The 121,896-nt window shown below is 43.6% G+C and overlaps 3 protein-coding genes and 1 long non-coding RNA gene across 5 annotated transcripts; 2 read left to right on the forward strand and 2 right to left on the reverse strand.

The window, feature by feature from the left end:
- Nucleotides 1-16,502: 16,502 nt before the first annotated feature.
- On the reverse strand, nucleotides 16,503-31,006 carry LOC135555135 (nuclear factor interleukin-3-regulated protein-like). 2 transcript variants are annotated; one of them, XM_064987493.1, is made up of 2 exons: nucleotides 30,957-31,006; nucleotides 16,503-17,849 (listed from the first exon to the last, which is right to left on the reverse strand). In XM_064987493.1, exon 2 carries the CDS (start codon nucleotides 17,741-17,743, stop codon nucleotides 16,904-16,906), a length of 840 nt encoding a protein of 279 aa, XP_064843565.1. In that variant the 5' UTR covers nucleotides 17,744-17,849; nucleotides 30,957-31,006; the 3' UTR covers nucleotides 16,503-16,903. The 2 variants fall into 2 exon arrangements, with proteins under 2 accessions (XP_064843565.1, XP_064843564.1); XM_064987492.1 differs by lacking the exon at nucleotides 30,957-31,006 and adding an exon at nucleotides 26,719-27,080.
- Nucleotides 31,007-55,076: 24,070 nt separating this feature from the next.
- Nucleotides 55,077-56,668, forward strand: LOC135556522 (uncharacterized). Its single transcript, XR_010458000.1, has 5 exons — nucleotides 55,077-55,263; nucleotides 55,589-55,679; nucleotides 55,825-55,881; nucleotides 55,970-56,034; nucleotides 56,592-56,668. It is a non-coding gene; the product is annotated as an uncharacterized LOC135556522 (long non-coding RNA).
- Nucleotides 56,669-63,787: 7,119 nt separating this feature from the next.
- Nucleotides 63,788-97,251, forward strand: LOC135556521 (phospholipid-transporting ATPase IC-like). The gene is made up of 22 exons (XM_064989799.1): nucleotides 63,788-63,947; nucleotides 64,255-64,325; nucleotides 64,451-64,542; nucleotides 67,193-67,351; nucleotides 67,477-67,565; nucleotides 67,783-67,976; nucleotides 68,178-68,389; nucleotides 72,997-73,028; nucleotides 73,190-73,346; nucleotides 74,414-74,602; nucleotides 74,878-74,990; nucleotides 75,840-76,004; nucleotides 76,186-76,297; nucleotides 76,377-76,452; nucleotides 76,634-76,757; nucleotides 79,787-79,973; nucleotides 80,127-80,350; nucleotides 94,349-94,432; nucleotides 94,561-94,785; nucleotides 94,915-95,053; nucleotides 95,168-95,298; nucleotides 95,393-97,251. The coding sequence occupies exons 3-22, from the start codon at nucleotides 64,500-64,502 to the stop codon at nucleotides 95,645-95,647; spliced, it is 2,910 nt and encodes a 969-aa protein (XP_064845871.1). The 5' UTR covers nucleotides 63,788-63,947; nucleotides 64,255-64,325; nucleotides 64,451-64,499; the 3' UTR covers nucleotides 95,648-97,251.
- Nucleotides 97,252-104,123: 6,872 nt separating this feature from the next.
- On the reverse strand, nucleotides 104,124-120,597 carry LOC135555136 (hepatocyte nuclear factor 6-like). The gene is made up of 2 exons (XM_064987494.1): nucleotides 119,556-120,597; nucleotides 104,124-104,416 (listed from the first exon to the last, which is right to left on the reverse strand). The coding sequence occupies exons 1-2, from the start codon at nucleotides 120,595-120,597 to the stop codon at nucleotides 104,124-104,126; spliced, it is 1,335 nt and encodes a 444-aa protein (XP_064843566.1).
- Nucleotides 120,598-121,896: the final 1,299 nt, after the last annotated feature.

Consider the following 121,896-nt stretch of genomic DNA (forward strand, 5'->3'; position numbering starts at 1 on the left):
TCTTAGGCACTGCATCTCAGTGCAGGAGTTGCCACTACAGTCCCTGGTTAGAATCCAGACTGTATCACATCGTGATTGGGAGTCTTATAGTGTGGTGCACAATTGGCCCAGCGTCATTGTAGGACGTGGTAGGCCGTCATTGTAAAATAAGAATTTGTTCTTAACTGGCTTGCCTAGTTAAATATACAAAAATTAATCTGAGAAGTCAGCTTCAACGATGTGGCCACGTTTACATGCGCTCCAATATCCTGTTATTATTCAGAATACTCAAGCATTCTGTTTTTGTGTTGACGCATATAAACATCATATCCCGTTTACAATAACTTGAAAAGCTTGTGTCCCGGTTGTAACGACGTTCTTCTGTTGAAGGAGGAGCGGACCAAAATGCAGCGTGGTGGTTACTCATGTTTATTAATGAAAATACGACTAGACATGAAATAACTGAATGTACTAAACAACAGACGGAACGTGAAAAACTATACAGACTATCTGGTGACCATAAACACAGAGACAGGAACAATCACCCACGAACACTCAAAGAATATGGCTGCCTAAATATGGTTCCCAATCAGAGACAATGATAATCATCTGACTCTGATTGAGAACCGCCTCAGGCAGCCATAGACTATGCTAGACATCCCACAAAACCCCAAGACAAAAACACACCACAATAACCCATGTCACACCCTGGCCTGACCAAATAAATGAAGATAAACATACAGTGCCTTGTGAAAGTATTCGGCCCCCTTGAACTTTGCGACCTTTTGCCACATTTCAGGCTTCAAACATAAAGATATAAAACTATATTTTTTTGTGAAGAATCAACAACAAGTGGGACACAATCATGAAGTGGAACGACATTTATTGGATATTTCAAACCTTTTTAACAAATCAAAAACAGAAAAATTGGGCGTGCAAAATTATTCAGCCCCCTTAAGTTAATACTTTGTAGCGCCACCTTTTGCTGCGATTACAGCTGTAAGTCGCTTGGGGTATGTCTCTATCAGTTTTGCACATCGAGAGACTGATTTTTTTTCCCATTCCTCCTTGCAAAACAGCTCGAGCTCAGTGAAGTTGGATGGAGAGCATTTGTGAACAGCAGTTTTCAGTTCTTTCCACAGATTCTCGATTGGATTCAGGTCTGGACTTTGACTTGGCCATTCTAACACCTGGATATGTTTATTTTTGAACCATTCCATTGTAGATTTTGCTTTATGATTTGGATCATTGTCTTGTTGGAAGACAAATCTCCGTCCCAGTCACAGGTCTTTTGCAGACTCCATCAGGTTTTCTTCCAGAATGGTCCTGTATTTGGCTCCATCCATCTTCCCATCAATTTTAACCATCTTCCCTGTCCCTGCTGAAGAAAAGCAGGCCCAAACCATGATGCTGCCACCACCATGTTTGACAGTGGGGATGGTGTGTTCAAGGGGTTGAGCTGTGTTGCTTTTACGCCAAACATAACGTTTTACATTGTTGCCAAAAAGTTCAATTTTGGTTTCATCTGACCAGAGCACCTTCTTCCACATGTTTGGTGTGTCTCCCAGGTGGCTTGTGGCAAACTTTAAACAACACTTTTTATGGATATCTTTAAGAAATGTCTTTCTTCTTGCCACTCTTCCATAAAGGCCAGATTTGTGCAATATACGACTGATTGTTGTCCTATGGACAGAGTCTCCCACCTCAGCTGTAGATCTCTGCAGTTCATCCAGAGTGATCATGGGCCTCTTGGCTGCATCTCTGATCAGTCTTCTCCTTGTATGAGCTGAAAGTTTAGAGGGACGGCCAGGTCTTGGTAGATTTGCAGTGGTCTGATACTCCTTCCATTTCAATATTATCGCTTGCACAGTGCTCCTTGGGATGTTTAAAGCTTGGGAAATATTTATCTCGGACCTGCCTGGTGTGTTCCTTGTTCTTCATGATGCTCTCTGCGCTTTTAACGGACCTCTGAGACTATCACAGTGCAGGTGCATTTATACGGAGACTTGATTACACACAGGTGGATTGTATTTATCATCATTAGTCATTTAGGTCAACATTGGATCATTCAGAGATCCTCACTGAACTTCTGGAGAGAGTTTGCTGCACTGAAAGTAAAGGGGCTGAATAATTTTGAACACACAATTTTTCAGTTTTTGATTTGTTAAAAAAGTTTGAAATATCCAATAAATGTCGTTCCACTTCATGATTGTGTCCCACTTGTTGTTGATTCTTCACAAAAAAATACAGTTTTATATCTTTATGTTTGAAGCCTGAAATGTGGCAAAAGGTCGCAAAGTTCAAGGGGGCCGAATACTTTCGCAAGGCACTGTAATATATTTCGACCAGGGCGTGACACCGGTTATGTGAAACCAGGATAAGATGCCTGGGATATGATGATCTTAGACGGGATACTGTGGCATGCAACCATCTTATCTCGTTTACTGTTTTTGTTGATAGTCTGCACAGGCTCAGAGGCACATATCATGGGTGTTTTGCAGTCTAAGGGGTTGTGTTACGAAGTTTCATCTGATTGTCAAACAAATCACTTCAAAAAGTAGGCTACATTTGAAGTTTCTGCTTAAAATTCCCAACATTTGTTAGGCCATGTTATAATTTATGACATTTGGTAGGCCTTTTGTTTGTCAACTATAGTTAGATATATGCAGCTTCTCTTCTATCAGGACTTGTTGCCCCAGAAAACTGAATAAAGTAGTGCTCACCAGAAAATTGTCTTACTTACATCAATAGAATGAATGCATTAATCTAGTTGTCTGTTTCGTTTACGAACCCGAGAGAAAACTCAATAACTCCAAAACAGTTGTAAGTTTGGAAAATGTCCAATGTCATCAGTTTGACCAATTTTAAAAACATCAGGATCCTTAGAAACTGAATTGCCACCAACCAAGTATACCTTACTCAATTGTCTAAAAGATTGAATGACAAAATCTGGATGCTATCTTGCTAAGACCTACTACTAAGGTGACAAAGGTACAAACAAGATTCTAGTACATGATGGTAGCACATTTCTCATTAATGAGAGGACATAGAAGTCCAAGTATGACTAAGTATGACTAAGTGAGACAAGGGGGAGAATACCAACGCGACATGGAAGGAGATTAACTTCAACAGAACTTGTGATACATTTTGTGTATAATACAAATGTGACAACTTCGTGGTTAGTTACATGTAACTGCTGTAACCACCAGAAAGACGCTTAGCCACATAACGGAATGGGGTTGGGATCTCTATGAGTCACATGGCCAAGTTGTTTGTCGTTTAAGACCCCCTGATCAACCTTCTAATGCTTCTTACTGTAGCCTATGTCTCAATTTCTGTCACAGAGTAGAACAGTGACATCCCACTGGGCACAGAAGTCTATTGTAGATTTACATTTGGTTGAGTTGTCATTCAACTAACATGAATTCAACATGAAATCAACAAAACATGTCACAATGGCATTCAACATGAAATCAACAAAAATTGTCACCATGACATTGGATTTAGGTTCAAAGTTGTGTGAAAAAATATGAAATTCCCTTACGTTGATGATTTTTTGCAAATCCAATCAACATCATCACATATAATAATTTTGTTTAAATTACGTGGAAGCAATGTGAAACCAGGATAAGATGCCTGGCTTTGCTAACTTTACTTGTTAACAATACATTTTTTTCCACCATGTCTCGATCATCAAAATGCTACATCTCAATTGACTCGTCTTGCCAGTAGCTATCAAAGAGAAAAAGTCGAATTCATGATAATGGTCATTTTGAGGGTTATTTTGAACATGGACTATTTAACCTTAAAGTAAACAATGCATGTGAAAAACTTTTCGAATTGCTTTATTTTCCAACCCGAGCAAAGTATGGTGTTCTGTATTAAATGTTACTGAACTGCAATTTAAAGAAAAAGTTAATTGTACATCTATCAGAATAATGGCTTCAGTCAAACCTTGTCATCCCATCCCACTGGGAAAAACTGGTTGAATCAATGTTGTTTCCATGTCATTTCAACAAAAAATTCTATGTGATGCCTTTGAATCAACATGGAAAACTAATTGGATTTTCAAAAAGTCATCAACATAAGGTAATTCAGTATTTTCTTCATCCAACTTTTTACCTAAATCCAATGTTGATTTAATATTGAATTCACCTTGGTTGAATGACAATCCTATGTTTCACGGAATCGGGGCTGAATAATGACATGGATATTCACCTAGCGGGATATACACTGCACCGGCAGGATAGAACAGCACACACCCTAAGATGAGGGGGGGTGGGGGGGGGTTCTGTGCATATTTGTAAACAACAGCTGGTGCACGAAATCTAAGGAAGTCTTTAGATTTTGCTCGCCTGAAGTAGAGTATATTGTGAGAAATTGCAGGCCACACTACTTGCCTAGAGAGTTCTCAACTATACTTTTCATGGTTGTTTATTTACCACCACAAACAGATGCTGGCACTAAGACCGCACTCAGTCAGCTGTTTAAGGAAATAAGCAAACAGGAAACCACTCACCCAGAGGCGGTGCTCCAAGTGGCGGGAGACTTTAATGCAGGGAAACTTAAATCAGTTCTACCAAATCTCTACGCTCTACGTAGCCGACGTGAGTAAGACCTTTAAACAGGTCGACATACACAAGGCTGCGGGGCCAGACGGATTACCAGGACTTGTGCTCCTGGCATGTGCTGACCAACTGGCAGGTGTCTTCACTGACATTTTCAACATGTCCCTGATTGAGTCTGTAATACCGACAGGTCCGTAGCCATGAAGTGCTTTGAAAAGCTGGTAATGGCTCACATCAACACTATTATCCCAAAAACCCTAGACCCACTCCAATTTGCATACCGTCCAAACAGATCCACAGATGATGCCATCTCTATTGCACTCCACACTGCCCTTTCCCACCTGGACAAAAGGAACACCTATGTGAGAATGCTATTCATTGACTACAGCATTGACTACAGCATTCCACACCATAGTACCCTCAAAGCTCATCACTAAGCTAAGGAACCTGGGACTAAACACCTCCCTCTGCAACTGGATCCTGGACTTCCTGACGGACCGCCCCCAGGTGGTGAGGGTAGGTAGCAACACATTTTCCATGCTGATCCTCAATCCTGGAGCTCCCCAGGGGTGTGTGCTCAGTCCCCTCCTGTACTCCCTGTTCACCCATGACTACATGGCCAGGCACGACTCCAACACCATCATTAAGTTTGCAGGCGACACAACAGTGGTAGGCCTGATCACCGACAACGACGAGACAGCCTATAGGGAGGAGGTCAGAGACCTGGCCGGGTGGTGCCAGAATAACAACCTATCCCTCAACGTAACCAAGACTAAGGAGATGATTGTGGACTACAGGAAAAGGAGCGACAAGCACGCCCCCATTCTCATCGACGGGGCTGTAGTGGAGCAGGTTGAGAGCTTCAAGTTCCTTGGTGTCCACATCAATAACAAACTAGAATGGTCCAAACACACCAAGACAGTCTTGAAGAGGGCACGACAAAGCCTATTCCCCCTCAGGAAACTAAAAAGATGTGGCATGGGTCCTGAGCTCCTCAAAAGGTTCGATAGCTGCAACATCGAGAGCATCCTGACCGGTTGCATCACTGCCTGATATGGCAATTGCTCAGCCTCCGACCGCAAGGCACTTCAGAGGGTAGTTCTTACGGCCCAGTACATCACTGTGGCAAAGCTGCCTGCCATCCAGGACCTCCACACCAGGCGGTGTCAGAGGAAGGCCCTAAAAATTGTCAAAGACCCCAGTCACCCCAGTCATAGACTGTTCTCTCTACTACCGCATGGCAAGCAGTACCGGAGTGCCAAGTCTAGGACAAAAAGGCTTCTCAACAGATTTTACCCCCATGCCATAAGACTCCTGAACAGATAATCAAATGTTTACCCAGACTATTTGCATTGTGTGCCCCCCAACCCCTCTTTTATGCTGCTGCTACTCTCTGTTTATCATATATGCATAGTCACTTTAACTATACATTCATGTACATACTACCTCAATTGGGCCGACCAACCAGTGCTCCCGCACATTGGCCAACCGGGCTATCTGCATTGTGTCCCACCACCCGCCAAACCCTCTTTTTATGCTACTGCTACTCTCTGTTCATCATATATGTATAATCACTTTAACCATATCTACATGTACATACTACCTCAATAAGCCTGACTAACAGGTGTATAACCTTGCTACTGTTATTTTCAAATGTCTTTTTACTGTTGTTTTATTTCTTTACTTACCTACACACACACACAAACCTTTTTTTCGCACTATTGGTTAGAGCCTGTAAGTAAGCATTTCACTGTTGTATTCGGCACATGTGACAAATAAACTTTGATTTGATTTGGCAACTGAAATAAATGTAAATCAAAAATAGACTTCTGTGCCCAGTGTGATGTCACTGTTTTATTCTGTGACAGAAATTGAGACATAGGCTACATGTCTTCCCCCTTATAATGTTAGTCACTCTGTTAGGTCAGGTCTCTTTTCTCGAAGAACAGGCCTGTAAAAGCTTTCTAGAGAGGAAGCTACTTTGTCATGTCACAAAGGTGAAGATTCAACAAGTCAGTCAGTGACACTCAGAATTCATGTCAGTACAAAAGGTGAGCGATGAAGATGTAGCTACTGAGATGCACAGTGGTTGTATTGAAATAATGTCGATTCCACCTTGGTTCTCATCTGTTGGTAACACCAAAAGATGTTGGCTGACAATGTAGTGGGACAAAAAAATATAACTTGGCCATGTGACTCATAGAGACCCCAACCCCATTCTGTTTTGTGGCCAATCATCTTTCTGGTGGTTACAGCAGTAACATTTAACTAACCACGAAGTTGTCACATCTGTATTATACACAGAATGTTATCACTAGTTCTTTTGAAATGCATCTCCTATGTGAAGTTGGTATTCTCCCCCTCATCTCACTTAGTCATACTTGGACTTTTCTGACCTCTCATTAATGAGAAATGTATTTGTATTTATTATGGCCAAGGCAGCTGCTACTCTTCCTGGGGTCCAGCAAATGTATGGCAGTTTATACGATTTTAAAAACATTACTATACATTCACAGATTTCACAACACACTGTGTGCCCTCAGGCCCCTACTCCACCACTACCACATAGTGCGTATGTTATCGTGTGTGTGTATGTGTGTGTGTATGCATGTGTCTGTGCCTATGTTTGTGTTGCTTCACAGTCCCCGCTATTCCATAAGGTTCTTTTTTAGTCATTTAAAAAAATCAAATTGTACTGCTTGCATCAGTTACTTGATGTGGAATATAGTTCCATTTAGTCATGGCTCTATGTAGTACTGTGCGCCTCCCATAGTCTGTTCTAGACTTGGGGACTGTGAAGAGACCTCTTGTGGCATGTCTTGTGGGGTATACATGGGTGTCCGAGCTGTGTGCCAGTTGTTCAAACAGACAGCTCAGTGCATTCAACATGTCAATACCTCTCAGAAATACAAGTAGTGACGAAGTCAGTCTCTCCTCCACTTTGAGCCAGGAGAGATTGACCCGCATATTATTAATATTAGCTCTCTGTGTGCATCCAAGGGCCATCCGTGCTGCCCTGTTCGGAACCAATTGCAATTCTCCTAAGTATTTTTTGGTGGCACCTGACCACATAGAGCAGCACCTTATCATGGACATACTTTTCCCCATCTTAGCTACTGTTGTATCAATATGTTTTGACCATGACAGTTTACAATCCAGCGTAACTCCCAGCAGTTTAGTCACCTCAACTTGCTCAATTTCCACATTATTTATTACAAGATTTATTTGAGTTTTTGGGTTTAGTGAATGATTTGTCCCAAATATAATGCTTTCAGTTTTACAAATATTTAGGGCTAACTTATTCCTTGCCAACCACTCTGAAACTAACTGCAACTGTTTGTAAAGTGTTGCAGTCATTTCAGTGTTGAGTCATCCGCATACGTAGACACTCTGGCTTTACTCAAAGTCAGTGGCTTGTCGTTAGTAAAGATTGAAAGGAGCAAGGGGCCTAAACAGTTGCCTGGGGAATTCCTGATTCTACCTGGATTATGTTTGATAGGCTTCCATTAAAGAACACCCTCTGTATTCTGTTAGACAAGTAACTTTTTATCCACATTATAGCAGTGGGTGTAAAGCCATAACACATACTTTTTTCCATCAGCAGACTATGATCGATAATGTCCAAAGCTGCACTGAAATCTAACAAGACACAATCATTTTATCATCAATTCCTCTCAGCCAATCATCAGTCATTTGTGTAAGTGCTGTACTTGTTGAGTGTCCTTCCCTGTAAGCATGCTGAAAGTCTGTTGTCAATCTGATTACTGTGAAATAGCAATATCATCTGCTATTATCCTCAGTAATTTTCCCTCCGGATTGTCCCCGGTGGCTTGTCATTGTTGATAGACAACAATAATTTTTTAGCCTCTTCCACTCTGACTTTACGGAATTCAAAAGTCCAATTCTTGCCTTTCATAATTTGGTCCGATATATTTGGATGTGTAGTGTCAGCCTTTGTTGCTGGAATGTCATCCCTAAATTGGCTTATCTTGCCAATTAAAAAGTCATTAAAACTTCTTCAGGATAGATGGGTCCCCTGCAGGACTGTTGAGCTAACGTAGGCTAATGCGATTAGCATGAGGTTCTAAGTAACAAGACCATTTCCCAGGACATAGACATATCATATATATCATATATTGTCAGAAAGCTTAAATTTTTGTTAATCTAACTGCACTGTCCAATTTACAGTAGCTATTACAGTGAAAGAATACCATGCTATTGTTTGAGGAGAGTGCACAGTTTTGAACATGAAAAGTTATTAATAAACAAGTTAGGCAGATTTGGGCAGTCTTGAAACAAAATGTTGAAAAGAAATACAACGGTTCATTGGATCATTGGAACTGTGACATGCTTAACACCCCTGCCATCCTACAATCTGAGCTTGATGCCCTCAATCTCACACAAATGATCAATGAAGCCACCAGGTAAAGCCCCAAATCCGTAAACACAGGCACCCTCATAGATAGGATCATTTACAAATTAGCCTCCAACACTCTACTCAACAAATTGGATGCAGTCTATCACAGTGCCATCCGTTTTGTCACCAAAGCCCCATATACTACCCACCACTGCGACCTGTACACTCTTGTTGGCTGGCCCTCGCTTCATACTCTTCACCAAATCCTCTGGCTCCAAGTCTTTGCTAAGTAAAGCCCCGCTTTATCTCAGCTCACTGTTCACCATAGCAGCACCCACCCGTAGCACGTGCTCCAGCAGGTACAGTGGGGCAAAAAAGTATTTAGTCAGCCACCAATTGTGCAAGTTCTCCCACTTAAAAAGATGAGAGAGGCCTGTAATTTGCAAATAAATTCATTAAAAATCTTACAATGTGATTTTCTGGATTTTTTTTCTCATTTTGTCTGTCATAGTTGAAGTGTACCTATGATGAAAATTACAGGCCTTTCCCATCTTTGTAAGTGGGAGAAAGTGCACAATTGGTGGCTGACTAAATACTTTTTTGCCCCACTGTATATCTCACTGATCACCCCCAAAGCCAATTCTTCCTCTGACCGCCTCTCCTTCCAGTTCTCTGCTGCCATTGACTGGAACGAACTGCAAAAATCACTGAAGCTGGAGACTCTTATCTCCCTCACTAGCTTTAAGCACCAGCTGTCAGAGCAGCTCACAGATCACTGCACCTGTACATAGCCCATCTGTAAATAGCCCATCCAACTACCTCATCCCCATACTGTATGTATTTATTTATCTTGCTCTTTTGCACCCCAGTATCTCCTCTTACACATTTATCTTCTGCACATTCTACCATTCCAGTGTTTAATTGATATATTGAAATTACTTTGCCTTACCTCCCTTATCCTACCTCATTTGCACATGCTGTATATAGACTTTTTCTACTGTATTATTGATTGTATGTTTGTGTATTCCATGTACAACTGTGTTATTCTATGTGTCAAACTGCTTTGCTTTATCTTGGCCAGGTCGCAGTTGCAAATGAGAACTTGTTCTCAACGAGCCTACCCGGTTAAATAATAAAAAAATATTTAAAAAATCTGTCTAAAACATTGCACATACACTGCTGCCGTCTAGTGGCCAAAATCGAAATTGCAACTGGGCTGGAATAATACATTATGGCCTTTCTCTTGCATTTCAAAGATGATGGTACAAAAATACAAACAAATTGTTGTTGTTTTCTTTGTATTATCTTTCACCAGATTTAATGTGTTATATTCTCCTACATTCCTTTCACATTTCCACAAACTTCAAAGTGTTTCCTTTCAAATGGTACCAATAATATGCATATCCTTGCGTCAGGGCCTGAGCTACAGGCAGTTACATTTGGGTATGTAATTTTAGGTGAAAATTGAAAAAAGGGGCCGATTCTTAAGAGGTTTTTAAGGTAGTTGACAATATCAGTGGGCTTTGTGATAAATGAGCCATCTGATTCAATGAATGATGGAGCCGAGTTGGCCTTTTTCCGCAAATTTGGTGCCCCAATGCTTTTGACTATCATTCTTTATAACATTTATCTTTGTTTCATAGTATAGTTTATTTTGATTTACTTTAGTCACATGATTTCTTAATTTGCAAAACGTTTGCCTATTAGTTGGGCTGCCAGACCACTCAGGGCTGCGGACCAGAAGATTGAGAGTTCGCCGACTACCGCAGACGAGCTCACTCTCCCTGCCTGTTTCATTACACTATGATCGGAGCTGGCTGTAGACAATGATCAGCTAGGGGGAAATCAGATTTTCAACATTTTGATGCCATATTTATAATTATATAAAATATACGCAACGAATTTTCCACCTGTGCCAATACACCACAGAACCAATAAACAAAGCATACCGACTTCGGGCGCTTCAATATCATGGTTTACATTTTCAACACCACAATCAATAGACGTTGTCAACCTCGACAAACAGAAAATACATCCCTCCCTACCTTATAGGCTGTATCCAGTATCGAAGGCTTGGTTTAACAATCTCTGAATGTCATTCAAATTTTCTGTGTTTTGTAACAGATGTTTCTTTCCATTCATCTAATGGCCGCTGCACAGTTGGATTGATTGATTGAATTTATTTGTCAGTTTACAAATATACATATATACACAAAGATGTTTTTTAAGTGACTGGGATTGCACACTAATGCCGGGGACTTATTTCTATTGTGATCCCTATATTTTACATAAATACATATACAATTACATAGATACAGACACATTACAGAGATAGAGACGAAAACATTCTCAACCTCGAGATGAGTATGAGGGGGGCATTTATACAGGTGAATTTGGAAGTTTACATACACCTTAGCCAAATACATTTAAACTCAGTTTTCCACAATTCCTTTCTTTTAATCCAAGTAAAAATTCCCTGTCTTAGGTCAGTTAGGATCACCACTTAAGAATGTGAAATGTCAGAATAATAGAAGAGAGAATGATTTATTTCAGATTATATTTCTTTCATCACATTCCCAGTGAGTCAGAGGTGTACATACACTAAATTAGCATTTGGTAGCATTGCCTTTAAATTGTTTAACTTGGGGCAAACATTTCGGGTAGCCTTCCGCAAGAATTTTGGCCCATTCCTCCTGACAGAGCTGGTGTAACTGAGTCAGGTTTGTAGGCCTCCTTGCTCGCACACGCTTTTTCAGTTCTGCCCACACATTTCCTATAGTATTGAGGTCGGGGCTTTGTGATGGCCAATCCAATACCTTGACTTTGTTGTCCTTAGGACACTTTGCCACAACTTTGGAAGTATGCTTGGGGTCATTGTCCATTTGGAAGCCCCATTTACGACTAAGCTTTAACTTTCTGACTGATGTCTTGAGATGTTGCTTCAATATATCCACATAATTTTCCTACCTCATGATGCCATCTATTTTGTGAAGTGCACCAGTCCCTCCTGCAGCAAAGCACCCCTACAACATGATGCTGCCATCCCCGTGCTTCACGGTTGGGATGGAGTTCTTCGGCTTGCAAGCCTCACACTTTTTTCTCCAAACGTAACGATGGTCATTATGGCCAAACGGTTCTATTTTTGTTTCATTAGACCAGAGGACATTTCTCCAAAAAGTACAATCTTTGGCCCCTTGTGCAGTTGCAAACTGTGGCTTCTTCCTTGCTCCCTTGCTTCTTCCTTGCTGAGCGGACTTTCAGGTTATGTCGATTTAAGACTCGTTTTACTGTGGATATAGATACTTTCTACCTGTTTCCTCCAGCATCTTCACAAGGTCCTTTGCTGTTGTTCTGGGTTTGATTCTCACTTTTCTCACCAAAGTACGTTCATTTCTAGGAGACAGAACACGTCTCCTTCCTGAGCGGTATGACGGCTGTGTGGTCTCATGATGTTTAAACTTGCGTACTATTGTTTGTACAGATGAACTTGGCACTAATGTTGGGCGATTAGATCTGGCTCGCAGTCGGCTTTCCAATTCATCCCTAAGGTGTTCGATGGGGTTAAGGTCAGGGTCTATGCAGACCAGTAAAGTTCTTCCGCACCAATCTCGAAGAAAAAAAAAACGTTTTTTGTGCACAGGGGCGTTGTCATGCTGAAACAGGAAAAGGCCTTCCCCAAACTGTTGCCACAAATTTGGAAGCACAAAATCATCTAGAATGATGTAGCATTAAGATTTCCCTTTACTGGAACTAAGAGACCTAGCCCGAACCATGAAAAACAGCCCCAGACCATTATTTACAGATCACTGCACCTGTACATAGCCCATCTGTAAACAGCCCATCTATCTACCTACCTCATCCCCATACTGCGATTTATTTATTTATTTTGCTCCTTTGCACCCCAGCATCTGTGTTTAATTGCTATATTGTAATTACTTTGCCACCATGGCCTATTTTTTTGCTTAACTTACCTCATTTGCACTCACTGTATATATACTTTTTGTTTTCTTTTGTTCTACTGTATTATTGACTGTATGTTTTGTTTATTCCATGTGTAACTCTATGTTGTTGTATGTGTCGAATTGCTACGCTTTATCTTGGCCAGGTTGCAGTTGCAAATGAGAACTTGTTCTCAACTAGCCTACCTGGTTAAATAAAGGTGAAATAAAAAATAACAAATTCTCCTCCACCTAACTTTACAGTTGGCACTATGCATTCGGGCACGTAGCGTTCTCCTGCCAAACCCAGATTTGTCTGTCAGACTGCCAGAAGGTGAATTATGATTCATCACTCCAGAGAACACGTTTCCACTGCTCCAGAGTCCAATGGCAGCGAGCTTTACACCACTCCAGCCGACGCTTGGAATTGCGCATGGTGATCTTAGGCCTGTGTGTGGCTGTTCGGCATTGGAAAACTATTTCATGAAACTTCTTGTGCTGACGTTGCTTCCAGAGCCAGTTTGGAACTTGGTTGTGTTGCAACCTAGGACAGAGGATATTTACTCTTTATGCGCTTCAGCACTCAACGGTCCAGTTCTGTGAGAGTGTGTGGCCTATCACATAATTGACCAGGGCAGCTCTTGCAGGTCAGAAATGTGACAAACTGACTTGTTGGAAAGGTGGCATCCTATGACGGTGCCACGTTGAAAGTCACTGAGCTCTTTAGTAAAGCCATTTTTTAAACCAATGTTTGTCTATGGAGATTGCATGGCGGCATGCTCAATTTTATACACCTGTCAGCATAGAGTGTGGCTGAAATAGCTGAATTGTCACACCTACTCCCGGTCCCTCTCTCCAGCTCTCGACGTCGGTCTACTAACCACCGGCCCTGGCAACCATTATTACGCATACCTGTTCCCCATCTTTACGCCCACCTGGACTTCATCATCACCTTCATTACCTTCCCTTTATTTAGCCCTCATTATCCTCAGTCATCAGTCAGTATTGGTTTGTTTTCATGTTCAGTACGCATCCCCTGTTTTGTTCATTTACCTTGCATCTCTGGGACGGCAGTGTAGCCTAGTGGTTAGAGCGTTGGACTAGTAACCGAAAGGTTCGAATCCCCGAGCTGACAAGGTACAAATCTGTTGTTCTGCCCCTGAACAGGCAGTTAACCCACTGTTCCTAGGCCGTCATTGAAAATAAGAATTTGTTCTTAACTGACTTGCCTAGTAAAATTAAAAATATAAAATTTGTTATTAAACTCTCCTGCACCTGCTTCCTGACACCCTCCATATATGTGACACTAATCCACTCATTTGAAAGGGTGACCAAATACTTTTGTATATATGCATATATATATAGTGTGTATATGTATATATTTACAGTTCCAGTCAAATGTTTGGCCACACCTACTCATTCAGGGGTTTTTCTTTATTTGTACTATTTTCTACATTGTAGAATAATTGTGAAGACATGAAAACTATGAAATATCACATATGGAATCATGTAGTAACCAAACAAGTGTTAAACAAATCAAAATATATTTTCTATTTTAGATTATTCTAAGTAGCCATCCTTTGCATTGATGACAGGTTTTCATACTCTTGGCATTCTATCAACCAGCTTCACCACGAATGCTTTTCCAACTGTCTTGAAGGAGTTTACGCAAATGCTGAGCACTTGTTGGCTGCTTTTCCTTCACTCTACGGTCAGCACTCCATCACTCTCCTTCTTGGTCAAATAGCCCTTACACAGCCTTGAGGTGTGTTAGGTCATTGTCCTGTTGAAAAACAAATGATTCTCCCACTAAGCACAAACCAGGTGGGATGGCGTATCACTGCAGAATGCTGTGGCAGCCATGCTGGTTGTGTGCCTTGAATTCTAAATAAATCACTGAGCATCCCCAAACCATAACACACACATGCGGAGATCATCCGTTCACCTTCTCTGCATCTCACACGGCGGTTGGAAACAAAAATCACAAAATTGGACTCATCAGACCAAAGGACAGGTTTCCACAAGTCTAATATCCATTGTTTGTGTTTCTTGGCCCAAACAAGTCTCTTCTTGTTATTGGTGTCCCTTAGTAGTGGTTTATTTGCAGCAATTCAACCATGAAGGCCTGATTCACGCAGTCTCCTCTGAACATTTGCTGTTGAGATGTGTCTGTTACTTGATCTCTGAACTTATCCTCTGCAGCAGAAGTAACTCTGGGTCTTCCTTTTCTGTGGTGATCCTCATGAGACAGTTTCATCATAGCGCTTGATGGTTTTTGCGACTGCACTTGAAGATTTTCTGCATTGACTGACTTTCGTGTCTGAAAGTAATGATGGACATTCGTTTCTCTTTGTTTATTTGAGCTGTTCTTGCAATAATATGGACTTGGTCTTTTATCAACCCTATCTTGTCACAACACAACTGATTGGCTCAAACGCATTAAGAAGGAAAGAAATTCCACAAATTAACTTTTAACAATGCACACCTGTTAATTGAAATACATTGCAGGTGACTACCTCATGAAGCTGGTTGAGAGAATGCCAAGAGTGTGCAAAGCTGTCATCAAGGCAAAACGTGGCTACTTTGAAGAATTTCAAATATAAAATATCTTTTGATTTGTTTATTATTATTTTTCGTTACTACATTATTCCGTATGTGTTATTTCATAGTTTTAATGTCTTCACTATTATTCTACAGTGTAAATTGTATAAAAATACGAAAAACCCTGGAATGAGTAGGTGTGTTTGACTGGTAGAGCCAATATAATGGAAGAGAAGCTTAGTCCTAACCCCAGAGAGATTGAGATGGGCCTGTGGTATGCTACGACACAGACATGCATTTCTTTATGTCAGATGACTACTGTGTCTGCTATACAGATATACATGTAGCCATAATGAAGGAGGAATATTTGTTCATTTTCAATACAAATATTTTGTATAAATGTAAGCATTATATTGTTAAATTATAGGAGTAACTCTGGAAGGCCTGATACAGTCTTCCTCACCTCAAGTTCAATTGTCGGAGTCAGTTGGAGCGCCGTGGCACTCTGCCTTCATATCATAGGCCTGCAGTAGCTATAGCTTCATAATAATAGCCACACCATACCAAACCTTCATAAGCCTGTCTAAACTTTAACAGGATAATATCAAAAGTAAGTCAGGCCATTGTTTATTGGCGAAATACGAGCAGAAGAGCTAATGAAAACCAAGGAAAAAACGCACTCCCCTCCCCTGTGCTCCCCAAAAAACCACACAACCCTCCCCAAAGCTAAAAAAAAGTTTGTCAACACTCCCCTATTTTGGACCAACCAGTAAATTTCGACCTATCCCTTAGAAAACATGTCACAGGTGGCCCATCTCTCCACCTCAAAGTCTATGAAGTACCTTTGAAATGCTGGCATGCAGAGCAGACAAAAACAATATGTCTGTAACCACAACCCAAAAACATACTCCTCACCAGGGTTGTTGTCATGGTCTGAGTTTTAGTGCAGTCTTGAGAACAGCAAAAACAAGCATAAATAACCCCAGCATTTATCACATTGGTTGCTGTAGCTTCACCCACCTGTCTCTCTGAAAACACATAGCTATTAGCTATACAATTACCCGCTACACACTAACTCAGTACCGAGATTAAAAACTATAATTTAATACATGAGGGATCTGTTAGCAGAAAAGTATTTTATTAACAAAGGTAAACAGTTAAGTTTGCTTTACAGGACACATTTTCTCTTCAGTTTTACAGACAATTTCCTGCAATTCTACACATTTTGCCCTTGGGTGGGGAGACATTTTGTGCAATTCTGCACATTTTGCCATGACTTTTGCCAGGTTAATATGATATCTGAGTGAGAGTGACTAACAAAATCAATGGGGGCTCTGTGGATGTCAGGGCAGCTGGGCACGTGCCCTGCGTTTTCGATTGGTAATTCGGCCATGATTACTACAAGTTTAGATGGCTGGCTAGACTAACTAGACCAATCTAAAAATATGCATGGATCCTTCATGTTCTCAGTGCTGTGGTTGGTCTGCTCTGTGCTGCTGTGTCATGTGCTATGTGGTCAGTCAGTCAGATACATAGAGCGGGAGCGGGGGGGAAGCCCTGTCTCTGACATCCCTGTGGACAGTAGGAGCTCTGATGGTCTTCAGCCTCAGCTTGTGCGGTAATGCAGCACTGGAGGAGGCTGCTGGGACCTGCTGTTCTCCCTCCTCATCTGAACCCCCTCTCCTAGGGGTGGGCCTCAGCAGGGGAACCCCCGTCCAGGACAATAGGGGAGAGGGGAGAAGCGGGGGCAGGAGAAGGGAGGATGAGTTTGCAGGGTGGACAACACCAGGGATTTCGAAGAAGTATGGATAGGCCCTTCTAGTTGGTAGAGCATGTGGATTGATCATGGCAGGAGCCAGTTGTCCAGTCAGGACAGGGGGTAGGTGGTGGTAATTTGGCAAAGTAGAGGGGTCTCTGTAGCTGGGCCTCCTACCCCAGTAGACGTCCTTGTCCAGGGGCTGGGTTGGGCTGCTGGGTGGCGGAGAATGAGGGCTGTGGGTATGGGCATGGTGGAGCCGTAGCAGGCTGCTCTGGTGGGCAGCATAGCCCGCAGGGCTCACCAGGCCAAAGTGGAGTTTGAGGGCCAGCAGTTCTGTGTTCAACCGGGCGTTCTCTTTGTTCATGGCTGCCAGGCGGCTCTCCAGCACATAATCGTTTACCCTCCTCTTCTCCCTCGAGCGCTTGGCCGCCTCGTTGTTCTTGCGACGCTTCTCCCAGTATGTGAAGTCCTTCTTCTCCTCTGGAATGAATTCTCTCTTGCGCCTCAGGCCCTTGTGTATCAGCGCCCCCTCTAGGGAGGCTGTATGACCATCCTCCACTGTCTCCGTGCTCCCATTTGGAGATACTGACATGGGCTCCATCTGGTCTCAGTATAGAAAGTAGGATGGCTATTTCTTGGTTGGGCAGATAAAAGAAGGATAAGTAAGTTCTCGTGCACTTCGTTCAGGTTTCTGTCTAGGATTTCACCTGTGAAGGGAATGTTTATTATTAGTTATTTGCAAAATCCTATGATTAGGCTATACATTTTCACATTTCTGCTATACAGTCTGGGTCACAGATCAGAACATTTATTAATTTCTGTGTTTGAGCATTGAAATCTTTGAATGACATGGTGTTGTAGAGCCACTAACACACTCATATCCCGCTGTCTAACCGGATATACAGGCTGAATAAAGCAGTGGTGTATATGGTGGAAGGGCAGAGAGGAGGAGTTGTCTGAGGTGTAGCCATCCCCTCTAATGTGACTAAAATAATGTAACACGTTTTCCTCTTAATGTCTGAAAGACGTGTACATTTAACGCGTGATTCATCTCGTAGACAGAGACCAGACAGTATGCATGGCCTACACATTAAAATGCTCATGTTGGAGAGTTGGTATGATATAGTATAAGTATATATAGTCTAGTCTTGACTGTGCTAGTTTTTATATCATTCACACAACCAGCTTCTAGATTTGACACAGGAACCTCTCTGAACCTGTCTCTTCTTTCAACTTGACTAATAAACTCATATTGTTTTCCTAGATTACTATTACTTTTTTACTACCACTATTTTGTCTGACAGAATGGGCAAGTCAAGTGGTTGAGAGTTACGATCACACTCAATCTGCTTGATGCAGATCAGGCCCGTTTTAGACACAAGGAAGGTTTTAGTTTCACAATTCTGCTCTCTCCCTCTCTCACACTCTTTTTTTCTCTCTCTCCCTCTCTCACACTCTCTTTTTCTCTCTATTTCACTCTCCGTCTCTCACACACTCTCTCTCTCTCTCTCTCTCTCTCTCTCTCCCTTCTCTCTCTCTCTCACACACACACACTCTCCCTCTCTCTCTCTCTCTCTCTCTCTCTCTGTCTTTTTTTTGTCATGGTGCACTGACTTGCCCACCCCTTCACAAGAAGCTACTGCTTGCCTGCAGTGTGCTCATCTCTGGTTCCATATCCTCTACCTCCCTTTCATCTTCTATCCCCTCTATATGAGATAAGAGGTTAGGTGCATGGGCCCTAGTCACTGGAAAATAGAAACCCTAATACAACCCTAATAAAAGTCTCTCCTGAACCATTACATGCTTATTAGTAAGAGCACCATGTCCCAATGTGAACTCTGATCTGTCTGGATGTCAGTGGTATGCAGCTCAATAGTTGAGATTGATTGGTCGCGGGCTGGTTTGGGTTACAATGCTGATGGCTGTTTGACGTTGTTTCTCCACCATGTTTCCTACAGCAGAGAGAGATGAGATCATAATGCACCAACTGTCAGCACCATGACGCCAGAAACATAGAGCAACAGAAGAACAGAAGAACTACTAGAATAATCTGAAGGAGACCAGGTGAATGTACAGTTGAAGTCAGAAGGTTACATACACTTAGATTGGAGTCATTAAAACTCGTTTTTCAACCACTCCACAAATTTCTTGTTAAGAAACTAAAGTTTTGGCAAGTCGTTTAGGACATCTACTTTGTGCATGACACAAGTAATTTTTCCAACAATTGTTTACAGACAGATTATTTCACTTATAATTCACTGTATCACAATTCCACCGGGTCAGAAGATTACATACACTAAGCTGACTGTGCCTTTAAACAGCTTGGAAAATTCCAGAAAATTATGTCATGGCTTTAGAAGCTTCTAATTTACATCATTTGAGTTATCTGAAAATCAGCCAAGACCTCAAAAGAAATCAGCCAAGACCTCAGAAAAATATTTGTAGACCTCCAAAAGTCTGGTTCATCCCTGGGAGCAATTTTCAAATGCCTGAAGGTACCACGTTCATCTGTACAAACAATAGTACGCAAGTATAAACACCATGGGACCACGCAGCCATCATACCGCTCAAGAAGGAGACACGTTCTGTCTCCTAGAAATGAACATCCTTTGGTGCGAAAAGTGCAAATCAATCGCAGAACAACAGCAAAGGACCTTGTGAAGATGCTGGAGGAAATAGGTGCAAAGTATCTATATCCACAGTAAAACGAGTCCTATATCGACATAACCTGAAAGGCTGCTCAGCAAGGAAGAATGCACTGCTCCAAAACCGCCATAAAAAAGCCAGACGATGGTTGCAACTGCACATGGGGACAAAAATCTGACTTTTTTGAAAAATGTCCTCTGGTCTGATGAAACAAAAATAGAACTATTTGGCCATAATGACCATCGTTATGTTTGGAGGAAAAAGGGGAGGCTTGCAAGTCGAAGAACACCATCCCAACTGTGAAGCACGTGGGTGGCAGCATCATGTTGTGGGGGTGCTTTGCTGCAGGAGGGACTGGTGCACTTCACAAAATAGATGGCATCATGACAAAGTCATATGATGTGGATATATTGAAGCAACATCTCAAGACATCAGTCAGGAAGTTAAAGCTTGGTCACAAATGTGTCTTCCAAATGGACAATGACCTCAAGCATACTTCCAAAGTTGTGGTAAAATGGCTTAAGGACAACAAAGTCAAGGTATTGGATTGGCCATCACAAAACTCTGACCTCAATCCTACAGAGAATTTGTGGGCAGAACTGTCCCCTATCCTCCAGGCCGGCTCGGTCCTCCCCTCCCGCTCCGTGGCTCGATGACTCATTGCGAGCTCACAGAACAGAGCTCCGGGCAGCCGAGCGGAAATGGAGGAAAACCCGCCTCCCTGCGGACCTGGCATCCTTTCACTCCCTCCTCTCTACATTTTCCTCCTCTGTCTCTGCTGCCAAAGCCACTTTCTACCACTCTAAATTCCAAGCATCTGCCTCTAACCCTAGGAAGCTCTTTGCCACCTTCTCCTCCCTTCTGAATCCTCCTCCCCCTCCCCCCCCCTCCTCCCTCTCTGCAGATGACTTCGTCAACCATTTTGAAAAGAAGGTCGACGACATCCGATCCTCGTTTGCTAAGTCAAACGACACCGCTGGTTCTGCTCACACTGCCCTACCCTGTGCTCTGACCTCTTTCTCCCCTCTCTCTCCAGATGAAATCTCGCTTCTTGTGACGGCCGGCCGCCCAACAACCTGCCCGCTCGACCCTATCCCCTCCTCTCTCCTCCAGACCATTTCCGGGGACCTTCTCCCTTACCTCACCTCGCTCATCAACTCATCCCTGACCGCTGGCTACGTCCCTTCCGTCTTCAAGAGAGCGAGAGTTGCACCCCTTCTGAAGAAACCTACACTCGATCCCTCCGATGTCAACAACTACAGACCAGTATCCCTTCTTTCTTTTCTCTCCAAAACTCTTGAACGTGCCGTCCTTGGCCAGCTCTCCCTCTATCTCTCTCAGAATGACCTTCTTGATCCAAATCAGTCAGGTTTCAAGACTAGTCATTCAACTGAGACTGCTCTTCTCTGCATCACGGAGGCGCTCCGCACTGCTAAAGCTAACTCTCTCTCCTCTGCTCTCATCCTTCTAGACCTATCGGCTGCCTTCGATACTGTGAACCATCAGATCCTCCTCTCCACCCTCTCCGAGTTGGGCATCTCCGGCGCGGCCCACGCTTGGATTGCGTCCTACCTGACAGGTCGCTCCTACCAGGTGGCGTGGCGAGAATCTGTCTCCTCGCCACGCGCTCTCACCACTGGTGTCCCCCAGGGCTCTGTTCTAGGCCCTCTCCTATTCTCGCTATACACCAAGTCACTTGGCTCTGTCATAACCTCACATGGTCTCTCCTATCATTGCTATGCAGACGACACACAATTAATCTTCTCCTTTCCCCCTTCTGATGACCAGGTGGCGAATCGCATCTCTGCATGTCTGGCAGACATATCAGTGTGGATGACGGATCACCACCTCAAGCTGAACCTCGGCAAGACGGAGCTGCTCTTCCTCCCGGGGAAGGACTGCCCGTTCCATGATCTCGCCATCACGGTTGACAACTCCACTGTGTCCTCCTCCCAGAGCGCTAAGAACCTTGGCGTGATCCTGGACAACACCCTGTCGTTCTCAACCAACATCATGGCGGTGGCCCGTTCCTGTAGGTTCATGCTCTACAACATCCGCAGAGTACGACCCTGCCTCACCCAGGAAGCGGCGCAGGTCCTAATCCAGGCACTTGTCATCTCCCGTCTGGATTACTGCAACTCGCTGTTGGCTGGGCTCCCTGCCTGTGCCATTAAACCCCTACAACTCATCCAGAACGCCGCAGCCCGTCTGGTGTTCAACCTTCCCAAGTTCTCTCACGTCACCCCGCTCCTCCGCTCTCTCCACTGGCTTCCAGTTGAAGCTCGCATCCGCTACAAGACCATGGTGCTTGCCTACGGAGCTGTGAGGGGAACGGCACCGCAGTACCTCCAGGCTCTGATCAGGCCCTACACCCAAGCAAGGGCACTGCGTTCATCCTCCTCTGGCCTGCTCGCCTCCCTGCCATTGAGGAAGTACAGTTCCCGCTCAGCCCAGTCAAAACTGTTCGCTGCTCTGGCCCCCCAATGGTGGAACAAACTCCCTCACGACGCCAGGACAGCGGAGTCAATCACCACCTTCCGGAGACACCTGAAACCCCACCTCTTCAAGGAATACCTAGGATAGGATAAGTAATCCTTCTCACCCCCCCCCCCTTAATGACTTAGATGCACTATTGTAAAGTGGCTGTTCCACTGGATGTCAGAAGGTGAATTCACCAATTTGTAAGTCGCTCTGGATAAGAGCGTCTGCTAAATGACTTAAATGTAAATGTAAATGTAAACTGAAAAAGCGTGTGCGGGCAAGGAGGCCTACAAACCTGACTCAGTTACACCAGCTCTGTCAGGAGTAATGGGCCAAAATTCACCCAACGTTTTGTGGGAAGCTTGTGGAAGGCTACCCGAAATGTTTGAACCAAGTTGAACAATTTAAAAACAATGCTACCAAATACTAATTGAGTGTATGCAAACTTCTGACCCACTGGGAATGTGATGAAAGAAATAAAATCTGAAATAAATCATTATCTCTGCTATTATTCTTTTCACATTCATAAAATAAAGTGGTGATCCTAACTGACCTAAGACAGGGAATTTGTACTAGGATTAAGTGTCAGGAATTTTGAAAGCCTGAGTTTAAATGTATGTTGCTAAGGAGTATGTAAACTTCCGGCTTCAGCTGTTGCTCTAGTCCATAAGTTATTATAGACAAGACCATAGACAAGGTTATAGACAAGACCATGTACAAGGTTATAGACAAGACCATGGACAAGGTTATAGACCACGTTATAGACAAGGTTATAGACAAGACCATAGACAAAGTTATAGACAACGTTATAGACAAGGTTATAGACAAGACCATAGACAAGGTTATAGACAAGGTTATAGACATATTTGTAGACAAGGTTATAGACAAGGTTATAGACAAGGTTATAGACAAGGTTATAGACAAGGTTATAGACAGGGTTATAGACAAGACCATAGATAAGGTTATAGACAAGACCATGGACAAGGTTATATACAACGTTATAGACATGATTATAGACAAGACCACAGACAAGGTTATAGACAAGGTTATAGACATATTTATAGACAAGGTTATAGACATATTTATAGACAAGTTTATAGACAGGGTTGTAGACAAGGTTATAGACAGGGTTATAGACAAGACCATAGACAAGGCCATAGACAAGGTTATAGACAAGGTTATGAACAGGGTTATAGACAAGGTTATAGACAAGGTTATAGGCGGGGTTATAGACATAGTTATAGACAACGTTGTGGACAAGGTTATTGACCTTGGGGCTCCCGAGTGGTGCAGTGGTCTAAGGCACTGCATCTCAGTGTTAGAGGCGTCACTACAGACCCTGGTTCAATTCCAGGCTGTATCACAACCGGCCGGAGTCCCATAGGGCGGCGCACATTTTGCCCTGTGTCATCCGGGTAAAGGTTAGGCCGGGGTAGGACGTCATTGTAAATAAGAATTTGTTCTTAACTGACTTGCCTAGTTAAATAAAGGTTAACTAATAAATAAATATAAATAGACAGGGTTATAAACATGGTTATAGAAAAGGTTATAGACAGGGTTATAGACAGGGTTATAGACAAGGTTATAGACAAGGTTATAGACCACGATATAGACAAGGTTACAGACAAGGTTGTAGACAGGGTTACAGACACGGTTACAGACAGGGTTATAGACAGGGTTATAGACAGGGTTATAGACAGGGTTATAGACAGGGTTATAGACACGGTTATAGACACGGTTATAGACACGGTTATAGACACGGTTAGCAGAGACAAGGTAAGGTCCTACAGTGGTGTGTTGCAAACAAGATGGCTTGTAAATGTGAAATAGACAATAATACACTAGATATTTACACTACATTTATTTGCCAGTTATGTAACATGATACCAACAATTATGTTATTTGAGCTTAGTGTAAGTTATGCGATCTGGAGATATGAGGCCTTGAGGGAAAGGCACGTGTTCAACTTCATATGGCTTATGCTGCTCTGCTCTCACTGTACCCTGGGACGAAGCTCAGTAAAATGTCAGTGTAAAATTAAGTATGCTACCGATCTGGGGATTTACTCTCTCAGAGTTCAAATGTTGTAAACATACCAGCAATGACAGTGCCCTTGGGTGAGACCACTTACTCATCATACCTTTGATCAAGTGTCTGATCACAATCACAACTGTAGGTAATACAGTGTGTCCATTAAAATTGCTATAATCACACTGGCAGACACACGTCTGTGTTGTACAAAATTCCCCAAAGGTTGTAATGTCTATGAAGGTCAACATTTTGCTCTGAGATGAAAATAATTTGTTAATAACCATGGGTCAGAGGGATGTTCCCACCTCACTCCCTTTTTTTTGTCAAGATACCAGTATCTGTAACGACGTTCTTCGTTTGTCGAAAGAGGGTCGGACCGAAATGCAGCGTGTTGGTTACTCATGTTCTTTAATGGAACAAATGACGATACACGAAATAACTTATAAGTACAAAAAACAACAAACGGAACGCGAAAAACCTATACAGCCTGTCTGGTGAACACTAACACAGAGACAGGAACAATCACCCACGAAATATAAAGTGAAACCCAGGCTACCTAAATACGGTTCCCAATCAGAGACAACGAGAATCACCTGACTCTGATTGAGAACCGCCTCAGGCAGCCAAACCTATGCAACACACACCCCTAATCAGCCACAATCCCAATAACTAAAAAACCCCACTAAGAAATACAACAAACAATAAACCCATGTCACACCCTGGCCTGAGCAACTAATTAACTAAAACACAAAATACTAAGACCAAGGCGTGACAGAACCCCCCCCCCCTAGGGTGCGGACTCCTGAACGCACCTCAAAACCATAGGGAGGGTCCGGGTGGGCGTCTGTCCATGGTGGCGGTTCCGGCTCGGGACGTGGACCCCACTCCATAAATGTCATAGTTCCTCCCCTTCGCATCCTGGGATGTTCCACCCTCGCCGACGACCATGGCCGAATAGTCCTCACCCAGAACCCCACTGAACTGAGGAGCAGCTCGTGACTGAGGGGCAGCTCGGGACTGAGGCAGCTCGGGACTGAGGGGCAGCTCGGGACTGAGGGGCAGCTCGGGACTGAGGGGCAGCTCGGGACTGAGGGGCAGCCCAGTACTGAGAGGAAGCCCAGTACTGAGAGGAAGCCCAGTACTGAGAAGAAGCCCAGCCAGGCAGTTGAATCCGGCAGATCCTGGCTGACTGGCGGATCTGGAAGAGTCTGGTTGACTAGCAGATCTGGAAGAGTCTGGTTGACTGGCAGATCTGGAAGAGTCTGGCTGAATAGCAGATCTGGAAGAGTCTGGCTGACTGGCAGATCTGGAAGAGTCTGGCTGACTGGCAGATCTGGAAGAGTCTGGCTGACTGGCAGATCTGGAAGAGTCTGGCTGACTGGCAGATCTGGAAGAGTCTGGCTGACTGACGGCTCTGGCTGCTTCATGCTGACTGACGGCTCTGGCTGCTCCATGCTGACTGGCGGCTCTGGCTGCTCCATGCTGACTGGCGGCTCTGGCTGCTCCATGCAGATTGACAGCTCTGGCAGCTCCTTGCAGACTGGCAGCTCCTTGCAGACTGGCAGCTCCTTGCAGACTGGCAACTCCATGCAGACTGGCAACTCCATGCAGACTGGCAACTCCATGCAGACTGGCAACTCTGGCTGCTCCAAGCAGACTGACAGCTCTGGCTGCCCCATGCAGACTGACAGCACTAGCTGCTCCATGCAGACTGGCAACTCTGGACTGCTCCATGCAGACTGGCAGCTCTAGCTGCTCCATGCAGACTGGCAGCTCTAGCTGCTCCATGCAGACTGGCAGCTCTAGCTGCTCCATGCAGACTGGCAGCTCTAGCTGCTCCACGCAGACTGGCAGCTCTAGCTGCTCCACGCAGACTGGCAGCTCAGGCTGCTCTGAACAGGCAGGAGGCTCCGGCAGCGCTGTAGAGGAGGAAGGCTCTAGAAACGCTGAACAGGCGGGAGACTCCGACAGCGCAGGAGAGGGAGAAAGCGCTGGCTGCGCTGAACAGGAGAGGCGCACTGAAGGCCTGGTGCGTGGTACTGGAACTGGTGGTACTGGATCGAGTACACGCACAGGAAGCCTGGTGCGGGGAGCTACCATCGGAGGACTGGTGTGTGAAGGTGGCACAGGATGGACTGGACCGTGAAGGTGTACTGGAGAGCTTGAGAGCAGGACTGGCATAGGACCTGCAAGGCTAGGTAGGTACACAGGAGGCCTAGTGCGTGAGGCTGGCACATTTTTCACCAGCCGACTAACACGCACCTCAGGACTAGTATGGAGCGCTGACCCAGGTGCCATTAAATCCCCGACACGCTCCGTCGGACGAATCTTATACCTAAAGCACCAAACTAGCAACTCCCTCATTACTCTCTCCTCCAATTTCCCCATTAACTCCTTCACAGTCTCTGCTTCACTCACCTCCAACACCGGTTCTGGTCTCCTCCTTTGCTCCTCACGATAAACAGGGAGAGTTGGCTCAGGTCTGTCTCCTGACTCAGCCACTCTCCCTCTGAGCCCCCCCCCAAGAAATTTTTGGGGCTGATTTTCTGGTTTCGCTCTGCGCCGCCGTGTCACTCTTTTCGACTCCATTATCCTATAGCCCTCTTCGCACTGCTCCAGCGAATCCCAGGCGGGCTCCGGCACTCTCTCTGGGTCGGCCGCCCACCTGTCTATTTCTTCCCACGTCGTATACTCCAATCCTCTGCTGTCCATAACGTCCTCCCTTCGCTGCTCCAGCTGCCTGTTAACACGCTGCTCGGTCCGTGTGTGGTGGGTGATTCTGTAACAACGTTCTTCGTTTGTCGAAAGAGAGTAGGACCGAAATGCAGCGTGTTGGTTACTCATGTTCTTTAATGGAACAAATGACGATACACGAAATAACTTATAAATACAAAAAACAACAAACGGAACGTGAAAAACCTATACAGCCTGTCTGGTGAACACTAACACAGAGACAGGAACAATCACCCACGAAATACAAAGTGAAACCCAGGCTACCTAAATACGGTTCCCAATCAGAGACAACGAGAATCACCTGACTCTTGGTTGAGAACCGCCTCAGGCAGCCAAACCTATGCAACACACCCCTAATCAGCCACAATCCCAATAACTAAAAAACCCCACTAAGAAATACAACAAACAATAAACCCATGTCACACCCTGGCCTGACCAACTAATTAACTAAAACACAAAATACTAAGACCAAGGCGTGACAGTATCGTGATACTCAGAAGTATCATGGCACGCAAACAAAACATGATAATTATTATTATTATGAAGCGAACTACATTTCTTGGGGAAAATCATTGTAATATTGAAAACATACAAACAGCCTTATGTTGTCATTCAGAGTCACAATTGCTAATTTTCCTAACTATAGCACACATTATTTAACAAAAAGCAGGTTTTTAAAGAGTTTAGTCTTCTTTGTGTTTTACTTTTTTGTCATGGAAAGTGCAGTATAATAGTATTGTGATACTGGTATAGTGAGAGCCCTATTGCCTTTGACCAAGGTTTCAGCCTTTGGCTAATTAATATGATGACTATGAGTCTTTTTAACTGCACATGCACACATGGAACATGCTCTCTTTATTGTCTCGATTTGTCAGATGTGTGCATACTGGTAGCGAAGTCAGGTGCAGGAGAGCAGAGATTTGTGAACAGGCACACACTTTATTTAGGCAAAAGTGCAAAACGTGCAAAACAGTCACAAGAATTATGTTTAACAATAAACATCTTTGTGAAAAAATAGCACAGAAAAAACAAGCCAGTCTGGCGCGTCAACAATACACACGTAACACAAACAATCTTACACAAAGACATGATGGGGAACAGAGGAATAAATACATACGAATTGATTGGGGAATGAAAACCAGGTGTGCGGGGAACAAGACAAAACAAATGGATACATGAAAAATGGAGCAGCGATGGCTAGAAAGCCGGTGATGTCGACCGCCTAACGCCGCCCGAACAAGGAGAGGAGCCGACTTCGGCGGAAGTCGTGACACCATTAGGCAAAATTAAAGCTTCTTAACGGGCAAAATGTACAATCAGATATTACACCTCTTGTTGACCGCTGTACTTAACACTTCATAAGATGCACTGAAAAATATGTTTTCGCACAGGATTTCACACACGAACCAGTGCTGTATAAAGTGCAAAAACATAACTATTATAGCTTTTTACCTCAACTTATAGTGAAATATCCTGCAAGTTCTCGTTTTCATTAATACTTTGTGAGCAGTCTCGCTGTCTGTCCTATTAGATATATTATTATTATGTAGATCTTTGTTTGAAGCAATTTTGCAACATCAATTAAATATCACGAAAGCTAACAATATTGAAAAAGAGTTTAAAAATGGAAATGTTGCATGTACGAGAACCCCAGAAAATACAACTTTGAGAATTTTACTGTAGATCACAGTAGACCAGCGTTGTAGAGCTTTGCAGATACTTACTCTTTGAAGTGGCAGTCAAAGCAAAGGACATAAACATTTAACCAAAGACTGAGATGAGAGACAGAGATTAGTGCTCTGCCTTGTGGTGGAGAGCACACGCGTTTAGAGGTCAAAATACCTATATATAGTCTACCCACTCCCCTACACCAGATATAGCTGGACTTCTCAACGTTTCCCTTGCAGTTGTACCTTCTCTTTATATTGTTGTATGATGAGCTAGAAAAATTGCAGACCATGATTATTTCTTAATGCATATCTTCATCAATTGATAACTAGAAGCAACCAATCTGTTTATGGCGTGTACAACCACATCCAGACCATTTTAAACCTCATTAACATTGCTGCTGTACTGTTGCACAGTATTTCATGCGGTGCTACATATTTACAGCCTGGTGCTAGAGGTGCTGGAAGTAGAGCAGCTCTGTGTTGAGATGGCAGAGTGGCCTAAATGGGTACAAACTGGAAAAACTTGCCCCAACCCTTCCGTAAAAAGATTGCAGTCAGATTGCAATATAACAGCAGTATACTGAAAATACTGCTTCCAAAATAACCGTTTTTTTTACTGCAGTAAGTTTGCAGTGTAACTGCAGTTAAAGTGCAGTATAACTGCTGTTCAACTGCGGTACACTGCAGTTATTTTGCATTTATTGAGTCCAAAATACCACAGTCGACTGCAGTTACTGAACTTCTACTGCAGTTTCAAAACCTCAATTGTTTTTGTAAGGGAACAGTGAGTTTGAGGACATTTGTCAGGGGTCAAGGGCTGAGAACTAGCAAGTGGAGAGCAGTGATGCTGTATACAGCGTTAGCGATTAGGGAAGCTTGAAAGCACAGGACTGCAGCAGAGAGAGTTGCTCAGCTTCCTGAATAGTCCTCTCCAGAGACGAGAACCTCACTGCTAGAGTTCTGCACCTGCTTCTTAGTGACATGCTTATTATAGACCCTGCTTTTTAGTAAGAAACTCTCAAACTTCTTCTTTTGACACCTATCTGTTTTTACTGCAGCAGTCACAGCACCAGTTGGTCTGTTGTTGTTTCCTTCCTTGCTTTGTGAAGTACTTGAGTCTCTCTCCCTGGTTCCTAATAGGAAACCATTGGTTAACCTCCTGACTTTTGCTGTTTATGTTTTCGGCGAACTGTCACGGTGGCAATGATAGAAAATGTCCAGTACCTCTTAAATTCTCCAGGGAATTTTGCCTTCATTACAAGCATGCTTTTTCAGTTAACGCATACATTCTTCAAAAAATAACATATCAAATCAGTTAGGATTGTATTGTATTTCTTGCATTGTATGTGTCTATAAGAAAAGTACTTTTTTATTATTAACACTTTAATTGACTCTTATTTATTAGCTCGTCACCAGAAGAAGAAGAACAACAACAACGAGTTCCATTATGAATTTTCTGGTTGTTCTACCTTCTACAAGCTTTATACAGTATGTAGGGCAAAGTAACTAAGCCTTTAACTCTACAAAGTTTGTAGCGTTTTCAACAGGGAATAAAATAGACGATAATATCTGTCTGATGTCTCTTCTTTTACAATTCTACATTTTCATCCTCTTATATAGAACAATAATCGGTCAATTAAAAATATTTGTCATTGCTGTAATCACTTTTATGTAAATGTAGAAAGGTCTTACAGGTCCTACACTGCCTGACTACATTTCACATTTCCCTAGTTTACACTTATGCAACACATATGCAATAAATAGCATTATTGTATTGTTTTTTGTGTGTTGTACAACAGTATTCTAAATAAGTTAAAGAAAGATGTTAATTTGTTTAAAAAACTAGCTCCTATCCAGTGTCAACATTTTATAAAATGTGTGATCTTTTTTAAATGGGGAAGTCACCTCATTTAAAATATACCCAGATCTGAGATATCACATGTAAAATAGACTTGCTATGATAACACACTCCAAAAATCTCAAAACTAGAATTGTGTAAATCAAGACTAACTTTTCAAGTCTGAAAATATTCGTTAGGAATTCAAGAGTGCAGTAATATTCTCTGATGACTGCTGCAACCTGAGACTTGAGAGTTAGATCAGACGACAGAGCATGACTCTAAAAAATGACTTATTGTACCCAATCAACTCCTTGATATTTACCTCACTCTCCCTGTAGCTGTATACGTCATATGTGAAGGGAACTTGAATTTAGTTGGGTGAAAATTAGGTGAAAATGAACACAGGATCTTACCTTCTGCTGCCAGACAACTATATTCCAGTGAGTCCACCACTGATGCAACATGACAATAACCTCACTCAAAGTGCCACCGCCCACCCATTGCGTTTCTGTGAGAAACAGACGGCAACTTACAGAACTGTATAATCATCCATCCACTGTAACTCAAGTGAAGTTCACCTACAGTAATGTGGCTATGACCACCAATACTATGTGTGACATCGCACAACCTTTTGTTTTCTCACTCTTAGAGCATTAAGTCTGTCTGCCTGTTTGTCTTTCCACCCCTGCACCATCGAGCCTAGCCCATCACTTGTGTTGTGTGTGTCTGTATCCCCCTCAGTGTAAAGTGTGAGGCTTACGCATGTTATCGACTGGGAGATGGGTTTGATCAGAGAGAGCCTGGAAGGGTCAGCCTTTAGATCTGATGATACCTGGATTACCGGGTCCTTCCCAGAAACGTCAAATATTTGTTTCTCTCTTTCTAGCCCTTAACCATCACTATGTATTCTATGTGGTGATAAGGCAGCTTACTTTATGATGCATAAAGTCCCTCATATGACCTCAAGTTTCCCACAAATGTTCAATAAAAATGTTAGGAACGACACACAGTACTTCTTTGTCCACTAGGTTAAACACTGGAAAGTGGAATCTCTGAAAACTTTCTATTGTTTATTCTAAAATATTGTGTTGCAAATTTGAGATCAAGATCCAATAGGGAAATGCCAGTGCAATGGCAAAACATCATAGACCTAGTGTGTCACCACACTTTTTAATTCTCCAGCATCAACAGTTAGGCTACATTTGTTCACAACTGTCACAAGCTTTCTAGTTTGTTAATAACTAGTTAACAATTACTTCATACAATTTTACATAAAATATTTTTGGGATTAACCTGTATGATTCAGAAGATTTTGACAAACAATACTATATTGACAAAGCACGTCATGACTGAGATTCCGTGTCTGGTAGTAAAGTGCTCCATCTAGTGGCTTATCATAGAAACAGGTGCTGCATTTTACTGCCATGTTGTACAGTGTACAGAGTGCTGTACTGCAGTATCCTCTGCTGGAGGTGGAACAACTGTTAACATGTAGAATAGTGCTGGTCTGAGGACCATGCTTCAAGGGTTCATGAGTCGCCCAAATTGATTCTCTAATGTGATCTTGTTTTGTTACTATAACTGTTACTATACTTGTTTTGAGGTTACTGTCTACAAAATGGTTAGTTATAGTTGTTGTTATAGTAGTTATACAGTACCAGTCAAAAGTTCAGACACGCCTACTTATTCAAGGGGTTTTTCTTTATAGACATCAAAACTATGAAATAACCATATGGAATCATGTAGTAAGGAAAAAAGTTGGAAAAAATTTCAAATATATTTTATATTTGAGATTCTTCAAAGTAGCCACCCTTTGCCTTGATGACAGTTTTGCACACTCTTGGCATTCTCTCAACCAGCTTCATGAAGTAGTCACCTGGAATGCATTTCAAATAACAGGTGTGCGTCGTTAATAGTTAATTTGTGGAATTTCTTTCCTTCTTAATGCGTTTGAGCCAATCAGTTGTGTTGTGGCATGGTAGGGGTAGTATACAGAAAATAGCCCTGTTTTGTAAAAGACCAAGTCCATATTATGGCAAAAACAGCTCAAATAAGCAAAGAGAAACGACAGTCCATCATTACATTAAGACATGAAGGTCAGTCAATGCGGAAAATGTAAAGAAGTTTGAAAGTTTCTTCAAGTGCAGTTGCAAAAAACTTCGAGCACTATGTTACCAGCCTCAGGAATTGCAGCCCAAATAAATGCTTCACAGAGTTCAAGTAACAGACACATCTCAACATCAACTGTTCAGAGGAGACTATGTGAATCAGGCCTTCATGGTCGAATTGCTGCAAAGAAATCACCACTAAAGGACACCAATAATAGGAAGAGACTTGTTTGGGCCAAGAAACACGAGCAATGGACAATAGACTGGTGGAAAGTCCAAATTTGAGATTTTTGATTCCAACTACTGCATCTTTTTGAGATGTAAAATAGGTGAATGGATGATCTCTGCATGAGTAGTTCCCACCTTGAAGCATGGGGGAGGAGGTGCGATGGTGTGGGGGTTCTTTGCTGGTGAATGTCAGTGATTTATTTAGAATTCAAGGCACACTTAACCAGCATGGCTACCACAGCATTCTGCAGTGATACGCCATCCCACCTGGTTTGCGCTTAGTCTAACTATAATTGATTTTTCAACAGGACAATGACCCAACACACCTCCAGGCCATGTAAAGTCTATTTGACCAAGAAGAAGAGTGATGGAGTGCTGCATCAGATGACCTCCCCTCCACAATCACCCAACCTCAACCCAATTCAGATGGTTTGGGACGAGTTGGGCCGCTGATTGAACAAGCCAACAAGTGCTCAGCATATGTGTTAACTCCTTCAAGACTGTTGGAAAAGCATTCCAAGTGAAGCTGGTTGAGAGAATTCCTAGCGTGTGCAAAGCTGTTATCGAGGCAACTTTAATGAATCTAAAATAGAAAATATATTTGGATTTGTTTAACACTTGCTTGGTTACTACGTGATTCCATATGTGCAATTTCATAGTTTTAATGTCTTCACTATTATTCTACAACCCACATATCATATTGAATGAGTGATGTTCTCACACTGTAGCATGTGTGTGAAGGGCCTCAGAAAAAAATGAGACAAAATCAAAATACTTTAAAAATATGTTTCAAGAGGCATGCCCATGCTGTCACCTTTGAGCAGCAATGGTTTCACACCCCAAAACAGCATGACTTTTACACTGTCCTCTCACCAGCTCAGATACATTCACATAATATGGATGGTATTAACAACTCAAATAAAAATATTGTATTTTGTTATTTGAGAAGATGTAGGCTACTGAAGGAATTTGATGTTAGAATCACTTGATATTGTCTTGGCTAGATGTGTGTTTCAAAATACTCATAGGTGCACAGTTTGCAAAAGTGTAAAAGCTAAATGGTATGAATTTATCAAAGGCCTAGTGCTTTTCTTACTACTGATGTACCCAATTGTCATGCTTGAGTAAAAGTAAACATACCATAACAGAAAATCACTCAAGTAAAAGTGAAAGTCATCCAATAAAATCTACTTGAGTAAAAGTCTAAAAGTATTTGTTTTTAAATATACTTAAGTATCAAAAGTAAATGGAATTGCTCAAATATGCTTAAGTATCAAAGGTAAAATTAAAAGTGTAAATCGTTTCAAATTCCTTATATTTAGCAAACCAGAAAGCATAATTTTCTTGTTTTGTTAATGTAAGGATAGCAAGGGGCTCTAACACTCAGGCATAATTTACAAATGATGTGTATAGTGAGTCCGCCAGATCAGCAGAAGCAGAGATGACCAGGGATGTTCTCTTGATAAGTGTGTGAATTAGACACTTTTCCTGTCCTGCTAAGCATTCAAAATGTAACGAGTACTTTTGAGTGTCAGGGAAAATGTATGGAGTACAAAGTACATAATTTTCTTTAGAAATGTAATGAAGTAAAAGTACAGATAATTCTACTTAAGTAGTACTTTCAAGTAGGTCTGTACACTGTGAGTCGCCTTACTGAATGCAATTCTGACATTCACATTCTTAAAATAAAATGGTGATCCTAACTGACCTAAGACAGGGAATTTTTACTAGTATTGAATGTCTGGAATTGTGAAAAACTGAGTTTAAATGTATTTGACTAGTGTGTTTGTAAACGTCCAACTTCTATTGTATGTGAATTGTATTGTTTACATCTGCTGTATCCTGTACAAGTGACAAATACATTTCGATTTGTTTTGATTAGAAAATGTCTCCTTTCCCACGACAATGCATTGAAGTAATGTCTAACTTTCTGCAATGTGCAATAGTTGTCAATAACGGAATTCTCAGGGGGGGGGAAAGGGAATTACCACCCACCAACCAAAAAGAGCACCCAGTTTCAATGCTTCACACCACTGCAAAAACGCTATTTAAACTGTAAAATTCATATAAGGCTAAGCTAAATGTTCAAACCGATGTCGCTCATCTCCGTTTGCAGATGTCAAGGCATTTCAAATCCGTATTTGCAGCGTACGTTAGGTCTGCTTGACGTGTTAGTGTCACTTATTCTTGACATTAGGCTAATAAAGCTAAAGTTTTTTCCCCACACCTAATAGGATAAGGTGACTGAAAATGTCCCTTTGGTCACCTTCAAGCCTGCCCTACCCTATATTGCTTATTACAGAACTAGACAAATATTTGATTATCTTTGAAAAGGTGCATGTTTCATTGGTGTAAGTATTCAATAATTCATTGAAAGAAAATGTAATCTGTCTATTTTATCCCTAATAATTAAATATTCACTGTAATTGTTAAAGTTGTTAAACCAGTTGTATTGCTGCAGTTAGAAAAATTACACTTGTAGGCCTATAAGCTATACAGCAGAATTAACTTGTTTTTGATAAAAACAGATGAAATTAGAACATTCAAACAGAGTTAATTGTAAACTTGTGTTCGATTAAAATATATTGTGTTTGAAAGGCATTTGTTTAGAAGAATAATTGTGTAAAAATTATAATTTTCTTAATCAAAATAAGTAGATTACATTCTCAAGGGTTAATCCGTTTCTTGGGAAATACCAAATTGATGTTTTGCCAAAAAAATACCAAAATGATATTCCTGCATGTAATAGTGTGACATTCATTCAATGAATTCCCAGTTCACTCTCAAAATTAATTTTCTATACAGAATGCATTTCTAGAAGTATTTGAAATGATAATTGCAATTGTTTATTAGTAACCTTTAATTAAATACAGTGTCCATTTATTATCTGACATTATCTGACATTTAAAAGACTCTTAGAAGAAAGGGTTCCAAAAGAGTTCTTTGGCTGTCCCCATAGGAAAACCTTTTTTGGTTCTAGGTGAAACCCTTTTTGGTTCCAGGTAGAACGATTTTGGGTTTCAGGTAGAAAGGGTTCTACGTGAAACCATTAACGGTTCTACTTGGAACCAAAAGGGTTCTACCTGGAACCAACAAGAGTTCTTTAAAAGGTTATCCTATGGGGACAGCCGAAGAACCCTTTTAGGTTCTAGTTAGCGCCTTTATTTCTAAGAATACCGTTACAACATGTATTAATATCTGGGTCCGATTTCTTCTTAGCGACTCTTTTAGCTAGAAGCTGTTTGGACTGCGGTACCTTCTGAACTGAGCCATAGTGTTGAACCTTCCCCTGAAGCCCCTGTGTATGTCCAGGACCTGGTGCTGCCCCTCACGCTCCTCCAGTGGCAGGTGGAGAGGCAGGCTGGGGTACATGGCTGACTGGGGGAGGCTGGGGAAACCCCAGGGCATCAACAGGTTGGTATGCATTGAGGAATGACTAAGATCGGGCATCAGCAAATTCTGGGGTGGGCAGGAAGAGGGGGTGATGATGGAGGAAGTGGGGAAAGGGTGAGAGGGGGGAAGGAAGGCTCTATTAGAGGCAGAAGGGGGTTCCTCGTTACCAGGAAGATCATTGCTGGAGGAGATCTGGTGGTGAGCTGCTTTCTCTTGTTCAGCCAATCCAACACTCTCTGGAGCACAGGCTCTTATATGTGAGAGGAGGGATTGAGGGAAGAAACTAGGAAGACCTGAATCAAAACCAATCTGAGGACGACGTTGATTGAGACCCACACCACCACTGCTGGTTATCAATGTAGGGTTTACCATGGTTCTAAGGAACAGCCCTTTCAGATCCTGCTGGTCATCTAGGAGGGAGGTGGGATGGCCCCAGAGCAGTGGAGCTGAGCTATAGGAAGGCAGCGTGGCTGGGCCTGCCTCTTTCTCCAGGTCCATGTGGTACTGCAGGTTGAACACCTTGGCCCTCAACCGGGTGTTTTCCTCACTCAGGGCCAGCAGATGGCCCTCCAGTATAAGGTCATTCACCCTCCTCTTCTCCCTCGAGCGTTTGGCAGCCTCGTTGTTCTTTCGGCGCTTGTCCCAGTAGCAGGCGTCCTTCTTGTCATTAGGGGTCATCTCTCGCTTGCGGCGTGTAGTCTCAAGCCTCAGTAGTCTCTGGTCCAGAAAGGACGGCCGGGCCACAGGGAAGAGGAGGCCAGGGTCCGTCGACACCTCCTCCCCACCACTACTCTCCAACGAGGAGGAGGGCTGGCATATATCCTCCTGGAGCCCGTCCCTACTCCGTGGGGTAGACATGTCACTCAGTAGGCTTTGAGAGAACACAGAATGTATTTATTTATCCGGGAGTCATACTGAGACCAAGTCTCTTTTACAGATGAGCACTTTACAGGATAGGCTCTATAGTAAAATTGTTTTAAAGGAAATATATTGGACTTTGAAATATTTATCTTACACAGTAATTGACTTGATAATAGTTGACTTGATACAAAAAAAGCCAAGGTTGGAATTTCAACAAAATATACTGGAAAAGGTGATATTATTTAGACTATTACAAAATATTGAGAAAACTATAAACTGCACAGTGGTGTAGGTATTTCCCATCATTTTCAAATAACGTTTTGGTAAGCTATAGTGACCGTATTTGGATGTTTTAGGCCTACCTTTGTTTCGCTGTCATGATGTGAAGTGATAATGAGACAATGAGCATCTTGCGCTCTGAAAACTTTTAAGCTTCTTGTGTGTGCGTGTGCACCCATGGTGTGTTTATTTCTGTGCACGCGCATCTATGTGGTTGGAAACCATGCTTACTTTCAGTAGTCTTACCGAGCTTCTTCAGGAGTTCTGAAAGTGGAAATCCTGAGCAAAAAAAAAAGTGAATCAAGAAATGACTGAATTACCATCTTGTGGGGAAAGGAAGCTTTGTATTAAACATGTTGCTTGCACTCTCCTGTGAGTCATCCACAGGTCTTCTATAGTTCTGAACTGCCAAAGCCTGACAACTTGTCAGATTCTGTGGTCATGATGACTCATAAAGTCTTGTCTATATTTCCGAACAACTGAAAGGGTTTAACCACAGACATTCACCTGAATTTGTATCTAGTCCGACTTACCGCAAGCATACCTTTTATGCCATTATACTGTAGAAGTCAAAAAGCACTTTGAAAAAACTGTCTTTGTGGGAGTACGGATCCATTTTGAGATTTAGTAGACAGGGCTTGTTGTGGTGCTCAGACTTGTTATTGGTAGTGATTTCAAGATTCATTCTATACTTTACAGGTACCAGGGGGCAATGATTGGGAAGCTACTCTAAAAATATCATTTACCAAGCTTCCATTTACTTCACACCGGAATAAGTTAAGCTACACTAAAGCTAAGCTTAAGAAAAATATAGTTTGGTTAACTAAAGTAACTACATCCAAACTACTTTGTGAAAAATTATCATATGTAAATCTGTAAGGTCATAACTACAAATTGCAAGACAGATCATTTTGGGGTCATAAGTTAACAGAATGTGTAATTTAGCATATTAAACACAAAAACAATGTTTCAAGTGAGAATTAGGCAGGTCTGATGCGGAAAAAGAAGGAAATTATTTTATTTTATTTTGGCATAAAATGTAGTGTATATTTCCAGTAGTTCCAGTGCATCGGAAAGTATTCAGACCCCTTGACTTTTTCCACATTTTGTTACGTTACAGCCTTATTCTGAAATGTAGTACATTGTCCAACCCCCCTTATCAATCCACACACAATACCCCATAATGACAAAGCAAAAACAGGTTTTAAATGTCTTTTTGCAAATATATAAAATAAAAAAATCACATCACATTTCCAAAAGTATTCAGACAATTTACTCAGTGCTTTGTTGAAGCACCTTTGGCAGTGATAACAGCCTTGAGGCTTCTTGGGTATGATGCTTGGCACACCTGTATTTGGGGAGTTCCTCACATTCTTCTCTGCAAACATCAAGCACTGTCATGTTGGATGGTGGAGCGTCACTGCACAGCTATTTTCAGGTCTCTCCAAAGATGTTTGATCAGGTTCAAGTCTCTGGCTGGGCCAATCAAGGGCATTAAGAGAGTTGTCCCGAAGCCAATCCTGCGTTGTCTTGGCTGTGTGCTGAGGGTGGATGTCCTGTTAGGGTGGATGTCCTGTTAGAAGGTGAACCTTCACCTAAGGCTGAGGTCCTGAGCGCTCTGGAGCAGGTTTTCATCAAGGATATCTCTGTACTTTGCTTGGTTCATCTTTCCCCCGATCTTGACTAGTCTCCCAGTCCCTGACACTGAAAAACAGCCAGCTCTAGCAAGAGTATTGGTGATTCCATTCTTCTTCCATTTAAGAATGATGGAGGCCACTGTGTTCTTGGGGACCTTCAATGCTGCAGAAATGTTTTGGTACCCTTCCTCAGATCTATGCCTCAACACAATCCTGTCTCAGAGCTCTACGGACAAATCCTTCAAACTCATGGCTTGGTTTTTGCTCTGACATGCACTGGCAACTGTGGGACCTTATATAAACAGGTGTGTGGCTTTCCAAATCATGTCCAATCAATTGAATATACCACAGGTGAACTCCAATAAAGTTGTAGAAAGATCTCAAGGATGAACAATGGAAACAGGATGCACCTGAGCTCAGCTTCAGAGCAAAGGGTCTGAATACTTACAGTACCAGTCCAAAGTTTGGACACACTTTCTCATTCAAGGGTTTTTCTTTATTTTTTTTCTATTTTCTACATTGTGGAATAGTAGTGAAGTCATCAAAACTATGAATTAATCACCTAGTAACAAGAAATGTGTTAAACAAATCAAAATATATTTCATATTTGAGATTCTTAAAAGTAGCCACCCTTTGCCTTGATAACAGCGTTGCACAGTCTTGATATTCTCTCAACCAGATTCAGAAGGTAGTCACCTGGAATGCATTTCAATTCACAGGAGTGCCTTGTAAAAAGTTAATTTGTGGGATTTATTTCCTTCATTAATGCGTTTGAGCCAATCAGTTGTGTTGTGACAAGGTAGGGGTGGTATACAGAAGATAGCTATATTTGGTAAAAGACCAAGTCCATATGCAAGAACAGCTCAAATAAGCAAAGAGAAACGGCAGTCTACCTGTCACGACTGCCGCCGAAGTCGGCCCTTCTCCTTGTTCGGGTGGTGTTCGGCGGTCGACGTCACCGGCTTTCTAGTCACCACCGATCCATGTTTCAGTTTCGTTTTGTTTTGTCTGTATTAATCACACCTGGTTTCAATTCCCATATCATGTTCCTTATTTAACCCTTTGGCATACATTTCTGTTCTGTCCGTGATTGTTGGTGTCTTAAGTGGTTGTTGTATGTGCTAGTGTGTATGTATGTTCCTATTTGGAATTTTTGCTTGACTTTTTGAGTAAACTCAAAAAGTGTTGCTCAAACCTGTGTCCTGCGCCTGACTCCTGCACCTAATCGCTGACACCATCATTACTTTAAGACATAAAGGTAAGTCAATACGGAACATTTCAAGAACTTTCAAAGTTTCTTCAAGTGCAGCCGCAAAACCATCAATCACTATGATGAAACTGCTCTTACCTGGACCGCCACATGAATGGAAGACCCAGAGTTACCTCTGCTGCAGAGGATAAGTTCATTAGAGTTACCAGCCTCAGAAATTGCAGCCCAAATTTTTATTTTATTTTTTATTTAACCAGGCAAGACAGTTAAGAACACATTCTTGTTTTCAATGATGGCCTGGGTTAACTGCCTGTTCAGGGGCAGAACGACAGATTTGTACATTGTCAGCTCGGGGGCTTGTAGTTACTAGTCCAACGCTCTAACCACTAGGCTACCCTGCCACCCCAAATAAATGCTTCACAGAGGTCAAGTAACAGACACATCTCAACAGCAAATGTTCAGAGGAGACTGTGTGAATCAGGTCTTCATGGTTTCGAACCCACTACTAAAGGACACCAATAAGAAGAAGAGACTTGCTTGGGCCAAGAAACACGAGCAATGGACATTAGAACGGTGAAAATCTGGCTTTTGGTAAAATTTGAGATTTTTAGTTTTTAGCAACCCTTGTGTTTCTGCGGTTCCCACAGTGAATCGTGGAGGAGGAGGTGCGATGGTGTGGGGGTGCTTTGCTGGTGACACTGTCAGTGATTTGTTTAGAATTCAAGGCACACTTAACCAGCATGGCTACCGCAGCATTCTGCAGTGATACACCAGCACTTCGTGGGATTATCATTTGTTTTTTAACAGGACAATGACCCAACACATCTCCAGGCTGTGTTGATTAGGAAGGAGAGTGATGGAGTGCAGCATCAGATGACCTGGCCTCCACAGTCACCTGACCTCAACCCAATTGAGATGGTTTGGGATGAGTTGGACCGCAGAGTGAAGGAAAAACTACCAACAAGTACTTAGCATATCTGGGAACTCCTTCAGGACTGTTGGAAAAGCATTCCAGGTGAAGCTGGTTGACAGAAGTCAAGATTGTGCAAAGCTGTCATCAAGACCAAGGGTGGCTACTTTGAAGAATCTAAAATCTGATATATATTTTGATTTGTTTAACTCTTTTTTTTACTACATGATTCCGTATGTGTTGTTTGTGGCGCAGCAGTCTAAAGCACCTCATCTCAGTGCTTGAGGTATCACTACAGACACCCTGGTTTAATTCCAGGCTGCACAACCAGCCGTGATTGGGAGTCCCATAGGGCGGTGTACAATTGGCCCAGCGTTTGGCCAGTGTAGGCCGTCATTTTCAATAAGAATATGTTCCTAACTGACTTGTGTAGTTAATTAAAGGTTAAATAAAAAACTAAAAACATCTAAATATCAGTTGTCTTCACTATTATTATACTATGTAGAAAATTGTTAAAATAAAGGAATGCCCTTGAATGAGTAGACTTTGACTGATACTGTATGTAAATAAGTTATTTCTGTTTTTTTATTTTTAATACATCTGAAACATTTCTAAAAGCTTGTTTTCGCTTTGTCATTATGGGGTATGGTGTTGAATGAAGAGGATTTAAAAAAAATCCATGTTAGAATAAGCCTGTAACATAACAAAATGTGGAAAAGGGGAAGTGGTCTGAATTCTTTCTGAATGGACTGGAGCTACACTGCTACATGGCAAAGAAGTCATTAACTACAGGAAATATTACCTAGATTTGAGTTTAGTTCAACTACCACCAAGCTACTGCAAAATGTTTTTAAATTACTAGTTGAACTACATGTAGTTCACCACTTCCCAACACTGCAAGGAGGGCTTATCTATAATAGTCTAAAGTAGTTTAAACTCATTTATCTGCACTGAACTGAGAATACATGGTGGCTGAAAACAATGTGGTGGACGGCCTATCGGGTATTTTCTCACAACTGTCCAGTTCTTTCACATTAGTGCAGATGGAGGTATGAGGACAGGAAGCCACTTTAAACTATTGAGATACAGTACAGGTTTCAGTTCATTGTGTGGCAAAACCACTTCCTGCCTTTATGCTTGCATGGGATTTTCCTCCTCTGCATACATAGGCCTACAGTATGTCAACAAAGCGACACGCTAGCTAGCATATCTATAGGCAAGTAGCAGAACCCTGTCCATCTCACCGCGTCATCCTCCCAACCCCCATCTTATCACAGCTATACAGGGTGTTGCATCCATGCACAGTCTCACATACAGTACTTCCAGAAAGTGGTTCATTGTGGTGTCCTGTAAACTAGTACACATCAAGTATTGTTTGACAGGTTATGACTCCTCATCTTACATGGCTAATTAAAGAGTTGATCAAAAAATTACTTAAAAAAAAGACCTTTGGGCCTTGTTTCTTTTGCTTTCTGTTTCGAGCTGTCAGAAGTGTGTGCATGTGCATTTTGACAATTTAACAATGTAATGTGAATGACAAGACGTTGTTCTATTTCAAACCAAATCATGTCTTCATGTTCACCATCTTGGTCGAAAGGCCCTTTTGAAATATTGTTGTCTTTGCATGATTCCTGCTCCTCTCCTGTCGGCTAAGGTGCTAACCACTCTACACAGGAAGTTTCACTGCCTCATTTAGCTCACAAGTGTCACCTCCTGCCTCAGATGCAGTGTGACTGGGTGACAGGTTGACTGAGAGCAGAGGTTGGTCAGAGCCTGGATGGTATTCCCTGGCTGGTAGACTCTTCAAAGAGAAAAGTAGAGTTATCCCACACTAATCCACTCACCCATCGGTACATATCATATCCAGTAGTATGTAAAGGGCCACAGAGATTATAGTTTGATCTCACACTGTGTGAAGGATTACAAGTCTGTAATTCGGGTCAGGGTATTGCATGTGGAAGTTTTTCTAATGGCACCGGAGGAGATGGCTGCCATTTTACGGGCTCCTAACCAACTGTGCTATTTTGTTAGTTTTATTTTGTCTTATAACCGAAAAGAGCTTCTGGACATCAGAACAGCGATTGCTCACCTCGAACTGGACGAAGATGTTTTCTTTGATGAGTCCAACGCAAAGGATATACAAGACCTTTAAACAGGTTAACATTCACAAAGCCGCAGGCCAGACGGTTTACCAGGGTGTGTACTGGCAAGTGTCTTCACTGACATTTTCAACCTCTCCCTGACCCAGTCAGTAATACCTACATGTTTCAAGCAGATCACCATAGACCCTGTGTGCAAGAATGTGAAGGTAATCTGCCTAAATGACTACCGCTACGTAGCACTCATGTCTACAAATACCTAGGTGTCTTGCTAGACTGTAAACTCTCCTTCCAGACTCATATCAAACATCGCCAATCCAAAATCAAATCTAGAATCATCTTTCTATTTCACAACAAAGCCTCCTTCACTCACGCCTCCAAACTTACCCTAGAAAAACTGACTAACCTACCGATCCTCAACTTTGGCGATAACATCTACAAAATAGCTTCCAATACTCTACTCAGCAAATTGGATGTAGTCTATCACAGTGCCATCCGTTTTGTTACCAACGCGCCACCCACCACTGCGACCTGTATGCTCTAGCCGGATGGCCCTCGCTACATATTCGTCGCCAGACCCACTGGCTCCAGGTCATCTATAAGTCTCTGCTAGGTAAAGCTCCGCCTTATCTCAGCTCACTGGTCAGGATAACAACACCCACCCGTAATACACCGCTCCAGCAGGTATATCACACGGGTCATCCCCAAAGCCAACACCACCTTTGGCTGTCTTTCCTTCCAGTTCTCTGCTGCCAGTGAGTGGAACGAATTGCAAAAATCGCTGAAGCTGGAGACTTACATTTCCCTCACTAACTTTAAACATCAGCTATCTGAGCAGCTAACCGATCGCTGCAGCTGTACATAGTTAATCTGTAAATAGCCCACCCAATCTACCTACCTCATCCCCATATTGTTATTATTTACTTTTCTGCTTTTTTGCACACCAGTATCACTACTTACACACCATCATCTGCTCATCTATCACTCCAGTGTTAATCTGCTAAATTGTAATTACTTTGCTTGCTTCTATGTCCTATTTATTGCCTACCTCCTCATGCCATTTGCACACACTGTATATAGACTTTCTTTTTTTTCTATTGTGTTATTGACTGTATGTTTGTTTATTCCATGTGTAACTCTGTGTTGTGTTTCTGTCGCACTGCTTTGCTTTATCTTGGCCAGGTCGCAGTTGTAAATGAGAACTTGTTCTCAACTAGCTTACCTGGTTAAATAATGGTAAATTTTTTAAATGTCTGTAGCCATGAAATGCTTTGAAAGGCTGGTCATGACTCACATCAACACCATCATCCCAGAAACACTAGACCCACTCCAATTCGCCAACCACCTCAACGGATCCAAAGATGATGTAATCTCAATCGCACTCCACACTGCCCTTTCCCACCTGGACAAAAGGAACATCTATATGAGAATGCTGTTCATTGACTACAGCTCAGCGTTCAACACCATAGTGCCCTCAAAGCTCATCAATAATCTAAGGACCCTGGGACTAAACACCTTTCTCTGCAACTGGATCCTTGACTTCCTGATGGGCCGCCCCCAGGTGATAAGGGTAGGTAACAACACATCCACCACGCTGATCCTCAACACAGGGTCTCCTCAGGGGTGTGTGCTCAGTCCCCTCCTGTACTTCCTGTTCACCCACGACTGTGTGTTCAAGCATGGCTCCAACACCATCATTAAGTTTGCTGACGACACAACAGTAGTATGCCAAATCACCGACACCGATGAGACAGTTTATAGGGAGGAGGTCAGAGACCTGGCAGTGTGGTGCCAGGACAACAACCTCACCCTCAATGTGAGTAAGACAAAGGAGCTGATCGTTGACTACAGGAAAAGAAGGGCCGAACATGCCCCCGATAACATCGACAGGGCTGTAGTGGAGCGGGTTGAGAGTTTCAAGTTCCTTGGTGTCCCCATCACCAACAAACTATCAGGGTCCGAACACACCAAGACAGTCGTGACGAGGGCACGACAACACCTTTTCCCCCCCAGGAGACTGATGAAAAGATTTGGCATGGGTCCCCAGATCCTCAAAAAGATCTACAGCAGCACCATTGAGAGCATCCTGACCGGTTGCATCACTGCCTGGTATGGCACCTGCTCGGCATCTGACAGTAAGCCGCTACAGAGGGTAGTGCATACGACCCAATACATCACTGGGGCCAAGCTTCCTGCCATCCAGGATCTATATACTAGGCGGTGTCAAAGGAAGGCCCGAGAAATAGTCAAAGGCTCCAGTCGTAGACTGTTCTCTCTGCTACCGCACGGCAAGCGCTACCGCAACTCCAAGTCAAAGTCCAAAAGGCTCCTTAACAGCTTCTACCCCCAAGCCATAATGCTGCTGAACAACTAATCAAATGGCCACCCGGGCTGTTTATTATCCATGTATAGTCACTTTACCCCTACCTACATGTACAATTGACCTCGACTAACCTATTCCCCTGCATATTGACTCGGTACCGGTACCCCCTGTATATAGCCTCATTATTGTTATGTAATCTTATTGTTTTACTTTTGATTTAATTTTTTACTTTAGTTTATTTAGCATATATTTTCTTAACTCTATTTCTTGAACTGCATTGTTGGTTAAGGGCTTGTAAGTAAACATTTAGCGGTAAGGTCTACACCTGTTGTATTCGGCGCATGTGACAAATACAAGTTGATTTGATTTGATTGGACTGAGTACTGGTTTGATCTAACCAGGTGAGATGGAGCTAGCTCAAAGGGGCCTCCAGTCCTCTCTGCGCTACTGGGCTGCAGTTTGACACCAACACAGTGGTACTGATGTACTCCCAACTAAATATACTGCAGTATGTCTGCCCATCCAGCTCTCTTTGTGTGGACATCAATCAGCAACTGTCCCAACAGTTACACGTACTATCATAAGTAGGCCTCCTCCTGTTGTGCTATATTCAGTGGTGTGGTAGATTCACATCGAAGTGTGTGTGTGTGTGTGTGTGTGTGTGTGTGTGTGTGTGTGTGTGTGTGTGTGTGTGTGTGTGTGTGTGTGTGTGTGTGTGTGTGTGTGTGTGTGTGTGTGTGTGTGTGTGTGTGTGTGTGTGTATGTGTCTGTGTCTGTGTGTTCGCTGAGGGATATGAGGTTTAGCAGGTATATCAGGCAGCAGTTAAACTGTAGTGGAAAAAGCCCGTCCGACTGGCCTTATTGTGTGTGGAGGTTTGAGACTCCATGCCTCAACGCATCTCAGAAAACCACTCTGCTGCAAGCCCACGTTTAAAAATAGATGGGACTGATTGTTCCTGATAAAATACACACAAAGACATTTGCGTTCACGGTTTAGTATGGGGCCCTTTTGAAGATAATCAAATATGGGTATGAGTAAAAAACATGACCACATTTAACACTATGTTAAATAGAGTACATACAATTGAACCATTTGATCTAGCTGTAAGATATTTATATGTGTTGACAGAACATGAAGTCTTGTTAATGTTTATAAACTGGTAATAATTTGTAGTGGATTGTCAAGCTGCAGTGGTTATTTACAACCACCAGATGGCAACGCAACAGAGAAAAGCACAAGATGGTGGGCTGACTGAACAGTGGAATTGTATGACATCTAAATGGCTCTGATAACACATGCCTTTTGAACCTAGAACATGCTTTGAGATAATTAGCTATGTATCTTAGGGGTTTTATATACTTATTTATTTCATACTGATACCAATGATAGTCATTGCATGTCCACTTCTGATCTTCCAAACAGTAATGGTGATAAGTTGCCTTTTGACCAAAGGAAATTGACCCACCGTTTTGATATACAATCCATTCAGTAGTTTCCACTGTTGTGGCCACCTTTCCCATCTAGCACATTTGGTTCGTTGGAAGTTGTGGGAATATATATTTTTGGTTTCACATTGGTTGTGGGATAGAAGCCATACGTTTCCTGACCTGTAAAACAAAATGTTTTTTTAAATGTTCTGAGAACATAACATTTTTTAGGTTGCATGGAGGTTCATGGAGGTTCTGAAAACGTTTTACTCTGGTTTCTTGAAAGATTTCCTGGGAGTTATTATTAAATCAAATCAAATCAAATGCTCTCAGAACAGAAATTATAGGTTATTTGGAGGTTTTTGAGTAACTTCCTTAAATCTTTCAATAAGACTTTTAACACACATGGTTATGGTTTTAAACAAAAGAAGACACCTGTACCATGTCAGATGTAGTTGAAATGTCTTACATTTAGAATGTCACGAATCCCGCTTCCTGAGTCTGTGTTTGCCTGTGTTTCTGTCCTGGAGTGTGTTTCCGGTGTCCTGGAACGCACCCTGTCTGGTTGCCGGGTGAATTAGCTTGTTGGGAGATTGATGTTCACCCACACCTGTATCCCATCAGTAATCTGCACACCTGTCCTGATCATCACCTCTCCCCTTCAAAAGCTCTGACCTGACATCCATTCCCTGCCGGATCGTTAGCCATGAACAGTATGTCGTGCCATAGTATCAGTCTCAAGTTAAATAGAATTTGTTTTGTTGTTTTTTTACGTATTGCTTGCCTTAAACTTACCTCCGTTTGTTCTGTCTTCAGTTACTCACCCGGATCATTTACCCCATTCCCGCCTGGTCGTCGGAGAATTCCGCTACCCCATTGGATCCACCTATTTACTCTCATCAACTCACCACCGCTGCCAGCTACGCCACCTGGATATATCTACCCATTCATATTCACTTGTAAATAAATACTCACCTTCTTCCTACTCTCCTTGTCCTGGTCTGCTTCTGGGTTCGATTTTGAAAGAACGTGACAGAAAGATCCGGCCAAGGATGAACCCAGCGGACCTGGACTCCGTTTGCCATGCCATTACCCAGCAGGGGAAGACATTGGGACAACACAAGACGGCGCTACAGGAGATAGCGGGTTCAATCCAGAACTTATCTGCTAGCTTGACACAAATCCAGGATCAGCTCAGTTTGCCGGCAATTCATTCACCACCTGTTTCACCCATCTCACCTGCCGTGTCTGGTGCGGTTTCCTTACGTGAACCCAAGGTACCGACGCCTGATAAATATGAAGGGGATTTGGGAAGATGGTGTTCGTTTCTTATGCAGTGTGGGTTAGTGTTTGATCTGCAGCCCCATTCTTACGCCACTGACAAGGCTAGGATAGCCTTTGTTATTGAACTGCTGCGTGGAAGAGCTCTGGAATGGGCTTCAGCCGTTTGGGAACGACAGGAGATCTGCATGGCTTCATACCAGGAGTTCACGGGAGAGATGCGAAAGCTTTTTGACCATCCAGTCCGAGGTAAGGACGCAGCTAAACGTTTGTTCACTCTTCGCCAAGGAGCTCGCAGTGTGGCAGACTTTATGATCGAGTTCAGGACATTGTCTGTGGAGAGTGGTTGGAATGAGGAGTCACTACAAGTGGCTTTTTACCAGGGGTTGTCGGAGCAACTCAAGGACGAGCTGATATCCTATCCAGAGCCTAGTGACCTAGACAGCTTGGTCACTTTATCTATTCGGGTAGATAATAGAGTCCGAGAGAGGAGGGAGAAGCAGTGGGGCCCTTCCAATCAATCAGCAACTCGGTTACCATTCGGTTCAGGAAGTGAACCAGAACGTATTAATCATTTCCCTCACACAGGATTAGTGGAGGAGTCCTGCCGCCAAATCCTGAACCTATGCAAGTGGGGCGGCACGGGTTAACTAAGGACGAGCGCCAACGTAGACGTGAGACCAACAGCTGCCTCTACTGTGGTAGCTCGGGACATTACATCTCTGTTTGTCCTCAGCGCCCGTTAAACTGCTCGGCTCGTTAAGTTTGGGAGGTTTGTTAGCGAGCCAGTTTCAACCTCTCAAGAGCCCTGTCAGACCTCGTTTTCCTGCTACCCTCATAAATAAGAATCAGAGTTTAGCGATTAACGCTTTCATCGATTCAGGTGCCGATGACAGCTTCATTGATGCCGACTTAGTGGAACAGCTGGGGCTTTCCAAGGAGCAATTACCGGAAGCCATTGAAGCAACCACTCTGAACGGCAGTAGTCTGGCACGGATCACTATGAGGACTGAACCGGTTAAGATGTTGTTGTCGGGGAATCATTCAGAGGTTATTTCTTTTTTCATTTTGCCTTCCCCCCATGTTCCTCTGGTTCTTGGATACCCCTGGCTAAGAGAACACAATCCTTCGTTCGATTGGGTGACTGGTAAGGTAACTAGTTGGAGCATTGAGTGCCATGCTAACTGCCTCAGGACTGCCTGTTCTCATGCTGTCCCCAGTCGGGTCAGTGAGTCTGTTCCTCCTGATTTGTCCCTGGTTCCTGAAACATATCACGAGTTGGGTGAGGTGTTCAGTAAGCAGAAAGCTCAGTCACTTCCTCCCCACCGACCTTATGATTGTACAATTAAGCTGTTCCCTGGAGCTGCCTTTCCCAAGAGACGGTTATACAGTATTTCTCGACCTGAGCGGGAAGCCCTGGAGACCTACATAAAGGAGTCTCTTGCTGCAGGTCTCATTCGTCCCTCGTCATCACCCCTGGGAGCTGGATTCTTTTTTTGTGAGTAAGAAGGATGGCTCTCTTCGACCGTGTATTGATTATCGGGGTTTGAATGATATTACGGTCAAGAACAAGTACCCCTTGCCCTTGATGAGCTCCGCTTTCGATTCTTTACAGGGTGCTACTGTGTTTACGAAGCTTGATCTACGCAATGAGTATCATCTGGTTCGGATCAAGGAGGGGGACGAGTGGTTGACTGGATTCAATACACCTATGGGACATTTCGAGTACCTGGTGATGCCGTTTGGACTTTCCAACGCTCCAGCAGTGTTCCAAAGTTTGGTGAATGACGTGCTGAGGGATATGATCGGTCTGTTTGTGTTCGTTTACCTGGATGACATCCTGATTTTCTCCAAGGAGCTTTCCAGCCACATCCAGCATGTTAAGCAGGTCCTGCAGCGGTTATTGGAGAACCGTCTGTTTGTGAAGGCAGAGAAGTGTGATTTTCACGCCCACACTACATCCTTCCTCGGGTACATCATCTCCAGGGGTGAGATCAAGATGGACCAAGAGAAGGTTCGGGCGGTTCGGGATTGGGCCCGGCCCGGTACGAGATTGCAGCTCCAGAGATTCCTGGGATTTGCGAACTTCTATCGGAGGTTTATCCGTGATTACAGCCGGGTGGCCGCCCCTTTAACTGCTCTGACGTCTTGCACCAGAATTTTCTGTTGGACTCCTGAGGCAGACCGAGCATTTCTGAACTTGAAGAGCCGATTCACCAACGCGCCGATTCTCTCTCAACCTGACACTTCCCGTCAGTTTGTTGTTGAGGTGGACGCGTCTGATGTGGGGGTGGGCGCCATCCTGTCCCAGCGTAGCTCCACTGACGGTAAACTCCATCCCTGCGAATTCTACTCTTGTCTTTCACCAGCTGAGAGAAACTACGATGTGGGTAACCGGGAGCTTCTCGCTGTGAAGCTTGCCTTGGAGGAGTGGCGTCACTGGTTGGAGGGAGCGGAGCAACCGTTTGTGGTCTGGACTGACCACAAGAATCTGGCTTACGTGCAATCGGCTAAACGTCTCAATTCCCGTCAGGCCAGGTGGGCTTTGTTTTTTGGACGCTTCAATTTTTCCCTGACGTTCCGACCTGGGTCGAAGAACGGCAAGGCGGACGCCTTGTCCCGGATGTTCTCCAAGACGGATGAGAGTGGGGCCAAGACTGAGACGATTCTTCCCCAGAACCTTGTCGTGGGAGCCGTTACATGGAGTATTGAGGAGGATGTGATGGCGGCCCTTCGGACGCAGCCCGGCCCCGGTAACGGTCCACCCGGTCGGTTGTTTGTGTCTGAGTCGGTCCGTTCTGCTGTTCTTCAGTGGTCCCACGCCAGCAAGATAGCTTGTCACCCTGGCGTTGCTCGGACTATGGCGCTACTGCGCAGACAATTTTGGTGGCCTGCCATGGGAGATGATACCCGGAGGATTGTTGCCACATGTCCTGTTTGTGCTCAGAACAAAAGTACCAATCGGCCCAGCTCTGGGCTTCTTCACCCCCTACCTATTCCTCGGCGACCTTGGTCGCATCTGGCCCTGGATTTTGTCACGGGATTGCCCCCTTCTGTTGGGAACACGGTCATTCTGACCATTGTGGACAGATTCAGCAAGTTTGCTCATTTTGTCCCTCTCTCCAAGCTTCCATCTGCCACGGAGACGTCCGAGATCCTGGTTAGGGAGGTTTTCAGGGTCCACAGATTGCCCAGTGACATTGTTTCTGACCGTGGTCCTCAGTTTACCTCTGCTGTCTGGAGATCCTTCTGTTTGGCCATTGGAGCTACAGTCAGTCTCACTTCTGGATTTCACCCACAATCTAATGGTCAGGCGGAGAGAGCCAACCAGAAGATGGAGTCCACGCTGCGTTGTCTTGTCTCCTCTGATCCCACCTCTCGGTCATCTCAATTACCCTGGGTCGAGTATGCCCATAATACCCTTCCTTCATTTGCCACTGGGATGTCCCCCTTCCAATGCCTGTACGAATACCAACCTCCCTTGTTTCCTTCTCAGGAGAGGGATCTTTCGGTTCCTTCTGTCCAGGCCCACATTCGTCGTTGCCACCGGACCTGGCATCGGGCCAGGAAGGTCCTCCTTAGAGTTTCTGACCGGTATCAGATCCAGGCGAATCGTCGCCGTATTCCTGCTCCCGCTTATACCATCAGAGATAAGGTTTGGTTGGCTACACGGGATCTTCCTCTACGGACTGAGTCGAGGAAACTGTCACCAAAGTTCATTGGTCCGTTTGTGGTGGAGAGAATCATTAACCCTGTTGTGGTCCGACTCAAATTGCCGGCTACGCTTCGAGTACACCCCACCTTTCATGTCTCCTGCCTCAAGCCGGTTCTCCTCAGTCCTCTGTTGCCCCCTCCTCCTCGTCCTCGGATGATCGGAGGTGGTCCTGCCTACATGGTGCGCCGCATAATGGATTCCAGACGGCGGGGTCGAGGTTTCCAATATCTCATGGATTGGGAAGGATATGGTCCAGAGGAGAGGAGTTGGATTCCTCGGCGTCAGATCCTTGATGACGACCTGCTTCGTGACTTCTACCGCCTCCACCCTGGCGCTCCAGGTAGTCCGCCCGGTGGCGTTCGTCGGAGGGGGGGTACTGTCACGAATCCCGCTTCCTGAGTCTGTGTTTGCCTGTGTTTCTGTCCTGTAGTGTGTTTCCGGTGTCCTGGAATGCACCCTGTCTGGTTGCCGGGCGAATTAGCTTGTTGGGAGATCGATGTTCACCCGCACCTGTATCCCATCAGTAATCTGCACACCTGTCCTGATCATCACCTCTCCCCTTCAAAAGCTCTGACCTGACATCCATTCCCTGCCGGATCGTTAGCCATGAACAGTATGTCGTGCCATAGTATCAGCCTCAAGTTAGATAGAATTTGTTTTGTTGTTTTTTACGTATTGCTTGCCTTAAACTTACCTCCATTTGTTCTGTCTTCAGTTACTCACCCGGATCATTTACCCCATTCCCGCCTGGTCGTCTGAGAATTCCTCTACCCCATTGGATCCACCTATTTACTCTCATCAACTCACCACCGCTGCCCGCTACGCCACCTGGATATATCTACCCATTCATATTCACTTGTAAATAAATACTCACCTTCTTCCTACTCTCCTGGTCTGCTTCTGGGTTCGATTTTGAAAGAACGTGACATAGAATTTGAATCCCAATGTTACACTTGATGTACATTACATCAGACTGAAATATAGCAAAACTGTTTGACATAGAAACACCGGAAAAAATATAAATAAAATAAAAGTTGATTAATTATGAAAAATATGAATAACAGTCCACCCATGAGGCCACTAGAAGGTAATTTGGTCATTTGACTGTAGGAAAGAGCTACATGTGCTGAGAATGTTCCAAAGTCAAGCAACTTTCCTGCACCATTTCCAGAAAGTAACCACAAGACAAACTAAAAATAACCACAAGACAAACACACTCTCACTGAGTTCTAAGAAACATATGGTTCTCAGAACATTATGTGCTTGCTGGGTGGTTTTCTGGTCCACGTCAGTCCTCTGAATGTGGTTGAGAACTTGAAATACACAAGAGGACTGGAAGAAGAATTTAGACCAGAATGGCTATTCAAATACTATAGGCCATACATGAATGTAATAGCTCGTCGTTGGAAGGATCGGACCAAGGTACACCGTGTTAGGCGTACATCTTACTTTATTCAATGAACACCGAAAAAAACAACAAATGCAAAGTGTAAAGTATAGTAGGGCTAAACTGCACAGTACCAAAACAAGATCCCACAAACTACAGGTGGGAAAAGGCAGCCTAAGTATGATCCCCAATCAGAGACAACGATAGACAGCTGCCTCTGATTGGGAACCATACCCGGCCAATAAAGAAATAAAAACCATAGATTTCCCACCCCTGTCACACCCTGACCTAACCAAATAGAGAATAAAAAGGCTCTCTAAAGTCAGGGTTGTGACAGTACCCTCCCCCCTCCAAAGGTGCGGACCCCGGCCGCAAAACCTGACTCTATTGGGGAGGGTCCCGGTGGGCATCTAGCCTTGGTGGCGGCTCCGGTTTGGGACGTAGACCCCGCTCTGCTCGTGGCTCCGCCAACTTCGGGGGCGCCTCTGTTGCGGGGATCGTCGCCGGAAGTGCCGGACAGTAAGTCATCGCCGGAGGAATCAGACCGGGATCATCGCTGGGGACTCCGGACCGTAGATCGTCGCCGGGGACTCCGGACCGTGGATCGTCGCCAGAGGCTCCGGGCTGGGAACCGTCGCTGGAGGCTCCAGACCTTGGAGTAGTGAGTTAACAGAACATGTCACTAAATAGCAGACAATGTTATGCCATAAACAATCAAATTGCTTATGGCATAACGTTGTATACCGAAAGCACTTTCCTAGTTGAGGTGTATGGAGGTTTGTCATCATGTTGTAAGGTCAATACATGGGGCTTTGTGTGGAAAGGAGCTTCCCTTTGAGGATAAAGACATAGTAACCACCCATGGGAGGGAGCTCACTGTGCCCCTCCATCCTCATCTCAGTCCTCCTGCAGCTTGGAGTGCTCTAATAGACAGAGAAGGAGAGAGGGGGAGAGAGGAAGGGAGAAGGAGAGAGAGGGAGAGAGTTAAGGAAAAATAGAGCAAGAAGGAGAGAGAGGAATGGAGAAAGAAGGAGGGAGAGAGGGAGATAGGGAGAGAAAAGACAGAGGAAGAGATAGGAGGAGAAGGAAAGGGAGAGGAGGGAAGAGGGAGAAAGGGGGATGATGTGGGGAAGAAAAGGAGACCTCTGTGTTGTGAGGGGAAAGAACACGAAACCCATGGTGAAAGGAAATCAGACCTGGGAATTTGGTCTGGTATTTCCAGGACAAAGATGGTGACCTATTACCTACTTATACATACTTTCACCTGACATTCAGGCCTGTGTTAGTTAGCCTTATTAGCATTGTGACAAAAGACTAAATCTCAAAATAATTTCCTTGTTTTCTGTAGACTGCTTTCCCATCCTCCTTAAACTATTGAAATTGAGCCAAAGACGTCAATGAGTCCCTCTGTACAGACGAGTACATCTCAATGTTGAATGGCCAGGGAAAAGGGGCTGGGGAACGAGGGACCACTGGTATTTGTGTTCTCCCACAAACTCTTATAACCTTTCCACCTTTCATTTTATTTTTTTCTCCCGTCTCTCCTCACACATTGTCCCTCCCTCCCTCCCTCCATCCCTCTCTCTGGCAGGTGCAGATAGAATATGTTGATACTGATGCTACCTGGGAAAGAGAGAGGGGCAGAGACTGAGAGAGGCAGGAAGAGAGGGAGGAACGCCAGCAGGTGAATTGTTATGAAATGCTGTGGAGAATGTGTGGAAAGTCACCACCATGTTAATATTCAGCTGTGGTCTGACTGCTGAGGTTGTTGGCACGTGCGATCGTTACCTGGTAACAGGTGTTATGTGACACACAGTGACACACAATCCATGGAGGGATACTCAAAGGCTGCTTTTTACAGGTGAGTGTTACTAACGATCACCTACACACCTACACACTTTTTAACATCGAGCTATGGGTTTGTTAGGAAGTACGTTTCTTAGTTCATTAATTGTGGGAGCTTATTCGAGTTTGTGCTGTTTAAGTTAAATTGTGTGCGGGAGGCTAGTGTTTAGGGTTGGTGTTTGTTGTCATCAGGTAACATTTACCTGTTATCTATTTTCTTTGTAAGGAGAAGAGGGAATTAGAGAGTTATAGCTAAGGAGGTGGAGCCCCTCTCTCTGGTCTGTCTGAGGTGAACTGGGTTGACCTTCATTCCACTGAATACGATCATTACTCCTCTTTAGGTCACGGTGACAGATGAAAACGGAATATCTACCACTGGACCACGATTCACCGCCTCTTGTTGTGTTACCTTTTGAGAGTCCTGGCTTAAAAGTATGATACTCAAATAGTTCGTATTTTGTCATCTACTGATCGAACGTCTTAAATGTTAAACCTTGGGACCATTTGAGTTCACAATCAGCCACCTCAAACGACCAGTAGTGACATAGGATTTTGTGTGTCTTTCTGATGAGAATAGGTCACAGTCAATGATTTGAGGAGTCAAGATTCCCTCTTTCTCTCTGTGTCCTATGAGGTAAGCAAGCATGGAATGAATAACAAGGCTGGCATGAGAGTCAATGTTATGAATAACTTGACTGTTGCTCTCTGTTTCACTCTTCCAGAACAGTATATTTTAGTCATTATAGCACCATGACCAAAGGGGATACTACCACCAACCCTGAAACAGGTCAGTCCAGTCTGTGTCCATCCATATTTGCATGAAACAAGTGAAAGTGTGTCTAGATGTCAAATAAAGCATCCTATATATGACCTTTGACCTCGTTTGATAATGATGGAGTGTTTTAAGGGATCCGGTTTCCTCAGAAGAAGCTATTAGAGTAATTTCTGCCTTCTCCAGGTGCAGGATAGGGGAATAGGGGGCTGCAAGATTCCCCCTGAGAGATGTAATAATAACACACTACAGTCTGTCACACACACACACACACACACGCACACACACACGCACGCACGCACGCACACTCACTCACTCACTCACTCACTCACTCACTCACTCACTCACACACATATACACACACACACATATACACACACACACACACACACACACATACACACACACATACACAAACACACACACACACACGCATGATCTCATCTTACCCCATATGTGATGGACAGTGACGTGACCTAGTCCCTGTGCTATGCCCTCCTCAAATCTCATTGGTGATAGAGAAAGCCAATTTGTGGTTGTAATAGGCTTTTCTTTAACCCTGTCTTTAACAGATATTACGTGGGAGGTGAGAGCAAACAGCCGCCACTTCCACAAACATCGACAGCAGAGATCCTTTCTGTGTTTCCGCTGGGGCCGATATGCCGTGAGTCACAGTACACTGTGTTGTTGTAACCCAACACTGTAGGCACAAACATACTAACCCACTAATTGACAAGCACTCACGTCTCCCTTGTGTCTCTCTCTCTTTGTTTCTTTCTGTGTCTGTCCTCTGGGTTGGGTTGCCAGGACAATGTGGTGCGCAGTTTTAAGTACTCCCCTCTGACCTTCCTACCCCTCACGCTGTACGAACAGTTCCAGCGAGTAGCTAACCTTTACTTCCTCCTCATGGTGGTGATGCAGGTCAGACTCTGGGTTTCATTTATCTACTCAGTTAATTTCTATGGTTTCTGAGGATGGGTAAATCATATGTATTTTTTGGCCAATATTTACATTAGTGATTTTATTTATCTGTATATATGTTGACAAAAGAATGGTAATATTTTCGATTGTTTTAGACTAGTGTTCTAGTAATTAGCAGCTTGTGTGCAATTTATACTTGTGATTCAGTGAATGTGGTAATGAATATGTGTGTGTGTGTGTGTGTGTGTGTGCATTAGTGCTGAGCAAACATAGCTTTTTTAGGTCTGTTCGGTGTCGGTCCAATTATTAAAACATGAATAGTTTTTTTTATGTTGGTTTCGATATTTTTTTTAACATTAAATGCATTATGTAATAATTACATTAAAATGACATTAGAGCTTTTTAATGGAAATTTAAAATACGAAAATAGTGACCATTCAAATTTAAAATCCTAAGTATGTCTGACAAAATCATTTGACTAGTTCTTCAAAATAGATAAGGCATACTATCACATTCTTCTCTATCCCTCGCGTTGTTGTGTTGTGTACGTTCCTCTCTCATGCGTTCACAGCGGTGTGTCTGCCTAACCTAATGTAGCAGCTGTAAAAGTGTATATGTCCCTGTCCGAGCAGGAAAGAACAGGCACAATGGATTATAGTCATTGAAGGAAATGACCACATTTCTGCACTGAACGAGGTTGAATATTTCCTTCAGTGCAGGATCCCACATAGTTCTTGACTTGATTTCTCTCGTGAATAATTTGATTTCTCTCTAGAGAAACGGCTCGTTGGGCTCACAAAAAAAAACACGAAATGGAATTCAAGTAATTGAACAACGTCAGTCAATTAGTTGCTTGAAAACAACAACATTAAACATCTTGGTTAATCGCTCAGCACTAGAGTGCATGCATATGTGCATGTGTGTGTGTGTGTTTCCAGTGTGTCCCTGCCATCTCGTCCATCCCCTGGTACACCACCACCATTCCCCTGGTAATAGTTCTGTCAGTACGGGGGCTTAAAGACCTGACCAATGACCTGGTGAGATTACTCACTCACCCTCCAATCACGCACCTCGCTCATTCATTGTCCTCATTGACTCCTTGTACTCATTGACAAACTGGTGTTCCAAGTTGCATAGATTTTTAACTAGCTTCTCTACTCCAGCAGCGATGATGTTTTGCATGGAGCATTTTATGGTTCAGTGCATCACTGTGTTATGGTGTTTACACCCCTTTTGAAAGGCTTTGTGACCCTCTTTATTGACTTGTCAATTAGTGAAGGATGTAAATCTCTCAGCTTGTGTCACTATATGGTCCCCTAAATGTGTTTTCTCTCTCTCTTTCTCTCTCGCTCTTTCCTATTAACCATTTATTATCTGTCTGTCTGTCTCTACTATCTCTCTCTCCCTCAGGCCAGGAGACGCAGTGATTCTCAGATTAATAGGCGACCCAGTGATGTCCTCATCTCCCAGAGGTGAGCACAAAGATGCCAGCTCTGCCTCTTAGGGCACAAACCTAACTTCAGACACTATTGTGAACTGTAAAACATTTAAACATTTGTGTCAATCTACTGTACATCATTTCCTTTGTGCTTCAAGTACAAGGGAAATAATGTAGGTCTGTCTCTCTCCTTTCTGTCTCTCTACCGTCTGTCTCCCTCCCTTCTGTCTCTCTCCTTTCTGTCTCTCTCTCCTTTCTGTCTTTCTCCCTTCTGTCTCTCTCCCTTCTGTCTCTCCTTTCTTTCTCTCTCCCTTCTGTCTCTCCTTTCTTTCTCTCTCCCTTCTGTCTCTCTCCTTTCTGTCTCTCTCCCTTCTGTCTCTCTCCTTCCTGTCGCTCTGCTTTTTTTCTCTCTCCCTTCTGTCTCTCTCCTTTCTGTCTCTCTCCGTTCTGTCTCTCTCCTTTCCGTCTCTCTCCCTTCTGTCTCTCTCCCTTCTGTCTCTCCTTTCTTTCTCTCTCCCTTCTGTCTCTCCTTTCTTTCTCTCTCCCTTCTGTCTCTCTCCTTTCTGTCTCTCTCCCTTCTGTCTCTCTCCTTCCTGTCGCTCTGCTTTTTTTCTCTCTCCCTTCTGTCTCTCTCCTTTCTGTCTCTCTACCGTCTGTCTCCCTCCCTTCTGTCTCTCTCCTTTCTGTCTCTCTCCGTTCTGTCTCTCTCCTTTCCGTCTCTCTCCCTTCTGTCTCTCTCCCTTCTGTCTCTCCTTTCTTTCTCTCTCCCTTCTGTCTCTCCTTTCTTTCTCTCTCCCTTCTGTCTCTCTCCTTTCTGTCTCTCTCCCTTCTGTCTCTCTCCTTCCTGTCGCTCTGCTTTTTTTCTCTCTCCCTTCTGTCTCTCTCCTTTCTGTCTCTCTACCGTCTGTCTCCCTCCCTTCTGGCTCTCTCCTTTCTGTCTCTCTCTCCTTTCTGTCTTTCTCCCTTCTGTCTCTCTCCCTTCTGTCTCTCTCCCTTCTGTCTCTCTCCTTTCGGTCTCTCTCCCTTCTGTATCTCTCCTTTCTGACTCTCTCCCTTCTGTCTCTCTCCTTTCTGTCTCTCTCTCCTTTCTGTCTTTCTCCCTACTGTCTCTCTCCCTTCTGTCTCTCTCCCTTCTGTCTCTCTCCTTTCTGTCTCTCTCCCTTGTCTCTCTCCTTTCTGTCTCTCTCCCTTCTATCTCTCTCTCTTCTGACTCTCTCTCTTCTGTCTCTCTCCTTTCTGTCTCTCTCCCTTCTGTCTCTCTCCCTTCTGTCTCTCTCCCTTCTGACTATCTCCCTTCTGTCTCTCTCCCTTCTGCCTCTCTCCCTTCTGTCTCTCCTTCCTGTCTCTCTCCCTTCTGTCTCTCTCCTTCCTGTCGCTCTCCTTTCTTTCTCTCTCCCTTCTGTCTCTCTCCTTTCTGTCTCTCTCTGTTCTGTCTCTCTCCTTTCCGTCTCTCTCCCTTCTGTCTCTCTCCTTTCTGTCTCTCTACCGTCTGAATCCCTCCCTTCTGTCTCTCCCCTTTCTGTCTCTCTACCGTCTGTCTCTCTCCCTTCTGTCTCACCCCTTTCTTTCTCTCTCCCTTCTGTCTCTCTCCCTTCTGTCTCTCTCCTTTCTGACTCTCTCCCTTCTGTCTCTCTCCTTTCTGTCTCTCTCTCCTTTCTGTCTTTCTCCCTTCTGTCTCTCTCCCTTCTCTCTCTCCCTTCTGTCTCTCTCTCTTCTGTCTCTCTCCCTTCCGTCTCTCCCTTCTGTCTCTCTCCCTTCTGACCTCCTACCTTCTGTCTCTCTCCTTTCTGAGTCTCTACTTTCTGACTCTCTCCTTTCTGAGTCTCTCCTTTCTGTCTTTCTCCCTTCTGTCTCTCTTCTTTCTGTCTCTCTCCCTTCTGTCTCTCTCCCTTCTGTCTCTCTACCTTCTGTCTCTCTCCTTTCTGTCTCTCTCCCTTCTGTCTCTCTCCCTTCTGTTTCTCTCCCTTCTGTCTCTCTCCTTTCTGTCTCTCTCCCTTCTGTCTCTCTCCCTTCTGTCTCTCTCCTTTCTGTCTCTCTCCCTTCTGTCTCTCTCCTTTCTGTCTCTCTACCTTCTGTCTCTCTCCTTTCTGTCTCTCTCCCTTCTGTCTCTCTCCCTTCTGTCTCTCTCCCTTCTGTCTCTCTCCCTTCTGTCTCTCTCCCTTCTGACTCTCTCCCTTCTGTCTCTCTCCCTTCTGACCTCCTCCCTTCTGTCTCTCTCCTTTCTGAATCTCTCCTTTCTGACTCTCTCCTTTCTGAGTCTCTCCTTTCTGCCTCTCTACCGTCTGTCTCTCTCCTTTCTGTCTCTCTCTGTTCTGTCTCTCTCCTTTCTGACTCTCTCCTGTCTGACTCTCTCCCTTCTGTCTCTCTCCTTTCCGTCTCTCTCCCTTCTGACTCTCTCCCTTCTGTCTCTCTCCCTTCTGTCTCTCTCCTTTCTGTCTCTCTCCCTTCTGACTCTCTCCCTTCTGTCTCTCTCCCTTCTGACCTCCTCCCTTCTGTCTCTCTCCTTTCTGAATCTCTCCTTTCTGACTCTCTCCTTTCTGAGTCTCTCCTTTCTGCCTCTCTACCGTCTGTCTCTCTCCTTTCTGTCTCTCTCTGTTCTGTCTCTCTCCTTTCTGACTCTCTCCTGTCTGTCTCTCTCCCTTCTGTCTCTCTCCCTTCTGACCTCCTCCCTTCTGTCTCTCTCCTTTCTGAGTCTCTACTTTCTAACTCTCTCCTTTCTGAGTCTCTCCTTTCTGTCTCTCTATCTTCTGACTCTCTCCTTTCTGTCTCTCTCCGTTCTGTCTCTCTCCTTCCTGACTGTCTCCTGTCTGTCTCTCTCCCTTCTGTCTCTCTCCCTTCTGTCTCTCTCCCTTCTGTCTCTCTCCTTTCTGTCTCTCTCCCTTCTGGCTCTCTCCTTTCTGTCTCTCTCCCTTCTGTCTCTCTCCCTTCTGACTCTCTCCCTTCTGTCTCTCTCCCTTCTGACTATCTCCCTTCTGTCTCTCTCCCTTCTGACTCTCTCCCTTCTGACTCTCTCCCTTCTGTCTCTCTCCTTTCCGTCTCTCTCCCTTCTGACTCTCTCCCTTCTGTCTCTCTCCCTTCTGTCTCTCTCCCTTCTGACCTCCTCCCTTCTGTCTCTCTCCATTCTGAGTCTCTCCTTTCTGATTCTCTCCGTTCTGTCTCTCTCCCTTCTGACTCTCTCTCTCTCTTCTGTCTCTCTTCTTTCTGTCTCTCTCCCTTCTGACTCTCTCCCTTCCGTCTCTCCTTTCTGTCTCTCTACCATCTGTCTCTCTCCTTTCTGTCTCTCTCCGTTCTGTCTCTCTCCTTCCTGACTGTCTCCTGTCTGTCTCTCTCCCTTCTGTCTCTCTCCCTTCTGTCTCTCTCTTTCTGACTCTCTCCCTTCTGTCTCTCTCCTTTCTGAGTCTCTCCTTTCTGACTCTCTCCTTTCTGAGTCTCTCCTTTCTGTCTTTCTCCCTTCTGTCTCTCTTCTTTCTGACTCTCTCCCTTCTGTCTCTCTCCCTTCTGTCTCTCTCCCTTCTGACTCTCTCCCTTCTGTCTCTCTCCCTTCTGTCTCTCTCCTTTCTGTCTCTCTCCCTTGTCTCTCTACCGTCTGTCTCTCTCCCTTCTGTCTCTCTCCCTTGTCTCTCTCCCTTCTGTCTCTCTCCCTTCTGACTCTCTCCCTTCTGACTCTCTCCCTTCTGTCTCTCTCCCTTCTGACCTCCTCCCTTCTGTCTCTCTCCTTTCTGAGTCTCTCCTTTCTAACTCTCTCCTTTTTGAGTCTCTCCTTTCTGTCTCTCTACCTTCTGACTCTCTCCCTTCTGTCTCTCTCCCTTCTGTCTCTCTCCCTTCTGTCTCTCTCCTTTCTGAGTCTCTCCCTTCTGTCTTTCTCCCTTCTGTCTCTATTCTTTCTGTCTCTCTCCCTTCTGTCTCTCTCCCTTCTGACTCTCCCTTCTGTCTCTCTGCCTTCTGTCTCTCTCCCTTCTGACCTCCTCCCTTCTGTCTCTCTCCTTTCTGAGTCTCTCCTTTCTGACTCTCTCCTTTCTGAGTCTCTCCTTTCTGTCTCTCTACCATCTGTCTCTCTCCGTTCTGTCTCTCTCCTTTCTGACTGTCTCCTGTCTGTCTCTCTCCCTTCTGTCTCTCTCCCTTCTGTCTCTCTCCTTTCTGTCTCTCTCCCTTCTGTCCCTCTCCCTTCTGACTATCTCCCTTCTGTCTCTCTCCCTTCTGACTCTCTCCCTTCTGTCTCTCTCCTTTCCGTCTCTCTCCCTTCTGACTCTCTCTGTTCTGTCTCTCTCCCTTCTGTCTCTCTCCCTTCTGACCTCCTCCCTTCTGTCTCTCTCCATTCTGAGTCTCTCCTTTCTGATTCTCTCCTTTCTGTCTCTCTCCCTTCTGACTCTCTCTCTCTCTTCTGTCTCTCTTCTTTCAGTCTCTCTCCCTTCTGACTCTCTCCCTTCCGTCTCTCCCTTCTGTCTCTCTCCCTTCTGACCTCCTCCCTTCTGTCTCTCTCCTTTCTGAGTCTCTCCTTTCTGACTCTCTCCTTTCTGAGTCTCTCCTTTCTGTCTTTCTCCCTTCTGTCTCTCTTCTTTCTGTCTCTCTCCCTTCTGTCTCTCTCCCTTCTTTCTCTCTCCCTTCTGACTCTCTCCCTTCTGTCTCTCTCCCTTCTGTCTCTCTCCTTTCTGTCTCTCTCCCTTGTCTCACTACCGTCTGTCTCTCTCCCTTCTGTCTCTCTCCTTTCTTTCTCCCTCCCTTCTGTCTCTTTCCTTTCGGTCTCTCTCCCTTCTGTCTCTCTCCTTTCTGTCTCTCTCCCTTCTGTCCCTCTCCTTTCTGTCTCTCTACCTTCTGTCTCTCTCCTTTCTGTCTCTCTCCCTTCTGTCTCTCTCCCTTCTGTCTCTCTCCTTTCTGTCTCTCTCCCTTCTGACTCTCTCCCTTCTGTCTCTCTCCCTTCTGTCTCTCTCCCTTCTGACCTCCTCCCTTCTGTCTCTCTCCTTTCAGTCTTTCTACCTTCTGTCTCTCTCCTTTCTGTCTCTCTCCCTTCTGTCTCTCTCCCTTCTGTCTCTCTCCCTTCTGTCTCTCTCCTTTCTGTCTCTCTCCCTTCTGACTCTCTCCCTTCTGTCTCTCTCCCTTCTGTCTCTTTCCCTTCTGACCTCCTCCCTTCTGTCTCTCTCCTTTCTGAGTCTCTCCTTTCTGACTCTCTCCTTTCTGAGTCTCTCCTTTCTGCCTCTCTACCATCTGTCTCTCTCCTTTCTGTCTCTCTCTGTTCTGTCTCTCTCCTTTCTGACTCTCTCCTGTCTGTCTCTCTCCCTTCTGTCTCTCTCCCTTCTGTCTCTCTCCTTTCTGTCTCTCTCCCTTGTCTCTCTCCTTTCTGTCTCTCTCCCTTCTGTCTCTCTCCCTTCTGACTCTCTCCCTTCTGTCTCTCTCCCTTCTGTCTCTCTCCTTTCTGTCTCTCTCCCTTCTGTCTCTCTCCCTTCTAACTCTCTCCCTTTTGTCTCTATCCCTTCTGTCTCTCTCCACTCCACGTCTCAGTTTCAGCCCATCCCAGTGGAAGGATGTGTGTGTGGGAGATGTGTTGCGGATTCACAAAGACCAGATCATCCCGGTGAGTTTCCATGCCTAGGCTTTAGCTTCAGCTGATTCAGCACCACCTGCAGGTTTGCATAGAGTCAAATTCAAATGTGTTTTTTCGTCATATACACATGCTATACATGGAGAACACAGTGCAATTCAATGCTTACTTGCAGGTTTACCCCTCGACAGTCAACAACAATAGAACAAGTAAATAGGTAAAGAAAGGGTACTAAAAAAGGGAGAGAGCCCGAAGTGGTTCCCTAGCGCTGACTGGCTGGTCGCCCCTCTCCCTTTGTGCTTCTCTCTATAGACATCTTTTCCTTCTGTATCCCTTGTAGGCAGATCTACTGCTCCTCTGCAGCTCTGAGCCACACAGCCTGTGCTACGTAGAGACAGCTGACATTGATGGGTAGGGGACAGAAACATCCATATACTGGCAATGTACTCTTGTCCATACTGTACACTGAACCAGATATGACCTGTTTATTTTATGCTGAGGGTTATGACGCCTGACCGTGGTCCCTGTCTTTGCAGAGAGACCAATCTAAAGTACCGGCAGGCCCTGGATGCCACCCACACAGAGATGACGTCTGACCCCACAGAACAGACCCTGGCTGCCTTTGATGGTAGGCATCACCTGAGCCAAAGCATTAGGAGAGTTAGGAAAAAATGCAAAGCTTATGCAAAATAGGGTGAGCTCATAACTGAAGCAGACCCTATCTGCCTTCAATAGTAGTCACCGCCTTGATACAGGGCATTAAGAAGTAAAGGGAATTAGGAAAAAATGCAAAGTGTATAAAAATTTGGGTGAGCTCATAATAACAATATGTCAGTGTCAGGTTGCATTTGACATTTTAGTCATTTAGCAGACGCTCTTATCCAGAACGACTTAGTTAGTGTGTTCATCTTAAAATAGCTAGGTGAAATTACAACATATCACTGTCATAGTAAGTACATGTTTCCTGTATAAAGTAGCTATCAGCAAAGTCAGAGCTAGTGTGTGTGTGTGGGGGGGGGGTTAATTTACTAAAGGCAATTTTATTTATTTTGAAAAATGTGGGTGCGAGGGGGGTTTTCGGGAAGATGTTTTTGGAAGATGGGGAAGCTCTATGCTGTTTTAGCTTCAGGTTCCACCATTGGGGTGCCAGGACAAAGAAGAGCCTTGACTGGACCGAGCGGGAGCTGGCCTCCTGTAGGTGTGGGAGGGCTAAGAGACCAGAGGTGGCAGAATTGAGTACTCGGTTCGGGTGTAGGGTTCGAGCACAGCCAGAAGGCAGTTCATCTTGCTGGCAAGTACCATGGTCTTGTAGTGAATGCGAGCTTTGACTGGAGTGTGGAGTGTGCAGAGGAGCGGGGTGACATGTGAGAACTGGGGAAGGTTGAACACCAGGCAGGCTGCAGGATTCTGGATAAGTTGCAGGGTTTGATGGCACAAGCAGAGATTCCAGCTAACAGCGAGATGCAGTAGTTCTGACGGGACATGACCAGTGCCTGGATTAGGACCTGCATCACTTCCTGGTTGAGGTAGGGTCGTACTCTACGGATGTTGTAGAGCCTGAACCTGCACAAGCAAGTCACTGTTTTGATGTTTGCAGAGAATGACAGGGTGTTGTCCAGGGTCACGCCAAGGTTCTTTGCACTCTGGGTGGGGGACACTGGGATTGCTGGCATAACACAGTTTTCCATCTACTAATGCCACATAATAGTCCACCCAGTCCACCCTAAAAACACAAGCTTATTGGGGATTGTTTCATTATGCATTGTACTATCTATAGATATATAGGCCTACAGTATTTAGCTGTTATTTATGCATTTTTTCTAAAAATGACAAATCAAATAGCCTAACAATGAGGAAAAAAGTTATTGAGTATAAATTCAGTCACTATTTATCATTGAACTCAGTGGATTTTATCTGGCCTACACAAATGGGCTGCAATATTTAAGAGAATTTAAATGAAATTAAATCCAACTTCTTAGACTCCTCTGGTCTCCTGAAGTCCTCCAAATGTTTTCATTAGGCCTGTAGGTCCAGGTTACGGGCCAAATTGATTTCTATACTTAGTATTGCCAACCCAGACAGTCGTTCCTGAGACATTGTGCATTATATGTCCATTGTGCAGCACATCAATTGAAATGAATGATATTGCAACTACACAACTCAAACACCGGTTCACCAGTAGGTCTATAAAAAAAAGTCAAGCCCTCAAGAACTGTTTTCCATTAAAGATTATAATCTGTTTGCATCTGACAATTTATTGGCTGTCCACAATCCAGACGACCTATTGGCTGTCCTCAGAGCTTCCTATACAGTTAATCTCTTTCCATCACGTGTTCAGGCTGGCAATTAAGGAGAATGAGAGTCTCAATTAAAGATGTTGCAGAAGTTCTGTAATATGATTAACTACTCCCTTCTGCCAAGTTTCCCTGGTGTTGCTATGGCAACATAGAGCCCCTGTGACAGAGAGGAGAGCAGTCTCAGTTGAATGACCCGTCTTGAAGGCTGACTAGTTAGGATCAGCAAGACAGTTCTGAGAGAGATAGCAAGAGAGTTGGTCAGAAACAGCACGCTCAACTGTTTTGGAAAGAAAAGAAAGAAGGGATACCGGTTTGTAGTTTTTGACGCCAGAGGGGTTGAGTGTTGGTTTCTTGAGGAGGGGAGTGACTCTGGACATTTTGAAGTGAGGAATAGGAGAAGGTCTCCAGAGATGGTCTGGAGAAGGGAGGAAGGGATGGGGTCGAGCTGGCAGGTTGTCGGTAGAAAGGGGCTTTAGCAGCAGATACAGAGTTAGAGAAGGTAGAGAGGAGGGAGTGAAAGGATGATAGGTCCTCTGGAAGTTTTGTTTTCCACCAGTTTCGCTCAGCTGCCCGCAACCCTTTTCTGTAGACTCCCACTGAGTCACTGAGCCACAGAGCAGGAGGGGAGGGACGGCCGGGAGGAAAGGGGACGGTGCCAGTCATAAGATGTGGAAAGGGAGGAACGTAGGGTCAAACAGGCAGAATTAGGAGACAGGAGGGAGTAGGATTTAGCAGAAGGGAGAGACGATAGGATAGAAGAGGGGAGAGTAGTGGGAAAGAGAGAGCGAAGATTGTGATGACACATGACCGTATGGGTAGGGGTGGGTGGGGTTGGAGGAGAGGGTTTACAAATGTAAACAGCCTTTTCGTTCTCTTTATCCCTCCGTCATTCTCTCTCTGCCTACCTTTCTCTATTTCTCCCTCCTTTCCTCTCTTATTCGCTCCCCACTCCATCTCTCCCTCTCTCCCTCCCTCTTTCAGGCATTGTGTTGTGTGAGGAGCCCAACAGCCATCTGTACACCTTCCGGGGGGAGCTCCGCTGGAGAGGAGAGCGCCACCCTCTGGACAGTGAACACATCCTGCTGAGAGGAACAGTACTTCGAAATACAGACACAGCCTTTGGCATGGCGATATACACCGGTACTCAGCACACATACATAGCCCCTGCTTCAATACCTTATGCACCCTCTCTATCCCCCTAACAGATCAATGACAAGGACTATGAAATTGAACGTGTAAATAACACAGATCTTCCTGTCCCTCAGGCTCAGATAGTAAAATCCTTCGCAACGTTGGTCGGCTCAGAGTCAAGATGACTCAGATTGAGAAGGTCCTGAACAAAGTTGTCATTGGGGTGAGTGATAAAGGCCAGGAGAGGATGATGAGGTAAAGCAGTGTGAGAGTTATGTAGATAGATGGTTTTATCTGTTCATTTATATAACTCTCTTGTCTTGACTCATTTTATTATGATAAAGGATCCAACTTTTTTTATGTGTGCTTTTTTAATTAAAGTGTGATTTTGTGTTCATGTGTGTGTTAATATACATGTATGTATGTGTCTGTGATCTCAGATAGTGCTGTTCATACTGCTGATGGCTCTACTGCTGGCTGTGGGGTCGGGAGTGTTTCAGGGGCGTGTGTCGTCCCAAATAGAGGTTCTGTCTGCTTTAACGAGGGGCAACTCGCCCATCTACACAGCCTTCCTCACCTTCTGGAGCTATGTGATCCTGCTCAGCCCTGCCATGCCCATGTCTCTCTACATCACGTGAGTAACACTACCAGGGTTGGTGTCAGTTCTATTTGAATTCATTCAATTCCAATACGAGAAATCGAAAAGTGGAATCAGCTCTTCCAATCCTATAGTACTGTACACAGCATACTTATTCAGCAGTCTATGAATCTCTGTTGAAATGTATTTTGTCGGTCACACATCTAGTATTGAGTATGTTCATGTCTCTGTGTGCAGGTTTGAGATGATCCACGTGCTGCACAGCCTGTTTATAGGCTGGGATGTAGAGATGAGAGGAGGGGTGGAGAGGTCCATCCCTGCCCAGGCCCGGAACACCTCTCTGAATGAGGAACTGGGTCAGGTGGGACATCTGTTGAGTGACAAGACAGGCACCCTCACCCAGAACCGCCTGCTCTTCAGACAGTGCTGCATTGCAGGGGACATCTATGGTAAGGATGGAGGTGTTAGATTTGGTTTCACCACTAAACCTGCAAGGGCCTGGAGTACCTTGTGTTATTGTGCAGCAGGTTCTCAGTCTGCTCCCCGGTTCGGAAAGACAGTGACTGAACTCACTTTTGTTTGCATCTGACCAAAGACCAAGACCTACATTTGTATGTGTCAGACTCAAGGCTCGAGTTCCAGGGCTGTCTGGGCACTATAACAAAAAGTACCCCCCCCCCCCCCCGGATACCTTTTCCCCAGAGCTGAAGATCCAAATCAAGTTCTGCGCATGTGTTTTTTTGCCTCTACTTTACGAACACAATTGTTGTGGTCACCCTCCTTTCACCTTTCTCACTGTCAATCGTACATGCTAATTCTTCAAGTTCAAGTACATGCTAATTCTGGTAAGACGTTTATGCAGCATCTGCATACCAACCATTTGATCTCAATCAGTTTAATAGAGATATGCATTTAGATCATATTGAGTTATTCAGTGTTGTTTCGAAGTAGCCTACAATCTTGTTGTGAAGGATGTACAATGACCTCTACACCAGGCGGTGTCAGAGGAAGGCCCTAAAAATGGTCAAAGACCCCAGCCACCCCAGTCAAAGATTGTTCTCTCTACTACTGCATGGCAAGCGGTACCGGAGCACCATGTCTAGGACCAAAAGGCTTCTCAACAGATTTTACCCCCAAGCCATAAGACTCCTGAACAGGTATTCAAATGGCTGCCCGGACTATCTGCATTGTGTGCCCCCCCAACCCCTCTTTTATGCTGCTGCTACTCTCTGTTTATCATATATGCATAGTCACTTTAACTATACATTCATGTACAATCTACCTCAATTGGGCCGACCAACCAGTGCTCCCGCACATTGGCTAACCGGGCTATCTGCATTGTGTCCCGTCACTCATCACCCGCCAACCCCTCATTTACACTACTGCTACTCTCTGTTCATCATATATGCATCGTCACTTTAACCATATCTACATGTACATACTACATAAATCAGCCTGACTAACCAGTGTCTGTATATAGCCTCACTACTGTATATATAGCCTCGCTACTGTATATAGCCTCGCTACTGTATATACTTCACTACTGTATATAGCCTCACTACTGTATATAGCCTCGCTACTGTATATAGCCTCACTATTGTATATAGCCTCGCTACTCTATATATAGCCTCACTACTGTATATAGCCTCACTACTGTATATAGCCTCGCTACTGTATATAGCCTCACTACTGTATATAGCCTCACTACTGTATATAGCCTCACTACTGTATGTAGCCTCACTACTGTATATAGCCTTGCTACTGTATATAGCCTTGCTACTGTATATAGCCTCACTACTGTATATAGCCTCGCTACTGTATATAGCCTCACTACTGTATATAGCCTCGCTACTGTATATAGCCTCACTACTGTATATAGCCTCACTACTGTATATAGCCTCGCTACTGTATATAGCCTTACTACTGTATATAGCCTCACTACTGTATATAGCCTCGCTACTGTATGTAGCCTCACTACTGTATATAGCCTCGCTACTGTATATAGCCTCACTACTGTATATAGCCTCACTACTGTATATAGCCTCTCTACTGTATATAGCCTCGCTACTATATATAGCCTCGCTACTGTATGTAGCCTCACTACTGTATATAGCCTCACTATTGTATTTAGCCTCTCTACTGTATATAGCCTCTCTACTGTATATAGCCTCATTACTGTATATAGCCTCGCTACTGTATATAGCCTCGCTACTGTATATAGCCTCACTACTGCATGTAGCCTCACTACTGTATATAGCCTCGCTACTGTATATAGCCTCACTATTGTATATAGCCTCGCTACTCTATATATAGCCTCACTACTGTATATAGCCTCACTACTGTATATAGCCTCGCTACTGTATATAGCCTCACTACTGTATATAGCCTCGCTACTGTATATAGCCTCACTACTGTATATAGCCTCACTACTGTATATAGCCTCGCTACTGTATATAGCCTTACTACTGTATATAGCCTCACTACTGTATATAGCCTCGCTACTGTATGTAGCCTCACTACTGTATATAGCCTCGCTACTGTATATAGCCTCGCTACTGTATATAGCCTCACTACTGTATATAGCCTCACTACTGTATATAGCCTCTCTACTGTATATAGCCTCGCTACTATATATAGCCTCGCTACTGTATGTAGCCTCACTACTGTATATAGCCTCACTATTGTATTTAGCCTCTCTACTGTATATAGCCTCACAACTGCATGTAGCCTCACTACTGTATATAGCCTCGCTACTGTATATAGCCTCACTACTGTATATAGCCTCACTACTGTATATAGCCTCACTACTGTATATAGCCTCGCTACTGTATATAGCCTTGCTACTGTATATAGCCTCACTACTGTATAGAGTCTCACTACTGTATATAGCCTCACTACTGTATAAAGTCTCACTACTGTATATAGCCTCACTACTGTATATAGTCTCACTACTGTATATAGCCTCACTACTGTATAGAGTCTCACTACTGTATATAGCCTCACTACTGTATATAGTCTCACTACTGTATATAGCCTCACTACTGTATGTAGCCTCACTACTGTATATAGCCTCACTACTGTATATAGCCTTGCTACTGTATATAGCCTCACTACTGTATATAGCCTCACTACTGTATGTAGCCTCACTACTGTATGTAGCCTCACTACTGTATATAGCCTCGCTACTGTATATAGCCTCACTACTGTATATAGCCTCGCTACTGTATATAGCCTTGCTACTGTATATAGCCTCACTACTGTATATAGCCTCACTACTGTATATAGCCTTGCTACTGTATATAGCCTCGCTACTGTATATAGCCTCACTACTGTATATAGCCTAACTACTGTATATAGCCTCACTACTGTATATAGCCTCACTACTGTATATAGCCTCGCTACTGTATATAGCCTCACTACTGTATACAGCCTCACTACTGTATATAGCCTCACTACTGTATATAGCCTCACTACTGTATATAGCCTCACTACTGTATAGAGTCTCACTACTGTATATAGCCTCACTACTGTATAAAGTCTCACTACTGTATATAGCCTCACTACTGTATATAGTCTCACTACTGTATATAGCCTCACTACTGTATAGAGTCTCACTACTGTATATAGCCTCACTACTGTATATAGTCTCACTACTGTATATAGCCTCACTACTGTATGTAGCCTCACTACTGTATATAGCCTCACTACTGTATATAGCCTTGCTACTGTATATAGCCTCACTACTGTATATAGCCTCACTACTGTATGTAGCCTCACTACTGTATGTAGCCTCACTACTGTATATAGCCTCGCTACTGTATATAGCCTCACTACTGTATATAGCCTCGCTACTGTATATAGCCTTGCTACTGTATATAGCCTCACTACTGTATATAGCCTCACTACTGTATATAGCCTTGCTACTGTATATAGCCTCGCTACTGTATATAGCCTCACTACTGTATATAGCCTAACTACTGTATATAGCCTCACTACTGTATATAGCCTCACTACTGTATACACTGTATACAGTAGTGAGGCTATATACAGTAGCGAGGCTATATACAGTAGTGAGGCTATATACAGTAGTGAGGCTATATACAGTAGTTAGGCTTTATACAGTAGTGAGGCTATATACAGTAGCGAGGCTATATACAGTAGTGAGGCTGTATACTATACAGCCTCACTACTGTATATAGCCTCACTACTGTATATAGCCTCACTACTGTATAGAGTCTGTCTTTTTACTGTTTTATTTCTTTACTTACTTATTGTTCACCTAATACCTTTTTTGCACTATTGGTTTTAGCCTGTATGTAAGCATTTCACTGTAGGTTTGTATTCAGCTCAATCAAATAATCTTTGATTTGATTGTAGAGCAGATGGTGTTAACAAAGTGTAGCATAGCTTACCTGTGTTTTAGTTGAAATCAAAGCATATGTTTTACCTAGTTGCTCACGCTGTTAAGTTTTGAAAAATCTGATTTGAGAGAAAAATGTGACCATTCGCACAATCGTGAAATCATGAAATGAGGTGTTTTTGTCTTACAGTAACGTTATACTATGCTATTATATTTGGTTCTATTATGTAGAATACTATCATTATCTTATCTTGCAGACTTTGATTCAACTTTGATCCAACTTTATTAAACCAGCACCATTCACCAGAGTAGCCTGGCCTCCACGAGTAAAGCAGAGACTGCTTGTAAAGTAGAGAATCCTGCACATGCGCAGAATCTTCGGGACCTTTAGCTGTCAGGAAAGAGCGGTCCAGAAAAGTCGGATCCGCAGCCACTCTGATAACAAATCAGGACACCCTTGTAAGTGTTCAAATATTCATATGGACACGCCCAAAAGTGTTAAATATTGAATGTCGTTCCAGCCCTCTAGAGTCAAGGTGTAATCTGAAATGTGTCTGGAATCACATTCCCCATCTGCCCACTGTCTACTACTACTATCGGTCTGGTAGTTAGAACATGCTTACTGTCAGTCTAAAGGTCCCCACTCTCCCCACTCTATCTGAAAATGTCTTCATTTCTCCTTTTTGAATTTTTCAGGTGATGCGTCAATCAGTGCAGAGGAATCCCAGGTAATGATCCAGGTTTAGATGTTCCATATCATTGTAGAGGAAAACATTCACATTATGTGGTTAATTCAGTTTATTTGCACATTGTCAAATCAGTCATGAAGTAGTAAATAAACAAAATAACACAACTTCCATCTCTCTGCCCCACCTCTGCCTCCCCCCAGACATTAGACCTGAGCTGGAACCCGTTCTCCTGTGGGGGTCTGTATCTGTCAGACCAGCGGCTGGTGGACAAGTTGAGGGGGCAGCAGTGCGCACAGAGCAGACAGTTCCTCACCACACTGGCACTCTGCCACACCGTCATGACCGAATGGAAGAACGGTGAGGGCAAACAGGTCATTCATGTGTAATTAACATTTTACCATGTAAGTTCGTAAATTTAGCTAGGTAAATACTTGGTGTTTTCTGTACAGTAAAATAAAATTGTTCTAAACCCTCTCAAGAAGTAGGAATACACATCTCAGCATGATACAACAATACAGCTGGGTGATTCCATGCCAGCGTAGGCCAAATGTATTTTTGGTATGTCAGATTGTTCTTTCAATTCACACATAGAAAATGAATTGGGAGGAAGGATGTGTTTGACATGCTTTTTACATTTGTATCACAAACCATTTTGAAAGTGAAAGTTGACATTTTTAGGCCCTTTTTAGACCTGTACACGCATCCTGTAAGACCCTATGATCTGTGAACTGTACCGTACAGACAACATCTTGGTGTCATTATACTCTTTGTAGTGTTCACCAAAATATGGAGTTTGTCATGATTTCCAGAGTGGGCTCTCTGCTAATTCTGAAGGTATGATACATTTTATGATCAAGACCGTGACGGGAAAATGGATTCAAAGGGAATATTATATTGACCTATAATGTCAATTTCTATGTATAAAATGGGTCATATCATTAAAAGTAGCAGAGCACCCACTCTGGAAATGTGACTTGTTTGAAGATTATATTGTTCCAAGCAATATGTAAAAATTAAAATTAAAATTAAAAAAGAAGCTATATCTAAAAGGGTTATTTTGAGTTATTCATATTCATAATTCTGCGTTGAATAAATGAATGTGAAAAATAGTATTTCAGAATCTAGACATACTCCATATTTGAGAGAGCACTATAAGGAGGATAATGACACCAAGATGTTGTCTGTATCATGTACGGTTCACAGATCATAGGCTCTGACAAGAGGCATATATAGGTCTAAAAAGGGCCTAAAATTGCCACTTTCGTGATTTTCATGTAAAAAGTATGCCGAACATCCTTCCTCCTAATAAATCTACTATGTGAGAATTTCCAGAAGAATCTGAGATGCCAAAAATATATTTGTGCTATGCTGGCTTGGAATCGCCCAGGTACTGTTACAGTTCTGTTGCGTGATGTTTGTCCTAGGGGCCCCGGTGTACCAGGCTGCGTCCCCAGATGAAGAGGCCCTGGTGGGGGCAGCCAGGGAGCTGGGCTGGGTCTTCCTCTCCAGGACCAGGAACTCTCTGACAGTCAGTGAGCTGGGCCTCAAACGCCACTACCAGCTCCTCACTCTGCTTGACTTCACCAGCCAGAGGCGACGCATGTCTGTACTGGGTAAGACTGACGTTACTATCTGGCCATGTTAGGAAGGTCCGACCCTAACCTTGAGCTTACCTGTAAAAAATATATCCTAATGATGTACTTTCTCAAAAGATCTGACATAATTTTCCTACCTGAGTGAGACTGGATGCATCTGCCCCACAGCTCCCCCATCCTGGACCCTTTACCTTTCTCTCCCTTCATCTCTCTATCCCTCAGTCTCTCATCTTGATGTATTCTCCTGACATGTATAAATGTGTTCTATCCTCTGATGTATTTTGTGTTTGCAGTGCGGGAGCCAGAGGGAGGGCTGAAGTTATACTGTAAAGGTGCTGACATAGTGATCCTGGAGAGACTACAAAAAGACTGTCCACATCTGGAAAGCACTGAGAGAGCCTTAGATGTAAAGACACAAACACACACACATACACAAACACACACAGACACAGACACAAACACACACACACACACACACACACACACACACACACACAGACACAGACACACACACACACACACACACAGATACACACACACACACACACACACACACAGACACACACACACAGACACACACACACACACACACACACATATATACACACACACACACACACACACACAAACACACTCACACATACTGGGGCGGCAGGTAGCTTAGTGGTTAGACTGTTGGACTAGTAACAGTAAAGATCTGTTGTTCTGTCCCTGAACAAGGCAGTTAACCCACTGTTCCTAGGCCATCATTGTAAATAAGAATTTGTTCTTAAATGCCTTGCCTAGTTAAATAAAGAATAAACACTACACATACTACATTTGCATTGACCCCCCCCCCTTTTTTACACTCCTGCTACTCGCTGTTTAATATCTATGCATAGTCACTTTACCCCTACCTACATGTACATATGACCTCGACTAACCTGTACCCCCGGCACATACAGGTACCCCCTGCATATAACCTCGTTATTGTTATTTTATTGTGTTACTTTTTATTTAATTTTTTACTTTAGCTTATTTAGTAAATGTTTTTGTAACTCTATTTCTTGAACTGCATTGTTGGTTAAGGCCTTGTAAGTTAGCATTTCACTGTACGGTCTACACCTGTTGTATTCAGCATTTCACTGTACAGTCTACACCTGTTGTATTCGGCGCATGTGACAGATACAATTAGATTTGATAATAAGCAGAGCAAGTAGATCTCATGCAGCATCTCATCCAGCATCTCATCCAGTATATTCCTGTCCTCCTCCAGCTGTTTGCCCAGTCCTGTCTGAGGACTCTGTGCATAGCTGAGCGTACTGTATCTGAGGCCAAATGGGAGGAGTGGAGCAAAACCATGGCCCAGGCTGCCATGACAACCCATAACCGTGATGACATGCTGGAACGGCTGCATGACGACATGGAGAGAGATCTAAAGGTATCCTCATAATCAGGGCACTGCATTACAGTATGTTTACCATACAATGACATTTGAGGAGAATTCCTATGCTCCAAAGGATGACGCCCATCAAGGAAACTCATGAACGCTTTATATAAATGCAATGTGATCCAAAATCAGAGTGATAAACTCTCTGTACATCTTGGTTCCTGTTGTGCAGCTGCTGGGGGTGACAGCTATAGAGGACCGGCTACAGGACGAGGTCCCTGAGACCATCTCCATACTCAGACAGGCTGGACTCAAAGTCTGGGTGCTGACCGGGGACAAGAAAGGTAACTACTGCTCCCCACTGTCTGTCTGTCTCTGTCTGTTGGTCTTTCACTCCTCTTTTCTCTCTCTTTCTCTCTGCAGAGACAGTGGTGAACATAGGGTACGCCTGCAGACTTCTGGATCCTGATACCAGACTACTAGAAGGGGATGAACTGAGGTCAAACATATTTACACACACACACATACACACAGACGAAACCACACAGACACACAAAGACACACATTCCCGCACACACACACACACGGACAAACACACATGGACACACACACACACACACACACACACACACATTGACGATACTTTTCCAATATATCTATTTTTCTGTATCCTCCCACAGGCAGCTCCTCCAGTCTCCTGATCCAGAGATTACTTTCTCCAAGGGCAAAGAGACAGAGCTGTGGTGTGTGGACAGGGAGAGGGCTGGGGAGAAATCAGCGCTGGTCCTCACCGGCCCTGAACTGGTAAACATACACTACCGGTCAAATGTTTAGAAAACCTACTCATTCAAGAGTTTTTCTTTCTTCATTTTTTTTAACACATTTGGAATCACAAAGTAAGCAAATAAGTGTTAAAGAAATTCTTTGAATAACCACCCTTTGCCTTGATGACAGCGTTGCACACTATTGGCATTCTCTCAACCAGCATCATGAGGAATGTTTTTCCAACTCTTGAAGGAGTTCCCACATATGCTAAGGACCTGTTGGCTGCTTTTCCTTCACTCTGCGCTCCAATTCATCAAATCAAATACACATACACATGGTTAGCAGATGTTAATATAGAGTACAGTATATACGTATGCATATGAGATGAATAATGTAGGGTATGTAAACATTATATTAGGTAGCATTGTTTAAAGTGGCAAGTTATATATTTTACATCATTTCCCATCAATTCCCATTATTAAAGTGGCTGGAGTTGAGTCAGTGTGTTGGCAGCAGCCACTCAATGTTAGTGGTGGCTGTTTAACAGTCTGATGGCCTTGAGATAGAAGCTGTTTTTCAGTCTCTCGGTCCCAGCTTTGATGCACCTGTACTGACCTCGGCTTCTGGATGATAGCGGGGTGAACAGGCAATGGCTCGGGTGGTTGTTGTCCTTGATGATCTTTATGGCCTTCCTGTAACATCGAGTGGTGTAGGTGTCTTGGAGGGCAGGTAGTTTGCCCCCGGTGATGCGTTGTGCAGACCTCACTACCCTCTGGAGAGCCTTACGGTTGTGGGCGGAGCAGTTGCTGTACCAGGCGGTGATACAGCCCGCCAGGATGCTCTCGATTGTGTATCTGTAGAAGTTTGTGAGTGCTTTTGGTGACAAGCCGAATTTCTTCAGCCTCCTGAGGTTGAAGAGGCGCTGCTGCGCCTTCTTCACGATGCTGTCTGTGTGGGTGGACCAATTCAGTTTGTCTGTGATGTGTATGCCGAGGAACTTAAAACTTACTACCCTCTCCACTACTGTTCCATCGATGTGGATAGCGGGGTGTTCCCTCTGCTGTTTCCTAAAGTCCACAATCATCTCCTTAGTTTTGTTGACGTTGAGTGTGAGGTTATTTTCCTGACACCACACTCCGAGGGCCCTCACCTCCTCCCTGTAGGCCGTCTCGTCGTTGTTGGTAATCAAGCCTACCACTGTTGTGTCGTTCTCAAACTTGATGATTCTCAAACATCTCAGTTTGGTTGAGGTCAAGTGATTGTGGAGGCCAGGTCATCTGATGCAGCACTCCATCACTCTCCTTGGTCAAATAGCCCATACACAGCCTGGAGGTGTGTGGGGTCATTGTCCTGTTGAAAAACAAATTATAGTCCCACTAGGCACAAACCAAATGGGATGGCATATCACTGCAGAATGCTGTGTTGGTTAAGTGTACCTTGAATTTAAAAAAATCACTGACAGTGTCACCAGCAAAGCACCCCCTTCACCATCACACCTCCTCCTCCATAATTTACGGTGGGAACCACACATACAGAAGATCATCCATTCACCTACACAAAGACACGGCGGTTGGAACCAAAAATCTCCAATTTGCACTTCAGACCAAAGGACACATTTCCACCGGTCTAATGTTCATTGCTAATGTTTTTTGGCCCAAGCAAGTCTCTTCTTATTATTGGTGTCCTTTAGTAGTGGTTTCTTTGCAGCAATTCGACCATGAAGGCCTGATTCACACAGTCTCCTCTGAACAGTTGATGTTGAGATGTGTCTCTTACTTGACCTCCATAAAGCATTTATTTGGGCTGCAATTTCTGAGGCTGGTAACTCTAATGAAAGTATCCTCTGCAGCAGAGGTAACTCTGGGTCTTCCTTTCCTGTGGCGGACCTCATGAGAGCCAGTTCCATCATAGTTCTTGATGGGTTTTGCGACTGCACTTGAAGGAACTTTCAATATTCTTGAAATGTTCTGTATTGACTGACCTTTATGTTTTAAGTAATGATGGACTGTCGTTTCTCTTTGCTTATTTGAGCTGCTCTTGCCATAATATGGACTTGGTCTTTTGCAAAATAGGGCTATCTTCTATATCCCCCCACCTTGTCACAACATAACTGATTGGCTCAAACGCATTAAGAAGGAAAGAAATTCCACAAATTAACTTTTAACAAGGCACACCTGTTAATTGAAATGCATTCCAGGTGGCTACCTCATGAAGCTGGTTGAGAGAATGTCATGAGTTTACAAAGCTGTCATCAATATTTTATATAATAACACTTTTTTTGTTTACTACATGATTCCATATGTGTTATTTCATAGTTTTGATGTCTTCACTATTATTCTACAATATAGAAAATAGTAACAAAAATTAAGAAAAACCCTTGAATGAGTAGGTGTTCTTTGCACCTTTTTAGGAATGACCCAGGTGCAGACAGTGTTGAAGAAACTAAAGTTTATTCTGTAAACGGGCAGGCAAACGACAGGTCAAGGCTGGCAGGGGTCAATACTTCAGAGAGGGTATAAGGCACAGGAACAGCAGGCAGGCTCAGGATCAGGTCAGGCAGAGATCAGTAATCCGGAGTAATGGGTCAAAGGTACAGGACAACAGGCAGGCTCCGGGTCAGGGCAGGCAGAACGACAGAACCGGGAAACTAGAAAACAGGAGCAAGGAACAAGCGGGAGCGGGAAAACAAAACACTGGTAGGTTCTACGAACAAAATGAACTTGCAACAGACAAACAGAGAACACAGGTATAAATACACAGGAGATACTGGGGAAGATGGGCGACACCTGGAGGCGGGTGGAGACAAGCACAAAGACAGGTGAAACAGATCAGGGCGTGACAGTTCTAAATATTTGGACCGGTAGTAAAGGTGTTAATGCTAATACGCTCCCTTTTAAGACCATAAGACTGAAAACCTTATAGCTTAGTGATTATCCATAATTCTGTATCATTCATTTGCTCTGAGTCTAGTAAACACCCCCTTTACCTAAAGGTTGCCTTATCGTGTTGTTTATTCAGAAAACCATCACACAAAAGGTTAATAGTGTTCACGGTTTGTCCATTCTCAGGCAGAGTTTGATGCCAGGCCAGAGTGGGGTGCCAGGTTCATGTCCCTGGCAGGGCTGTGCCAGTCAGTGCTCTGTTGCCGTGTGACTCCCGGCCAGAAGGCTGACGTGGTCACACTCGTTAGGAAAAACACTACCTCCATCATCATGGCAATAGGTGACGGCGCCAACGACGTGAACATGATCAAGAGTGAGTGTGATGGAAAAAAAGGTTGACTGTGAAATGATGTTATGATTTCTGTTCAAAGACAGGGTGTATTTAACATGTCCTTTCTCACTCACTCCCTCTCTCTCTCTCTCTCTCTCTCTCTCTCTCTCTCTCTCCTCCTTCTCCCTCCTGTAGCGGCTCATATAGGGGTAGGTTTGGCTGGGGTAGAGGGGGGTCAGGCAGTTCAGAATGCTGACTATACCCTGGCCAAGTTCAGTTTCCTACAGAGGCTCCTATTGGTCCACGGACGCTGGTCGTACCGCCGAATTGCTGTCTTTCTGCGTTACTTCCTGTACAAAACCTGCAGCTTCGCTTTGGTGCACATTTGGTTCGGCTTCTTCAACGGCTTCAGTGCCCAGGTTAGATGGCAACACTGGTCACATTGGTTTAGCACCAGAATCATTCATATAGCGTTAATGGTTTACGGGGGAGGGGGTTCTGGGTGGGGAACGACCAATGGGTGGGTTTCCCTGTGGGTCCTGTTTTTGTTTCACATCCATGGGCTTATTAACACTAAAGATAACAATTCCATCGTTAATAATGCATTTGTGTTTTTATGGCAACGCTACCCATTATTTATTGGAATTTGAAAGGTCTGAATATTGCTATCAAATGTTGCAGCTGTCTTGATATCCTAGCAATGAACCAGTGGTGGAAAAAGTATACAATTGTCACACTTGACTTAAAGTAAATATACCTTAATAAAAAATGACTCAAGTAAAAGTGTTAGTCACCCAGTAAAATACTACTTGAGTAAAAGTCTAAAAGTATTTGGTTTTAAATATACTTAAGTATCAAAAGTAAATATAATTGCTAAAATATACTTACTCAAAGTAAAAGTATACATCATTTAAAATTCCTTATATTAAGCAAACTAGATAGCACTATTTTCTGTTTTTTTAGTTTACGGCTAGAGGAGCACACTCCAACACTCAGACATAATTTATAAACGAAGCATGTGTGTTTAGTGCGTCCGCCAGATCAGAGGTAGTAGGGATGACATGGGATGTGTGTGAATTGGACCATTTTCCTGTCCTGCTAAGCATTCAATGTAACAAGTACTTTTGCATGTGAAGGAAAATGTATGGAGTAAAAAGTATATTATTTTCTTTAGGAATGTAGTGAAGTAAAAGTAAAAATTGTCAAAAATATAAATAGTAAAGTTAAGTACAGATACCCTTAAAAACTTCATAAGTAGTACTTGAGTGTTTTTATTTAAGTACTTTGCACCACTGCAAAAAAACATTCATATAGAGAACCAGCATATAAAGGTATAATCATAATGAAACATAAGAAAAGGAAGGCAGAATCACTTTCCTTAAATGTATCCATAATGGAAGAAAATTGCCTTCATTAAGATGTACGCTCCAAATTCACATTTTTATTCTCTCAACAGCATATTATTAGAATTAACTTAATTCCCTCTGGTTATTGGGACATACTTTAATGGCATTTTGGACAAATCTATACTGAAACAAAATATAAACGCAACATGTAAAGTGTTGGTCCCATGTTTCAGCTGAAATAAAAGATCTAACACATTTGTTTACATCATGTTAGTGATAATTTCTTCTCTGCAAAGATAATCCATCCACCTGACATGTGTGGCATATCAAGAAGCTGATTAAACAGCATGATAATTACACAGGTGTACCTTGTGCTGGGGGACAATAAAAGGCCACTCTTAAATGTGCAGTTTTGTCACACAACACAATGCCACACATGTCTCAATTTTTATTTTATTAAATTATTTTTAATTTTAGCCTCTTTTCTCCCCAATTTCGTGGTATCCAATTGTTAGCAATTACTATCTTGTCTCATCGCTACAACTCCCGTACGGGCTCGGGAGAGACGAAGGTCGAAAGCCATGCGTCCTCCGAAACACAGCCGAACCAAGTCGCACTGCTTCTTAACACAGCGCGCATCCAACCCGGAAGCCAGCCGCACCAATGTGTCAGAGGAAACACCGTGCACCTGGCTACCTTGGCTAGCGCGCACTGCGCCCGGCCCACCACAGGAGTCGCTGGTGCGCGATGAGACAAGGATATCCCTACCGGCCAAGCTCTCCCTAACCCGGACGACGCTAGGCCAATTGTGCATCGCCCCATGGACCTCCCGGTCGCAGCCGGCTGCGACAGAGCCTGGGCGCAAACCCAGAGTCTCTGGTGGCACAGCTAGCTCTGCGATGCGAGTCGACACCGGCCTCGGAGACGACCCAGAGGGCGAGGAGCAGGGCGATCCGGATGGAGACGGTGGAATTCTTTTAACATGGAAGGATCTAACACGTCCTCCACCGGAACCCAGCATCTCTCCTCCGGCCCGTACCCCTCCCAGTCCACAAGGTACTAAAGGCCCCTCGCCCGACGTCTTGATATCCAAAATGGATCGAACAGAGTATGCCGGGACCCCCTCGATGTCTAGAGGAGGCGGAGGAACATCACGCACTTCAGCCTCCTGGAGCGGGCCAGCCACCACCGGCCTGAGGAGAGACACATGGAACGAGGGGTTAATACGGTAATTAGTTGGCAGTTGTAACATATAACATACCTCGTTCACTCTCCTCAGGACTTTAAACAGCCCCACAAACCGCGGACCCAGCTTCCGGCAGAGCAGGCGGAGGGGCAGGTTTCGGATCGAGAGCCAGACCCTGGTGCGAACACCGGGGCCTCACTGCGGCGACGGTCTGCGCCAATTTTCTGCCGCCTTATGGCACGCTGAGGAAACCTGGGAGGCAGCCCACGTCCACATGCCGAAACCAATTGTCCACCGCAGGAGCCTCGGTCTGACTCTGATGCCAAGGAGCCAGAACCGGCTGATACCCCAATACACATTGAAAGGGAGTAAGGTTAGTGGAGGAGTGACGTAGCGAGTTCTGGGCCATCTCTGCACAAGGCACAAACTTTGTCCACTCCCCCGGCCAGTCCTGGCAATATGACCGCAGAAACCTACCCACATCCTGGTTAACAATCTCCACCTGCCCATTACTCTCGGGGTGAAAACCTGAGGTAATACTAACCGAGATCCCCAGACGTTCCATGAACGTCTTCCAGACCCTAGATGTGAACTGGGGACCCCGATCAGACACTATATCCTCAGGCACCCCATAGTGCCAGAAAGCGTGTGTAAACAGGGCCTCTGCAGTTCGTAAGGCCGTAGGGAGACCGGGCAAAGGGAGGAGACGACGGGACTTCGAAAACTGATCCACAACGACCAGGATCGTGGTGTAACCCTGTGAAGGTGGAAGGCCAGTCAAAAATTCCACCGACAGGTGCGACCACGGCCGTTGAGGAACGTGTAAAGGTTGTAGCTTACCTCTGGGCAGGTGTCTAGGAGCCTTGCACTGGGCGCACACCGAGCAGGAGGAAACATAAATCCTCACGTCCTTAGCTAAAGTGGGCCACCAGTACCTCCCATCAAGACAGAGCATCGTCTGACCTATCCCAGGATGACCAGAGGAGGGTGACGTGTGAGCCCAATAGATCATTCGGTCGCGGACAGCCGACGGAACGTACAGACCACTAGCTGGACACTCAGAGGGAGAGGGCTCTGCACGTGACGCCCGCTCAATGACCGCGTTCCAGCTCCCACACTACTGGCGCCACCAGACACGAAGCTGGGAGTATGGGAGTGGGATCCATGGACAGCTCCTCTGTGTCATACAGCCGAGACAATGCGTCTGCCTTGACGTTCTGGGAGCCTGGTCTGTAAGAAAGAGTAAACACAAAACGAGTGAAAAACATGGCCCACCTTGCCTGTCGAGGATTCAGGTTCTTCGCCTGCCGGATGTACTCCAGATTGCGGTGGTCAGTCCAGATGAGAAAAGGGTGTTTAGCCCCCTCAAGCCAGTGTCTCCACGCTTTCAAGGCTTTTACGACAGCTAACAGCTCCCGGTCCCCCACATCATAGTTTGCTCCGCCGGGCTGAGCTTCTTCGAAAAGAAAGCACCGGGGCGAAGCTTCAGTGGCGTACCCGAACGCTGAGAAAGCTCAAACTCCTATCCCAGCTTCAGATGCGTCCACCTCTACTATGAATGGCAAAGAGGGATCCGGATGAGCCAACACAGGCACCGAGGTAAACAGAGTCTTCAGGTGTCCAAAAGCCCTGTTCGCCTCAGCCGACCACTGCAAGCGCACCGGGCCCCCCTTTAGCAGTGAGGTAATGGGAGCAGCAACCTGACCAAAACCCCGGATAAACCTCCGGTAGTAATTGGCAAACCCTAAAAAACACTGCACCTCCTTTACCGTGGTTGGAGTCGGCTAATTACACACGGCTACAATGCGGTCGCTCTCCATTTCCACTCCTGAAGTGGAAATCCAATGCCCTAGGAAGGAGATGGATTGTTGGAAGAACAAGCATTTCTCAGCCTTGACATATAGATCATGCTCCAACAGGCGACCAAGCACCCTGCACACCAGGGACACATGCTCGGCGAGTGTAGCGGAGTATATCAGAATATCATCAATATACACCACTACACCCTGCCCATGCAGGTCCCTGAAGATCTCATCTACAAATGATTGGAAGACTGATGGAGCATTCATCAACCCATATGGCATGACAAGGTACTCATAATGACCTGAGGTGGTGCTAAATGCCATCTTCCACTCATCACCCTTCCGAATACGCACCAGATTGTACGCACTCCTGAGATCCAATTTTGTGAAGAAGCGTGCCCCGTGCATTGACTCAATAACCGTATTTATCAGAGGTAGCGGGTAATAACCGTATTTATCAGAGGTAGCGGGTAACTATATTTCACCATGATTTTATTTAGACCTCGATAATCAATGCATGGGCGTAAACCGCCATCCTTCTTTTTCATAGAACAGAAACTCGAAGAGACGGGTGAAATGAATGGCTGAATGTACCCCTGGCGCAGGGATTCAGAGACCTATGTCTCCATAGCCACCGTCTCCGCTTGCGACAGGGGATACATGTGACTCCTGGGAAGTGCAGCGTCTACCAGGAGATCTATCGCACAATCCCCCCGTCGATGGGGTGGTAATTGAGTCGCCTTCTTTTTTGAGAAGGCGAGAGCCAAATCGGCATATTCGGGGGGAATACACGGTGGAGACCTGGTCTGGACTTTCCACTGTAGTAGCACCAACGGAAACCCCTAAACACCTACCTGAGCACTCTCGCGACCACCCCATGAGAGCCCTCTGTGGCCAAGAAACAGTGGGGTTATGACAAGCTAACCAGGGTAGGCCTAGCGCCACAGAATATGCAGGAGAATTAATAAGTAAAAGACTCATCTTCTCCTTGTGACCCTCCTGCGTTATCAGACAAAGGTGCGGTGACCTCCCTGATAAACCCTGACCCTAATGGTCGACTATCTAAGGCATGAATAGGGAAAGGCATATCCATAGAAACAACAGGGATCCCTAAACTATGAGCTACATTTTTATTAATGAAATTCCCAGCCGCGCCTGAATCTACTAGCGCCTTATACTGGGAATGCAGGGGAAAATCCGGAAAAGAGACAAACATTAGTGCAGCAGAGGGCTCTGGATGAGAATGGTGCCTACTCACCTGGGGTGACGCCAGAGTGCCCAGCCTGCCTCCTCTATTCCCAGAGGAACCAACCCAGCACCGACCAGCAGTGTGCTCTCTGCGGGAACCCCCTCCGGTCTCCCTGCGCACCATCCCTCCCAATTCCATAGGTTCGGGAAAGAGGGTGCGGGAGGATGGAACAACCAGACCCCGATCTAGAAGTCCACGAGTAGCCAGCATGTTGTCCAGCCTGATGGACATGTCCACCAGCTGGTCGAAGGTGAGGGTGGTGTCTCTACAGGCCAGCTCCCGACGGACGTCCTCGCGTAGACTACAACGGTAATGGTCGATCAGTGCCCTGTCGCTCCATCCAGCGCAGGTAGCCAAGGTCCTAAACTCCAAAGCAAACTCCTGTGCACTCCTCCTCTCCCGCCTCAGATGATAGAGGCGCTCACCCGCTGCTTTGCCTTCGGGTGGGTGGTTGAATACTATCAGGATATGGCACGTGAACTCCTCAAAATGGTCCAACTCCGCATCCTCCTCTCTACACACAGTGCTGGCCCACTCCAGGGCTTTCCCAGTGAGGCTTGAGAGGAGGGCGCAACTCTTCTCACGGTCTGATGGTACTGGGGAGACCGTGGCCAGATACAAGTTCAGTTTAAGGAGGAAACTCTGGCAGCCGGCAGTATCTCCGTTGTATCCCGTGGGTAGGGATAAATGGATCTTGTTCAGTTCAGGAGGGGAAAAAGCGTTCAAGGGAGATCCCGGTTGTGGTGGTGGAGGCTTGTTCCCGGACGAGTTCCTCCACCTCCATGAGCATAGCATCCTCTCCTTCTGACTTCATATTTTTATGGTCAGACATTCTGTCAGAGTCGTGTGTATAGCTGGGAGGAAGTCAGGCGCAGGAGAGTCAAAATGGAGTGTAAAATGGAGTCTTTTAATGAATGTCCACGTAACATGCTGCATAACACTAAAAAGAGATGAATATAAACAAACATGGGTACGAGGACCCGTCGCGCACCTATACAATAAACACAACACTGAAAATAAACAATCTCTGACAAAGACATGAGGGGAAATAGAGGGTTAAATACACAACAGGTAATGAATGGGATTGAAAACAGGTGTGTGGGAAGACAAGACAAAACCAATGGAAAATGAAAAATGGATCAATGATGGCTAGAAGACCGGTGACGTCGACCGCCGTGCACCGCCCGAACAAGGAGAGGCAACGACTTCAGCAGAAGTCGTGACACAGTTTTACAATTTTAAAAACATTACAATACATTCACAACAGATTTCACAACATATTAAGTGTGTGTCCTCAGGCCCCAACTCCACTACCACGTATCTAGAACACAAAATCCATGTGACGTGTGTGTATAGTGCCTATGTTATCGTGTGTGTGTGTATGCATGTGTCTGTGCCTATGTTTGTGTTAATTCACAGTCCCTGCTCCTCCATAAGGTGTATTTTATCTGTTTTTTTTAATCGAATTTTACTGCTTGCATGAGTCACTTGATGTGGAATAGAGTTACGTGTAGTCATGGCTCTATGTAGTACTGTGGAATAGAGTTGCGTGTAGTCATGGCTCTATGTAGTACTGTGGAATTGAGTTGCGTGTAGTCATGGCTCTATGTAGTACTGTGGAATAGAGTTGCGTGTAGTCATGGCTCTATGTAGTACTGTGGAATAGAGTTGAGTGTAGTCATGGCTCTATGTAGTACTGCGCGCCTCCCATAGTCTGTTCTGGACTTGGGGACTGTGAAGAGACCTCTGGTGGCATGTCTTGTAGGGTATGCATGGGTGTCCGAGCTGTGTGCCAGTAGTGCAAACAGACAGCTCAGTGCATCACAACATGTCAATACCTCTCAGAAATACAAGTAGTGATGAAGTCAATCTCTCCTCCACTTTGAGCCAGGAGAGATTGACATGCACAATATTAATGTTAGCTCTCTGTGTACATCTAAGACCCAGCCGAGCTGCCCTGTTCGGAGCCAATTTCAATTTTCCTAAGTCCCTCTTTGTGGCACCTGGCCACATGACTGAACAGTAGTCCACGTGCGACAAAACTAGGGCCTGTAGGACCTGCCTTGTTGATAGTGTTGTTAAAAGATAGACCAGCGCTTTATCATGGACATACTTCTCCCCATCTACACTGCTGTTGTATCAATATGTTTTGACCATGACAGTTTACAATCCAGCGTAACTCCCAGCAGTTTAGTCACCTCAACTTGCTCAATTTCCACATTATTCATTGCAAGATTTAGTTGAGGTTTAGGGTTTAGTGAATTATTTGTCCCAAATACAATGCTTTTTGTTTTTTAAATACTTAGGACAAACCTTTTCTTTGCCACCCATTCTGAAACTAACTGTAGCTCTTTGTTTCAGTCATTTCAGTCGCTGTAGTAACTGACGTGTATAGTGTTGAGTCATCCGCATATGTTTTTCCCCAGCAGTAGACTATGATCAATAATGTCAAATGCCACACTGAGCAGCCACCACAATCTTTATGTCTATATTGTTTGTAATGAAGCCCTTTAATGGGTAAAAATTATTTTATTGGCTGGGCCTGGCTCCCCAGTGGGTGGGCCTGGCTCCCAAATGGGTGGCCCTACGCCCTCCCAGGCCTACCCATGGCTGCACCCCTGCCCAGTCATGTGAAATCCATAGATGAGGGTCTATTGAATTTATTTCAATTGACTGATTTACTTACAGTACCAGTCAAAAGTTTTGATACACCTACTCATTCAAGGGTAATTCTTTATATTTACTTATTCTACATTGTAGAATAATAGTGGAGGCATCATATGGAATCATATAGTAACCAAAAAAGGGTTAAACAAATCAAAATATATGTTATATTTCAGATTCTTTACAGAAGTCACCTTTTGCCTTGATAACAGCTTTGCACACTCTTGGCATTCTCTCAACCAGCTTCACCTGGAATGCTTTTCCAACAGTAAAAATATATATTTAGATTTGTTTAACACTTTTTTGGTTACTATATGATTCCATATGCATTATTTCATAGTTTTGATGTCTACAATGTAGAAAATCGTAAAAATAAAGAAAAACCCTTGAATGAGTAGGTGTGTCTGAACTTTTGACTGATACTGTACAGTTGAAGTCGGAAGTTTACATACACTTAGGTTGGAGTCATTAAAACTCAATTTTCAACCCCTCCACAAATTTCCTGTTAACAAACTATAGTTTTGTCAAGACATCTATTTTGTCCATGACACAAGTCATTTTCCCAACAATTGTTTACAGACATTATTTCACTTATAATTCACTGTATCACAATTCCAGTGGGTCAGAAGTTTACATACACTAAGTTGACTGTGCCTTTAAACAGCTTGGAAAATTCCAGAAAATTATGTCACGGATTTAGAAGCTTCTGATAGGCTAATTGACATCATTTGAGACAATTGGAGGTGTACCTGTGCCTCTTTGCTTGATATCATGGGAAAATCAAAAGAAATCAGAAAAGACAGGAAAAATATTGTAGACCTCCACAAGTCTGGTTCATCCTTGGGAGCAATTTCCAAACGCCTGAAGGTACCACGTTCATCTGTACAAACAATAGTACGCAAGTATAAACACCATGGGACCACACAGCCATCAAATGGATCAGGAGGGAGACGCGTTCTGTCTCCCAGAGATGAACGTACTTCGGTGCGAAAAGTGCAAATCAATCCGAGAAAAACAGCAAAGGACCTTGTGAAGATGCTGGAGGAAACGGGTACAAAAATATTTCCACAGTAAAATGAGTCTTATATCGACATATCCTGAAAGGCTGCTCAGCAAGGAAGAAGCCACTGCTCCAAAACCACCATTAAAAAGCCAGTCTACGGTTTGCAACTGCACATGGGGACAAAGATCAGACTTTTTGAAGAAATGTCCTCTCGTCTGATGAAACAAAAATAGAACTGTTTGGCCATAATGACTATCGTTATGTTTGGAGGAAAAGGGGGAGGCTTGCAAACCGAAGAACACCATCTCAACTGTGAAGCACAAGGGTGCCAGCATCGTGTTGTGGGGGTGCTTTGCTGCAGGAGGGACTGGTGCACTTCACAAAATAGATGGCATTATGAGGGAGGAAAATTATATGGATATATTAAACCAACATCTCAAGACATCAGTCAGGAAGGTAAAGCTTGGTTGCAAATGGGTCTTCCAAATGGACATTGACCCCAAGCATACTTCCAAAGTTGTGGCAAAATGGCTTAAGGACAGCAAAGTCTCTGATTGTAAATCCACACCAGGCCTGACTAAGTCCTTTCTAAAATAATGAGGAACTCATCTTCCCTCAACAGTCTCTCTCAATGATCTCAAAAGTGTGTGTATGAATAAAGGCAAATTGCCTGTATGGGACGGTAATTGCGTCTGAGCTCTACTTAAATTGTTGAAATCAATTAGGTCCACTATTGCTCAAAATTATTAACACAGCCGTTCACAAAGGCTATTTTGAGATGTGAATACAGCACTAATTTTCTCTTAATGAAACAAAGGTAAGGATGCCACCCAGTGTTCGACACTATGGCCCCAAATCTTTGATAAACACAGATATTAAACTGTTTTCTAAAATGTTGTCATTCCATCTTGAGACATACTTACCAAAATTGGTCCACACTAACAAAATAAATTATCCCGAGATAACCGCCGTCAATTACTACATACTGTATCTAAAATGCTTCGTCAGAAAAAACAGCTCCTTGACCTGTTTTATCTCTCGATGCAGATTTTTTTTTGATAGACTAGATTGGTCATATCTCTGGTCTGTCTTGGAACATATGGGAATTGGTTCCAATTTAATTAGTTCAGTTCAGAATTACTAAAAGCAGCAGAAAGGCAATCCAATTTCTCCTTTGATAATTTTATTCTCAATGGAACATACGCAATACACCAATCAAAGGAAATAATAAAAATTTCCCTCAAATCTACTGATCATTTAATCTCATTATATGCAAATGATACTTTACCATATCTAGACAATGTATATCAATCACTCCCAAACGCATTGAAGATCATAGATAAATTCATCGTAATCTCAAGTTTTAAAATTGATCTAACCAAATCAGCCCTACTGCCTGATGGAAGACTCCATCTCTACCAGTGGAGGCTCCTCAGAGGAGGAAGGGGAGGACCATCCTCAGTGAATTTCATGAACATAAAAACAGTGTAACATTAAAAAAGTTAGCCCTTCTAGATAAAAATATATTAAATATATTCACGTCACCAAATAATTGATTAAAACACACTGTTTTGCAAGATCTACAGTAGCCTCAGCAGCACTCTGTAGGGTAGCACCATGATGTAGCCAGAGGACAGCTAGCATCTGAGCTAGCTATATTTCCTATTAAAACATTTTTCACTTTCACTTTCACTTAGCTAATGCAGCTAGTTAGTTTAGCCTACTCAAATACCCGGTTCAAACATAGAGGGATGCTATGTTAGCTAGCTGGCTATGGCCATCCAACACTAGAAAAAGATGGCACCGACAGGCATGGCAGCTCCGCTTCCAGCTCCTAAGCAACTTTGCAGTATTTTTTATTTTAATTTTATTATTTCTTACATAATTACCCCAGAAAGTTTTTTGTGTTATTAGATACAGCCAGAAATAACTTTTGGATATCAGAGCGGAGGTAACTCACCTGCATTACGACCAGGAATGCGACTTTCCCGAATTGGATCCTTTGTTCGAACAATCCATGGCAATTTAACTTATCCCAGAGGCTGCTCCAAGACGCCACTGGTGGAGAAGAGGTATTCTGAGTGTACTTCTAGTCTGACTCAGGAGGCGTGCACACCATCCACTGCTTCCAAGTATATTACTCGCTAATGTTCAGTCTCCAGACAATAAAGTAGACGAGCTCAAGGCTAGAATCTCCTTCCAGAGAGACGTCAGGGACTGTAACATACTCTGTTTCACAGAATCATGGCTCTCTCCGGATATACTGTCCCAGTCCATACATCCAGCTGGGTTCTCAGTACATCACGCAGACAAGAATAAAGAACTCTCCTGGAAGAAGAAAGACAGGGCTGTATGTTTCATGATTACAACTCATGGTGTGATTGTGATAACGTACAGAAACTCAAGTCCTTCTGTTCACCCGACCTAGAATACCTCACAATCAAATGCAGACCGTATTACCTCCCAAGGGAATTCTCTTCAGTTATAGTCACAGCCGGTTAGATTCCCCCTAAAGTCGATAACACGACAGCCCTCAAGAAACTACACTGGACTTTGTGCAAACTGGAAACCACATATCCTGAGGCCGCATTTATTGTAGCTGGGAATTTTAACAAAGCAAATTTGAGGAAAACACTACCGAAGTTCTCTCATCAATTTTACTGTAGTACTTGCGCTGCTAAAGCACTTGACCACTACCTACAAGGTCCTCCCCCACCCTCCCTTCAGCAAATCAGATCATGACTCCATTTTGCTCATCCCTTCCTATAGGCATAAAACTCAAACAGGAAGTACCCGTGCTTAGGTCTATTCAACGCTGGTCTGACAAATCAGAATCCATGCTTCAAGATTGTTTTGATCACACTGACTGGGAAGTGTTTCGGGTAGCCTCTGAGAATAACATCAACATATGTACTGACACAGTGACTGACTTGATCATTTTCCATTGTGACTATTAAACCTACCCAAATCGTAAACCATGGATAGATGGCAGCATTCACACAAAACTGAAAGCGCGAACCACTGCATTTAACTATGGCAAGGTGACTGGGAATATGGTTGAATACAAACAGTGTAGTTATTCCCTCTATAAGGTAATCAAACTGGAAAAGCTTCAGTACAGAGACAAAGTGTAGTCGCCGAAGACGTATGTGGCAGGGTCTACAGACAATCACAGAAAACCAGCCACGTCACGGACAGCGACGTCTTGCTCCCGGACCAGCTAAACACCTTCTTCGTCCACTTTGAGGATAACATAGTGCCACACATGCCTACACCCAAGGACTGTGGGCTCTTGTTCTCTGTGGCTGATGAGTGTAAGACATTTAAACGTGTTAACCCTCGCAAGGCTGGGTTAACCGCCCAGACATTATCCCTAGCCACTTCCTCAGAGCATGCGCAGACCAGCTGGCTGGAGTGTTTACCGACATATTCAGTCTCTCCTTATTCCAGTCTGCTATTCCCACTTGCTTCAAGTACATGAATTTGGGGATAACAGGGATTAACAGACATGAATTTGTCCAATAGAAACTCGTTTGCAACTATTGGACTAATGATTACATCCTAGATCAGCTAGATGCAGTTAAGAGTGCAAGGCGGTATTGAATGTGTCACTCTCTGTCACCTTGATTACTCAAAATTCTCTCGACCTGAGCACCTACGTTGTAGTCTTTCATTCATTGGCTAGATTGTAGCAACCTCATGATGGGTACAGAGAACATTTTAGACTGATGTAGTAGTCTAAACCTATCGATGTTACATTGAGCTGGGGGAATGGAATATGAATGACAGTCATCCAATATGCTCTAATAGAAATAAATCCATGTTCATTAAAAAAAGTATAATTCTCCCTCTTCTTAAACGGCACCGACCGCCACTGGTCTCTACTCATTGAATCACAGTCGTTTCCCATTTTAAATATTTGGGAGTAGATATTTTTCCTTCCTTTGATTAAACCATTGTCAGAAACCTTAACAGAACGTTCAAATCAATTCAATCCAACCTCAGTAGATGGAATAACATTCCAGTTGCTTTAACCAGCAGAATAAATATTATTGAAAGGAATATATTGCCCTGGCTGAATTTCTGTAGTTCAATGCTTCCCATGGCTTCCCCTTCTGGCTATTGAAAAACAATGTAACTGGTAATCAAGGTAATCAAAATGGCCCATACTCCAATATTTCACAATAATGCCTTGCAATATGGAGGGAGGCCTTTTACATCCCAACCAACAGTCCAAATGTGGAAACCGTATCCTTGGCGATATCATGGACAGTAATGGTTTGAGAACATTCCAAGATTTGAAAGATACACACACATTACCAGGCAACTCCTTTTTTCAATATTTACAACTTACGTCAGCTATCCTGGCCTATGGAGTCCCTCGGGAAACTCAACTCCCAATTATGGAATTTATAAATAAATGATAAACTTTTGGAAAGCTCATATTCTGAGCCAGCCATTAAAAAGTATGGTCCACAAATCTGACTGAATCTGAACGACTGTTTAACTGGAACAGAATATGGAAATATATGACATTGACATCCAGTAATCTAAACCAATTTATACATTTGAAGTTTGTTCACAGACTGTACTTAACACCAAGGAAACGTTTTACGATTATATTGGCCCCAACTCCCCCCTCTTCACTGTGTCCCCTAAATCAGGTAGGCACTTTCCTTCCTATGATGTGGGAGTGCCCTGCAGTTGAATGCTTCTGGGGCAAAGTTACAAAATGAATTTAGAAGTGCTTGAATGTAAATATTCATGCTTTGCATCTATTATGTTACATAACGATGATAGCTCCTTGAATCTCTCAATCAATCAGAGACTGTTACAGCTGGCTGTTGGCTGGGGTTGGGGGAATGGGAGGTCCTCTTCTTCTTTTGTTTGATTTTCCTGTTTATACTTCATTTATTATTAATTAAACAAAAAATATGATACTTTGTAATGTTTTTACTTTATGTTCTCTTCTTTTTTTCTTCTTCTTTGGAGTGGCAGCCCACAGGTACAATGTATAAATAATGAATAGAAAATATATGGATTATGAAATTATATGAATGTAAATACCTGTAACCCCCCCCCCCCCCCCAAACAAATACCCCCCCAAATCATATAATGGAACTGCAACCTTTATATTTTAGCCATTTTCTGTGCTGTTTTCTTCCAGTCTCTGTATGAGAATTGGTTCATCATCCTGTACACTGTGTTCTACACTGCAATGCCAGTAGAATGCCTGGGCATTTTTGAGCAGGTAAGAGAAAAGACAAAGGCATCTTTGTAACGAGGTGAGAAATCCCAGAGTTTCTGTTTTACTCCATGTGGCCATGGACACACACCTGACCCTTACCATACTGTTGTTTGATCTCCTCTCTCCTATAGGATGTGAGTGCAGAGTCCAGTCTGAGCTGGCCAGAGCTCTACAAGGTTGGCCAGAGACAGGAGCTGTTCAACACCTGGCTGCTGGCCTCCACCCTGCTCCATGCCTTCTACACCTCTCTGGTTCTCTTCTTTATGCCCCTGGGGGTCTTCTACAACTCTGCCCTGGACTACCAGACCATGGCCGTCACTGTCAGCATAGCATTGTTGTTCTCAGCCACCATTGAGGTAAAAAGGGTTGGAGGTCATGGAACGGACGTAAACAGTTCTATGGAGTTGCACATCACTGCTGATTATCGTTGATGATTATGATACATGTATTGACATGGACATTTTGTGTTGGTTTGTGTGTCTCAGATCATTCTCCTGACCAGACACTGGACGAGGTGGAGTGTGGCTGCGATGTGTGTCAGCTTTGGCCTGTTCTTTGTGTGTACGCCTATCACTCACAGTCCCAAGCTATTTGAGAAGTCCCCAGTAGACTACTACTTCCCTGGTACACACCTCACTTCTAACACTGTCTTAACATTGATATTTTATACTGTCTTGAACTGACTATGTGTGTGGTAATATTGAGGTGGTTGGGTGTGTTTGTCTGTGGTCTGATCAGGTGTGTCTCAGAATGCCTTCCCCAACCCGGTGGTGTGGTTTACAGCCCTGCTGACAGCCTGGACTGCTGTCCTACCCTCCTTTACCATCCACACCCTCAACATCATCCTCACTAACCCAGACAAACATAGGGTGAGACTGCCGCGCGCGTGCATGTGGGATGGCCATGTTACATTACCCACAGTGGAGAGAAGTCATGTTTGACCTGTTCTCTGATTTCCACCAGGTTCACATCACCAAGCACAGGCCTGTAGAGCTGCAGAAGTCTGGCTTCAGGAGAGGAGACTCCCACCGCCGCTCCTCCTACGCCATGTCTCAGGGCCGAGGCATTGGCCGTCTCATCACTTCTGGAGCTAGTCACCGTAGCACAGCTCCCCCAGTGGACAGCAGGGGAACTTTAGGTGAAAATGTCACACAAGCAGGCCAAACACAGAGCGATGATGCTCCGAAGAATATTACTGAAATTGGTTCATCCAAATAGATGGAAATGGGATTGATAATGTGTGTAGGTCCCTCCACAACTACAAGAATAATATATTTTCTACAGCAGTAAAAACATTGCAAATAGGGCCTGTCTATAGGGTCATAGTTTAACCCATGATTTAGCCCTGGTAGTTCAGCACCTTGGACAGCAGAATCCTAGACTGAGGTGTAACTGTTCAAATGATGGTTGGATGATATGGGAGTGGTTTGTGAGGATGGCATACAGATGTACGATCTTAATTTGATCACCCTGTTGTAGGAGATACACTACATTACCAAACATCTGTGGACTCCTGCTTGTTGAACATTTCATTCCAAAATCATGGGCATTAATATAGAGTTGGTTCCCCCACTTGGTTCCACAGCTTCCACTCTTCTGGGATGGCTTTTCATTAGATGTTGGAACATTGCCAGTCAAGTTCTTCCACACCAATCTCGACAAACCATTTTTGGACCTTGCTCCATGGATGGAGGCATTGTCATGCTGAAACAAGAAAGGGCCTTCCCCAAACTGTTGCCAAAAAGTCAGAAGGACAGAATCTTCTAAAATGTAATTGTATGCTGTAGGGTTAAGATTTCCCTTTACTGGAACTAAGGGGCCCGAACCATGAAAAACAGCCCCAGACCATTATTCCTCCTCCACCAAACCTTGCAGTTGGCACTGTGCATTTGGGCAAGTAGCGTTCTCCTGGCATCCGCCAAACCCTGATTCAACTTCTGGGCTGCCAGATGGTGACATGTGACTCATCACACCAGAAAATGTGTTTCCACTGCTCCAGAGTCCAATGGTGGCGAGCTTTACACCACTCCAAGCGACGCTTGCCATTGCGCATGGTGATCTTAGGCTTGTGTGCGGCTGCTCGGCCATGGAAACCCACTTTGTGCAGCTCCCGACTAACAGTTCTTGTGCTGACATTGCTTCCAGAGGCAGTTTGGAATTCGGTAGTGAATGTTGCATTTTTGCACACTAGGCGCTTCAGCACTCGGTGGTCCCGTTCTGTGAGCTTGTCTGACCTATCACTTTGTGACTGAGACGTTGTTGCTCCTAGACGTTTCCACTTCACAATAACAGCACTTATAGTTGACCAGGGCAACTCTATCAGGGCAGAAACTTGACAAACTGACTTGTTGGAAAGGTGGCATCCTATGTCGGTGCCACGTTGAAAGTCACTGAACTCTTCTGTAAAGCCATTCTACTGCCAATGTCTGTCTATGGTGCTTACATGGCTGTGTTCTCGATTTTATACATCTGTCAGCAATGGGTGTGGCTGAAATAGCTGAATCCACTAATTTGAAGGGATATGCACATACTTTGTATATACACAGTAGTGCATTTCCTGTAATGCTGAAAATGCATAACTTGTAGTGTATTTGAGGTTTAAAAAGGTTTCTGACGTTTGTAATTTACCTTTCGAAATATGTATCAACTCCTACAAAAATGTCAATTAATTATATAATCCACATAATAATTCACATTTCCTGTTGTTGCAGGATTATTTTCCTGCTGTAGCAAACTGTCTCAAATTGAAATCCTACATTTGTGTGCTTTTCTTTTCTCTTTTGTATGCATTTTTTTCTAAATAAATTATATTTGACACCTTATTGGTTTAAAAATCATATTTTTATTTCAGCAGTCACCTACATTGTTAAATTAGATCAATTCAATACACCTTGGGATGCATAGTAATTGAGAGAAGATTGTTTGGATTTGCAACATACTGTAGGATGTGTGTGCCCCATGTTTTGGGGTATACATTTGTGTATTTGCCCATAGAACATCACCTCATTTCAAGAGAAAAAACAAACCAAACTGAGACAGCACAGATGTTTTACAATTGTTTTATTTGTTAATTTGTTTCAAAACACGCAATTTACCCATATTATCCTTTTTAAGTTCTTGTTTTCTGTAACGGTTATTACTCCGATTTATTTTCCTTCTCGAAAGTATCCACCAAAGCTAAATAAAAAGTTATCCACAGGCTCTCCTGCTTCTGCAGTAGGAGGAGGGACAAGAGGCTCTCAGTGTGTTGGGCCTTCAACATCCTGCAGGACACACAAGTCTGTGCGTGTGTGTGTGTGTGTGTGTGTGTGTGTGTGTGTGTGTGTGTGTGTGTGTGTGTGTGTGTGTGTGTGTGTGTGTGTGTGTGTGTGTGTGTGTGTGTGTGTGTGTGTGTGTGTGTGTGTGTGTGTGTGTGTGTTCTAACAGCAAGGGAGGCATGTTTACATGGCCAGTGTTGGAATCACTCACAGGAAACTAGAGCAGCTTTGAGAGCTAGGCATTGTCTCGGTTCAGTTGTCAGATTGTCATACCTCTGAATTCATCTTTGGTTTTTAGCAAATGCTCTCAAAGGGCAGACTCGTTTGTAATTCCATACAGGTGAGTGAGTTTGTGTGTGTGTATGAGTATGTGTACTGTAAGTCGCCCTTGCCTTTATAGAGTGTTCCTTCCATATGGATGTCTCTGCATTGATTGATTGGGGCCTTCCTTGCCCCTGAACAGAGACTATACAGTACAACATTGTAACACATTGAACCATGTAGCAAATTGATTTAGTCTACCCACTTGGGCATGGACTCCATTTTATGTCAATGACGTTTGGGGTCTTTCTAAAAGCTGTAAAAGCACAGTCTGGTTCCCACTAGAGAGTCAGTGCTGCAGTGCCTCTCTTCTCCAGGCCCTCTCTACAGTACCCTAAGTGACTGAAGCTGCTAAACCCAAACCGGGAAGGGGGCAGATGTCATGAAATGGAAAGGGTAGGTGGGGGATAGAAGTTTGTACACTCTGACCCAGCAGCAATGATTAAGATTGGGGGGGTCAGGTGTTTGCATAGTTTTCTGTGCAAAAGCCACCAGCCAGAGCCTCATATCTCTCATGGCTGGTTTCATCAACATTAGATCAGCAGGAGACCATGTTGGACAGGGGTCAGATGGGAAATGTAGTAACAGCTGTCTTGCATTGCACAGCATTGCATTGTGGGTTGTGTAGTTTGCATTGGGTTAATAATATAGACAAGGGGTGTCAGAGTAGGAGTGTCTCGAGGTAAGGTATAACTGTTTGGTTTGAGTTGTTTGTAATGATGTGTTGTTTGTGTTGAGATTGATGATATGGTGTTGGGTGGTGGGTAGTAGTGGGTAATGGGCATATTTTTGCTGTCGGCGCAGTACATCCGTAAATGACCCAGAGAGCCTCTTTTCCCGATTTCTCCTCCTAGCCCCCCTGCTGGCCTGTCCTCTCTCGACCTTTTCCTTGTTTTGAAACTGATTGTCTTCTACCATCACAAAGACACTTGGTTCTGATTGATTAACAGGCACCAGAAGAGGGAGAGCACAGTGTGACTGGGGTGTTAACCGGGTCTGACTGCAGGCAGACTGGCAACTTTACATCCCAAAGGAAGATGATGCACATATGCTGTTTGACAGTAGATGAACATTTCTGGTTGGAGGGGTCAGTTGCCAATGTACTGGTTGGTTGGTAAATGTTAGAATTTCGCTTGACAAAGATTGCAAACCAAAGAAAGATCACTTCTTCAGATAAATACAAGTGCAGGCACACATACACACACAGACTGAAGTGAAGGATGGCATACAGTACATACAGGCCTGTGGCTTAGTCCCTCTGATTAACTCCAAGGAAACAACCCGGCCTTGGAAAAGCAGGACAGCCACCAACAGGACCATGTTAGTAGCCAGGCTGAGGAATGAGATTGAATGAGATTGATTGGAGAGGAGGGGTGGAAACCTCCCCCAGCACACTGCCCCCTACTGTCAGGATTTATATGCATAAAAAAACAAGAGGAGGGTAGAGGGTTGCAACAACACATGCACACAACCAGAGAATCCAACAGTGACAAACATTTCTAAAAACAAATGCCAAATCCCGACCCCAGCCCGCCCTTTTGCTAAATACCCCCCTCCATCCACCCCAGTCTTTCTTTCCTCCTCTCGCACAAAATCACAGGTCATTCCTGTAGGTTTCTATACAGTTATACAATATCCATGCAGAAAAAAATGTTGCACCTCCCTTTCAATAGGAGGTGCTGTTTTCAATATATTAATAACATCAGGAGCACTTGAACACACTTCAAAAGTAACTGTGAAATTGTTTTGGAGAAAAGAGAACAAAATGGCAGAAGAAAGCTTGGGATGAGTAAAAAAACATCTTCCTAAAGTTTGATATTCAAATGATGCTTCTTTTTTTATTCGATCCAAATCCGCTACATTTTTTTTGTCTTTAAAAATACACTCCTCAAATAGCTGAGCTAAATATCTATCTATGTGTTAAGTAGCTCTTGTAGCCCTCTCTCTCTCTTCCCTTCCTCTTCTAGCATTCTCTCCTGTCTCTTCCTCTTTTTCCACAGAAACATTCACAATGTCTTTACTTTATGAAAACATTAAGTGCATGCCGCAGCAAAACAAACAGGAAACGTAAAAGAAAAATAAGCAAACAAATAAAAACATTTAACAGTATAAAGCTTCAAGTCACAAGTTCCAAAACTAACTATCATAGAATCATAGAATCATAGAATCATAGTATCATAGAATCATAGTCATTTTTATCATTAGGATGATTATTTTCAGTTAATTACATAAACTTGAAAGGTTTGAGGTATTTCAGAATTAATTGTCAACAGATGCCTACCAAGTCTTAGCTCTGGCCAGGGGGAGAGGTTGATGTGTGAGTAGAGTAGACAGGGTGGAGGTGGAGGGAGAGAGAAGTTGTGTCTGTCTATAATTGTCAATGACTGTTCAGGTGCCCCGCGCAGCATTAGTGCTTGCACCAAGTGTGGAGGGAGAATGATATACAGTGGTAAGATATTACAACTACATCCTGGCCACTGTTGACTTCTGCCAAGCCCTTTACCTCCTCCCTCTCTGTTACATAAAAATATCTCTGTTGGGAGGAGTGAAGGGATGGAGAACAGAAGAACACCAGGTTAAGAAAACAAGGGCACCCTCTGAGCCCCTTCGACAGCAACTACTATGCAGTAACAAAGTGATTTACGGAACTCAAAGTAACATATTTTTGTCTGATTTAAATAGTGTCTAGAAAATGTTTTCTAGACTTTCTACATGATAAAGTGCTTTTATTCTAGTGTATCAAGATGGAAAGTCAATATGAAAGAGGATGCTGACACAGCCCCCACTCTATGCCCCTTTCTGTCCATTTAATAACAAATTGTGTGTGTGTGTGTGTGTGTGTGTGTGTGTGTGTGTGTGTGTGTGTGTGTGTGTGTGTGTGTGTGTGTGTGTGTGTGTGTGTGTGTGTGTGTGTGTGTGTGTGTGTGCGTGTGTGTGTGTGTGTGTGTGTCCAGAGCAGTCCCACCTGTGGTTGAAGAAAAAAGGCACTCAACTCTATCTGCATGGTAGCCACCTCCTCCTTTGTGGTACAATGCAGCCTGACTGCACTGTACATTTACGGTATGTGTGTGGAGTGTGTCAGGGTGTCTATTTGTGTGTCAGTGTGTCTGTCTGTAACAACGTTAGGGTAGAGGGGGGCTCTTTTTGGTGTGTGTCCCCCGGGTAGCATGGGACTGGCAGGCTGGAGTAATCTTTGGTATTCGTGGCGGTTTCTCAAACCACTCAGCTTAGTGAGGTAGCCACATTGGTTCTCACTACAAACAAAGGTCATTTATTCAGCCACGTACATAGAGCTGAATTCTGCCCTTGCTGAACTGTGTACCACAAATCAATTTTTCTCATCGTTCGAGACTTTAAACTCACTGCTTATAGCAAAGCGAGTTTAGAGCCGTTCTATCAAACTATCAAAGTGTCTTATCTATTCTGCACAGTTAATCTAACTACATTGTTGGAAATGCTACAGTTGCATTTTAAGACCCCACAGATAACATCCATGTTCTAACTCCCCTTTAACCTGCATCCCTCCCTCCCCATACACACATATAATCAGCAAGGACATGTGGAGGTCATGTTCTAACTCCCCTTTAACCTGCATCCCTCCCTCCCCATACACACATATAATCAGCAAGGACATGTGGAGGTCATGTTGTGTCCCCTTTTCACAGCCCGTTTTTGGGGCTCAGATTAACAAGGTGCTGAAGTACAGACCGCAGCCCTGACATGTAACGGCATGAAGAATACACCGTCCATCTCCCTGCTTTCTCCTTGTCTTGGGAAATGTCTCCTCCTTGTCAATATTCACATATAATGCAAAAAAACCCGATGTCCTTCATTGGTCTAGGTCCACACATCCCTCTTTTTTTTCTTTCAAAAAGTCCTTTCATTTGTCTTTTTTTGATGTATCAACAAGGTGCCTTACTTATGCACGACAGAGCACAGAAGTAACAAGAAAGAGAAACTTTGTGTCTATGGTACTAATTACCCGCATCAATATTATAGAGTGAAAGAGAGAAAGAGAGGGAAAGAGAGAAAGAGAGAAAGAGAGGGAAGAGGGGTATGGGTAAGAGGGGGTAGAGAACCAAAGATAGAATGAAAGAGAGAGAGAGATTTTCCTCTGTTTCAAAAATGTGTCCAGTATGTGTTGGTGGATTTGTCTTTGTTACACATATTGTGGTATCTTTGTGGTTTTGAGGTTTGGTATTGTATGCCTTAAAATCTAGTTAACTTTCGTTTTCTAAAAAAGTAGATTCTAATTCACTTAAAAGTTGATTGTTGGTTGCTATGGTACGTACTGCCCATCATTATAAGTAGGGTACACTATAGCTGTGTGTGAATGCAGTACCATATTCTCTGATTATCATTAAGGCAGTTAGCATTGGCACTAGTTCTTGTAGCATTTGTGACTGTAGTGTGTGATGGCTAGCCACAGATAATAACCATTGTGTGGGAATATCCAGAGGGAAATTATCTCTTTTCCAAATCTGCTGATCATTATTTTTGGTAACAGACGGATAATGCATCTAAACTGTGTGTAATTTGAGATGTTTCAAAACAGGAAACCTCCTCACCATTTTTGCATAAATGATGATGTGAAACTAAATCTCTGTAGCACCTCAAATGTTTCTGGATCCATCATTACCCCTCTGTCCACTAAATGAAACTGAGACATATCTCTATATCCGCTGTATGTGTTTCTGTGTGTATCTATCAATACCCTAGCGTATGGGTTGTGACACAAGGCCATCTATTTGCTTGGTGAGTATCATCAAAGGTAACGTATTTGGAGTGTTTGCTAAAAACCTGACTTCTATTTTCCAGGGTAGTGGGCGCTTCTTGAACCATCCCCCTCCTCCTACTTCACCAGTCCTCGTTGGATGAGGAACAACAATAGGATAATGGCTCACTATTGATCTGCCCTCAGAGATCTGTGAGGGCCTGAACATGTGCCATGGCCTCTCTCTACCCAGCCCTGGAACACACGTAAGGCCTTTCCTAGAGGACTGCTGGCTGCAGCTTACTCTTATAACCAGCAGGGGGCACTAGTGCACCTTATGTGCAGAGCAGACTGGGCAGCTGTTAGGCCATTGTGTCGCCACCTCCACTGGGTTCCATGTGCTCTTCTTACATTCTATACAGCAGCTATAATGCTGTTCGCTTGTCGCCTGCCTGGCCGTGTTGTCGCTTGGTTTCTGTATTGATCAGTGAAAAGCAGCTCCCTCCTGAACAAAGAGCATGTCCAGGCGTATCGCTCCCTCACCTCCCCGACAGACACTTCTGCTTCTCCCAAGCCACGAAAGTCTCCCTGCAGGCCTCCAACATCTGTGCAACAATATAGACCTAGGCAGCCGGGCAGATCTGAGTATCTTTATTGCCAAGCGTCTTCTGTTTCACCTTCAAGAAGGGTCAAAGCCCCGTTCCCTCTCCCTGTCTGCATCGATTCATTTTTCGATTCATTAGTTTGCCAGAGTATGATTCGAGTGGCTCGCTGAAATGGCTGGCCATCAGGGAATACCTTTGGCGAAGAAGGAGTGGATAGAGGGAGGAGAGGAAATGAGAGGTTGAGCTTTTGTTTTTTCAACGGGGTTGTGTTGTTTTTTCCAGGATGGCCTTGTGCACAGAACTGGGTAGGATCACAGGGCTGTGTGCTGTCATGTTTATTGCCGTTTTTCTGTACTTTTTGCTTTGTGGAGAGATGAGAGATGTGAGGAGAGACTCAGAGAAGCAGACACAAAGAGGAGTGCTGGGAGGGATTCAGTACCATCTACCTGGATAGGGAGGCTGGTAGAGGCTTGATTTTGAGATTGTTTAAACAAAGCAACATATCATTGTGTCTGTAGTGTAAATGGACTGACACCATCAACAGAAAGCTGATTCAATCGAAAAACAAATGATTGTCCTTGTGTGGACCTGACTACATGTTACCTTTGCGTTTCACTTGCTTCATAACAGTCCAGTGGTGAGATGTTCAGGATCGTGGTGGTTACAGTTACGACTGACCAAGATGTGGTTGCATGGCACGAATGAGGAGGCATCAACATGGTTATTGGGAACAAAGTGGGATACAGGAGGTACCACCTCCCCATCCCAATGCCACCCCGTGGCTCCCCCCGGGCGTCTCAGGCCTTGGAGAAAGTGGTGGCCGAGGTGCCCGGCTGGCCGGGGCTGGTGCTGTGCTCGTCGTGCCAGCGGTCCACGCAGCGGCGCCGGGCATTCATGAAGAAGTTGCTGACAGTGTTGAGCTCCAGGCCCAGCTGCTGGGAGATGGTGATCTGCATCTCCTTGGACGGGCGCTTGTTCTCCTTGAAGATGGCGATGAGTGTGCGGCGCTGCAGGTCCGTGAAGACCAGCCGCTGCTTTTTGGGCACCATGTTGCGGTCTTTGTGATGCTCCTGCTCCTTGCGCTTGCAGGCTGTGAGGGGTGATATGGGTGGGTTTGGGGAGACAAAGGGGGAGAGAACAACATAGCATAAATGCAATGTTACAGTTATAGTACTGCAATACTATATGATTATGAGTACTTCAGTGATAGTAAAAAGGTGAGAAATGCAGAGGGAGAATTAAGGGAAGATGTAGGAAATGAGTCATTAGCCAGTACTTAAAGATGTAAAAACTGGTTTATACAGCAGCAAACTATATTGAGCTTGCGTATATTGCCATGTATTAAACTTGATTTAAAGCTAATCCATCCCTTGTGCCCGGTGGGAATATTCCTTCCATCCTGCAGAGTGCAGACGGAGCTAGCCTGCGGTGAGCTGCTCTGGCTGCCTGGTGGAGACACTGCTGTTAGATTCAATATTAATGCAGTTTGGGTCGCAATGGGAGACTGAGTGACTCTTGCACAATAGTAAGCGTTTGTGTGTGAGCGTACGCGTGCGTGCGTGTGTGTGTGTGTGAACGTACGCGTGCGTGCGTGTGAGAGAGAGAGAGAGAGAGAGAGAGAGAGAGAGAGAGACGAGAGCGAAACAGAGATCAGTGTGTGTGCATGTGTGTATGAGAGAAAAGGAGTGGTGGAGAGGGAGATATTGACCCACATTGCTGTAGGAATTGGGGGGTTCTCTACAGGGACTGAGGTCAGAATCCCCTCCAGCAGGTCTGCAGTCTGCTACTTCAAACAGAGCCACTGGAGCCCTATCCATTGAGCTCTGAGATGGTATTTATAACTGCCTCCAACACAAACTGGAGTGTTGAGTGTGCACTGACTTCTATGGGGAGCAATTTGAAAAGAAAACCTCAAGTATTACTTAGAAGCACCAAATAGAAACATATACTGCTTACCATATGTACTGAAACTAGTATTAACTGTGTATAAAGGTAATATGAACAGTGAAAACATGAGGAGACAGGTTTAGATATAGTCAGTTTTGTCCCCTGTTGTCGCCTCTCTTTTTTCACTCCAATCTTACTTTATTCCTTCATTCTTTCACACTCTCTCTGGTGTCTGTATGTCTGTGTGTGTGTGTGTGTGTGTGTATGTGTGTGTGTGTGTGTGTGTGTGTGTGTGTGTGTGTGTGTGTGTGTGTGTGTGTGTGTGTGTGTGTGTGTGTGTGTGTGTGTGTGTGTGTGTGTGTGTGTGTGTGTGTGTGTGTGTGTGTGTGTTGAAATTGCTGGAGCCAAGCTGTGGTGCTGTGTGTCTAATTACAGTGGAACAGAGCCCATTGATCAACCATTGCAGTCAAATCTGTTTACTACAGTGGCCTAACCTCCACATGAGCACAACTATCATATTTGTATTTCACATCAAGACTACTCCAGACCTCTCCTAAGCACAATCATACACTATACACTGTGTCTGCTCTATAGACAGACTGGTGGTGATGATGATGATAGTTTCATATGGTCTAGAGTGGATATATCATCGTTGTAGTTTTCTTGGGCAACAAATGATGACAGATGCAATATCCTAGTTATGTGTGTATTGTATGATTATTAACACAGCTATCCATTCGTATTCCTCTCTCCATCCATCCCCTTCATCCCATTATGTTTGAGTTGTTCACAGAGCTCTGTGGGAGACTTTTGACCCTGTTGTTTTATCGTCTCTTAGTCAGTAGGTGTCACTCGCGCTGTGCCCTGGCCGTACGGGGCGCCATACTGGGCTGTCTTGCTACAGGCGCTGGATTTAGTAGGCAAATCAATAGTGATCGATCGGTGAGGAAGGGGGCCCTGATTACTGAATCACGCTGTAGAAAAGAAGAAAATCGATCATTGCAGCTTTTAGAGCTACAGAAGACACAGAGCACAGAGACTGACATAAACTCACATAAACTCATGCACGAAACACAACCCATATTGGACTGAAAATACACATTTATTAGGCTTTTATTTCCTGCTTTCACGATGGCCTACTCTGCCCAGACTACAACCCCACACCATGGCATTTCTTATACCGTTCGCTACTTCAAACTGTGGCATCAATGGAAGCCTTATAAATTGATAGACATGATTTATTCATATTCAATATCTTTCAGTCACAAACCTGAGAATTGCATTGGATATTATAGCCTACGGTTTGCCATGTGTATAAGGTTAGGGGGACGTTGTGTTATATAAGCAACTAATTTACAAACATTACAGACTATACCCTACTCAATTAATCATCATCATTACCAATCAATACATTTGGGTCGGTGTAGGGTTTACCATAATTTAGTCCAATGGCTGTTGGATTTTGTCATGGTCACTCAAAACAATCTCACAATGCACCGGCAGATCATGACTTCAACACATTTGTATTGAACCTAAATCTAAAACGGGAGTCAATATAAAGTTTTAAGTTATTTTATAACTTTTCTCTTTCTCTGGTCGTTAATATTCGTAGCATTGCAACGCACCAAAAAAGGTTACGAGAAAGGCCCTGGGCGTTCAATATCGGTCGATAGATTCGTGAGTAATTCGTGTGTGAAATTCAGTTCGTCCAATTAATTATGCCTCGGAGGGAGAATGGGAAGGAAAAAGATTCATGAGTTTCGAGAGATGCTTCTCGAATTGGTCAGCTGTAGGTTTTATTTTTTATCAAATTTTGTGGGAGCAATGGTCCTCATAAACCGTTAGCACCAGTTAATTTCACTCATAAAGGAGACTAGCCTACCAAGCCTGTTATTCCAAGGACTTCGCTTCAACAGTCAGTTCCTGCCTGGGTTATCCAAATGCCACTCTTTTGTGAATTTTTGGCTGCGGTTATATTTGTTCGAGAAAAACAACAGCCTACTATGTCAAAATAAAATATATGTTTATCTCTAGACATTGAAATCATATTGGATCTATGTAATGAACGTCACGTTGTGATGTGTTTTGGTTATTAACACTGCATAATGAATAGCCCATAGGTCTTTGATCAGCTCGTCCAAAATGTTACTAATGTCTAATAGCCATGGCTACATATTTAATGACAACACTCCTAAATGTAAAACACAGATTCATAAAGGCTTACTGTTAAAGTGTAGCCTATTGGTTGATCTAGCCATAGACCACTGTTTTAATGAATCTCCCGATATTTGTTTTTATTGGTTACGGTTGAACATGTTTATGCACACGATAAAGTCAACTTCAAGTTCTGCTTCCATTGCCATTACAGAAAAGAACCCCAGGCACTTCTCTCTCTACCTTATAGGCTCTGCCAGTTGGCATGTATCAGTGTGTTATCTAAAACTCAATTATTTCCCCCTGCAGGATTCTAGATGCCACAGAATCGGATGCACCTTTTCTCCAGACCTTGGGTCGTGCTGTAAAATGGGGCGTACAGTATTTTAAATCCATGGATTTTGTTTTGACTTGTGTTGCACAAATATTGGTAGGCTATGTATCGACTGGGCTGCACTTTAAACGCTAGTTTGTACAGTATTTATTACATTCAGACCTCAGGGCAGTGCCAAGGTTTCCCAATGCAAACTTACAACTCAATACTCCTTAATGTAATGAGGCAGAGTTGGTGCTAATATACTGATAACTTGATACAATTAGTTTGTTTACCTTGCACACTGCTCTGCTGCAAGGCATTCCCCCACAGCTTCAATAACACTCACTCAGGACCACTTTGAAAGTCAACCTGCTCAAATCTCTTGCTAGGAAGAAGAATGGTTCGAACTGCAGTTCAGAATAAATTCACTGGAAGCCTACATTTTCATTTGACTTACGCTTTTTTGTTATTTTTTGAAGAGATACTTTATATTTTACCAGTCATTATGCTTCCATTATATCTGAGATCATCAAAGATATTTCTCTGTGTGCAAAATTCACCAAGCAAATGTTGTCATTAGATGTTTGTTCTTTAATAAAAGTGAAGCGAGTACCTCCTTAATCACCTTTAGATAAATACCCTGTATTTACCTATGTAGGTCGAGAATCTGATATGATATAATATCAAAATAATACCATAATGACTATACAGTCAGCTCATTGTGTGAGCTGACAGCTGCTACATGCCTTTAGAAACAGTGCTCAAGTGCTCAGATGATCGATGGAAACATGAATGTATACTTACAAGTAATGTTTAACTGAAGTCAAATGTGACAAAATGCGTGACTTGGAAAATGTTGTAGACCTCATGCTTAAATGTATTGACATGGCATATCATACTTAATTGGCAACAAATGTCAGTGAAAGTTGCACAATGAAATATGGTGGCATTGCTAAGTAAACAGTCAGGCTGCTGAGGAAATTTAGGAGTGCCCATCTAAAGATTAGTGATATAAATTCAACTTTTGTTTTATGATTAAACATATTTATAATTTAGTAACACCTCGCTACTTTATATAATGTACTCTGTCATTTTGGTGTTTCCCTGATTAAGAAAGGCAATAACCGACAGATAATTTTGGTCTGTGAAGTTAATGTAAAACAGCACTACAGGTCCAGTGCAACATGTTTGTAAGAATGGGGTAACGTTAACATTGACTAACTTCGCTGAGATTGACTTGATCTATAATTTACATAATAATAACTATCATCTTTTTTACATCAAGAGGTCTGCGGTGCCTGTGAGAGCAAACCCACAATAACAACAGGTGTATCTCTCAGTTGGACGCATTTGTTGAATGTAGGCCCACCACATCATCAGTAAATACATCGTTTGATAACAATAGGTCCATGGGATACGTGGTAAATCAATTGTGAATGTATTTAATATATGGCCTGATCATAATACACATTTGCTTAATTGTGTCTCATTGAATTATTATACTTGAGTTACTAATCCCCAATTTCGGTAAAAGCCTGCCCACGCATACTTCCAGATTCAAAATGGTATTTAAATAAATATGTGAGCGTGTGAAAACTGCCTCTGCAGCCTGGCTAGAGGTGTGTGCTCTATCGGATTTGAAGTGAGGGGGAGGGGGGTATGGTGGGGGAATCGATAACTAACCGCACCGTGCAGCCAACCGTTCTGCCTGGGATCGATGGCTTGAATGGGGCTGATCTGAAATTGGGTGCGGTGCGACTCTCTCCCGCTGAGGCCGGGCTACTGCAGGCGAGAAACAGTCACTATGTCAACCATGGACTCTTATTCATAATTACTTACTATTAATAGCTGCCTTCTAACAAGTCATTGGGTCAATGTCTGAGGTGGACATACAAGATGCACACCATCATCAGCTACGACTGACTCATTTTAAATCGTTATTATGGGCTGTTACTTTTAGTTACCTGAAATAGAGATAATTAAAGCATAACGTCATCGGCCTCCATGATTTAATTGCAGACATATTATGTTGATATTGTGAAGGTAGGCAGTCTTTTTTTTGTGTGATCGTATTTCTGCCAATGTTTTGCATAAAGTCTATTCTATTGATAATTAAGTTGTTTTACAGCAACAAGTTTAGCATCATCAAACGATATTGGTCTACAATGAAAAACTGCAATACCCTGTACCAGAGCCTTTATTGAGGATTGTTGTATTACCTTTTGAAATGAAATTAAGAATTCGCCTACATCAAAGGTCAAATGTAAAGACAAATAAAAAAAGGCTGAGTAATTTAATTGGCAGTATGGATGACTGGCCACAACAGATCACAGATTCGTGAATATCTTTTTTGAGTGACCTTTGTGGCCAGCAATATCACTGTGCAGACAGAAGGCTATTGTCAACATTGTGAGGGGCTCCTGTTAAAACGCATAGCGCAACTGTGATGTTTGTTTCTTTAAGCATAGCCTACTGTTCTTGGTATGTTCAGAACGGGTTAATTTGCTCTCTGGCACCATAAAACATATGGCCTCTAGTCCTGACTCTATTTACCAAGTCAATCCTTAAGTTTGAAAACTTTTCGTCACACATTTTGTGTTTTTCTTCTTTTTGGTGATTTATGGGACGGCCCAAAAATGTTATCAGTAAAGCAGCCTGCAAATCGTCTCAAAGGTCGATCTTGATGAATGTAATTCTGCCGTTGTCAGCTGAAAAGAAAGTGCAGATGAGTACTTGTAGAAAAAATGTTATTCAATCAACGAGGCAGCTCAAATGTCTGAAAATATGGCTAAATATTAGGAAATAAAACCATAATCATAGTATAATTAAATAATAAATATAATAATAATAATAATAATAATAATAATAATAATAATAAATGTAATAACCAAGTCAGAGGAAATTAAATGAATCCAATATTTAATCAAATAAATAACTAGTTTTATCGAACAAAAGTGCAGCATGTAAAAAGGGTTGGGCTTGAAGTTTGTCATAGTATATTTGGGTGCGTGTTGGGTTAATGCAATTGTCTCACACAAACACACACACACACACACACACACACACGCACACACACACACACACACAAAACACACACAAAGATTAAATGTGTTGATTTTGATATTGAATCATTAAATGTGATATGAATATGTGATGTAATGATGTATTGGTATATCTTCTTCAAGCTACAGCATGTTTAATCTTTAGCCAATAGTGGATAAAGGGGGTCTAAAGATGCCGTCTGAGAATGGGCCTTAGTTCTTTAAACATAGGCCGAAAAATGATGGCCTGGCTGAATGCCTTGGCTGAATAGATATTCAAACTTAAATTAAAATTCTTATGTTAGAAACCACTCCGTGTGTTTAAATAGCATGTAATATAACATTGATTAATTAATTAATTAATTGATTTCACGGTCGTTTTGTTTCTTTGTTGATTTGTGTGTGTTTGCCCAACTGGAGTTTCGGGTTGCATCTGTGGGTACGGCGTGGGGTGTGTCGTGTGTATGACTGCGGTTTTACTGTGTGATCGACCCAGGTTGCATGTGGTGTATTTGAGCGCATGCAGGCTCGGCTCTCAGGGTAGGATTAACTGTCTATTCAATAATATTTCTGTCATGTCAAATATTTTTTTCATTACAAATGATTGTAAGTTTTTCAGTTTTCAATGTAAGAGTCAGGCTGGGATGCTCTTCGGAATTACTTGTCTTCTATTCAACTCTGAGTTAAATGAACGTTTCAGTATTGGAAAATATTTAGCTGGTGTGAAATAAAGAGTGGCAAAATCCGAGATAGTCTCCAATCCTATTTTTGGAACTATTACCACTGTAAAATGTAGGCAAACGGTGTGTTATTGTGTGCAAATAATCAACATGCAACATGTGAAATTTGTGGCCAAACTTTAAGGCCCTCGACTACTTATTTATCTATTTGATGTCACCTTTAAAAACCATGATCCTCTTTTGACAATAATCTATGAAGCCAATGCGGCATGCAGGAGATTGTTGGCACGAGGTGCACGAACACGTTTTATGTTATTATTGGCCTATAATGAGACCCGTTTCTGAAGTCATTTTTAATCACAGTTTAAAAAACGTGTTTTACTGCCTTAGAATGTGTTTAGACTTATAGTCCTATAGTCCTTATAGGCCTATGGATGAGGCTGTTGTCATTGCAAGTTACCATTCAATTATCACTGCCAGGTAATTAGTTGACTATTGGCTAATGCTACTTTTAGCCTATTCGTTCAAGGCCTAAATGGGGATGTGTGCCTTTTCTCTCTTTAAGAATAGGGTGGACAATGTGTACTTTGTTCTTCGAACGTTGCAGTATTCGCCTTAGATCGGGCATTAAACAAGCCGTTATCGGACACTGAATAAGCGATGACCTGTCGGGACGTCAGATAAGCGGCCACTTCTAACCGGAGAGACAGTCGGCATTACAAACACCACTGCTCAGAGATTTACAACCGTTTACGCAGGGCGCACGGGAAGTGCTGTATTGCAGGGTTTCCCGAACTCGGTCCTAGTGTTTTGTTTGTAGTTTTTGCCCTAGCACTACACAGCTGATTCAAATAACCAAGGCTTGATGATGATATGTGTGTGTGTGTGTGTGTGTGTGTGTGTGTGTGTGTGTGTGTGTGTGTGTGTGTGTGTGTGTGTGTGTGTGTGTGTGTGTGTGTGTGTGTGCGTGCGTGCGTGCGTGCGTGCGTGCGTGCGTGCGTGCGTGCGTGCGTGTGTGTGTGTGTGTGTGTGTGTGTGTGTGTGTGTGTGTGTGTGTGGAGGTGGAGGGGAGGGGGCAGTTAGGCTTCAAACAACCAAGTAACGCTTATAGGTTGGCTAGGGATAATGTGGTCTCATATACTCTGATTCCCCGCCACCAAAATATTTATGGAAATCGACCCAATACAAGATGCCTTCGTTTTTACGGTGCCAAATATGACAATATAAGCTTAGGCTTATTGACATTGATTTTGCATTTCATGTGTCTAATAATACATATAATGTAAACAAAATAATTATTATCTTATCTGGCAGGGAAATGTTGCTGTGATTTTACAACAATGATCCTATAGGATGGCTTCAGAAAATGGCTTCCTTTACTGTTTGATATTTGAAATCAGTGACGCAATGCCATTTAACCCTTTGACGCTAACCTCATGCGCACAGTTCATTCTCCTAGCAATTTGATTTAAAGGTCATTCTCTCCTATTGATCCGGTTTGGAGAGTGGGCGACAGAAAAGCGGAGGAATTGATCATCTAAAATAGAATAGACGGTATTCTAGACTGTAAGCCTATTGATGCAAACGGGTTGGAACTATGTGCTGCATTTATAATTACAATGCCCCCGTGTGTATTATCTCTCTTTTGTGTGCATATGTGATGAAAATATGGAAAAGAGACACAGTGAAGTTCTGAGGTTATACTAAAGGCTACTACTGTACAGTGTGAGTGGAGCGACTGCCCACATTGGCTTGTGTAAGTGACGGAACAGTCTTCTGTTATTGATCCCTTTACCTAATGGAGACGTTGTCATTTTCACCGTAGGTCTGTCTGGCCATAGGCCTATTGGTTATACTGTGTTGACGGGACGAAATTAGGCTAATGTAATTTTAGGCTATTCCCTTATCTACAGGATAGGTTAACTGCTTCGCAATTTTAGAGAAATGTCAACATAACATAGCCTATGATTAGTGGAATACCAGTTTTTACAGCATATGCTGTAGCTGCATCGTGCCAATGAAAGCAATCGTTTATTATTCATTCCGTCGTATGTTATGAAGGGTGAGCTGTTAATGGGGGAAATGGCATTGCACAGGAGAGGAGGGGGAAGGGGGAGTATGCCTGCATGTCACAGCTCCAGCGATGGAAAGGAGAGACCCTGGAATGGAAATCGATACAGAATCAGATCGGACTTAACAATGTATGGCGCACTCTATATCCTGATCACATACGCACATGCAGGCACGCTACACTGTAAAAATTGGGAGATGTATGTGAGTGCTCAATTCACGTCCTCGAAGGCAGAAAAACACCGAACAAATCATTATTCGTCATCTGGCTGCCTTGACAAACATTTGGAATGGATTTGAAGAATGTGAATATAGCTTTTCATTATTGTACGGGGGAAAATGGCTGCGTACTGGCCATTGTCCACAACAGCCACAGCATTTCACTGTGTGTGGTGTGTACGCGAGCGCGCGTGTGTGAATCCCAGTATTTACAACACACATTGCTGTGCTTAACGAAGAGCGTCTGTGAAACCGCAGCTGCATGATTTTCTCCCGTTGTCTTCCCCATGCTTATCAATTATTAAAGTCCGCATCGATCATTTCGCAGGCCTGCATCAACACGTCTCTTTATGAAAAAGCCTGTTTTCGATTATCCTAAATCAATCACTTCTAAAGGTTCTATGCAATCAAAAAGAGGAACCGGATTTCCTGGGAAGATTATTAACAACATTCTGGCTCTACAGCTTTTGATTAATTTTATGCTCAGTCTCTTTTGTTGAAATCTTTAGTTTTGTTGTGCACCATATGAAAATGTGTATTTTGGAGGCGAATATCCCGGGAAAGCGTTTTCCGGATTTGATTGAATATGGACCTTATTCTTTGGACTTTGTGTCTTAACAGAGCCTACAACAAGATGGTGAGACGGATCTGATTGGGAAATTGTGTAATATTATTGATCACGTGTTGACTGGTGTTGGGTAAAGGATTTATGCTAGACGCAGGCTAGCCTATGAACAATATATATATATATATATATTATTTATTTAATTTGACTCATCTGGCACACTAGCCTACCTCCATAGCCTACCTCAACCATGTTGTACAGCCCCTTATTAAAGCCATAATACATGGCCTCAAACACAGGCGAACAGCGCCATTCATATAAAGATTTCCGCACCAAAGACAGCGGTGATCCCAATTGAAAATGGTTTTGTTAGGTGGGGGTAAACATTTATGTAGCCTGCACTTGGAGGTGGATAGAAATGCTAGTGCTGTGTGGAGCAGGCTGGGTTGGTCGTTGCTTAGGTACAGTGATGACATTTGGATTATGTCCCAGACAGGCAGCGTTACGTCGGGAATATGGAGGCTGCATACATGTGGCTTACTTGTGCATATAAACTGTTGGATGATAGATTAATAAAAGACTCCTTTCACTTATATTAGTTTATCACGAATATCCTAGCAATCCCCCCAAAATCTTGCTCCATAGTAATAGTATGGGGGCAGCAGACAGGTTGACCGCCAATGATGTGATTGGCATGTAGACTCGGCCTAGTCTGTGATGAAGTTTGTTATCGAGCTATTCTCTCCCTATCCATGATGTGCGTGTATTTTCATTGAATAGCCTATTACCAGAACAGAGCATAAACTCATCCTCAAAATCGACATTTTACAAACGATAAAATGTTGATATCCCCGCTTTATATGTTTGGATAAATGAGATTGATTCTCTTGCGCAATATTTCATTGCGTCATACTTTCCACATGGGAGGTTTGGCAGGATCGTATCATTTTGGTTGTCTCTCTGTTGTCTTCCTCATGGCTCCCGAGTGATTCTGGAACAATGCGTTGGTGGATACATGTTTACACAGATCCAAGCTGATTATGTAACCCAACCCCCAAATGGCGTTTTGAGGGCAAGATTTCCATCCAGTCTACATGTAACATGATTAGAACAGAGAGAAAGAAAAATGTATGCAATGGGGGCTTTTCCCAGTCTCTCATCCCCTTTCCCAGCTCCTGCCTAAATCTCCCAGCCATCCCCCAACGCTCTGGGAGAGTCCAATGGGAGAGAGTGCTGAGGCGGAATAATTGATAGATGCACTGGCTATCCTTATCGATCACTGCTTTATTGACCCGACCAAATACATTGAGATGGAGTGTGGAATTCAACACAGCTGCAAAGACGAATTGTTTTCATCGTTTATGCAATCTATGCATCTCAGTCCTCACTTTGCCGTGTCTTTTTCAACACAATCAAAGGTGTTGTCTACTCTATAGCTACATATGTATATATGTATATGTGCGCTTCCTTGTTTAATTGGCTTCAACATTCGAACAGCTGCAGGTTGTGAGCTTGTTTGGAGATAATGATTTGTCCTAAAAGGCACTAGTTGGCCTAAATTGTAGGCCGTACCAGGTTTGTATCTTCTCTGGGATTCACCTTGCCCTCCTCACGCGGACAATACTACACATCATTCCAATTATGAACCATGCGTTTTTGGGTATGCGCTTAAAGGGCACGCAGCCTATCTTTGTCATGACAGAACCCCCCCCTCAATTGACTACATCGTATTTTTAATTTTATGGGGAGGATTGTCATGTGAGTGTGCAGCCACTGGCGTTTTCACATTAGCTAAGCAAGGCAACGGCATTGATTTGTGTGACTGTGATGAATTTGGAATAGTAATTTGAATGTATTGATTGATGTGGCCGACCGAGTAGGCCTATCGCCAGCATCCCTTTTAGAATCACAACCACCAACTCCCACTCCGCATGCGCACAGTGTATAATTGTGAATTTAAATGCAATAAGTAAAATGTAGCACCCACCATTTCCATACCACAGTCATTTGTCATTTTGCCCAACTCCATCTTGCTATAGAGCAACTGACAACAGAACAAGGTAGCTCATAGGACAACAGACAGCACGTCAATGCCAGGTGACACCCTCCTGGAACAGCGTTCGCTCTCAAAGAGTGCAGCTATTAAATAATCATAGCCATAATTATGACCATAATAACAATAACCATAGCAATTACGATAATATATCTACTATAATGATTGATACTTGTTAATAATGTATGATACTTGCACTATACCGATTAAAATAGCCTATTGAAGTATGAAGAATGTCTATGTAGCCTATATCATCGTCAAATATCCGAAGTCAACCTTAATGCGTTCAGGCAAATACCCATGGGGGAACAAATGGAGCATAGGTGAATCAATTCTAAAAATAATGCATACGAACGGACATGCATGCTGCACATATACACCCTATGCATGCAGAAACACAAGTATGGAAAGTTCTGTGCCATAGTTCTAGTGTAGTGCGTGCAGTTCACAGTCAACCATGTCTCAGAGCATTTCGTATTATTCTGTGCGTAAATCCGAAACACTCCATTTAGAATGATATGTTACGTTTTGCATGGTATGTATTAGTTTGTGGATGTCCATCAACCTTTTAGTATGATATGTTACAAATTACAATTCATATTATATGTTACGAATTTGCTAAACGTGTTATATGTTACGAATTTGTAAAACCTGCAATATGTTAAGAATTTGAAAAATGTATGAATTTTCTAAACATATGATATGTTACGAATTCTAGCTAGGTGGCTAACATTAGCTCGCTACCTACTGTTAGCTAGACTAGGGGTTAGGGATAAGGTTAGGTTTAAGTTTAGGAGTTAAGTTAAAGAGTTAACGTTAGGGTTAGGGGAAGGGTTAGCTAAAAGGGTTAAGGTTAGGGTTAGGGGAAGGGTTAGCTAACATGCTAAGTAGTTGCAAAAGTAGCTAAAACGTAGTAAGTAGTTGAAAAGTGGCTAATTAGCCTAAGTTGTCTGTAATAAGATCCAGACTTGCAACCTATGAGTTGCTAGAAGTTTGCTTATGAGCCTACCCGTTCACCAGACCAATCACCCTACTTTGTTTTTGCCTTAGGTAAACATCTTCCTTATGTAACCATGTAACAAATCATAGTAAATGGAGTGTCTCGGATTTATGTACAAAATAAAACGAAATGCTCTGAGACCAGGTTGCGACTATATAAAACCCCCACTGCCCAATTAGGTTTAATTAGGTTTAGCAATGGCACTTAAAGAGACAATTGTGGAGTGTTTAAATCTTTATATACCAAAACGCCGCTAAATGTGCAAAGTAACCATTTATATTCCATGAAGTGCTTTTCAATAGGGCATTGACTAGAACTAAAATATGCCACTATATCTGCTTAATTGAACTGTCCACTGAAATACGACACACAGAAGTACTGATTGACGTTTTGAAGCGCACGCATGTCCTAACGGAGTGCTTTGCAGAAGCATCAAAGTTGCGCTCACTTCCAGCTCTTCTGATTCTATAGCTTTCCACCCTTAATTAACCCTCTTTAATTAGCTCCTAAGCTTTATAGCTTGTAAAATAACACTATTCCCAGTTTTCACGGTAAAGGCTTGGAGTACAATACTGGACAATGTTTCAAACTGTTCAAACTGTTATCTCTCACTGGCAAAGTGTGTGGATAAATTATCCAATGAACGAATAAATAAATATGAATAAATTGTTGCAACTTTTGAATTCAAAGTGAAATATAAAAGTAATGGATAAATAGACAAGTTCAATCGCAGGCCTATTTCAAATTATTTATATGAACATCCCCTCTCAAAAATATCTGTCTCGAAGTTGAGTGATTAGCAATATGTGACAGTTAAATGGTATGTCTGTTGAATTTCCAAAATGAAGTATGATTATTTTGTGGTTTAATTGTTATTAAATTAATTTCCTTATGCTTTTTTGCCTTGCCATCCTTAAGCAGGCTAGTGTAGGCCTTAATCATTTGTAGTTCTATATACTAGGATTGCATAGACCTTTGTAGATTCAATTAGCCCTATTTCACCTACACTCCGTTCTTATTTTACTTCTATTTACACATAATTACACTAGTTCACCATGAACTCGCTATTCGACCTGTATGACTTTAGAATGTACAGGTCGAATAGCGAGTTCATGGTGAACTAGTGTAATTATGTGTAAATAGAAGTAAAATAAGAACGGAGTGGAGGTGAAATAGGGCTAATTGAATCTACAAAGGTCTATGCAATTCTAGTATAGAGAAATAAAGTATAGCCGAAGCAGAATGTAAAAAGAAAATCATAGACAGAGGCATCTGTTTCTTGAGCTGTCTTTCAGATTCAAATGGATCATTTATTAGTGGCTACTTTAAAAAGGGACGCCGGGACTCGAAGTATCGATTCGCGGGAGGTCACGCTCCCCTGTCTCCCTGCTCCGCTGCTCGGCACACCTCAGACGCGCCTTGTGTACGCCTCCCGGAGTCGACAGGGGAAGGGAAGGCCCACGAGAATTCCAGGTCCATTTGAACACATACATATAATTAGCGCGAGGCTTGTGGAACGACTCCACACCAGAAGAAGAGTGAATATGTGAAACTTGACAAAGGGTCATCAATACTACAACACTACAGTCTTTCTGTCAATAATCGCACCATTTTATTATCGTTATTATGGTCCAAATGATACAGTTACAGAGATGCACAATCAATTTGATTCAAGCCATTCCCTGTTTGATTTCATTCTGTCTGTGGTCGAAACACCTCGTGAGTTTGTGTGTGTGTGTGTGTGTGTGTGTGTGTGTGTGTGTGTGTGTGTGTGTGTGTGTGTGTGTGTGTGTGTGTGTGTGTGTGTGTGTGTGTGTGTGTGTGTGTGTGTGTGTGTGTGGTCCCCATTACGCCCGTGCGTAAAATTGATTACAACTATAGGCCTACTTTAACGTTGCCAGCTAATTAGCGCATGACTATTCAAAAACTTGAAACAAGTTGATTTATCTTTTTCAGGTTTAACACCTAATTAGGATATCACCAGCAGAGTAGACTACCACATCACAGTCTAGCTTGTTTACTCTTTCTACTTTATTATCTGAGCATGAAGCAGTCAATCCAATCTGGATTTACTTATCTTTTCTAACAACCAATTCAACATGGCTATTTAACAACCATCGTTAACTCCTCCAAGAATCCACACTAACTTGTTAAAGTCATAATCTGTTTGAGTAGCAATTGATAGTCTCGCCACATTGACTTCTAATTGATCCCTTCACATTAACCACATTTCTCCTCACTCACCTGCTAGTCTGAGCGCCGACATTCTCTGGAACTCGGGTTCCTGCAGCCACTTCCACATCCTCCGGAAGGTTTCCCGGCCAGACTTGAGTTTAGTCCAGGGTTTAGGGTTCCTCAGCAGGTCAGACAGGGTTCCCTGGGACCGACACAAGATCCGCTGTGCGAAGATGGCCTGGGGAATGCTGTAGCGCTTGAGCTCCGCTGTTATTCGCTGTGCCACCTCCTTGGTGTTTATTTCTTCCACCTGCCCCGAACCACCTCCCTGCCCGCCCCCCGCCGTCTGCCTCTCCCGATCAGAGAGCATGGACCCGTTAGCCTGAGAGTGCGGATGGCTATGATGGGGCATAACGTTCAGTGATGACATGATCCCGGCCCCGTGCCCCCCCAATCCCCGGCTAAGGTGGTCCTCGCTCCGGGACAGCATCGCTGCGTGAGACTCGAAGCCTCCGGACGAGAGCATTTTGTCGTTGGAGAGGTGGGCGCCAGGACCATAAGCGCAAAGAGTCTGCTGAGAGTTGTGCAAAGGCCCGAGGCCGTTGGAAAGAGGGGACAGCGACTGGCACATGCCGGACATGTCTTTAGGGTAGTGGCCATAGAGATTGCCCATCGAGGCAAGGCTCCTGTCGTCCCGCATCAGGGTGAAGCTGCCACTGACGTTGCCGGCGGCGAGTCGCTGGTGCGCCGGGTGGTGGTGGGCGTGCGGGTGGGGATGGTGGTGAAATTTATCCGAGACGGTGGATATGGGGGGCAGGTGCTGCAGCGGCGTCAGCGTAGTGTAAGTGCTACTCATGGTCATCCCGGAGTCGCAGGACATGGTCATTGCGGGGTGCAAGGGACCGGACAATGCATGGTCTGTGCGATACTCCCCAGATCCATCTAATATTGAGGCCATACTGGACACCATGGCTGAACGTCCGTGTGACACCAAGTTCCGATGCGACGCCAAGGACTGCCGTGCGTGGTGCGGAGAGTTCATTAAGTCTCCCGTTTGATGAGAGTGAGATACGCCGTGCAGATTTCCAATGTTTTCCATTGTAAGTTCCATCGTTGAAATAATCTTTATTTCCACCTCTCTTTCTCCTCTCTCGCGCGCTCCCTCTCCCCCGTCTCACACACTCCTTTCCAATAAATTGTGAACGATTTCAAAGCCAAGCCATTGATTGTACTAGCCTCTCTTCAGTCAATACAGCATGATTTATTAAAGCGATCAGTTGCCCGCGACAGAGCTGTGCCACAAACCGCTGCTCACGCTTCTGATAGGTGTCCGTCCTTGCTTGTAGCCTATTTTATTCGCTTGGAGCACCACTACTATAGAAAGCGAAGGCTGTGATTCCAGCGTCTATGATGACGTGCCCGCGCGTATGTTAAGACGTGACTGTGCCTGTGTATGTGTGCGCCCACTGTTCCAGCGTTAGCACTCAGTCTGAGGCTGTCTGACGTCACCAGCTCTCTGTCAGACAGATGTTTGCTCATGTTGTAAACTGAACCTCGAATTTCTCAAAAAGATTACATGAGACATTTAAAGAGATACGAGACAGACCCGTATCTTGAGCAAAACTGCAAGCCATCGCCATGCAACATTTACCTTGAGATATTGGGGAGTCCTGCCTGGATAAGAAACTTGCGCCTTTGGTTTTCCCTGATAAAGCCGCATAACTTGGCGCCAGGACATGTGATTTCTTAATGGTTAAATATTAATTGACATGCTTAACGTCATGGTTACTGCCATAAATAAAAAGCTCTGTTATGTTAAACAATCTATTAAAATGCACTCCCTTAAAGATACAAGCTATGGTATACACCTTGGAGTTTCAGTCAGGAGAGGACGCACACATTGTTTATTTCCGGATATGATATGCTGATTGATTTTCAGAATGCAATTTAGGAAAATGTCATAGAAAAATGCTATGCATTTTATTGTGTGAAAGACATATGATAATCCTATTTGCTTCTGTTTTTAGGGCTACATGTAATCACGGGGCCCAATGTCTATGCACTATAGTATTTTTCCTATTTTCACGTATCTTTTTTTTCAAGGGTCAAGAAGGAAAACGGCTAATTCTAGACTAGAATAACTATCACTGTGTGCTATATGCATACAGTGCCTCCTTTAGGTATATCCTATAATGTACAGAAAATAGGGTAGACCTGTTCTCATGAACGAATAAGTCCAAATGGTTTAGGAAAAAGCAAACTATATTTTAATTTGTCTAAAAATGTACCCAATATTTGAGCCAACTATAAAAGCCATGAATGTATTGGCTATATGTGTTTATGCTGTATGCGCTGTGTATGCAGTTGATGGACGTTAAAGGCATAGGCTATACGGGGCCTCACCTATATT

Source organism: Oncorhynchus masou, chromosome 15, assembly GCF_036934945.1.
Source record: "Oncorhynchus masou masou isolate Uvic2021 chromosome 15, UVic_Omas_1.1, whole genome shotgun sequence".
NCBI classification, from domain to species: domain Eukaryota; kingdom Metazoa; phylum Chordata; class Actinopteri; order Salmoniformes; family Salmonidae; genus Oncorhynchus; species Oncorhynchus masou.

Bases quoted from the DNA above. Each gene is read 5' to 3' on its own strand.
- LOC135556521 (XM_064989799.1), top strand. From the start codon at position 64,500: ATGACGTCTGACCCCACAGAACAGACCCTGGCTGCCTTTGATG. The intron at 80,351-94,348 runs GTTAGATGGCAA...GTTTTCTTCCAG, and splicing joins TCAACGGCTTCAGTGCCCAG to TCTCTGTATGAGAATTGGTT. The intron at 94,786-94,914 runs GTAAAAAGGGTT...TGTGTGTCTCAG, and splicing joins TGTTCTCAGCCACCATTGAG to ATCATTCTCCTGACCAGACA.
- LOC135555136 (XM_064987494.1), bottom strand. From the start codon at position 120,597: ATGGAACTTACAATGGAAAACATTGGAAATCTGCACGGCGTATCTCAC. The intron at 104,417-119,555 runs GTGAGTGAGGAG...CACCCCTCACAG, and splicing joins GTCGGCGCTCAGACTAGCAG to CCTGCAAGCGCAAGGAGCAG.
- LOC135555135 (XM_064987493.1), bottom strand. From the start codon at position 17,743: ATGGAGCCCATGTCAGTATCTCCAAATGGGAGCACGGAGACAGTGGAG.